General features: G+C 35.0%; 4 protein-coding genes across 7 annotated transcripts; 1 reads left to right on the forward strand and 3 right to left on the reverse strand.

Moving 5' to 3' along the window:
* Positions 1 to 27,596: 27,596 nt before the first annotated feature.
* On the reverse strand, positions 27,597 to 39,643 carry LOC127840883 (uncharacterized). Of its 4 annotated transcripts, none has more exons than XM_052369315.1 (6): positions 38,383 to 39,643; positions 33,373 to 33,568; positions 32,996 to 33,122; positions 32,554 to 32,570; positions 31,456 to 31,567; positions 27,597 to 30,785 (listed from the first exon to the last, which is right to left on the reverse strand). In XM_052369315.1, the coding sequence occupies exon 6, from the start codon at positions 29,656 to 29,658 to the stop codon at positions 28,060 to 28,062; it is 1,599 nt and encodes a 532-aa protein (XP_052225275.1). In that variant the 5' UTR covers positions 29,659 to 30,785; positions 31,456 to 31,567; positions 32,554 to 32,570; positions 32,996 to 33,122; positions 33,373 to 33,568; positions 38,383 to 39,643; the 3' UTR covers positions 27,597 to 28,059. The 4 variants fall into 2 exon arrangements, with proteins under 4 accessions (XP_052225275.1, XP_052225278.1, XP_052225276.1 ...); XM_052369316.1 differs by lacking the exon at positions 32,554 to 32,570.
* Positions 39,644 to 41,602: 1,959 nt separating this feature from the next.
* On the forward strand, positions 41,603 to 116,589 carry LOC127840592 (mitofusin-1-like). The gene is made up of 18 exons (XM_052369001.1): positions 41,603 to 41,813; positions 77,070 to 77,143; positions 77,779 to 77,898; positions 78,776 to 78,896; positions 83,607 to 83,772; positions 87,917 to 88,029; positions 90,473 to 90,581; positions 101,489 to 101,744; positions 102,191 to 102,255; positions 102,800 to 102,921; positions 103,253 to 103,387; positions 103,630 to 103,690; positions 103,854 to 103,958; positions 104,718 to 104,820; positions 107,307 to 107,560; positions 109,935 to 110,116; positions 110,789 to 110,935; positions 114,665 to 116,589. Exons 2-18 carry the CDS (start codon positions 77,119 to 77,121, stop codon positions 114,750 to 114,752), a joined length of 2,172 nt encoding a protein of 723 aa, XP_052224961.1. The 5' UTR covers positions 41,603 to 41,813; positions 77,070 to 77,118; the 3' UTR covers positions 114,753 to 116,589.
* On the reverse strand, positions 67,237 to 68,442 carry LOC127840589 (uncharacterized). Its single transcript, XM_052368999.1, has 2 exons — positions 68,190 to 68,442; positions 67,237 to 68,114 (listed from the first exon to the last, which is right to left on the reverse strand). Exons 1-2 carry the CDS (start codon positions 68,440 to 68,442, stop codon positions 67,237 to 67,239), a joined length of 1,131 nt encoding a protein of 376 aa, XP_052224959.1.
* On the reverse strand, positions 68,490 to 70,013 carry LOC127840591 (uncharacterized). Its single transcript, XM_052369000.1, has one exon. It carries the CDS (start codon positions 70,011 to 70,013, stop codon positions 68,490 to 68,492), a length of 1,524 nt encoding a protein of 507 aa, XP_052224960.1.
* Positions 116,590 to 143,975: the final 27,386 nt, after the last annotated feature.

Raw genomic sequence — 143,975 nt, forward strand, 5'->3', positions numbered from 1 at the left:
TTGTGATCCTTTGAGGTCATCATGACGCAGTTTATTACCAGCAATGAATGCGAGGGTAAGCAGCTTTGTCTCTCTGGTGTCCTTACTTCAAAGCCGTCGGTGAGCTGTCTGACATTAATCATTTTGAGGGTCATCTCTACATGAGACTTCCTGATGATATTGGTGACCTTTTCTGGCTTTCCGTAGTGTCTCGGTTGTTCCCAGATGGATTGTCGGGCAACGTTGTCAATTTCCACCTCATAGTCGATGAAGTTGATGAATTCTACTCTTGGGGCTGGTCCAGAATGATGCGCAGGGCTGCGATCTGTTCATTGCACGTTTGTTTTTCCTTTTGGAAGTCGGCTTGTTGAGAACAGAGATGCGAGTCTATAGCGTTCATTAAGTAAAGCAGGATGCGAATAAAATCCTTTGTTGGGATTGACACCAGAGTTATCCCTTAGTAGATGGAGCAGGAACAGGGATATATTGGGGAGGTAACTCTCTTTCCTTTATGGTGGTATTCATTCTTCTTATTATTACTTGCCGGTAGAGTAGTTCCACACTGATCGACGTCAGCCTTCAGGATTTTAAATCAAACAACCACACAAGCTTAGCACTATTTATCTTAGGAAAGTAAATTGTTTATGACCAAGGTTTGCAAATCACATACCACCATTTTGAATCAGAACCATTTTTTAAATATAAAAGTTGCTATTCCAATCTATTTTGCCAAAATAGACGATCACACATATTTTTTACCGCCTGCTTATACCAACACTCGCTGGCTGAGTATTGTTGTAGACATCTTCTCAGCAATACATCTCTATTGATTTTATGACGCTATTATGCTATGTCGTTTTGACTTCGGCCACTAAAAATCCGAGTTTAACAACCGCACACACTTTTATTTGTTTTCTAATAGTAGACCATATTACTCAAATCAAAGAAAGTTACCGCTATTAGATTCTCAAGACGATATAAAGGATAAGTTTTTTTAATTATAACTTACACTGTTAGAAACTGATGGTGTATACACCCTCAGTGCATGTTATCCCATACACCATCACTTACTTACTGAGGCTCAATTGGTCATTCTCGGCTCGGGTACTACTTACATGTACCCCGGCAACTCTTAAGTTTACTTACATGTACCCCGGGTACGGTAAATAAACTTGAACATACCTGCAAATATTAGATTGTATCCGAGTTGTATATCCGCCCAAAACCCGATGTCGTAAAACATGCTACCGATTAACGTTAAACAATATTGTTTACCTTAAGCAAACTTCTCTTTTAAAAAATCTGCATCAACATGCTTTTTGGCCTGGGGCGAAGCCCCTAGGCCATAGTACTCATACCGATTTCTGAGATGAGCTGACTTGGCTGGCTGCCAAAACAACCACGAATGAATGAATTCGTAAAAGTCCGATTTACCACTTGGCGGTCATTCATGCGCAATCAAAGAAGAGGGACCTATACAAACAAATAGGTCCCTGCAAAGAAGTTCTCAATAACCCGCATTGTGAATACAGAACATCACTATATAACATGACAGTGTCATAAAACGTGTAAAAAATATTATTGAAACAAAATTCCTGTGCATTGGGTACGGCATAGTTTTTATTGGTAATGTAACGACTCGCCCACTTAACGACTCGCCCCACTTTTAATAACGACTCGCCCCACATGTATAACGACTCGCCCCACATATATAACGACTCGCCCTATCAAAATAAAATGTCATATTATATATGGTAATATAAATGAAATCAATTCATAATATGACATTAAGGTTCGGCATTGTTTGATAACCATCGTTCAGCGGTTTTTTGCCTTATACCTGACCTTATATACGTCTATTGCAGACATATTCTGAAAAGTAATAATTTTTATTTTATGTGTTTTTTTTACATCTTTGTTCAGTGACAATATTATCATAAAGCAAGACTATTGGATATCTGCACATTTGTCTCATGTCATACTTTCCTTTATATTTATAAAAAGAAGCAAAGGCTAAGATCATATCGACAATTAAAGATTCCCAGGTTAAATTACTCAAGAATTTAGGGATTATCGTTATAAAGGAGACCGATGAATTAACAACATAATTGACAGGTGCATTACTGCGGGTGGGTGATGACAATCAACAATACACGTGTCATAATCGCGAAAGCGTGAATACCTTGCTTCGCGGTAAAGATATTTTCATAAACACGGGTATTGAAAGGTAAGAAAAATGAAAAAATGTCTTTGCCGAAATTTATTTTTTGCAGAAATTTTACGGACACAATTCATCTGTAAGATAAAATTTTTATTTATAATTTTAAAATTACCATTATTATCTTAAATCTACCTATTTATTACCTGTTGATCTGAATACACAACACACGTTTTAAAAATCTTTTTTCATATAATAAAAATGCGTATCAGTCCTTTTGTGTTTTTCACACAAACTTTACTTTATAATGCTAATCAAATGTCATTTCTTTTAAATTTTGGTGTACACAATTAGCGCGGAAAGTTTTCAATGGTTTCAAATAAACATTAAATGCTAATTAAATGGCGTGTTGCGCATGCGTGAAACATGGCGGGCTAAAATTTTGAAGGAGTAAAATTACATCGAAAAAATTGAAAGTTTATGGAATAAAACAAGTGAGGATGAATGATAAGTGTTTTTAAGTGAACATTTGGATGATACCTATGATTATCTATGACCAGAAAACGCAAACCCTCCAAAGATTCGCCGGATAAAGGTCAAGCAAGCTCAACACAAAGCACGAACAAGCGAAACAAAGGAAAAAAAATGGCGCAAAATGCTCAAGCTATCACCCGTGACCAATATAAGCGGACAAACACAGTTGAGCCAGGCAGGTCATTACTATGGCAGTCCACAACTAACGCAGATACCATTTCCATACATGATGAACACGCCCAATTTTTATGGACAGAGGTTTATACCCCCGGCAACGCCATCGCCGCCACCGAGCTCGGACATTTTATCATCAATTTTGGAAAGGTTAAATTCTGTTGACAAAAAACTTTCACAACTTGACCAAATTCATCAAACAGTGTCGGGCATAGTTTCGAGAATAGACAAAATAGAGCAACGAATATATAGCTTTGAAACCCGAATGAAAGAGTTAGAAAAATCGTGTGATTTCAGTGGGAACATGAAAGAAAACATAACAAAAAAACAGAGTGAATTCGACTCAACTCTAAAATCCACGAGTAACTTGCAAAGTCGCGAGGATTCAGTGATCCAGCACGAACATAAATTACAGGCTGAAATAACGGACCTCAAGTGCAGGAGTATGCGGGACAATTTGTTGTTTTTCAAGATACCTGAGGAGCAAGAAGAACAGTGCGACAAAAAAAATCTTGGAATTCATCGAAACAAAGCTGCACGTGCAAAACGCCCAAACCGAAATCAAGTTGCACAGGGCACATCGGATAGGCCGATACCAGCCAAATAAAGTGCGGCCAATTGTTGCGAAATTCGCATACTACCCGGACAAGGAGAGGGTTCGCAGGGAGTCAAAGCAACTAAAAGGTACCCCTTTCGGAATATCCGAGCAATATCCACAGGAAGTTATGGAGGCCCGACGAAGGCTAGTACCCATCATGAAAAAGGCGAGATCCGAGGGAAAGGAGGCGTATCTCAGGATTGACAAACTGTATACAAACAAGCAAGTGTATAAAGAATAGGACGTTAGTGAGGGTGTCATTAAAATTGTCACACGGAATGTGGAAGGACTAACAGCGTTTAAATGCTCTGATAGTAAGTTTTCATCTTTTCTTAACTGTCACGATATTATATGTCTTACTGAAACTTGGACAAATAAAGACTCTACCTTAGACCTAAAAGGCTATAGTAAGAATATTCACTCATACAGACGATTACAACACCGTAGAGCGAAGCGCTCGAGTGGTGGTATTGTGATTTACATTAAAGACTATATTCGTAAAGGTGTTACATTAGTAAAAAAAATGACATTGATTGCATTGTTTGGCTTAAATTAGATAAAATGTTTTTTAATATTGAATCAGATGTATATTTATGTGTTATATATATTGCACCTGAAAATTCCCTTGTCCACTCTTTGTATACTTATGATATTTTTCAAATTATTGAATTAGATATTAATTTTTATCAAACCAAAGGAAAGGTATTTTTAACTGGAGACACAAACTCGCGAACGGGAAATAAAGCCGATTACATCGAAAATGATAGGTATATAAGCGATACCGATTTTGATACTGTCCCAGATATTGAAACCTTAATCCCACGCTCAACGTGTGACCTTACTACGAATCGATTTGGAGACAACCTGTTAGATATTTGTAAAGCGACTAATATTCGTATCGTGAACGGACGTTTACATAACGATCAAAATATAGGTAAAATAACGTGCTATACACATAATGGTGAAAGCTTAGTTGATTGTTTATTAACTGCGCACACCAATTTTACGGACATTTTAGATTTTACCGTTAACGATTTCACGGAATTCTCGAACCATGCGCCGCTGACATTTGCTCTCCGCACGAATAACGCTGTTTCAACTAGTAATATTAATCCGATTGTTTATTTTAAATGGAAACCCGAGAACAAATGCGACTTTCTTCGTGATGTTTCGTGCGATGTACATAATCTGGAACACCTGTTATTATCACAAATTGATTCAAACTCTGATCCGGATATCCTAGTGGGAGAATTTTCGAACTACTCAAATTCTAAAGGAGAAAAGTATTTTAAGCGCATTATAAATCTTGAAAGTAAAGGGTTTATAGATAATGATAAAAATAAACAAAGGTGGTTTAACGAAGAATGTAAAACCAAACAATCTCAATGTACCAGAGCTATATACGAGTATAATCTTAACAAAAACGAGCGTACACGAGAACAAATGATTGCATCGAAAAAGGATTATAAGTACACTTGTAGAAAAACTAAATTAAAGTACAACACTGATCAAAGCAAGCATATGAACACTATGAGAAGGAAATCACCCCGTGAGTTTTGGAAATTATTTAAACGTAAAACTACATCACAAAACTCAAATACGATACCGTTAATCGAATTCCACGATTATTTCAGTAAATTAGCGGACGAAGGTGACCTAAATATAAACTCGTTTGATTCCGATACTTTTTTACATGAATTTGACAATAGGTTAAACACAGAACCCTCCTACCCCGAACTAGATATCGACAGAAGAAATTATAAGGGCAACCAAACGGTTGAAAAACAATAAAGCTCATGCGCATGACAATATTATATATGAATATTTTACTGAAACAATCGATGTAATCGTCAGGCCGTTAGAAATATTGTTTAACTACATACTTGATAAAAAGCGTTTTCCGCGCAGCTGGTCATCTGGCATTATAATACCAATTCATAAACGTGGAGACATATCAGATCCAAATAACTATCGGGGAATTACTTTAATAAGTTGTTTTGCGAAATTGTTCACAAGCATATTAAATGAACGGCTTAAACAATGGGCAGAAACGAATGACATTCTAACGGATGCACAATTCGGCTTTAAACCAAACTGTAGCACGGTCGATGCAATATTTATTCTTAATGCACTTATAGAAAAACAGTTTCAGAATAAAGGTAAGCTATACTGTTGTTATTTTGACTACCGGAAAGCATATAACGTCATCAATCGCGGCCAATTATGGAGTAAGATGATTAATGTGGGCATCGACGGTAAACTATTAACACTTATTCGATCCATGTACGATGAAGTGAAATTACAGGTTAAACACATGGGTAAATTATCAGACGTATTTAATAGTAACGTCGGCTTATTTCAGGGGGAGATAACCTCGCCCATATTGTTTTCTCTCTTTATTAACGACATCGAATTCGGTTTGCAAAATGGAATAAACGCCGGAATTACACTAGATCAAATATCGATATATCTATTATTATTCGCTGACGACGCGGCTTTATTTTCTGAAACACCGGAGGGTCTTCAAGAATCATTAAACAATTTAGAAACCTACTGCGATAAGTGGAATTTAACGGTAAACATTGAAAAAACAAAGGTCATGGTATTCCAAAAAGGTGGCACAATTAGTAAAACATTAAAATGGACATATAAAGGTCAAGAAATAGAAATTGTTAACAATTTTAATTACCTTGGAATTGTCATGTCAAGCGGTGGATCTTTTGCGTCCGCAACAAATACATTGTATGGCAAAGCTTTAAAAGCGATGCATTCTTTGTTCACTCTCACAAAAGACATGAACGTACCTATACATATCATGTTAAATTTATTTAACGCATATGTATCATCAATTTTAAACTATAACTGTGAGATATGGGGATTTATGAAAGCGGAAAACATTGAGCGCGTCCATCGTAAATTTTGTAAAAGAATATTGAATGTTAAGATGTCAACAAACTCATTATCGCTATATGCCGAAGTTGGTCGATTCCCCTTGTATTTAGACAGATATGTCAGGATCGTGAAATACTTTTTGAAATTATATACTGTAAAAGAGGGTAATTGTATTCTTAAACACATTTTATTATCACAGAGATTAGAAATTGAACGCAAAAATAACACAAACAATTGGTCATCGAAAGTACGGGACATTCTAAACCAAACCGGTTTTAACGATGTATGGCTATTTCCCGAATCTGTGAACTCTAATCAATTAATACCGCTACTTAAAACCAGATTACGAGACCAGTATATCACTAACTGGAATACAAGTGTCACATCATCTAGTTCAATGATTTTATACAAAGAATTGAAACCAATATTCGAAAGATCTGCGTATCTTGATATTGTTGAAAATAAAAAACATAGGAATATTATTGCTAAATTACGTTTGTCGTCTCACAAATTATTAATTGAAACGGGTAGACACCAGAACATTGTCAGAGATCAACGCAAATGTGTTTTATGCAACCTCAATGATATCGAGGATGAATATCACTTTGTTATTAAATGTCCTTATTATGCCGATATTAGGAATACATTAATTCCAAAGTATTACAGATCACGACCTAGTATGTTCAAGTTTATCGAACTACTTAATTGTTCAAACAAAATAGTGTTAAGAAAACTTGCCATTTTTTGTTTAAAATGCTTTAAGTTACGAGAAGATGTGCTATATGTGTAGTATAAATGATATATCTTCCACTACGACAATAAGCTTAGAATAATGTTATATTTGTAACAATTATTAAATTTCGTGTTAACATTACATGATCACTTTGTATTAACCCCATTCATGTGACATTTTCACTAAATCATGTTGTATGTCGTTACTTTTTAAATTGATCTTTCCTCAAAAGGATGTATGTTTTGTATATAATTGTCACGCATGCTGTTATTGCATATGTATGTTTATGGCGATGAGCTGTATGCTTAAGCTAAAATAAAATATTCTGTTCTGTTCTGTTCTGCTAATTAAATGGCGGTTCTTTTAATTTGTAGGTGTGAACAATTATCGCGGAAAATTTGCAATGGTTTCAAATAAACAAGAAACCATTTGTGATAAATCAATTAATTCCACGATTTGTTTAATTACTTTAATGGTTATAACTTTAATTGAGTAATACGTGCCACTGCGGAGTTAAGTATTTAAAGATGTATACATGATTATAGTATAGTAATGTAACAATAAAAATGATGGGGCGAGTCGTTATATATTATATACGCAAAAACATAGTTATGTTACTGTATTTATTATTGTTTGCATATTCATGCGAGAATAAGTTCCTCACTTGACGGTCTAGGCCGAAAATATACGAGTGTCTACGGAGACAGTAAGAAGATTTTTTTCTGATACATTTTTTTAAAGATATTAGCACTCTAATGAACTTCGTGCAATATCTCCTTCTTTCGTACATATCCGTCAATCCGAACGTTATCCGGGAATGTGCAGAAAACTACGAATATTCTATAAATACGCTATGAAATACTAAATGTAGGATCCGCTAAATACAAAGACAACAAATATGGCCGACATTGTACCTGACAGATTGGTCGTTTAAAGAAAAAGCAATTTGCTATATTGAAAGAGAAAGATTAATAAAAGTGTTATTATTGTTCATATAAATGTGACTGGAGTTAATGATAAACGTCAACTAATGCATGGCAGTGTTGATATTTATGAAAAAAACGATTCCTGAAAATACGATGTCAAACGCTTGAAAATTTTGACCACTGTGAAGAATAACGTTTAGAACCTGTGTCACTTACAACATTTTATATTGTTGGTGAGAAGTAAAAGGGGATAAAGTGGATTTATGCTTATGTGATGACTGTAGCCATGTGAACGGGTTATCGTACGGCAAAACACATCACGTAAAGAAGAGTCTTCAACTTTTCAAGAAAGGAATGCCTTGTTTCGCTATCAACACAAAGCTCGGAACAGGAAGGTACATAGATTTTGCTTTTTTTTTTCAAGTATAACAGTTTCATTATTCATAATTGGAGTAAAGTAGATTTTGTAGGAAAAGTGCACCCTGTCAGTGATTTTTACCACATAATCAGGCTCATATTTGCTTTCACTTTGAAAAAGAAAATGTGCCATGTAAGGAAAAAGTTGTGTTGTAAATGCATGGAAATCAAGGACAGCATATTTGAATTTTATGACAGAGTATTGATGTTTTCCTAAAACAAACAACAAAAAAGTATATTATGTCCCAAATACAAAAAGTACTATTCTGAAAATGATATACTTTTTGTGTGATCACCTAAATTATGTATTATGGTTATTCAAATTAAAATGCTGCATATTTATTATCTTTTCAGCAATGATCAACAACATTGGTGGTCCAGGAACGGTTAATTACTTTTTGTCAACACTGTACGTTCCAATGATCAATTAAACTTAAAGAAAATGGAAATACATGCGGGAAGGACGTTCATTCATCAAGTTTCAACTATCTCCTTTATAGCAGACAGGCTTATAAGATGGAAACGAAGTAGATATTTCACTGATTTATGTGATTGTTAATGTAGAACCAATGTTTCAAGTAATAAATAAAATGTAATGTAAATAGTCAGTTTCATATCCAGTAGGGATAATACATGTATTTGGTATTAACATTTGGATACATTCTTCATCCAAATATTAATACCAAATACATGTATTATCCCTACTGGATATGTGGTGTTTACACTTACTTATTAATCCAGTTTAAAAGGGTTTATCATATAAAATACTAGTAATGACATGCTATGTCGTGAATGTCTGAATAAATAAAAACGATGACGCATATCATAATGGATCATTTCACACTTCTCATGAAACACTAATATTAGTTCTTACTCCTTTACAAGTGCTTTTGTATTTGACATCTGTATATAATTATTTTGTTTAATAAATTGAAGAAAATGTTGTCAATTTATAGAAACAACTTTGAGAAGGCTTATTGAAGCCAAATTAATAAGAAAAGACCAAATATTTTTATTTTAATAAATACAAATGGTTAAAATTATTCATACACAATTTGCAATTGTGCATAATTTTGTTCGACTGAAACTTATTGATGATCTTATGAACCTGTCTGAATATAACTACATGTTCTAGTCAAATATCAAGTTCAACATTTCAGTGATACATTGTATGCTGATTACCTGTGCAGGAGGAAAATGAAACCAGACAGATTATGGACTCAAATTCAACCCGTAAAAAAGCTAGGAACTTGCAGTCGCTGAGTGTTCTTGTTTACAGTCATGTGTTCAATGCTGCAACAACATAAATATTATAGCTGGCTCTGGACTCAACCTTATGCATCTTAAAATGATCTTTGAACGCGATGGTCTCGAGAACATTTTTATAATGAATAACTTTGACGGTCAGCCCAGGGTCACCAATGCCAAGCGTCTTTTGGAGACACTTATTCTAACCTGTCGAAGTTCTTCAAAGAACTACCATGACAATCGTGTATTGGTTTTGTTTATCATAATTAGTTTAATGTTCAATATCACTAGTATCACTAGTCATTGATACATTGATAAATCTATTTTCCTTTAAACGTGTTTGATTGAATGATTATATGTGCCTTGTTACTTAATTATTAATGTTCTTATTTTCCTGTAACATTTTCAAGTCTTATTTATAGAAGAACGCATTTCACGTGCAATTTCAAGCAAGGTTAGCAAATATTACTGCACTGAGTAGGTTCCATCTCACACATGATATATGAGATGTATGTATGTTTTTATGTTTATGGGTTTATTATAGGCTTTTCCTCTTCTTTTTTTATCTATTTATAATAACTTTTTAACATTTAGCTCATCTTAATGCTCACATATAAAAATCTCAAATTCAGTATGGCGTTTCTAGAAAAGGGGGGTAACCTTGATTGTAAAGCGGGAACTTTTCGTTTTCACTGGTGACCCCCATTTTTAGCTTATTATTATAAAGCCTATTATATATGAAATATATATAGTGAAGCTATCCTACTCACCCCGGCGTCGACGTGAGCGTGAGCGTACAAATGTTAACGTTTGTGTACCAACCCAAATATTTCCTATGTGCCTTGACATATTGCTTAGGGGGTAAATATTTTGCATACGTCTTTACCAACATGACCCCAACCTTTAAACAAGAGCAGACAACTGTATTAAGCATTTTGTAGAATTATGGCCCTTTGTACACTTAGAATATGCATACTATTAATGTTAAAGTTTGCGTACCACCCGAAATATTTCCTATGTCCATTGACATATTGCTTTAATATTTTGCATACTTCTTTACCAATATGGCTCAAACCTTTAAACAAGAGCAGACAACTGAATCAAGCATTTTGTATGAATTATGGCCCTTTTTTCACTTCAAATATGCATATTATTATTGTTCAAGTTTGCGTACAACCCCAAATATTTCCTATGTCCCTTGACATATTGCTTTAATATTTTGCATACTTCTTTACCAATATGACCCCAACCTTTAAACAAGAGCAGAGAACTGTATCAACCATTTTGTAAAAATTATGGCCCTTTTTCCACTTAGAATATGCACATTATTGTTAAATCTGTGTTAAAGTTTGCGTACCACCTCAAATATTTTCAATGTCCCTTGACCTTTTGCTTTCATATTGTGCAAAATTCTTTAACAACATGACCCCAATCTTTAAACAATAACAGACAACTGTATCAAGTATTTTGTAAAATTATGGCCCTTTTCCATTTAGAATATGCATATTATTGATAAATCTATGTTAAAGTTTGCGTACCGCCTCAAATATTTTCAATATCCCTTGACATATTGCTTTCATATTTTGCAAACTGTTTTACCAACATGACCCCAATCTATAAACAAGAGCAGACAACTGTATTTAGCATTGTGTAAGAATTATGGCTCTTTTTTGTCTTATTAACTGAATATGTTCTTAAATTTTGTGTTTAGATCTACTTGACTTCTAAAGTATCAAAGCTATTGCTTTCAAACTTCAAATATTTTCTTAATACCATGAGGGTACTGTACCTGGCAAGTTAAATTGTACCTTAACCTTTGAATGCCTTGACTCTCAAGGTCACAAGAATAAACTTTAGTTAAATTTCCATAACTTCTTAATGTATGATAAGATTTTATTCATAATTTGACAATACGACACTTACCTGAATACCAAAGTGGACTCCACCCAAACAAAACAATACCCCAAGCCCCAACTCAGAATCCCTGCACCCACCCCCCAAAATTTTTTTTAATAAAAATAAATTAATAATAAGTGTTGTTTTCCTTTTATATTTTTGAAAGACTTTCTAATAAATGACCACGCCCAACATTATACCCCCGCTCAACCCTCCCCCCCCCTACCCAACCCACATTTTTTTTTTCTTTGAAACATGGTTTAAAAAAAGAAACAAATATTTATTTACTTTATTTTTGAAGGACCATCCAAACATCCCACCCAAGCTATTGCTATCAAACTTGAAAAAAAACTTATTAGTTTGTTTTATGTCTTTACAAATGCTCAATAGATTGTTGAAAATATACCTGAACAATTACATTGACCTTATTGATTAATTTGATGAATTTCCCCATGATGGCTTATGTTATACTGTCAAGCACTCGAATAGTCGAGCGCGCTGTCCTCTGACGCTCTTGTTTTCTTTATTTTTCATTCAAGCAAACATTGTAGGTGATTTCTATGTTCGAAGATTGTAATTTCCTTTTGCCATGTTTTTTATGACCCCTTTTGAAGAAAAGGGGGCATATAGTCGTCGGACTGTCTTTCCGTCACACTTTGCGTTGAGGTTTCGAAAAATGCTCATAACTTCTATGTCCCTTGAGATAAAGCCTTCATATTTGGTATGCATGTGTATATGGGCAAGACATTTCCATACACACAGAAATTTTGACCTCTGTGACCTTGACTTTGAACTTATGGTCTGCGTTTAGGTTTCACAATCTGAGTTTAGGTTTCGAAACATGCTTATAACTTCTATGTCCCTTGAGATATAACCTTCATATTTGGTATGCATGTTTATATGGACAATGCCTTTCCATACGCCCAAACATTTTGACCCCTGTGACCTTGACCTTGAACTTAGGGTCCGCGTTAAGGTTTCGAAATCTGCGTTTAGGTTTCACAAAATGCTATAACTTCTATCAAACAGTTTATAAGGGGGCATATGTCATCCTATGGTGACAGCTCTTGTTTGACAATTTATTTAAAAAAAGACTCGTGACTAGATCTGGCAATTTTTCTCGTTTTCGAAGGATGATGACATCACTTGTTTGTTAATTTGTATGCCCCCCTTCGAAGAAGAGGGGGTATATTGTTTTACACATGTCGGTCGGTCCGTTCACCAAATAGTTTCCGGATGATAACTCAAGAACGCTTAGATCTAGGATCATGAAACTTCACAGGTACATTGATCATGACTGGCAGATGACCCCTATTGATTTTCAGGTCACTAGGTCAAAGGTCAAGGTCACAGTGACTCGAAATAGTAAAATGGTTTCCGGATGATAAGTCAAGAATGCTTCGGCCTAGGATCATGAAAATTCATTGGAACATTAAGCATGACTAGCAGATGAATCCTATTGATTTTCAGGTCACTAGGTCAAAGGTCAATGTCACAGTGACTCGAAACAGTAAAATGGTTTCAGGATGATAACCCTATAATGCTTACGCTTAGGATCATGAAACTTCATAGGAACATTGATCATGACTGGCAGATGACCCCTATTGATTTTCAGGTCACTAGGTCAAAGGTCAAGGGCACAGTGACTCGGAAGAGTTAAATGGTTTTCGGATGATAGCTCAATAATGCTTACGCCTAGGATCATGAAACTTCATAGGAACATTGACCATGACTGGCAGATGATCCCTAATGATTTTCTGGTCACTAGGTCAAAGGTCAAGGTCACAGTGACTGGAAACAGTAAAATTGTTTCCGGATGATAACTCAAGAATGCTTAGGCCTAGAATCATGAAACTTCATAGGTACATCGATTATGACTGGCAGATGACCCCATTTGATTTTCAGGTCACTGGGTCAAAGGTCAATGTCATAGTGACTCGAAACAGTAAAATGGTTTCAGGATGATAACCCAATAATGCTTACGCCTAGGATCATGAAACTTCATAGGTACACTGATCAGGACTGGCAGATGACCCCTATACATTTTCAGGTCACTAGGTTAAAGGTTAAGGTCACAGTGACAAAAAACGTATTCACACAATGGCTGCCACTACAACTGACAGCCCATATGGGTGGCATGCATGTTTTACAAACAACCCTTATTTCTTTATTTTTTTTGTCACATGTTATAAACTATCACAGTTGTATATATTATGCATTAATATATTTATACATACAAAAAAAGTGTTGTTTGTTCAACATTTGAATGAATGAGAGTGAATTGTGTAAATCAATGGTTCACAAAAAATGGAAGAAAAAAATTGGGGTGTTCAAAACTGAAAATGTCAAAAAAATAATATTGTACGGTGAATTGTATTTAAACTTAAATGATCAATGCAGAATACCACAATACTTTGAAATTCGCGAAGAAAGAAGAGAAAATCAACATGTCAACACCCTCAATCTGCGCAGAAAGCGTTAACTTTTTCATGCAATTGTCTTTTCTTTTATTTTAATGAATGCCGTTAGAGTCCCGGTATAGCTACGGTACATAAAAAACCGGCGCTCTGCCGGAATGCTACCGGCATTCACCAGGGCTCCGCCTGGGCATTACCGGCGACGACCGGGGTGAAACCGGGGCATTGCCGTAGCTCTGCCGGGGTCTGATGCTTCACGGTGAGTGCCGGCGGTGTTACGGTATACCGGGGCTCTGCCGGGACGCTGCCGGGACGCTGCGGATTTCACCGGGGCACTACCGGCGACTACCGAGGCTATGCCGGGACGCTGCCGGCTTTCACCAGGGCACTACCGGTGACACCGGGGCTTTACCGGGATAAACCGTAGCCAGTCCGGGTTGACCGGGACTCTGCCGGGCTGTTGACCGGCTTCTACCGGGGCGGCACCGGTAAATAGTGTGACTGCGTTAAAAATGTCTACGCTACGAATCATCTCGGTCCTCGCCGATCGACCGGCGTTAGCAAACCGGGATGGAACGGGGCTCTACCGGCAAAAGTTAGACTTGGGCTTAAGTGAAAGTTCTTTTGTATACACATTACAAAGGAAGTATTAGTGTTTTCCTGATCTGTTAATTATGTAATAGAAAACTATTTAGGCTATTTAAAGGTATTTATTTGACGCCAACAATAACAGTTTTTTGCGGCCATGTTGTTGTATGTCTTCACCGCCTATGTAGACGAACCTCTACCAGATCTGTAGAGTTGAACAAAAGGTTATCGTTCCCACAACCAGTATCGTGTTGTCCTCCACCGTCTATGTACACTGTAGTATATACACAACTATTGTCTTTTCTTGCAGTCTCTGAGCTTCTGCACTCAACCGCTAGGGTCAAACCGTGTAAATTCGGACAAAGGGAAAAAAATTCGGACAAAACATCCTAAATGCATTTTACGGCACACTAAACCTAGCCCCAGGCCTTCAGCGCCTACAGCGCTTTGATTAGTATGAGTGTTGAGAGGACGCCGTAGGAATAATCAAGTAATCAAGAATACGTCTCTGTTTCTGCTTTTATTTCCTTCGTGTATAATGACGATAAGGATTGACGACTAACATTGACGACAATGATTACAAGCATTGACGACTAGCACTGACGACAAGCATTGGCGACTAGATGTAAAATTGACGATTCTCTACAATAAATGAAATTAACAATAAAAAATGAATAATAAGATTATAGTACAACAGATATGCTACAGTTGATTGGTGTATAGCGGATTTTAGTGAGTAACGGATAGGTTAAAAGTTTCTTGCAAAATACTTTTATTCATGTAAAGATTTATAGTGTTCTATGAATTGAATACAAAATGCCTATCATTGTTCAGTCGATTCATGTTTTAGTTGACGTGTGTCAATGTTTACTATTGTTTCTTTTTTCGAAAGCAAAACAAGGTCACGTTATGTACGCACCGTTTTTGTGACGAAAGGAAAAGTGAAGACGTATGGTTTCCTGAATTTTGCAGATTTTGTTTGGTAAACATTATGTTCATCGATGTATTATTGTAGTATAATGTGTCCTTTACAAAAGTAAAAATGCTCAGAAACCAAATTGGTGCGTACCACATAAAATAAGCATGATAGCTGCAACTCGTGATTTAGTGAATAACGGACATGTGGCGACACATATTCGGGAATGTGGGGATTGTCTCAAACTAAATGAAAACTCATTTGAAGTTGTCCAATACACATGTGGGTAGCGTGTGGCTATGATATTATTAGTAAAAATATGATTTTGAATGAAAAATAATAAAAGCATAACGAAAAATCGATTTCTCTGAAAGCATAGTTTTCACTATCAAATCTATATATATAACAAGGTATTCAACTCAAAACGACCCGAATATAGGGTGCATGGCTTTGAACAGCCATTACTTCATCAATTGTGCAGCGATTTCCATGAACTCGGTCTTATTAAACACAGAAATGAAGTTCCTTTTCTGGAAATGTACATATCTTGCAATATGTTTTACAAATGCTGGGTAATATTTCAAGAAATAACTCGATACACATGTAATCCGATAAAGACCTGAGCGATCCGGTAATGGCTGAATCAGTTTACCCTGAAATTTGCGCTGTAAACAAAAATATTTGTCGGAATTTTAAAGCCGCTGGCATGTTTCAATAGGAAAGACATTTGTCTTTCGAGGTTTAAAGGTTTAATTACTGAATGCATGGTGTTTACGTTTAAATGAGTCTTTAGCTATCCGTTATACACCAATCGACTGTATTCAAAGTATAATATAATAGCATACACTCATTAAAATAAAAGGTTTCATAAATAACAATTTGAAACATTTTCAATAAATATCGAAAATCTGATACAATATTTATTACACAGCATTAATTAATTGTTAAAACATAATATAAATACCGAATATGGTGATCCCCATTTAACGGACCTCGTAAATCAAATAATGTTTCTTTAAAAAATATATGACGGTAAAAAGTGCACATGCGACGTCGCGGAAAATATTATACTTGACGACGTCATACAATGACGCGACTTTAAACAATTTAAGATTTAAAATTAAATTACATTAATGTTTTAACAATGAGTTTTGATAATATAAATGCGATTTAACAGAAAATTGACATAAATGTTAACTTAATTAATTTTTACAAAATAGCCGACAACAACCGATTTAGTGTTAAAATTCCCGGGTACGTTTTAGTATATTTACCGTACACAGAGCCTTACTAACTGTATTATTATATCTCACCGACTGCCTACTTTGTTGTGTTTATCAACCTGAAATTTATGTAAAATCCGGCTTTCTTTACTTTTATTTTTCATTCATTTCATTACGCAATTTTTGACGTATCTCGTGGAAAATTATTTGAATCTTTGGATTTTAATGACGACAAGCTGGAAGTGTCAATTTATTTTAAAAAACGAATCTACGATGTATTTAAGTATTGTGTGTTTGTCATGCATAATTCAGTGTTAACCAGAAAAATTTAAGTAGCCAGTTATATGGCCGGCAACTATGCAGTAAAACGAAAGCATTTGTGACATTTACTTGATATATTTGGGAAAAGTAGCCGGCATTAAGAGTAAATGTAACCGGCAGAATTGCTGGCTGCCGGTATTTAAAGAGAACACTGATAATAGTAAACTAAATCTCTACGACAGGATTACGGCTTTATAAAATTGTTTTTTGGGTGATAATGGTTAGTAATTCATACAAATGTTATTAAAAAATATTGTGCTTTAAAATTAATTTTGAGAATGGGATGGAAGAACAGAAAATGAAGAGCATACAGGGATGGAAATATGTGGTTTCCCGTGAGCCCGGGGCAAGTAGATTTTGGCCTGGGCAACTCAATTTCAAAAGTTGGTAAACTTTTTAAAGCTTAAAACAATTCAGTGCAATAAAAATTGAAAAACAATTGATCACCATGGATCAATACTAGTTAAATAACATTTATTATTTAGGAATAGGACATGATTCTATTCAGGCTCATAATAATACATCTTGCATTGAACATGTGTATTGTCAGCAAATGTATTTAATTATCTATTATTTTATTAAAAGAATTTATAATAATCACATGTTCATATTTCTGGGCTCGTTATTCTTTATCTGGGCAACCAAAATACTAAAGATGGTTGCCCACAATAGTAAAAAGTTAGTTTCAATCCCTGGCATATCATTGTAACTTTATTGTTTTTAGCATTGCATTAAAGTTGTGATTGAGGTTAGCTTGTTCTTTATAGTATATTTACTTTTTAGCTCGACTATTATATATGAAATATATATAGTGGAGCTATCCTACTCAACCCGGCGTCGGCGTGCGCATTGGAATGTTTGCATACCACCTCAAATATATTTCCTATGTCCATTGACATATTGCTTTTATATTTTGCATACTTCTTTACCAACATAACCCCAACCTATAAACAAGAGCAGACAACTGTGTCAAGCACTTTAACAGAATTAGGCCCTTTTTCACTTAGAATATGCATATTATTGATAAATCTATGTTAAAGTTTGCATACCACCTCAAATATTTTCTATGTCCCTTGACATATTGCTTTCATACATGTATTTTGCTTCTTAACAAAATGACCCCAATGTATAAACAAGAGCAGATAACTGTATCAAGCATTTTGTAACAATTATGGCATTTTTTTCACTTAGAATAAGCATATAGTTGATAAATCTATTTTTAAGTTTGCATACCACCTTTAAATTGCCATAACTTCTTTGTTATGCCCATCCCCCCCCCCCCAATTTTTTTAGGGGAAGCATATAGTCGCCGCTTCGTCTGTCCGTCCGTGCACAATTTTTGTCCGGGCTATTTCTCAGCAACTTATGACAGGAATTCAATTAAACTTAATGGGAAGCTTCATTACCAAGAGGAGATGTGCATATTATCAGCCGGTTCTGGTCGGATGATTTTTCACAGAGTTACAATAGTATGGCCCTTTGAAATTTTCCATTAACTGTACATACAGTGCAATTCTTGTCCGGGCTATTTCTCAGCAACCAATGACCGAAATTCAATGAAACTTTATGGGAAACTTCACTACCAAGAGGACATGTGCATATTATCAGCCGGTTCTCGTCGGATGATTTTTCACAGGGTTATGTCCCTTTGAAATTTTCCATTGAACATATAGTGCAATTATTGTCCGAGCTATTTCTCGGCAACTTATTACGGGAATTCAATGAAACTTTATGGGAAGCTTCACTACCAACAGGAGATGTGCATATTATCAGCCGGTTATGGTAGGTTGATTTTTCACAGAGTTATGGCCCTTTGAAATTTTCTATAAACTGTACATATACATGTCGTGCAATTCTTGTCCGAGCTATTTCTCCCCAACTACTGACTGGAATACAATGAAGCTTTATGGGAAGCTTAACTACCTCTAGGAGATGCGCATGTTATAAGTGGGTTCGGGTTAGATGATTTATTTAGAGAGGTATGGCCCTTTTAAATTTTTAAGTTGCTAAACCATCCATTGTATTATTTTGTCCAAAGTTTTGCCCCACAAGACGTTTCCTTTTATCTGAATATATAGTGAAATATTGTGACCAAAAAAACTTTGGGGAGCATCACCCGTCTCCGATTGTTTCTTGTTTATCATCAAATTTGATTCATGCTTTGACAAAACAACACTTACCTGACATACCACAATGGACACCCAAACTTGAAATAAAATCTTATTAGTTTGTTTTATGTCTTTACAAATGTTCAATTGATTGTGGAAAATATACCTGAACTCAGAATCGTCTATAAAGTACAACTTCTTTAAAACATAAACGATCAATATGTTTCAATTACATGTATGGTCCTCTTCCACTTAGAATATGACTATATTACATTGACCTTATTGAATATGGACAATTTCCCTATCATAATGATAGCTTTCGTTACACTGTCAAGCACTCGAATAGTCGAGTGCGCTGTTTTCTGACAGCTCTTGTTATGCCCCCCAGTCTATACTGGGGGACATATTGTTTTTGCCCTGTCTGTTTGTTGGTTTGTTTGTTTGTTGGTTTGCGTCAAACTTAAACATTGGTCATAACTTTTGCAATATTGAAGATAGCAACTTGATATTTGGCATGCATGTGCAATATTTGAATAATTCCAATTGTGTGCTACATTTAATTACAGTGTATAATTCTTTTTGAAACAAAAATGATTTGTTGCCCACATTTTTTTATGATTTTATTAATTAAACGCTTATATTGTGATTCTCTCATGAATGTTTTATTATCGATTGTAGAAATAATAGAATACAATGTTTATGTCTGTCAGTGATATACTAAATCCTAATCGGATTTCATTGATATTTTGATAACTTTTAATCTTATACCTGGGTCGAGTTCAAAAACGGTTCTGTCCGCTTAAAACCATGGCCGTTAGGGACAGGGCAGTTTTCTTTACATTGGTATTATACAATGTTTTTACCACTCAAGAAATCACCTTTACTGTCTATCCTTCAAGAAACTTGGTCAGGTCATTTGTTCTAACGATATCTTGGCTGATTTGTTTATGAATATTTATCTTCAAAACTAACATTAGGCATATAAATTAAGCATTTATGTTTCATAAAGTACTGAGCTCGGCTGTTTCCGGAGAAAACTCTAGGTATTGTCATAGCCAGCTCGCCGTGTCGTGTCTTTCTGCCGTCCGGGGTCCGCCCCTAAAACCTTAACATTGGCAGTAAAATAAAATAACTTCTACCTACAACTTTGAAACTTCATATGTAGATGCACCTTGATGAGTTCTACAAGCCACACCCATTTTTGGGTCACTAGGTCAAAGGTTAAGGTCACTGTGACCCTTACAAAATATTCTGACAAGCTTTCATTATTCAAAACTGCACCCGCAGCCCAGCGTCGGCATCCGTTATGCGATGCTCTTGTTGTGATAATTGTTTAGTTCCTTAGAGTCTCAGGTAAGTGCCTTTGGGCCCATGGTCCACTTGTTGGGATACTAACGCTGAATGGGTCAAGGTCCCCCCAGATACCCTTCCCCGTACCCCGGGTACTTTGAAGTATACTTAACCAATTTTCAAATGATACTTTTTGGTACCCCGGTATACTTAAAGGTACCCGATATTTCCTAATTAAAAAAAATTGTACCCAATATAGTTTGTAACCAATATTTGTTCGTAACCAATTGTTTTAGTACACACATTTTTTGGAACCAAAATTTTCGCACCCAATTTTGTTTTCCTACCCACATTTTTTATTACCCACACTTTTGTTCATACCCAAATTATTTTTGGCATAAATTGTTTGTAACCAAAATTTTCGTACCCACATTTTTTTCCGTACACCTATTTTTGTTACCAAATTTTTTTTCCTACCCAATTTGTTTTGGCATAATTTTTTCGAACCCAAAATTTTCGTACCCACATTTTTTTCGTATGGAATGAGCGATATATTGGAAGTCATCTATTGATGACGTTCAATTGAATGAATGCTAATGGCGACTATAATTTGTTTAGCTCCTGGTTATAGCTGCGATTTGACTCTTTTGGAAAATACGCTAACTTTTGGGAAAAATGTAGTTTTTGATAAAATGACGAAAAAGTGGTGTTTTTTTATTGCGCAATCGCTATAAACCCGTGGCTTGGCCGGAAGTACATGAAGCGTTAATAGCAACCCCAAGACAATTCACCCCCAGGAGACAATTCACGCGCTAGATAATTCAAATTTGATTTAATTTTTTTTTTCATACCCAAAATATTTTAACCATATTTTTTTCGTACCCACATTTTTTTGTACCCACATTTTTTCGTACCCCAATTTTCTTTTCGTAACCATTTTTTCGTACCCAAATGTTTTTCGTACCCAAATGTGTTCGTACCCAAAAAAAAAATCGTACCCATTTCTTTAGTACTAAAATGTTTTTCGTACCCAATTTTTTTTGGTACCCCAATTTTTTTTTCGTACCCAATTTGTTCGTTCTCAAATGTTTTTCGTTCCCAATTTTTTTCGTACCCCATTTTTTTTTTGTACACATTTTATCGTACCCAAATTTGTTTCGTACCCAAATTTGTTTGTACCCAAATTTTAATTTGTACCCTTTTTTGTACCCAAATAGTTTTTCGTGCCCTATTTTTTTTGTTCGCTATATTTTTTCGTACACTTATTTGTTTTCAGAACCAATTTTTTTTCGTCCCCACATTTTTTTCGTACCCAATTTTTTTCGTACACAAATTTGTTCGTACCCAAATTTCTTCGTACCCATTTGTTCGTACTCAAATTTCTTTCGTACCCAATTTTTTTCGTACCTTATTTTTTATTTGTACCCATTTTTGTCGTACCAAAATAGTTTTTCGTACCCTTATTTTGTTTGTACCCTTTTTTCGTACTCAAATTTGTTTTCGTACCCAAATTTGTTTTTTCCGTACCCACATATTTTTTCGAACCAATTTTTTTTATAAATAATCGATTTTCAATTTGATTTCATCTCTCCACTCATTCCATCCCGCGAAACCCTTAAGGTGTCGCAACTCTAGTATATTGGTGAATGAATATAAATTACTGCCTCGAGGAATATTTTAAGGTTCAAATGTTTCGAATGCATCTTACAAAAGATGAAAATAACTCTCATCACTAACATCAGTCTGAAATTCACAATTTTGACGCCTTTGTCGCTTTGTCACGTGACGAGTTTTCATTTGGATACTTTCGGATCGACCTTGACATTTTATGCTGAAATGGCAAACATTGCTTTCGTTTTCTGAAATCTATTATTGTAGAGGCCAAGAACTAAACCCAAACTGCCACCTAGCATTACATGGGCAAGCCTATATGAAAACTCCGATGAATAACCCTTTTCACACAGTAAATATAAACTCAACTAAATTTTTACTTTTTATTAAAGGACCTTATAACATAAAAACATAAAAAATGGTTCTGGCATATAATGTCTCGACTCCAAGCAGCAAGGGCCACCTGCGAACATGGCAAGCCCAAACTAACTGCAAATAACTAACTGCACAAATAAATTGTATATGAGTGCTGACTCCGGGTGACGGCCATCAGCACTCCCAACAAAATCATATATATTTTTCCCAAAAAATGTGCCAGGTAAAAAGCGTCCATCCGGCACTGATTGCCAAGGAACTGTTAACTTCAAGCGACTGTCGACGAACCCGAGGTGTCCGAACTGCCCCATCGAAAGTGGAGTCGTGACCGACCTGTATTCGACGTTTGGTACTCTGCGTCTACACGGCAAACTGAAAAACGCAACTCAAACCAGCAGAATATGTAATATACTAAAACTAAATCTAGTACGGAAAACAATCAGTTTCCCCTTATGTTATTAAAATTAATGTGGACAGGCAAATAAAACTTAAAATAAATCTATATTTACCCTAAGCCTGACCAAATTTTTAAATATATAACGGACGCAGTAAAGTGTGACAGAACAACACTGTGTAAAAACAAACTACATGGGTTGGGTGGGAGGGGAGAACATTTACAACCTTTTGTTTGTGTAGATAACAATGAGAAAGAAATTTTAAATCTGTAAAATTCGCTACTTCGGTTAAAAAACACCAACAATAAGAAAACTGAAAAACCAGCCCAGCAGTGGCCCAACAATAAACAGGTCTATTATTTAGTAATAGACCATATTATTGTAGAGGCCAAGAACTAAACCCAAACTGCCTCCTAGCATTACATGGGCAAGCCTATATGAAAACTCCGATGAATAACCCTTTTCACACAGTAAATATAAACTCAACTAAATTTTTACTTTTTATTAAAGGACCTTATAACATAAAAACATAAAAAATGGTTCTGGCATATAATGTCTCGACTCCAAGCAGCAAGGGCTTAGAGGCCTAAAAAAAATAATCGTTTATTTCCACTGACATGGCCAAAAAAATTAGGGTAGGTAGGTAGGCAAATAATTTTATTTTTAAAAATAATTTTTTTTTTAGAAATTGTCGAACATGGTGCATTTTCTTCTCATGTTTTGTGTATAACTGTATGTACAATAAATTTGATGATGTATGTAATGCTATATGACTATATTTAAATGCTTTTATGAAATAAAAACTTGCTGTTCATAAATATTGAATGTGTTGCTTTCCTTAATTCCGAGTTTAATGTTGACTTCTGGCAACGGCTTAAATATACAATTTTATGACCAATAAAAGGCATAACTATAACAAGTCACAGAGAGCTTGACCCTCAGTGTCTATAGGGATTCAGTGTTGTTATACTTTGTGGTCCTTTGGGTTCATGCAGTGTATTCTATATTATTTATTATTTATAATATATTAAATACCTCAAAAGCAGTGCTACGGGAACGCCAGTGGTGTTGCATTTAACATTATCACCATGGAAAGACCCAATCAAACCGGATGTGCTTTTATATTTCTTGGATGCAGTTAATGTTCCCAAAGGACCACATTTTCAGATTATATTATATACTGGTGGCGTGGGGTCTATCTACCCATGAATTTCAGGAACAGAACAGAAAATTTATTACGACTTGTATTATATACATACAATTACACACACAAAAATCAATAAACAAGCACAAAATCAAATCACACCAAGCACAGAAAAGCAGAAATTTAATGCTTCTTGTATCAAACTATACCTATAAATTTAAACAAGAAATGTGTTTGTTAGAAACACCATGTCCCCTACTGCGCCGCTTTGAAGCTAAATCTTTGACCTTGAAGGATGACCTTGACCTTTCACCACTCAAAATGTGCAGGTCCATGAGATACACATGCATGCCAAGTATGAAGTTGCTATCTTCAATCTTGCAAAAGTAATTGCAAATGTTAAAGTTGGGGCAAACAAACAAACAAACAAATGAACCAACATACAGGGCAAAAACAATATGTCCCCCACTATAGCACTATGACTGTGCTTGCCCTGAAAATGATAACATTTTTACTTATTAAATATAACTAGAATTTTGACATTGACAATTATGCTTGGACAGAGACAAATACACTATATATACAGTAGACAAAATGAAAAATGGCTGAACTGTTTGCAGTCAGAAGTCCTACCATAATGATCATCTTTACATTCAGCTGTAAAAGTTGAAGCAAAATTTGTCAAGCAGAGGAGTTGAACACACACACAATTTTGTAATAATAAATTCAAAAGTGAAAAAAAAAAGACAAAGGACCATAATCCTGCCAGAAATAATTCTAGGCAATATTCATTTCTTGGAGATCCAATGTAAAAGTTTAGTAAAGATGCACCCAGTCGTTAAAGATGATTTTAAAACATGAAATCTTTAAACTTTGTATTCCATTGTGGGAAAAAAATTGCTATCTTGAATTGCCAATTACAAAACCATCCAGCAAGCTATTAAAACAGTCAGTTGCAGACCATTTGAATGACTTAAAATTGTCAAAACTTTGGCAAAGACACAAACTGGTATTACTTTTTCCTTCAACAGTACAGTCAAGTTACCATTACCGGATCAGTAGCGTAATTAAGTTGTGCTGGTGAAAAACAATGAACAGTTTGAGACTTCTTTAACACCAGTTTGATTAAAAATTACCGTTGCTAACTGATTCAGCACATAGTCTTATTTTTACACGCAAACAAAATCTTAAACATGAATCAAAACTGAAATGGACTTTTGCATGCCGAAAGACTACTAAATGGCCTTTAAAATAATGGGTAAACTTCTTACTTTCCAACAGAGTTATAGCAAGTGGCCACAAAAAATGTTCAACCTCGATTTGGAAACGAGACAGAAGTCAACAAAGTCGTATATACATGTCAGCAAAACATACCGAAATGTTTGACAAAGAGACGCTCCAATTACGACTCAATCAATGCGTTTAAATAATAGGCCTTGAAGATGCTATGTGCAAAATATCATCTAACAATTTCCACTGGGGGCTGACGAGGTCAAAGCGTAGTCCGTTTCGCTACGACGTCGAGTATATGTTTTACTACGAAAACATTGTTTAAATACACATGACATCGAGAACGGATAAGTCGAAAATTGTGTTTAAAACATGTAAGATTATGATTTTGTAATAACAAAACTCTGAATTTAAGCACAATGTCATTTCATAGGTCTGTTACATCAAATTATAATCCAAGATGTGTCTGGTTTATGCGGTTAAACATGAAATAGACCGCTGATTTATCAAACCGAAGTCAAGTTTCACTTTTAAAAAATGCAATTAAGGTTTACAACTGTGTTTAATTGACACAATTTTACAATTTCCATATTGATCTATGTATTGTTAAGCCACTGGGGTGTTTAGAAATGTGTAGGGTGACCCAGTTATCAGAAATAAAGGCTACATATTATTATAAGGCATGATCATGTCTCTGACAGCATACGTATATGCCTCGCTACGACAACGCTTTCGCGTGCATACGTTTCTCACAGAAGACGTATTGGTTATCTCTCAAAGGCAAAATAAAGAGGAAAAAAATTAATACAGAGTCATGGAGTGGCTGGATGTTTCCTTTGAGACAGAGGTAGTAACAACGGCACAACATGATCCGAAGCGCACAGTCGACATGGTAATGCACATTTTTATGATATAATTACATTCACGACTAGGCCAAAGGAAACGATTAAAATCGAAAATCCATATATAAGATGACAGTTGAGAGTCGAGAACCTTATGTCGTCGGTCTCAATAAAAATGACGCATCTTCACCTTTTGACAATCCCTTATACGTTCATTTTGATAGAGACCGACGATAGGTTTTCAGCATACGGTACTCTTTATCAAATGACATTCGATTCTCGTTATTCCCAACTCGCTTATCTCGAAACTCTGCTTATGTCAAAGTAAATCCCATGTTCCAACTTCGATCATTATTTATCTCATACGGATTTTGATTTTTACATTGTATATATCAAAGCGATTTTCTTGAAAATCGGTAATCGTCAACTAATTTTGAGGTGAATTTCATGTTCGTATACATGATTGTACCTGTAAAATCCACACCTGTAACAGCCGTAAGGTGTGGAAAGTAGGACCCCAATGGCACAAATCCGCAATTGCATAATCAATATATTGTTGTAAAGTTGTGGCAGTGGGTTTCTGTCACAGGTTATTGTTAACTGCGTACATGACGGCCGGTAAATTTACTTCGTGTTACAATGCGGTTAAGGCCCAGTCTCACTATGATGCCGGCGGAGCCCCAGTGCGTGATCAGGCATCTACCGGGATGAACCGGTGCCCTACCGGGATGAACCGGTGCTCCACCGGGATAAACCGTGGACGACCGGGGACAACCGGTGCTCCACCGGGAAAGTATTAAAATGTTTAATACCTCCGGGATGAACCGGGAGTCACCGGGTAGGACCGGCAACGACCTGCGTGGCACCTGGAACAACCGGGACTGTACCGGGAACAACCGGGACGGCACCTTAGCTCCATCGGGGCCCAAAACCACCCCGGCAGAGCTACGGCAACGCCCCGGTGAATGCCGGCAGAGTCCCTTTATAGCTACGTTACATAAGTAAACCGGTGCTCTGACGGTACCGTCCCGGTTGTTCCCGATGCAGTCCCGGTTGTTTCCAGTGCCAAGCCGGTTATTGCCGGTCCTTCCCGGTAACTCCTGATTCATCCCGGAGGTATTAAACATTTGAATACTTTCCCGGTGGAGCCCCGGTTGTCCCCGGTTAAACCGGGGCGTTGCCGCAGCTCTGCCGGGGTCTGATGCCGGTATAACCCCGGTGAGTGCCGGCGTAGTGACGGTATACCGGGGCTCTGCCGGGACTCTGCAGGCTTTCACCGGGTTCAACCTTTTCGTTTGGATGTGCATGCGCACAGTGAAGCACGGCATCTTTTGCACTGGGAAATGGCAGTCTGCAGTAACTGAAAACTGCATGTGATATGTCCAGAAATGGATACAGAAACTTCGTTGAGCAACCTATACATTATATTTGTACTTCGTTGCGCAACCAATACATACTCTGTGCGAAACCTTTACATAAAACGACTTGTAATTTCCTTCGAAACAAAGAATTTGCATAATTAAAATATATGTTCGTAACCTGTTTTGTACTTTAAAATGTGTAATGTACACTGAATCGAAGTAAAATGTAGTTTTATTTAATTTAAGTTACCGTAATAGGCTATTTTAACAGAATAACCACCTTATGCATTGCTTCAAATCAAAATATTTCGATTTTAGCTCAAAATAAACTCAAAGGTTGCAACTACGCGCATTTGTTATTAGTTTGTTATTGAAAATAAGTACCAACCATTACTGGATGTTCCGTTCTCTAATCCATAAACACCAGAAAATATGGAACTCGCCTGATTAAGTAGTGTATTTACACCATGTTTTCGTAGTAAAACATATACCCGACGTCGTAGCGAAACGGACTACGCTTTGACCTCGTCAGCCCCCAGTGATTTCAACTATTTATCGCAAAACGCAGTCTTGAACATCAAAGTGATCCGCTATGCGTAATGATCCGGTAATGGTAACTTGACTGTACTATGAAAATGAATTTCAAGACTGTCCTACCATTATGCAGCTTTTTCAAGATACAATCACTTATTCTTTCCATATGGTCGGAATACAATTGGCTTCAGGCCATTCAGTTTACATGGTCTGCATAATGGTAGGACAGTCTTGAAATTCAACTTTAGGTCTTGATCAACCTCTCCACCAGAACTTCCACAAAAGGCACATACATCAGTTTGCCCTAAGGCACTTCCATAATATGGGATTTCTACTGGGGTGGCACATTCGCATGGTCTGCAACTGACTGTTAGCTTGCTGGATGGTTTTGTAATTGGCGATCCACAAACAAAGTCGAGTTCGCTCAATGTTATGGCTAAAGATAGCCTGCTTCTTTCAGTTAGTCTTTGTTTGCAGTATATCACTCTGGGCTTTCTACACTCAACACATGTGACAAGAGCCCGCGCATTCTGGGTTGTGTAGAGAGACGTGTCTTGAACGTTCCCATCATTCGGGGTTTCATGTTGTGTGGGTTCTTCTACTTGCAGCTCATCACCATATGGGTTGTCGTGCGTGGTTTGACTTTTACCTGCACTGGATTTCGTCTTTTTTGTTTGTTTGATTAATGTTTTTGTTTGTTTGAGTGATGGTCGACAGGCTTCTGAGGTTTCCATGGTTTTCGCAACATCATAGGGGTAGTAATGTTCACCAGTTTCATCTAACATTAGATCAGGCAGCCAAGGTGTATCGATATTTTCTCCAGGAATACAGCAATCTGCGTCTTGACATTTCTTCAACTGGAAGATGTAATGACTTTGACGGCTATGTCTGGACATCAAGTCCGCATACTCTGGAACTTTACTGGTATGAACCTTTTGAAGTTTATCAGTATCCAATGTAGGGAAAAGTTCCCGAAGATGCCTCTTGACAACATCGATATCGGTTTCTGTCATGGGGTCAAGGGCTTGAAATGGGTGGTCTTTTAGCTTGAGGCGCAAAAATCTGTTCCTGATGGTACTCTGGACTGGCTCAATTGATTCCCTCCATTTTACTTTTACCTCTGGCTTCTTTGCAGCGACTTCTCTTAATTGCGCCATTGAGTTACACTTTTGGAACTCTTTCTCGTGTTCGTAAGCCAGCTTCTCTCTCTCAAGTGAACAGTTCTGCAGAGCTATATTCAAAACAGACATGACTCTCTCTGCCGGATTGGTCCAGCTGTGCCCTGGTGCACATCTGGCATGAACTAACATGTCTAGATTCAGTTCTTTAAATACACAGATATTGGCGCATTTGACTGATTCCAAGTTATTTCGTTGATCAGTTCCTCCATCTGTATATTTCATCACTATCTTGGGCTGTTCATTCTTAAGCATTTTACATATTGTCGCTGCATGTCTGAATGGACCCGAGGTTTCAAATACAGAGTCATTAGTGACAGTTGTTACAACACCTCGTACAAACGATTTGTCCACTGTGTCTGGAACATGACATGACAGATAGACAGAGGGAGTGATTGATGCTTTTGTCATGTCATGATCAAGAGCTATTAACGTTGTTTCTGTTGGTGCAAGAGTCTTTTTCCCTCTAACACCTGTTGATACTGGCGCCTCAGGCTCGCCAACTGGTATCTTTGCTTTGTCATCACAGAACAACACTACTGGTTTGGCATCTTTTTGTTCAACAGCCATATGTTTGAAATATTTCAGAATTGCGGCACAATAATGCTGATCTTGATGGCTTACACGAAGCTGCTTTCGCTGAACTTTATACTGCACATCGAATCTTCCAGTAAAACAGAGTGCCCTGTGAGTGAAGGGGTTTTTTGGGGCAAACTGTAGCCTTACTAAGCTTCCAGGTGGTACGGGTGTGTCTTCTGGTAACCGTGCTTTAGTACATTCGATGAGTTCTTCAACAGAAAACCACTGACTAAGATGTGCTGTGTTATGCCTCCTGTCATCAGCAGCTGTGACTTCTTCAATAACTTCTTCAAGCTTGTCAAAGAATGGTTCAAAAGCCTTTGGTCTACCTGTATTAAGATGCCTCAAATCATCTACTATTTCTGTGTTTCCAAGGGAAATCAACCTTATTCTTTCCTACATTTCAGGATTACAGGACGCCGATCCATCAGTTGTTAAATGACTGTAAATGAAGCTTCTCACTGCGGGAGTCATTGTCGTAATCAAATCAATCTTCTCTTTAAATGCTTTCTTTTGCGCCCTAGTGTGTACTTCATTAAGTCTGCTCTGTATTTTGTTTAACAAACGGGCTCCATCTATAAGTATCTTCGCCTCTGGTGGTTTGTTATCAGCATATTTGATCAAGCAAGAAGTTGTAACCCTTGACCCACCTGGACAATATCTTATAATAAACACCGGCACAGTCAAAAACAAGTTTTCAAAAAATCTTGATCTTTGTTTGGAATCTTCAAACTGATCTTTAAGATGTAAAGTTTCATAAAAAAATACTGTTGACATTTCATCTGCATCTCTCATAACTTGATCAATTCTCGAATATCTTTGTGCAATAAAATCTACTTTCTTCCTATGCTCAACAGTAGCATTCTCTGATACAGGTTTACATGGATGAAGTTGCTTCTGGTTTTCTGTTTGAGTCTCCAGTTGTTCATGTAAGTAAGTCTTGTACGAGTCCATACAATTGGCTAACATCTGGATGTTTATGAAAGCTTCGTTCCATGCAGGTGTGCTTTTAACAACTGGTTTCATCAAAAGGCTGTACAAGGCCTGACTATGACTGGCGAGATCTGACTGTGACATCTGTTGACCCTTCATTTTCTTCCTTTTCACATCATTGTAACCTGCAAAATGGCATCAAAGGATTACCTTACAATCAAATTTGTTTCATACTTTAATATATTTATTTAATATAGCTATCAAACACAACTGTTATACCTTGGATTAATACAGAGAAGAAGTAACAAGGCTATTGTCAAGCAATATGGTCCCCTACCGGCTCCACCATTGTCAGAAATACCACCATTGTCAATTTTTTTTATTTTTTTGGTTTTGTTGCCATAGCATCCAAAATTTTTGACGTAGGAACAAAATGAAATGACGTGCATAATGTCCATGTTGTCATCTATCCATGTTTCAAGTTTCATGAACAAATATTAAAATCTTAAAGTTATTGCAAGAATCAGAAAAGTGTGACAGACTGACGGACCGACGGACAGACGGACCGACGGACACACAGAGCGAAAATCATAAGCCCCTCCGGTGAAACCGGTAAGGAACAATTAATGTCAGGCCTGTCGGGGTAAACCCTAGACCAAAGACCATTCAAGGGTTAAAACCATTCAGAACTTACCTGGACATTAAATATTTAATATATTATATTAAAAGAATTATTTTGCGTATAATTGTCATGTAGCTATAAAGTCACAATATTTATTTATTTCAAACTGGACATGAGCCAGCATTTTTTATATATATATAAAAGACTGGAACAAAATTCAGTATAAAAAATACCTGAATAACTGCTAAAAACCTCAGTAATGGGTTTGACATCTTGTTGGCGATTGGCTGTATCATTTATCACTTCATGATGACTTGTAAGGTACCACAGAGCATTGCATAGGATCTGTTTTTGAAAGAAACTATTTTAACAACTTGACAACTTGTCTGTTTTTTGTCCTATATATTAAAAAAGACTTACATTTATTTTAATAGAACGGTCAGATTTTACTATTTAATATTTATATAAAAGATTTAACAAATAAGTTCTATTTAATATTTGTACCGCATGCATTAAAAGATTATAAAAAACTTCCAAACTGATTAAACAGAATATATTAATATCTTAATATCTTAAAACTGCTAGTATTATTAAAACTACATGTACAACACAACTGTTGACTGCTCATCCTTACAAAATGATATCATTAAAAAAAAAACTAAATATTTAGCAGGTTAAAGTTAATTTCTCTATATCTAAAAGCATTAAAGTTAACGAGTAGCTGTACACCCAAACCACAAAATGTTATGCATACTTCAATAGTAATACTACTCTACAGTCTGTACAGATGTACAAAAATAGAGATACACACAAAGCAAATGTCAGATATTATAAAGTGAGGAGCATAATTACATGTTAGTGATGTGTTTGTGATATTTTTATGTCCCCATTGATCAAAAAGTCAAAGTCAAACTTAGGTTGGTCTTGACACTTAACTCCTTGACCAAGGGTACATCTATTTTTTACTATGCCAAATAAACATTCATATCTTGTGAGAGAACACGGTGAGGTATGATATAAAACCAGGAAACCAGGAAAGCAAGGATAATCCACACACCAATAGTATGCATTTTATATGTAGTCCAATAAAATGCTGTATGGTCTTGTACAGAACATTACATTTACATTTTTATATTATATTATTATAAAAGCACACACATTTAAATATATATTTTTTTAATTTGAAAAAAAAATATTTTTCAAGTATCAAGTTAGATCTATGATAGTTTAATTTTGAAATCTGCAAACTACATATAAAATGCGACACCTCAGGACATTCAAGATACAGAAAAGTGTTAGAGACATTTTTAGTTCGACAGTTAAATACTTACAAATTAAAGTCATGGCACTAAAATTGCAACAAGATAAAAATATATTATTCTCAAATATTATATCTTATATTATTCTTAAATATTAAATCTTCAATTTGACCACAGTGCCTTTTTAATAGCCTTTAATTTTTGAAATTAAAAGACAATGTCAGACTGCAACTTTTCCATTCAATATATGATTTGTGAGATTTAAAAAGTATTTCCCCGCTTGAAATATTTTATATAGAAGCTCCTAAAACAGTACACGGCTAGATTGTGTGCATTGGTCTCGCAATGCTCCCTGGCATTTTTAAGAGTTCTTTAATATTATTGAATGGACATGACAATGTCTGAAAATGTACGGACATAGAAGATTAAAATTATTAGAAAATTCAGTCAAAGTGCCTGACAAAATATTCAGCAAAATAAGTTTTTAAACATTATATCGGATATTATAAAATACCTGAATAAAGTAAGCTCCTTCCATGGATACTTGACTACTTGGCCAGTCTAGCCCCTGTTTTTCAAAGTCACCAACCAAATCATTGAACAGCTCGTCCTTCCTTGACAATCCATCGTTAACACCAGAACTGTAAAAAATCAGAAGGTATTTTCTAATACCCACCACTCAGATAGGCGCACCCTCCTGAAAGTATTTGTACGAAACCACCAAACACAACTCTACATATCTATATTTTACACTATGTACAAGTATTTGACAGTTGCAGACAAGTTGAAGAGACTGATGAAGATACAAGGGAATCCGGGAACCAATTCCTAAGCCTGTTATAATATATTGAAAAGACCCTCACTGACACTGTTAAGATGAAATTTAAATACCTTGAAGTTTTTCTTTTCGTAAACAATCGTCTTCCCCCTGCCATAAGCAACTTAAACGCATCCACAGCCTTTTTGTTTGTTTCCTTTAAAACTTCCTGTACATCTTTCTCATCGTCCGCATTCATCCTACTCATACAGGTGAACTCCAGACATTTAATTTGGAAACGGTCACTTAGTGTTCCAACGGACATTCCACCTGAAACAAGGCATTGCCTTTTTGATATAAAGAGAGGCTAAACAATTATTTAGACGGGCTATTCACAAACAAATCAAAATTATATACCTGAAGAAAAAAAATCCTCTAAAAAAACAACAAAGTCCAGCCCTCTGAAAAAATCGAGCAGGGGTTCCCCATGGGACCATGCCAGCATAGTTCAACCCCCCATCCCTTCACCCAACTTTTTCCCACGTCATACAAAGTTTTAATATTTTATAAATAAGTGGGTGGGTTAATACGAAACTACTGCACCATATAAATAAACACATACCGATTCTAACATGATATATACCTGTTTAAAATATATTTAATAATAGTACCTGCGAACATGGCAAGCCCAAACTAACTGCAAATAACTAACTGCACAAATAAATTGTATATGAGTGCTGACTCCGGGTGACGGCCATCAGCACTCCCAAAAATCATATATATTTTCCCCAAAAAATGTGCCAGGTAAAAAGCGTCCATCCGGCACTGATTGCCATATGGCCACCCAACAACGCTGACCCAGCGGCCCAAATGCCCCAACCTCGAAACCAGCTGGGCCAGAGATGACGGGTGGCCACTGCCAAAGAACTTTGGCTGCAGGGCGGATGGACGCATGCTTGGAGTCGGAAGCAGTAAACTGTAAACACAAGGCAAAGATATGAATAAAAACTGGCAGCAAAAATGCATAAAACCCAGCAGAAAAAAAAAATGCATAAAAACTAGCAGCAAAAAATTGCATAAAAATTAGCAGCAAAAAACTTTCTTTTTTCTTTTTTCATACATATGAGTAAGAAAAATATGCATACAAACTAACTGCAAATATCTATTTTTGGACTCAATAGCAACACCAACATACATAATGTTTGGGATTTAAAATTGTAAGAACCCCCAAATTTGTGCATCTAGAACTTCAGTAATGGATTGGTGTATTATGCTTTATAAATTTTTCAAGCCCTGCAGACATATTAGAAAGAAAAATATCTGTACCCAAAGTTGACAAGTGGACTCCGTCCTTCTCAAACAAATGTTCCTCAAATTTTCCAAAGTCAGAGTTGGCCAAGTAATGCCCTCCACATGCCAAAGCCCTAGATGAACCATGACTATTAAGGCGCTTTCTTGCTTTGTCCATAGCAACTTTATTATCAGAATATCTCCAATTTGACCTTGGAAGCACTGCAGACCATACAATCTTAACACTTGGAAATATAGACAGTATAGTCCTGAATAGCTCGACAATCAATTTTCGAAGGTCCACCAGTGACCGACGACCAAGATCATTACCACCTAAATGTAACACAATATAGTCTGGAGAATTACCTACATTGGCAAGCGAAAGAAATTGTACCCTTGCCACCAGATGATGTTGGGTTCAAGGCAGAGGTTGGCCCCTTCAGGTCGTAATCTTGCTGCTATGAAGGCTTGCTTGATTATTGATGAACCCAGTATCCAGATGGTTTTCCCTAAATACAACTTGGTTTTTGTTAGTCACATGAATCTAACTATATGAACCATACCTTTTTAATGGGGGTTATTTATTAGGCTGGGCATGACAACAGGAACAGGACGAACATATGTTTGGTAGGCATTGGAAGCCCATCTGCCTGCCTGTTTAATGATCTCCACTGAATAGCCTAGTTGGGAAGCTGCAGTTGCTGCTCCAATTCTGAAGGAGTGGGATTTGTAAGACCCATAATTTAGACCCAAAAGAAAAACCGTTTTCTTAAGAATAGCAGAAAGTGGGTAACGAGTAATTGGTTGTTTGTTAAAGTGCAAAAACAAGGGACCAGGCCCTTGAGGACGAACATGAAGATACTGGTTAAGACACACAACTGGGCAAAATTCACTGTTTGACCTAGTAATTTTGAGCGCTACCCCTTTGCCCAACTGATCAGTTTTTGAATGCCGGATTGAAATGATTACCCCATTGTGATCAAATTGTAAATCTTCTATTGCCAACACCGCTGCCTGTAAAATACTATCACCTTTTTTAGGAACAGCTATTTCGCCAACTCTTAGAAAACCGAAAAACGCTAGCATAAAAGCTGCAGTGAACAGTTTTGCTTCGTAGACACTGGAACACACAATATTAAGTTTGCTTACTATCCCTTGCAGTAACGAGAGGGTAATTGGAAGCCTATTATCGTGTGTTTTCTTATCTTTTTGCATTCCTTCCACCATTTTTGAAACAATGAACTTTTTGGTAGGGTCAACAACATCAAGCAGCTTGCAATGAAAAGCTATAGAGCTTAAGTATGATTTTGCTGTTTTGTGGGATAGTTTCTGTAGGGATAGCCATGCTACAAATCGAACCACCTGTTCAACTGTAGGCGGCCAGGCATCTGACAAGCCGTATTGCCTTTTAAACTCGGAGAATCTCTCTAACCCAACGATGTATGCCTTTTTTGTATTAGCAGCAAGGGAATTGTCTAGCAATCTATTAGCCTCTTGTTGCAGATCGTCAGTAAAAACTCCGGCGGGACTGATTCTGGACTCGCTTGTGCCTCTGGTGCTAACTGTTGTAACCTGTGAAACTGTTTACGAGAAATTGCATCAGCAATGTAATTGGACTTTGATGAAATATGTACTGCTTTAAACACCACCGAGTATTTCATAACTAACAACACAAATGTTCTAACCAGAAACATCAAACGTTTCGACTTGAAAGACTGTTTGTTGATCACTTCTACCAAACCTAAATTATCAATATGAAACTTAATCTTCCTGTCCCTCAAAAAGACCCCCCAGAGCCATATTGCCAACAAAACAGGGACCATCTCTAAAAATGTTATATCTGATAAAATAGGTTGGCCTTGCCATTGAACAGGCCATGGGCAATAGGCCCAATTACCTCCAAAATAACAACCACAGCCAAGAGTAGCACCACCTGCACTATCAGTGTAAAGATGAATGACAGAGTTATCCAACCATACTTTATTTGGAATATGTACAACGCCATTAAAATCTTCAATAAATTGAATCCACATCAGGATGTCTTCTCTCATTTCACCATTAACTCTTATCTTATAATAGGACTTTTTTAAGCCACACATAGCATCATAAAATCGGCGCAAGAATGCCCTACTTGCTCTTACTGCTTGACTACAAAAACTCAACTTCCCAGTCAAAGACTGCAATTCTTTTAACGTAAGTCTCTTTTTTACTAGACAATTTTGCAAAAGCTTCAAAAGTTCTTCCACTTTTTTAGCAGGTACTCTAACAGTCATTTGCACAGTATCTAATTCCAGGCCTAAAAATGTCAGTACTGTTGTTGGGCCGACCGACTTTTCCACCGCAACTGGGACTCCCATTTCGGTGCATACTTCCTCGAAAGTAGAAACTAGCATGTTACAATTATTTGACCCAGCTGCACTTCCAAAAATAAAGTCGTCCAAATAATGATCTAAAGTTTGAATCCCAGTTTTGAAACTTAATAGCCAATGTATAAAAGTGGAGAATGATTCGAATAAAGCCGGAGCAATAGATAAACCCATTGGTAAGCATTTGTCAACATAGTACTGGTTGTTGAACTGAAGCCCCATCAAGTGAAAGTCCCCTGGGTAAATAGGCATTAAACGAAAAGCCGATTTAATATCTCTTTTTGCCATCATTGCTGACGTACCTAAACTAAATAACATGTCAGCCACTTTGTCAAATGATGTATATTTAACAGAAATGTCTTCCACACTAAAACCATCATTGACACTTGACCCATTGGGATACGACAGGTGTGTAATTAACCGCCAACCCCCGTCTGGCTTCTCTCAAATGCCTAATGGACTTACTTTTAAATTGGAAATTGGTGGGACTTTGAAAGGACCTGAAATTCTACCTAAGGAAATCTCTTTGTCAAGTTTCTTTTGGACTTCTGAAAAATGCACTTTTGTTGAAACCAAATTATTCGCTGAAGAACCTAGATGTGAACCCTTATAACCCAGCTTAAAACCTTGCTTGAAGCCATTACTGAGCACAGAAGCTACTTCTTTATTTGGATATAACAGAAGATATTTAGAAATCGTAACAACATTGATTGGCGACTTGCCAAGAGACCAAACTGAGGTATTAGTATCTGCTAAACGGGCCCCGGAGCCCCTGAATTGGGCCTCTAGGTCGGAACGTGTAAGCTCTAGGCCTGTACGAGGTCTGGGTGACAGCCCCCCTGACAGACCCTCCTCCCAAGGAACTGGTGTTGCGAGGCTTGAGATGACATACCCTGGAAGGATGGTCGGAACCACAAATCATACAAGCATGTTTGTAATTGCAAACTGACCGTAAGCATCTGGTATAATTGAAATCATAACATTTTCTTACAAAATTCCCTGTATCATGAACTGCCTGCCTTGGAGGCCCCATACACAACAGCCAAAGCTCCATATCAATCATTGCCCACGAATTCGCTGGGTTATTACCCATTCTCAACCTAAACTGTTGATCATAAGATCTCCAACCCTCAGTGTGTCTTGCTGCCCCCAGCCTAATAGTGTGCATATACTTTAAGAGATCTTGCATTTTAACCGGATGAGCACTTAAATAAATGCTTGAGAAAATGAGGAATGCGTCAGTTCATTAAGCTATATCCACAATGCTTTGTTTCATGTTGGGCTTTACCACTAATTCACCCGAATTATTCAAAACCAAATGTTTTCATAAATCTTCAGGAACTACCGGGGCCTCCAACAAACATGCCAGATCTACATATTGGCCTGATATTATTTTGTCTTTAATTGACTGAGGAACATGATCACCTAAAACAGACTGAAAACTAGGAATCATGCATGGTAAAAAAATATCCTCACTAAAACCATTACCCGATTGAACAGCCGGATCTGGCTGGCTTGCTGCAGGCTGCATCTGGTCGCCCAGTTGTTGACTGAGAGGCAGCTGGTCGGGTTGATGGCCGGACTGTTGGTTTGAAGACCATTGGCCGAGTCGATGGCTGGGGGTGAGAGGCAGCTGGACAGGCTGTTGGTTGGGAGGCAGCTGGACAGGCTGTTGGTTGGGGGGCAGCTGATCGGGCATTTGGGTGGAAGGCAGCTGACGGGGTTGTTGGCTGGTGCCAGGTAGGTTTTGGCTGGGATGCTGGTGTAGTTTGACCGACGGACGGCGCCTTTTCCGGTTTCGCGTGTCCATGTGTGCAATAAAATAAACAATAAAGATAATAAGTAAATACCGAAAAAAGCCATATTTGGCTTATAGCTAACCCACTATAATAATTAACAAACCTTTTAGAGATTTATTGCATATGAACTAAAACGTGACTCAACAAACTGTCTTGGTAATTATAAATAAATGCGCCATAAGACCACCTCTTAACTGCAGTAAGTACCGACTATTGCCGCATTGCCACAATTAAGTTCCTTTTACTATTGCTACATAAAAACCAACATTCATTTAAAGTGTTTATGATAAACCTGAACATAGTGCCCGCCCTAATTGAATCTGAAGCAACCCACTCTCCAGAAATTGAATAATAACGCTAAATATATTTTGACATTTTTTTGCTGACCAAAAGTAATATGTTTGTTTAACACGCCACGGGAATTCCTTTATTTCGATTGAAATGTACCCTCTTACTGCCAGTGAGATATTAGCCTATTTTCAGAAAATAAGTATAACATGGTTATTTCACTGAATACACGAATGCATATCAACTACGTTTTCTCATAAAGCTTGAAATTGTTTTTGCTCTTACTATCGATACAATTGCTTAGATCAGACGCCATGTGACCGATCCACTTTTTCCCCACCACTGTACAGAAATCCGTAAACTACAGCCCGTAAACTCAGCATCCATCATAAATATCACAAGAATTGCTAAGAAACACCTTTTAACTACCGGCTTCTAACTTTATTTTACATATTTAATAAACGTTTACTAGAATAGATTAGAAATAATTAAAGGAGAAAATTTACAACCTTTTGTTTGTGTAGATAACAATGAGAAAGAAATTTTAAATCTGTAAAATTCGCTACTTCGGTTAAAAAACACCAACAATAAGAAAACTGAAAAACCAGCCCAGCAGTGGCCCAACAATAAACAGGTCTATTATTTAGTAATAGACCATATTGTTTGTGAGTAACAACTTACGTCTGGTGGATTATTAGACTGATTTCAGTGTAAATCATGTAGTTTTAAATAATATTTACGTTGAGTTTGTATTTACACTACACTTTGTTTACAAAACAAGCAAGAATAATCTAAATACCGGGAAATGTCATTCTGAATTTGAAAACACTTGAGCACATGGTATGCTACTAAAAATAGAAATAACGTCATATGAACGTGAAATCTCGGGAGATTCGCATTTCAAGAAAGTCTGTCACATCGCTGTTTTTCTCGATATGTAAGAGCAAAATAGATAATTTTCAATGTTTTTTGGAAAGAGTATATCAGTTAAATGTGAAAATGTCAATCTGTCCGATCAAGTGGTTGATTTGGGCCAATAGACCAGTTCATTGTTATTGTTTTGATTCCCGATTTTCGCGAATGCGCAATGTACTGGTAGGCAAAAACATTGCTTACAGCTTACGCAAAGCATATGGATAACGAGACTTGTTTAGTCAATAAATCGAAAAACAACTTAAAAAAAAACAACACATAAATAATTAAAAAAATAAAATAATATTTAGTGCCAAAATTAAGAATGCATTTACACATTTATTTGCATTTTAAAAGAACGCGTCAATAGCATCAAAGTAATTAAGATTGTCTGAAGACTGGACGACAGACAATTCGACACAACAAAGAGCTCTATGCATTAGCCGTATTATTTGCAGAAAAGCTTCAATAAAAATAATGATACATCTAATTATAAAATTATAATTATCAATTGCATGCGTAAACTAGAGTAATACAAAAGTAGTGATGTAGAATGTGTCAGTGTTTCATTGAAAATAAACGTACTACAAAGCGAAGTTCATGACGGTATTTACATGTAATTTTAATTTGGATGGGTGTTGTTCAGAGCATGAGTTGATGAATATTAACATATAACTAAAAAAACACAACCTCACATGATGCAAATTGAACTGTGTATTCATGTATATTGTAAACTCGTTACTAGTGATCGAGTATGAGTGACAACTATCTAACATTTAACACACACACACACACAAACACACAACATAATATATATACATATATAATATATACATATTGTTTCATTATTATTTACCCCCATTGATGTCAAACGTAATTTCTTGTTTTTATGATGTATTTCGTGCATTGCCGTAACATTACATCTTCATACGGAATGACGTATTTATAATTAACCGATGCCCGCTAAATACGTTAAATATTTTTTACGTACATTTTATAATTTAAAAATACTTTATTTTTTTTATAAATAAAACGGTCTTGTATCTTTACCGTGTTCAATTTCCGATAATCTATAGACTTCAAATTTGTACAATATGTAACATATCTAATGTAAGCAACTGTTAAGTATGTCGGTGGTAAATTTATTCAACCAAATGCCTAGTTATTTAATACTACCAAAATGATGACATGGTGGCATCATCAATTGCGTTTAATGACCAGACTGCCATCTGCCACCTAATGTGGTTTATGACACCATGTTGTTAGTAAGGTCTGGACAATATCTGATCAAAACGAGATAATCGTATTATGCAGAACAAAGGGCAATTACACACCGGAATACAAAGGCTTAAACGATTTTAAGATTGATGCAAACAATCAAACGAAAACTATTACATTTAATTTAATTAAATGTTTATTTAATGTGTAAACATGTTAGTTTTCCCGGACCAGTGTATAGGTCCCTGCCCAGACAAATACCATTATGGTTAATTTGTAAATGTTTTTTATTTGGAATTGATCTATTTATTCATTGTGTTCAATCTTATTTGTTTCAGTAACGTAGAACAACTTGTTGGCATGTTGAAAACTAAAATCAATATAATCGTTTAAATATAACCGATCACGCTCTATTTCTCCCCATTGATTGTATCTTTCTTTTGCCTACCAATATAGTCCGGATGTAAACACGCAGGTACGCGTGACGTCACGCGTGAACTGGTCTATACCTGCATTTAAAAGTTGTATTGGACCGGTCTTTGTTACTTGTCAACTTTTCGGGAATTTCTGGTTGACTTTCCTAATGGGGTTGGTCCATAAAAATCATAAAAAGTGACATTAAAAGTTATGGTAGCCAGAACTAGTGTAAGTCGATAAAACTAGTGTAAGTCGATAAATAAAAGGACTGAATGATTGAAAAAGGTAAGCATAACAATTTTATAACCTTGACTTTTTTCTTAGTTCGATTAGGTCATCCGAATAATTATGTTTAAATAAGAGTACATCGAATGTATGTTAAATCATGACTTTTGTTAAAATAACTGACTTATTGTTATACGCACTCATTTATACATCCCTGATTTAAAGTGATGAAGATTTGAACGCAAACCGTATTGTTACTTTTTATTCCAAACCGAAAGTAACCATCAATATTGTTTCAAATATCTCCCATAAAAAATACAAATTTGTTTAACTGTCGAGTTTGTCTTATTTATATATGACATTAAAGTCACAGAATCGCCTCGGGCGTTGCGAGCTTTAAATCTGCATATCGAAATTTTATGAAGATCAAAAATACATTTGGACTTTAACAACACCTCAACAAGACAAAAATCTCACATAGGACGGACATTTTATTCTCATTATTTAAACTTCAGTAAAATTATTACATTGATGTTAAGTCTGCCATTGTTTGTTAGCCTGCGACGATAAACAATCACAAGATGAAGTGTGTTTATAAATAGACGAGTTAACGCGTGACGTCATACGCACCTGCAAAGTTTAGACTCCGCCCACTGGTTGGCAAAATTCATATAAGCGCATATAGAGAAGGTTTACAAAATCATCGTTTTAAATGATAATCATGCACAATATCAAATATAATTTTTATAATTATGTCTGAATAAAACTTTAGCATGCAAGGAAATGGATTTTTTGGATCCAATTATATTGTTGTTATTTTTATTTGTTTTTACTAACAACGAACTCGGTAGTGGAACACAATCTAAGAGCTCGGTATGTGGTTACACAAAAATCTCTCTAATTGGCACTTCTTCGCGACCATTTTAGTTAAATAAATTCTCAGAAATTGAAATTCTTTCAGAATAAATTAAATGTAATAAACGGAAACAAATAAGAATGAAAATACACAACCAATAGGTCGATTTTATTTACGCGACATAGGGTAACTGAAGTGAAACTTTATGTGTCTAAACAACTAACCTTCTTACACATTAAATAAATTCTCTTGTGTATGTAATTGTTTTATTTAATTGTTCACACTAATTGTGACATTCTTTGTTTATATAAGCATATATATCCCGGTGTTTAATTGCGACTTTGTTATCACAAACCGATTATCTCGTTATGATCGGATACTGTCCAGACAATTACATAGAAAACATGGTGTCATATATGGCGCACCAAATGGGTCGAAACTTTAACTTCTGCTCGAGCAGAAAAAAATGCTGCTCAAGTTTCGACCCCTTTGGTGCGCCATACTAATCATCGTCGTAACAACCATTCATTTTTAAATTGTAACTTTTTCTTTCCCAATAGACTTTAACATTTACGTTAAAAGGTAGGTGCATGCGGAGAGAATGAATCACGAGCAGCATATTGCTGCTTGAGCAGCAATTTACTGGTCGAGCAGCATTTAAATGCTGCTCGAGCAGCAAAATTTCTGCTCGAGCAGCATTTATTTTAAGAATAAGACATTGAACCCGCCAGCCAATCAAATTTGAGCTTACAAACGGACGACATAAGGTATCTCTACGGAAACGAAATAGACCAAAGACCTATAGGTTACAATATACTAAATATTTTTGGAGTGACATGCTATACTCTCTAAAAACATGAACATCATTTATTTGAAGACACGGTTCTCTGTAGGGTCACTTGCCATGACTTTATTTTAGTATATTTCTGTGTGCATGTGGCAGGGAAAACATTGTTGTTTACTAGAAATTCACTCTTTTATCTGAAAATTGGAGACTACATAAGACTTTGACAGATGGCGGGAAACCCTCATGAACTGGATGAACTGCTGCAGTTTAAAGGCACCCATGGCATTATATGCTAGAATATATCATTTAAATAAATGGGATCCGAGCGACAAGGCGCTTTCAAGATTTCACACTTTTATTGGTGCGAAACAATAAGTTATTGGAAACTTATTGATTTCTACACTTTAAAGTATCTTTGATCTCTCATTTTTACTAATTTGTTTATTGTCTTGGATGAAATTGGATATTTTTGGCTTTGAAATTGACATTTTTTGGCTGATTTAAAAAAAAAACACAAAAAGACCTTATCAAAATTGCTTAGAGTGAAACTATCTAGCAAATTCATTCTTTCTCCACCCCGCATAAGCCCCATGTGCCTGTCCATTTGGTTTGTTTTGGTATTTTGTTGCAGATATTGAACACAAGAGCTTTAAATCTTAAAGGGACATTTAGGCTTTAACAGGCCTAAAATCGCCTTCTTCGGACCGAAAACACCCGCGTGTGAAAATATGATATAAAATGGCCAAATGGACAGATAATCCAGCCAAACTTAATATATTGGTGCAATATGAATAGGAAGATAATAATATGCAAGAAAATCAGAAGATATTTCTGCTTTAGGTTACAATATACTAAATCTTTTTGGAGTGCAATGCTATACTCTCTAATAACATGAACATCATTTATTTGAAGACACGGTTCTCTGTAGGGTCACTTGCCATGACTTTATGTTAGTATATTTCTGTGTGTATGTGGCAGGGAAAACATTGTTGTTTACTAGAAATTCACTCTTTTATCTGAAGATTGGAGACTACATAAGACTTTGACAGATGGCGGGAAACCCTCATGAACTGGATAGAAGCCGGTAAATAGATGGCCGTAAAACAGTGACTTTTGACTCGTGGCGAGTTCTTTCTTTCATGTCGCGTGACCTATCTTTTTTATTCTTTAAATCAATTGGGCTTGGAATGCTCTTTAAGAAAAGGTATGGTTATGGGGGTCTCTATGCGCAAAAGTTTGACTTTATTTTTTGTTGAAGTTATTGCTTTCACATTGAATTTGTGTAGGAAATCTTTTACTATATTGTGACCTAAAAAATACACAGATTGGAAACTTCGCGCCTTATCGGGCTATCTCGCGGCGGGGTCACGTGGTCGAGAAACTGATAAGAACACTTTGTACAAAGACCTATATACATGTTATCTATAGGTCTTTGAATAGACCCCTCGGTCAGCAGATGGAGCGTGCGCGTCGCGACCGAGGCGAGAGTCACCCGCAGAAGATCTTCTCACCTGTACATATTTCCTTATAGAGGGAACTTCTGCGGACGGCTCTGCTAATTCAGCTGAGTCCGCCACCCTCGAGCCGGACGTGTTCTACACTGCTATGTTCGCTGTCTCCCCGAAGATACAGCGGTCTCGTCAACCGCTGATACAGGACCTTGAAGACCGGGGGCCCGAGCCACTCTGTATGCAAGGGTCAAGGAGGTAGTGTGGCTTTCACACTATACTTTCCAAGAGAGGGACTGGTACATCGACGGGGGTTCGTTATCTCCAGGATCTTGAAGACCGGGGGCCCGAGCCACTCTGTATGCAAGGGTCTAGGAGGTAGTGTGGCTTTCACACTATACTTTCCAAGAGAGGGACTGGAGAGAGCGGGATAGGGAGCTTACCGGTGTGGAGGACGCACGGGGTGGACCTGGTGTTGGCACCAGAACATCGAGGGTGTGGCCCTAGAGAGTGGACCCGGGGCGGCGGTACTCAGTGCGCTCAACGCACTGGGGAAACCGTCTCGGGGTTGAAGACGACGGCCGGTGACGAGAGTGGCCATAAAGGCTGAGCTGCTTGCTGCACTCCCTCGGCGGAGCTGCGTCCAGACAAGAATTTATCTGGAGATTGTCTCCCCTGCAACATCACAGGGGCAGGTCGATACCAAATGTAGTCATAGGAAGACGCGGGAACGACCTGTAACTAAACTACAACAACACACTTTGAATAGACCGTGAATGAGCGTGAATATTGTCAGATCATTAGATCTGTCAGATAAATCGGAAATCTGTCGATTTTCACAGAACCCCCCGTGAGATTGCTCCGATCAGTCGCCGTGAAAAATGTCAGATTGATGAAAAATAACATTTAACACATTGTTGTTTCATTTCAACTTAATTTCGCGTTTTAACAGCTTGCTGTTATTTTGGGACATCTTTTTTTCGGACGTTCAACGTAAACACGTTGTCCACAATAAATATATTAAAACAGTAGTTCTAACACCATGTAAACATTTGAATTTTAAAACAATTTTCGTTTTAAATGTTATATATATATAACTGTTCTATTTGTTATATCCACGAACTTACGATAGACCAGGATATCGATGATGTACATGCATTACGCAGTAAAGAAATATGGTAATGCCCAATTTACAGTCACGAGTGTTGCAGTGTTTTAATACAACGATAAAACATTGATTTAGGACAATATTTCAGCTTAAAAACTGATTATGAACCAAATTCAGTTCCAGAAATGTATAATCCCAATCGTTGTTTTTATCATTGTTTTAGCTACTTCACATGTACACTCAATTCAGGAAATCTATTGTATTATATTTCACGCAATCATAGTTACCACTATCATCATTTATTTAATCTGTCAATAATTAAGCTCGATTGGTAATTGTCGGTTCGGCCCGGGTACTGCTTTAAAGTACCCCGTGTACTCTTAAGTATACTTTCATGTACCCCGGGTACGCTAAATATACGCTTAAACGTACCGTCGGTCTGTCTGTCAGTGCAGTCACTCACAAACTTTTCAGGGCTTTATCTCAGAAACTCAATATAAGTTTTCAACATGAAACTTTATGGGTGTATAAATATAGCTGAGGACAGGTGCCATGCACAATAACCATAACCCGTCGATTTCTGAAACAAGAGTTATTGCGCTTTGTTGTTTTTGTATGATGTAACTAGGGCTATATCTCAGATACTATACAAGACTTTAACATGAAACTTCATGGGTGTATAATTATCAATGCACGAGAACCATAACCGTATACTTTCTTACATAACAGTTATTGCCCTTTCTTGTTATTTTTATTTTATGATGTAACTTTTTAGGGCTATATCTCATTTATAGAACCATGCATAAGAACCATAACCCTTCACTTTCTTAAATAAGAGTTATTGCCTTTTTTGTCACTGTGACCTTGACCTTTGACCTAGTGACCTGAAAATCAATAGGGGTCATCTGCAAATCATGATCAATGTACCTATGAAGTTTCATGATCCTAGCCATAAGCTTTCCTGAGTTATCATAAGGAAACCATTTTACTATTTTGGGTCACTGTGACCTTGACCTTTGACCTAGTGACCTGAAAATCAAAAGGGGTCATCTGCCAGTCATGATCAAAGTACCTATCAAGTTTCATGATCCTAGGCATAAGGGTTCTTGAATTATCATCCGGAAACCATTTTACTATTTTGGGTCACCGTGACCTTGACCTTTGACCTAGTGACCTGAAAATCAATAGGGGTCATCTGCTAGTCATGATCAATCTACCTATGAAGTTTCATGATCCTAGGCGTAAGGGTTCTTGAATTATCATCCGGAAACCATTTTACTATTTCGGGTCACCGTGACCTTGACCTTTGACCTAGTGACCTGAAAATCAACAGGGGTCATCTGCTCGTCATGATCAATCTACCTATGAAGTTTCATGATCCTAGGCCTAAGCGTTCTTGAATTATCATCCGGAAACCATTTTGCTATTTCGGGTCACAGTGACCTTGACCTTTGACCTAGTGACCTCAAAATCAATAGGGGTCATCTGTGAGTCATGATCAATGTACCTATGAAGTTTCATGATCCTAGGCCTAAGCGTTCTTGAGTTATCGTCTGACAACCACCTGGTGGACGGACCGACCGACAGACCGACCGACCGACATGAGCAAAATAAAGAAGTGAAACTCCAGCTGCTGGAGCAGTATTGAATTTTCATTAAAAATAATTAGTTGGTCCTTTATTTAAGGCAAGTGACCGATTGCCCAAACAGTACAAAACAGCACAATACAGCACAATACAAACCAACATAAACACAAAATATGAATAAAGCTGGGGTCACCGCCTTGGAACGGTCAATGCAAAGCATTGGGGGTTTAAACCTGGTTAAATAGCGCTCAACCTCACACTTGACCCAGCAATCAAAGCAATATACCCCCTCTTCTTCGAAGGGGGGCACAAAAAGTGCCATGCACAAGAAACATAACCCTAGTACATATGTACATGTCTGATTTTACTTTTTAGGACTATATCACAGATACTATACACGATTTAAATATGAAATGTAATGGATGTTAAGATATCAATGAGGAGAGCTGTCATGCACAAAATCTATAACCCTACACTTTCTTAAATAAGAGTTATTGCCAATTGTTGTTTTTAATGTTGTAACTTTTAAATAAGTGAGATAAGGGTACAATCCTTCAAATAAACTTTTCTGTTAGTTCTGCACCCATCAATAATCAAAATTTATTTGGCGGGGGATATCAATTTAACGAATTTGCTTATTATTAGTCTTAATGTTGAAATGGACTTAATATTTTAAGTAGCATTGAGAATATAAGACACAACAGACTCATCAGTCATCAGTATTATGTTAGCATATCTTTAGTCGGTTACTGAACTAGGGCAAATATAGTTGAAGTTTATCAGGTGGTCTAAAAGTCCTCACCGCCTAGCAGATAAGTCTACAAAGTATTTTAAAACCGGTTCATGAACATGAAATAATAAGTCATTTCGCTATCGGGATTATTTATTTTAAGTCAATATGTTTTTGGAATCTTAAGGCACTCATTGAAAAATACATCACTACATAAATAAATATCTAGGTCAATTGTGATTCTGTCAAGCAATGATTATCATATCAATTATTATCTCCAGAGTTATTCTTTTTTTCTTGCAATTATCATAATCTAACCATCTGCATTATTTTTGCCAAACAGGTGGTTTTGCAATCTGTGCACCACAATCATCAATATTTTTGTGTGGATATAAAGATGTTATAAAAATTTAGGATTATAGAACCTTAAGTTTCATTGTGCTGTACTTGTTAAGGAGATGTGTTATACCAACTGGCTACTTCTGTTTTCAGAACTAAAAGGCACGAAAGGATTTTATTAATATTTTATGGAGTTCTCAGATTAATCGAGCCCATAGCACTTCCTGATACAAAAACATATTTTCGAGCAACAACACATATTGATAATATACATGTTGTATTCTTGGTTTATTAAGACATCAACAATAATCAACATGTATGAATGAGCACATATAGTAAATATGATTCATATATAAATTAAGAAATGTTATAGTTGAGAAATGCATTTCTCATTGAATCACATGTTATTAAAACCATCATTTTGAATAGAAATTACATATGCAGTAACAACCAGCTGTAAAAAAATTGTTTCTTACATGATTACTTATTCATGTCAAGGATAGGAAATTACACACATAAGGAATGAAATATTATCGATGTGCAGGTATCAACAGTTGTCTTTGATTTAATCTATCTTGTATAATGCATACTTTTTAACATGAAAATCTCATTTCCCAAAAAACACTAAATTAAAAGTAACAGGAAGGTTCAGGGTTCATTATTTATTATTTCAGTTACAAAGCAATGAATTGAAAACATTCAAGTTAACTGTATAAAACATGGCATCACCTTAAAATCAGTATCAATATCACCTAAAATCCGCAGATGTTGAGTAAGATTGCCTTTTAAAACAAAAAATATAATTGCCCTAAAATGAGTGATTTAACAATATACATAGAACTATCATGAACCATTTTCAACATTTACTTTGTTGTTCTAAAATTTAAATAAATACGGTATGCACTTTTAAACTATTTATGCAAGTAAACCATGTACACACAAAATTTTAGTGCTCATCTTTACCTTTTTTTATCCCCACGCTTTTTTAAAAGTGTGGGGATATTGTGGTTATCTCCGCCGTCTGTCTATCTGTCCGTCCTGGACACTATTATCTCCTACGCTATTAGCACTAGAACCTTGAAACTTACACACATGGTAGCTATGAGCATATATGCGACGGTGACAGCGACGGAATTTTGATCTCACCCCTGGGCCAAAAGTTATGGGGGTCAGGGTGGGGCCAGGTCAGAGATTTTTCTGCGACCGCGATTCAAAAAAGGCTCATAACTACTGTGTCCCTTCAGATATTGCTTTCATATTTGGTATGCATGTGTATTTAGACAACACCTATCCATGCGCATACAATTTTTTACCCCTGTGACCTTGACCTTGAACTTTGGGTCAGTTTTAAGGTTTCGAAATCTGCAACCGCGATTCGAAAAACGCTCATAACTACTGTGTCCCTTCTGATATTGCTTTCATATTTGGTATGCATGTGTATCTAGACAACACCTATCCATGCTCACACCATTTTTTACCCCTATGACCTTGAACTTGGGGTCAGTTTTCAGGTTTCGAATCTGCGACCGCGATTCGAAAAAGGCTCATAACTACTGTGTCCCTTCAGATATTGCTTTTATTTTTGGTATGCATGTGTATCTGGACAACACCTTTCCATGCGCATAATTTTTTTTATTCCTGTGACGTTGACCTAGAACTTTGGGCCAGTTTTCAGGTTTTGAAATCTGCTACAGCGATTTGAAAAAGGTTCATAACTACTGTGTCCCATCAGATATTGCTGTCATATTTGGTATGCATGTGTATCTAGACAACACCTTTCCATGTGCATACAATTTTGTACATGCTACCTTGACCTTGAACTTGAGGTCAGCATTCAGGTTTATAAATCTGCAACCGCGATTCGAAAAAAGCTCATAACTACTGTGTCCCTTCAGATATTGGTTTAATATTTGGTATGCATGTGTATCTGGACAACACCTTACCATGTGCATACAATTTTTGACCCCTGTGACCTTGACCTTGAACTTAAGGCCAGCGTGTAGGTTTCGAAATCTGCGTACGCGATTCGACAAAGGCTCATAGTTACTGTGTCCCTTCAGATATTGCTTTCATATTTAGTATGCATGTGAATCTGGACAAGACCTTTCCATGCGCATAAAAAAAGTTTTGACCCCTGTGACCTTGACCTTGAACTTAAGGTCCGCGTTTAGATTTCGAAATCTATTAAGTGGTTATCTACCCAATTAGAAGAAGTGCAAGCATTTTCATCAGACAAAGGAATTATTCAACAATGAAGCTTGTGTATTGAAAACATATAGAGTTACACATAAGTTGCGCAGAGATGTATTTAGTAGTCAATTATATGTGTTTACTCATCTGTGAAATGGTTCAGCTCATCCATCTAATGTTTATACAAGGGATTATAAAATATTGGTGCAAAGGGACACCTGTATTTGAGAGAAGAGATAGAATGCAGTCAAGCATAAAAATAATGAGAAACTCATGGAATAGAGCTTCACGAATATATAAAAGGGCATAAACTTTCAATTTGTTCAATCACTCTTTTAGACTGATTACTAAAAATCTTTCAAAATGTTCAAGTGTGAAAAATGTGACAAACAATTTAAAGCAAAAAGGACTCTTGAACAGGCACATCAAAGACAGATATGAAATTTAACATTTAACATTGTTGTGTACAAAATTGCGATAGAAAATTTCAGAGACGCTACTATTTAGTCAACCATTTAACCTCAAAACATAACTTTTCAAAATCAGAAGCAAGAACATTGGCTATAACAGAGCATGTTCAGCCATCTCATCCCGATGAGGATGATATGTACATAATGGTCGTCAGTGAAGTTGATTCAGTATTAGATTTGTTAGGAGAGCAGGATGAGGAGGAGAAATTAGGGCACCTTAATCCAAGTGAATTTTACTCTTGTATTAAGGACTTCGATTTTAACATTTTCACCGCCACCAGAATCAACAAAGCCTTGACTATGCATGGCCCCATTACCAACCCTAGGGTGCCCCTGGGTCAAACATGCGGCGTGGGGATACGCGTCGGCCTCTGCCGCGCCATTTTTAGTTTTAATTTTAAATTGTAGTTGACCTTGTTTTATTTTTAAAGCTTGGTTTCAATACATCGACCATATTGTGCAATACAAACATCACACACAAAGCTATCTTGGGATGTAGGTTGTGAGACGAAGACCTCATGCAGCCATCGTTTGCAAACGTCAGATGATATCCATTTTAATGCCGTGCGGGTCTTTACAGTGGAGTGATCGAGTCGCGTACATATGTTTGCCGCACTCCATGAATCAGAAGTCTGCGTCTCATGACTAGTCTCGATAAACTGAAACATGGGCCTGTCGCAACATTGTGGGATGCTTTTTCCTGACCAAACATACGGCAGTCTGGAAATAAAGTAAAAGTCATTCATACTTAACTTTAAAAACAGCATCATTTGTTTGCAATAAGAAAAGCATATATTCACTAGATTAAGTGTTCACAAAAAATACTATTTCTGAAAATAAAATTGCAAGAACGATAGTTTGATAGTGAAAAGTATTCATGTTTTATGTATCATAATTATACAATCACATTAAGACACTGAAAAACAACTAATTCATACAAAATAATATAATGGAGCAAAGAGAATGCTTTTTTCATTATATGACACATTAATAAATTAAAATATGAGTAATCTTCTTGTTTACCTAATTTTCAGGGTTATTAGACAAAAGTGGGACTCTATAACACAGTTTGATCCTCAGGTTATGATATTACATATATCATGTCCTTTATAAATTAAAAGAAAATGCAAGGCTCTAAAAACCAATGCACCAACAGAAAGGTACGATGATTATATTCTACATTCTCCCATTATTTTGTTGAATAAAAGTTAATGCAGATCTTTACTAAGTAAAAAATATATTTACTAATCATATAAAGCTAATTTATTACCATCCATGCAAACACTCCACAGCTGTTTCCATCGCGCTATTTGTTGCAAGGTGGAGCTTTGAACTCCCTTTTTTTCAAGCCATCTTTCACAATTTGCGCTCGTTGACACATGATCTGGCTGCAACAAACACTTTGTTGGTAAAATCAATGAAAATCATGTGCCTATATACTTAAGCGGTACTTTATCTATACCAAATTGTTTTTGTAATCAGTTTTCAAACATATATATATATATACATATATATATATATATATATATATATATATATATATATATATATATATATATATATATATATATATGTGTGTGAATCTATTAACACATTATTTGAAACACGTAAGTGTGAGAGATAGGACACAATAATAAATAAGAATGAACTAAGAAAGCAAGCTTATATTTATATGTAGCCTATCATTTATAAAGTGTTGGTGGTCATTACAAGTTAATATTTTAGATAAAGATACAAATATAGAAAACAAATAAGATTTACAATTTTTTTTGAATATCTTGTTTTTTATATTGCCTGATGAATGATAACTGGAACTGGCTAAAAAAGCTCAATCATCCCTAAATGTGACCTTTGATCTCTTGTTAACGCATGCGCTGCAGCTTCTCTACATGGAGCACATATGTGGTGAGCTATATTTAAAATGGCATATTTAATTATCGAATCACAGTTTGGATAAGCTCAGAGATACACATAAAAATGCACATACACCAACTGCTATTGTGACTGCTATATCAAGCAGGTAAGACAAAAAATGAATTACAGCTTTGAACCTTGTCCTGGACTTAACACTTGCAACCAGCAAAACCCAGTGATTGTTGCCTTTACATTGTGGCAGCATAAGTAGATCATACATATTGAAGTCCACCTATAAAATGTGAAATTATAATGTACCTTAAACAATGTATACATTACTAAACATTTAGAAATTTGCTCAAATTACTTCAAAGAAGTATAGTGGCATGCTAGAATCAAGTACAGTTTAAGTTAACGATAAAACAAAAGATTGTCAGGCAATATGGTACTCCTGGCACAACTTTGTAGAGGTCATCATTTGCAAAGAACATGTAGAATTTATGAAGAACCACCACTTTTACATAAAAATTCATGTTATGTAAAACAAAGACTTTGGCATTCATATCTCACAGACAGAGTTGTTCTGACAAATCTCACAGGCACTTATAATCATGTAATCAAGAGAAAGACAAGTCACCACCTACACCACCTTTATCATCATCATTATTCAGTGTTTTTTTTTTACCTATAGGGGAATGGTGGCGGGGCCCGTCCAAAGGGGAGAAACGCGTCGTTTTTTAGGAAAAGGGGAAAATTAAGAAGTCATTCTTTTATATGTAATGATATTTATTATATGAATACACAAAAATGTCATGTATGTATGAATGTAATATTCACAGCTGAATGTCACTGTTCTTTTTCTTAAATTTATCAATGATTTGTTCAACATTAGTTTCAGTCAGTTCAGCCGTCATGCACAGTATCAGTTTTCCAATCCAATTAGAGTCTAATTGGGATTTTTTAAATCAATAAAATGGCAAATGTGAGCATTTTTTATCCATAAAATGGGCCAAATTGGAATGTTTTTATCAACAAATATTGACACAATATAGATACATCAGGCCTTTTCTTGGCCATTTTGGAAATTTTTTTAATTCATAAAGTCCACTGATTTGGGAAAACCTAATTTAATAAATCTCTTTATAATAATAAAAAATCATATTAATTATAGATATATACTTTGTTAGTTGTTTATAAAATGAATTTGAGATAAATCTATCACGAGTTTTTATGAATTTTTTTTTTTTTTTTTTTTTTAAATTTTAGAGGGGATTTTTTCAAAAAAAATGGGGGAAAATATATACTATTTTTGGAGGGAAATGGGGCCTTATATCGGCCCCGAAATTGCCATAAAACCCCCCACTGTTATTGCATACATAGAGTTGTTCTGACAAATCTCACGGTATGTAATTAGCAATGTATCCATGAAAAAGGCAAGTAACCGCCACTACCACCTTCATCATAATAATTATTGGACACATAGAGTTGGTCTGACAAATTTCACAGGCACTTATTATCATGTAATCAAGAGAAAGATAAGAGTCGGGGGGGGGGGGGGGTCGAGAGGGGGGTTTAATGTGGGGTTACTGGTGGCCATGTTTTAAAAGCAACCAAAACCATTTTCGAACTCAATAAAGATATCATTGAGACAAATCCTCTGACCAAGTTTCATGATGATCGAAAAATAAATGTGAGCTAGAGTGTTAACAAGGTTCAACTATAGCCATATAGAGAAAAATGCCCCGCCCCCGTGGTGGCCATGTTTTTCAACAACAGGCATCATTTTTGTACTAGTCCAAGATATTATTAGGATGAATCTTCTGCCGAGTTTCATAAAGATTGGACTATAAATGTGGCCTCTAGAGTGTTAACAAGATTTTACTATAGCCATATATAGCTATATAAGGGAAAATGCCCCACCTTTTGGCAGCCATGTTTTTCGAGCAAATGTAACCATTTTCGAACTCATCCAAGATATCAAAAAGACAAATCTTCTGACCATATTTCATGAAGATTGGACAATAAATGTGGCCTCTAGAGTGTAAACAAGGTTTTACTATAGCCGTATAAGGAAAAAATGCCCCGCCCCCTGTCAGCCATGTTTTTCAACCAACCGGCATCATTTTCAAAGGGACATAACTCCATTATTAAGAGATGGTTTAAAATGCGATTAGGCGTGCATCATTCTCTTATCCATATATATATTCATACCAAGTTTCAATGAAATCAGCCAAAGCACTTCCAAGATATGGCTCTGGACGGACGGACGGAAAAGACGGAAGGAAGGACGGACAACGCCAAAACAATATCCCTCCGCCTATGGCGGGGGATAATTATATAAGTTAATACGTTGCTATAAGGTGTTTTAATTTTATTCTTCTTCAATCTTGCATTCTATTTAAATTAGGTAATTGCACAACACTTTAAAACTGCCAATTATAAAAACCTGTTAAATTGATATTGATACACTGTAAACAAATATTCTTAAAACTTAAATAATTTGCCATCAGTGGTTTTGGCATGAATTTTCAAGCTTTAAATATTCATGAAGTACACTATAATCAAATTCAATAGCATTGGTTATGTTTCAAGCCATCAGTTACTTGCATGTATGTTGAGTATTGGCTCCTTAGCAAGTATTAAACAATGTGTTATCTCTGTTTCATCTTATATACCGGTCACTACAAAGTTTATTAACAACAGTTATCAAACAGGTATATAAAAATGATCAATTATGAACAATGACAATTTGGGTGAATAAATCACTTGAATAGGCTTTTGAATTGTCCAAATTATAGTGATTTGTAAATATACATAATTAAAGGGGTAGAATGATGGTTAATACCTTATTATATTTTGAAAAATATTATTAAATTTAAACAAGACTGGATTAAATGGTTGCTGGACACATTTGTTTGTATAATGTCTCCATTTTATAAACGCTCATTAAAACATTTGGATACCTTTATAAGAAATTGTCGCTACGGATACTTTTAGTATGCATGGGACAATTGGTAGTAGTAATAATATATAATGAAATGTACATAAATATCCACGATACACATGCACACTATTACTAAGAGGACTTTAGTGAAGTTAAAATTTCATGGGAGTAGGTTTTGTGTAGGCATAAGTTTGACTCCCACTAAAGGCATCTATTTAAAACAAAAAATAAAACATCTTTTTTTAGATAAATACCAATCTGAAAACAAAGAATATGCATTGTCATGGGGAAATACTTTTCATTTGCCCCTTTAAACAGTTTGGATTTTCTGATAAGATCATTCACTCAATTAACAAACTTTGATTCAAAGAGGTGAGGTTTTTTGGAGCCTAAAATCTTCTTGTGCCCACTGATATCTAAAGTTCTGTTCAAACCTTTTGAATCTTTTTATTTTATCATAGAACAATATAACATTTATAAAGGCGTATTTGTCACTGCTTAAATTGTTTTCAACAGAAAGGGTCAACGAGGCTAAAGATAAATCACAGACCAGAATGATAATAGACCAGTATTGGACGTGCTTTTGTCATTTAATTATGGCTAGTTTATTCAGAAAGTTTAACGAGATATGATCCATTGTTTAAATATGCTTTGTAACTGAATGATCTCAGAGCCCAAATTACAGCAATCATGGCAGAGGCCCATTTGTTATTATGTTGCAAAAAAGTATCACCGCTCCAGGTGATTTTTTTTTAAAGTTTTAACATAAGGCATTTTTTTAAATACAAAGATTTTGAGATATACTTTATAAATGGTAAGGGCTGGAAGGAGGACATACTTTTTAAAATATTTATCCAATACTTAAGCTGCAGTGTCGTTTTCGTTAAAAATCGGGTCCAGTATTCGGCCCCAAATCGGGTCTGGTATTCGGCCCCATTCCAAATGGAAACAAGGGACAAAATTGTCACAAAACCAGGTTTTCATTGTGAAAAAAAAATCTGATAAAGGGAGAAAACTCAAACTGAACTTTTGAAATGACCAAAAAAAATTAACCCCCTTTGTAAGTTTTTTTTTTTTTTAATCTATTTTTAGTCGTGGCGACCTTGACATTGGAGATATTGACGTGATTCTTGCGTGGGACACACCGTCCCATGATGGTGAACAAATGTGCCAAATGATTTTAAAATCTCACAATGAATGACATAGTTATGGCCAGGACAAGCTCATTTATGGCCATTTTTGACCTTTGAACTCAAAGTGTGACCTTGACCTTGGAGATATCGACGTAATTATTTCGCGCGACACACCGTCCAATGATGGTGAACAAATGTGCCAAATGATTTTAAAATCTGACGATGAACGACATAGTTATGGCTCGGACAAGCTCATTTATGGCCATTTTTGACCTTTGAACTCAAAGTGTGACCTTGACCTTGGAGATATCGACGTAATTATTTCGCGCGACACACCGTCCAATGATGGTGAACAAATGTGCCAAATGATTTTAAAATCTGACAATGAACGACATAGTTATGGCCCGGACAAGCTTATTCCGCCAGCCCGCCAGCCAGCCAGCCAGCCCGCCCGCATTCGCCAATCTAATAACCAGTTTTTTCCTTCGGAAAACCTGGTTAAAAAGTGACGTATCAAGCTCCAAGTGCCATTCTAAGAACCAGTAAAATATATTGCACAGTGCTTCATGACACATTTTTTGTGGTTTAATTGCATTTAACTGGCTTCAATCCTTCTGATCGTCGTAAATCCAAAGCGGGGAACCACACGACTGTTGCTTGTTCCTTGTAAAGATTGTATGCAACAAGAGATGTGTTCATCAGAAACACAATGCCACCTACTGCGTCGCTTTGAAAAAAAATTTATATTTATCATTTGGCATGTATAGAAATCATCTCCCTTTAAAGCTTATTACTTCCCTTGGATTTAGTTTTTTTACCTTTAACATTGAAGGATGACCTTGACATTTTACCACTCAAAATGTGCAGCTTCATGAGATACACATGCATGCCAAACATCAAGTTGCTATCTTCAATATTGCAAAAGTAATGGCCTATGGTAAAGTTAACTGCTATATGCCATCCTACCGCATGGGGAGGGTGGTCTGTAGGCAGTCAAAAATGACCAAGTCAGACATCGCTGACTACCCTTGTCAAATAAAAACGCACTTTTTACCAAAACACACATTTAGCGCACTTAAAAGTTTTGTTAATATGTGCGTTTTCAGTGTTCAAAAGTGCATTTAAGTGCGCTTTTTGTGGGTTTTTTCTTTTCAAGTGCGTTATTTTAGTGAAAAAGTGCGTTTTTTGTGTGTTTTCTTCATCTGTAAATGCGCTTTTGAGTGTAGATGTGAGCAAAAGGTGTGTTTTTTATCTAAGATGTGCGTCTTTTATTTAGGAAGTGCGTTTTTTGTGTGTTTTCTTCATCTGTAAGTGTGCTTTTGAGTGTAGATGTGAGCAAAATGTGTGTTTTTTATCTAAGAAGTGCGTCTTTTATTTAGGAAGTGCGTCTTTTATCTAAGAAGTGTGTTTTAAGGTTTACAGATGTGGGTTTTTTCTCACAAAAGTGCGTTTTTCTATTTTGATGTGCGTCTTTTTTAAGCATAAGTTAGTCTTTTATTTCATAAGTGCGTTTTTATCATATGATCTGTTTTAAACGGATGTATCTAAAAAGACACATGTTTAACACACTTCTTAAAAAGTGCGTCTTTAACAACCGTTTAGCAAATGTTGTACAGAAATTCAACAAGAAACAAAATTGTTGCAGGCTCTAACAATTTATTTACATCAAATGAATAAACATAGACATATATCTCAGTAACCTGTAATAATATAAGGGGCAGTTTGAATAATTACTGGTTGTCCATATTAACCTGTTTAATGTTTACATACTTTATCATACAATTTCAATGCATACCCTATTGCTTACGTTTTAATCTCAAACATTTCTAAAAATGTCCACCTAAATCAGACTGTGTGTAACTAATTAAAAATATTAAAAGTGTCAAAAGTATTATGTGGGCTTGATAGTATCAATTATATTTCCTCAACATAAATAAGTATTTGAACTTTCTTATACTGATATTTATTCCCTAATACAATTAATGTCTACCACATTGACCATAAACATACATTTTAAAAGGCAATTAAAATAATATTTAAACTATTAATATTATTTGCTAAAACCATTCAGCATGTTATATTTAAATATTTACAATTAAATATAATGTGTTAAGGGTGCTGTGTATTATTCAATAAATATTTTGGTGTTTAAATGACTGCCTTATCAGTATTTCTCAAATTATGCAATTTTTGGCTTAGACAGTCAGCATGGAATCAGATAAGAGAATAGCCAGTCCCTATCAGTCCTCCATCTATGCCTAACTAAGGGGTGTTGATATACTTTTGATTTGTTCAGGCACCATCTATTTAAGAACCATAGATAGGAAGTTATTTTTTGAAAAACAAGCAGCATCAGCAACTGACTTTAAGCTAGAATTAAGACTTATTATTCTAGTGTAAAATGTCTTGAAATACTTTCAGCATGAAGTATTGTGTGATGAAAAAAATGTGTATTTACTACAATGTGTAAATCAACAATAAGTTTGTTGCAAAGGAGATTAAAAGTGGGTGGTTAAAGACATATAAATGGTCTAGTTCAACAACTGCCTGTATTTTTGGAATACTGAAGAACAGTCTGTTGTAACAGGTTCGTATTTTCAATTCTGCATCCCTTTTTTATTTAGTTTATTGAATTAATTATGATCATTATCATATTTATGTATTGTCACTGGGAAATGTAAATGGATGAGTAAATGTAATGCAATTTTAAAGAAAAACAACACCATTTGAATTATTATGGCTGTATTTTATGGTTATTGTCATCTTAAAGTTATTTATACCTATTTTTGGTCATTAATGAACAGATTTTTCCCCCATATTAAATGAGAACTTTTAAATTTAAAGGTTAAACCCCATGGTGACCGTGAAATTTACATTGATCAGAAGATCCTTTGGAAAGAATGTGCATCATCGCATCGCCTGCCAAAAAAGGGAGCAAAAGAGAGACTACCTGATGTATGGACTTGAATACCAGGTTTTACCCTGCACAAGCTGGCCGACATGAGGAGAACAGGAGTGGGAAAACCGCGCCCTCTCCTTGACCAAGAAAAGCTGGATTTGTTTAGAGGTAAAACTATACAGGGTACTGGTAATGGCATTTTAAAGGTGTCACTCTTCCGACCAGTCCACACAGCAAAATGAGACCACGTATCTTGGTACATTTTCGAACAGTATTTTCTATCAAACGTATTTATTTATGAAAAGCGTAAAGTCACATGTGAGCAGGGGATTAAAATTGCAAAATAAACAACCAAAAACAACAAGCAAACAAACTAGTTTTGATTTAAATTTATAATTTTTATAGCAACAAGATTACCATAACAGCAATATTCAACGCTTACATTAAAAAAATATCTTTCAGGACCTGATCAAATGAGATCATGCACGAGACGCATCGCGCAAAGGCCATGACAGTATAATAGTTGCAAAGAAGTTTGACCGGCTGGTGGCAGACTTAGAGAGAAAGATGAGAGCTGCTCTCCGCCGCCTCAAAGAAATGCTGACAGGCCTTGATTGATATGCATTTTTCTTATGTATATAGCTGTTCGTGTGTATATACTGTACATGTTATTATAGTATGCTATTATTTTTGTTTATTTATAATCAAATTATGTTTATAATTTATTTCATCAAATTGCCATTGATATTTAATTACTCATGTATGTTAAAAAATGTTGGTGTACATTAAAGTATAAAATTGAATTATCTTGTATTTATTAAAATACACAAATATATATGTTTATATAATTATTGGTTTTTATTGCATATCTGAATTAAAAAAAACTTTTTACAGCATATAATTAAATCAACTGTTAAGGCAAAAGATGCACCTTTAACGCACATGTGTGCTTTTTGTGAGTGCGTTTTTTGCTGCCATTCATGTGCGTAAATTGTGCGTTTTGTCAGGGTTATAACTGCCCTTAACGTGCGTTAAATGTGCGCTTTTTGTGAGTTAAATGTGCGCTTTTTTATTTAAAAAGCGCACATTTAACGCACATAAAAGCGCACATTTAACACACATGTGCGCTTTTATGTGGGTTATAACTGCGCTTTTCGTGAGTTAAATGTGCGCTTTTTAAATAAAAAAGCGCACATTTAACTCACAAAAAGCGCACATTTAACGCACTTAAAAGCGCACATTTTACACACATAAATGGCAGTAAAAAAAATGGCACTTATAAAAAGCGCACGTTTAACGCACATTTAACGCACATAAAAGCGCACATTTAACACACATGTGTGCTTTTATGTGGGTTATAACTGCGCTTTTTGTGAGTTAAATGTGCGCTTTTTAAATAAAAAAAGCGCACATTTAACTCACAAAAAGCACACATTTAACGCACTTAAAAGCACACATTTTACACACATAAATGGTAGTCAAAAGTCAAAAACGCACTTATATAAAAAGCGCACGTTTAACACACATTTAACGCACATAAAAGCGCACATTGAACACACTTATAAAAAGCGCACATTTAACACACATAAAGCGCACATTTATCCACAAAAAGCGCACATTTTCTTGTTTGTTTGTTTTTGTTAAAAACTCACTCGGTAAGAAAAAGCGCACAAAAAACGCAGTGCCAATACCGCCACATTTAACACACGCAAAACGTACTTAAAACGTACATTTCACACACTTTTTTGAGAAGGGTACCAAGGCCTGTGGTTTATCAAAGAGATCATAGGCACAGTTCATCATGTTTCTATGTATAAGTCCACAGGTAAGTAATGAAACCAACCATTCACAAATTAGTACAGGAAAGAAATGATATTATATCATTTAAAAAAAAACTTTGACAAATCAATCATTTAAGTTATAAATAAACAAAATACAAAATCTTAAATTCTTAGTAAGGAAATATATAATCTGAGATTTATAATTATATAAATTACTTCCCTTGAAAATAATTGTCTCTAACAAATCTCTATTTTTAGTAGCAATTAATTATAAGCCACTACCCTGACTGTAGATTCACAGGTAACCTTAAAGTACCTAAGATACTTGTATGCCCAAGTGTTATTGTGTGCTTGGCTTGACCATAAAATGTCATTTTGATTATGCTTCAGTTGTATGGTTTCATTTTATTATATATATATATAATAATTACATGTATCTCCCTTTAAAGCTTATTACTTCCCTTGGATTTGTATTTTCGACCTCAGACCTTGAAGGATGACCTTGACCTTTTACCACGCTGTGTTTGTCAGAAAAACAAAGCCCCCTACTACGCCACTTTGATCTATTTTTTAAAATTATATAATTTGGCAGGTCAGATAATTATCTCCATTAAAGCTTATTACTTCTCTTGGATTTGTATTTTCGACCCTAGACCTTGAAGGATTATCTTGAACTTGAAATTTTACCACTCAAAATGTGCAGCTCCATGAGATACACATGCATGCCAAATATCAAGTTGCTATCTTCAATATTGCAAAAGTTATGGCCAATGTTGTTTTTTTTTCGGACGGACGGACAGACTGACATACTGACTGACGGACAGTTCAACTGCTATATGCCAACCTACCGGGGGCAGAAAAATAAGCAGTAGAAGCGGCTGTTTCAACGATTAAATAACTTGTAATGTTAAAAAAAAAAATCAAAAAGCTTTCAGCAATTTTAATTGAAAGTTTTACCCCATTTTTTATAGAACAGTTTTGTTAAGTTGTTATTTTATTGTATTTAATATTTTTCAAAATTGTGAACGTCATTATAATAAAAATAAACTATATACAGTGTAGAAGGTATTTTCTATTGTTTGGTTAAAGAAGAATAAGGTCCGGGAAAATCTTGTAAGGTCCGGTGAATTTTACAAAGTTTTCGGACCTAATGTCACGTAAGATTATTTTGTCTTTCACATGGGTTGTTTAGACCTTGCTCTCTATATATTAAACATTATATTCTCTATATATTGGACCTTGTTCTTTATAAATTAGACCTTGTTCTTTTTTATACTTTATACATAACACGATGTCCTCTTACTTGACCTTCCTCTGTAATACAATATATCCTCTATATATTTTGGTAAGGTGTCATAACAATAATGAAATAATAATAAGTATTGTACCGTTGTTTATCGAAGGTTTAAACATAGTTTTGAGTTTAGATGTGTAGGAATTGAACCACAAGGGTGACAGCCTGCGTGGTTTAATTATAAGTGTCTGAAAGACTTTGTCGTCTATCATATTTGACATTTGACCATGTTCAACTTTTATTTTGGCTTTTTTTTTCAGTTGCTTTTGAGTGCTTTATTAAATCGCATTTTAATCATTCATTCTGCTATAATGTAAGTTTGTTTGCACTTTCTGGAGGTTTATAAGAAAAACGTTCATTTTGTGTCCCAAGTGTACATGTAAAACATTTAATAACAAACTTCAGGCTAACATTGAAGATTATTTGAGAAACATTTTGTTTAAAATTGACATTAATTTGAGAAGAGGAAATGTATTTTTGTTATAATGTTATGGTAAAGTCGAATATACTTCCTACAAATAATCATTTATATGCCTATATTTTTCTTCTGAAGACAAAATATGGAGACATACCCATATAATAAGAGTATTTCACCCCAGAGTGAAGAAACCACCTTTTTCTCTTGGAAATTACACCCTTCTGTGTACTTCTTTCCAGAACATTAGTGCCTTTGTTAATTTTTAAAGGGATCTTTTCACGGTTTGGTAAATTGACAAAATTGAAAAAAGTTGTTTCAGATTCGCAAATTTTCGTTTAACTTATGATATTTGTGAGGAAACAGTATAACTGAACATTTACCATAGCCAATATATGCATCTTTTGACAATTTAAAAACCTAAAAATTATAAAGCGTTGCAACGCAAAACGATTGAATAACTTGGAGAGTTCTGTTGTTGTCGTAAAATTTTGTGAAACGACGAAGATTGCTCATATAATGCATGAAATACTTCAACCAAGTATGATTGGCAGAATAGCCGAGCGGGCTAATGCGTTTTTACTCCAGGTTACTCCAGGAATCCGGGGGGTCACTGGTTTGAGTCCAGCTGCTGCTACTTATTTTTCCTTTTTTTAAAATTTTATTCTTGATTTTTTACTGGAGCTTTTAAGATCCAATGTTTACATTTATCAATATAAAGCATTTAATGACTCATTTCAAAACATGCCAAAAACTGAAAAGGCCCCTTGAAAAGCTATCACCTGTCCATCAAACATGATAAAAATTTCGTACACTTGGGACAATACGATATTTGTCTTGCAAATAAAGTTCACAAGGTTTTGGCATCAAATTTTCAGTACATCTTGTGATAAGCATGAATGGTTTGAAGAAAATGATGTAAAACCTTGAAAATTCTATCTTATGAAAAATTTAAAATAACTTTCTTGCAAAATGTACAGTTGGGACAGGGACAAATTCTGACCACATAAAGTATTCAGCTGTTCAAAATTTACATGAACAAATAATTGTATAAATACCTGTACAAATGTGTAGAAAAAACATATGACAGGTTAAAAGGACACTATTTGCCTATAAATACTGAAGCACTTTATGATGCCACCTCTTAATATGTGAAGAGAGGTGAAAATTGTGGCACAAAATTGACAAGAACATCATTGCTTTGAACACTTGCTACAAGATATCAACCTTAGTAAGAAGCATTGTTCTATTTTTCTTAAAGTATACGCATTTTAATATTCATTAAATGATGGCAATACCTAATATTTCTGAAAGTTTTATTGAAGTATAGAATTCAAAATTGCCTTTTACATAAAATGTCATGCAAAACCAGTACACTTGGGGCAATTTTAAGGATATTTTTCAATATATTTTGTTAATGAAGCAAGTTATTGAGAAGAATTTTCACATTTAAGTTAATCACATGGAAACACTTCTGTAAGATAGAAAAAGAACTCAAACATGCTTAATGGTAAGAAAATAAATGCATGTTTTATTTAGGCTTCATTATTTTTTAAATCACCCATATGATATGATGCGGCATTTGTCTTTACGGGATATAAAAAAAATATCATTTTTACCTGGAAGTTGGCGCTGTAATAAATTTGCTATTCTGTGTGTTCTTTAACCGAGCTTGATTAGGAATTTTTTAAAACGCGCCATGGAGATTTTCTTTCACCATTAAAAATAATAGTTCACAGATTCAAACCATAATACCAGATTAATATGTTGCTACAGTGGATTCCTGTTCTTAGCATACCATGTCAGAATTTTTTTTGCTAATAACAGGAATATGCTATTAACAGGAACACACATGTTAGTATAAATATAGCAACTGGGGGCATGCAATAAGTCAAATCTGTTAATAGTTAATAGTCAAAGTGAAATTTAAATGCATCATTGTATGATTAGGATTGATGTTTAAGATAACTATTTATCAAATGGAATTGTATTCTAAGGTATTTGCATTTGAGCATATTTTAGCAGATTTAAAGCATATTATCTTGGCATTCTGAGAATTTTCTATGCTATAAAGACTTAAAGTGAATTCTGAATATTGGGGTTAAAAATTATGCTATTAATAGAAGAAAAATACAATAAATTTTAAAGGAATTAATCTGTGCTTTGACATTCTATATGCTAATAACAGAAATGTGCTATTATCAGGTATGCTAATAAGTGGAATCCAGCAATGGAAAAATTATTTCCTGCAAATATTTTTTATCGAAATTATTTCTGACAAGACATGTTGTACAATAGCATGCCATGGTTAAAATGAGTGTGTCAGGGCTTGAATTTAACTTTTTTTACTACTTGCAAAACATTGCGAGCAGCTTTAATAACAACTCGCAAAATCAAAAACATTCTTGCAATTTTTAGTTTTATATAAAGTTATTTTCCCCATTTTTTTACTGTTTTCATAGAGGGTTTAAATTTTGTTTTTTTCCCTAACTCAACAGTTAACTTTGCTTTATCTTTCGTATTGTTATTTCCGTCTGTGGGAAAAAAGAAACTAGTTATTTTTTCGCAACTTACTAGTCTGTTTAAGTTAAATGAACACTTGTGAATAGTAGACTGTTTTACGTTCTTTGTACCAATACCATCCGCATGTCTGTAATATAAGTATACCAGTCTACATACAAGGTGTGTGCTTCCGCATACCGGTATTTGGACATTTTATAAATTGACCTACGGTTTATTGTTCATGTCGTGGAGCGCATTTAGCAATATTACTTGTGTCGATGTAAATCGACCTCATATTTATAGGAGTAGCCTCGGTGAAAAATAATTTACATTGAAATTGAGAAAAGTCCTCCAGAACTCAGTGCCCCAGATAATTATTTGGGAAATAGGGTTTTCACCCATTGATTTTGAAAAATAGGGCGATTCCATTCTTCAAATAGAGTGAAATGAGTAATAAAAATGCATACCTTAAAATAATTGCTGATTTACTTCTGTTGACGCTGCACACTTGTATTGATTCAATAGAACTTTAAACTTTCATCATAAATTTTAATAAACTTATGTTTCGTAATATCTTTAATCCTTGGAACTGTCCATGATATAAACTTAAAAAAATGTCGACAAATTCTTACCAAGAAAATGCCTTTTTATACTTTTTGACAGGTTTGTTCAGTCACAGACTTTTCATCATGTTTTTTGGATGTCAACTCAACTGCTGTATACACAGTTTCTAACAAAATCGATAACACAAATGATTCGGCACTTGCTTTCTTGATTCGAAAAAGTTTTTGATCGGCTGATATTTTGGCGCAACAATCTCGGATGTCTTTCGACCTCTCTCAGCAATTTTTATTTCGCATCGTAATAGAAACTAACAATCTCTTGCACGACGGTTACATTACATTCACCTCTTTGTTGGGCTCAGAACGGACTATTGTTATGAAAGCGTCTCATTCATGTCATGATCATACCAAGCGTTCATCATTGAGGTTACAGTATACTAAACAATCTCTTCTTCTTCTTCTAGTAATGTACAGGTCCCCTCTGGGGCAGTTTCGTACATGGGGGTTTATGTACAGGGACGTGTGCACGGCGCGCAACTATATACAGTGCTGATTAAAAGGTTAAAAACATCTGCCTATCGGGCCTACCGCTGCGGCGACAGGCCCCTCTTGAAGGCCTCTACGCTGTTAGCTATGGTGCCCGGCGATGGGTGCTGGTTCCACAGTCTGATGGCGGAGGGGAAGAAGGAGTACTTGTAGACGTCTGTCCGACAGAAGGGTAGCAAGAAGCGTGTGCAGTTGCCCCTTGTGCTTGTGGTAGCCGGGTGGAAGAAGGTGACTGGTTGGATGTCAATGAGGAAGTGTGTTATTCTGTACACCATTACAAGTTTGGCGTTGAAGCGTCGTTCGGCAAGGGGCTGCCACCCAAGGTTTGCCACCATTTGGCTGGTGCTGCTTGTAGTGTGGTAGTCTCCCTTGACGAATCTGGCTGCTCGGCGTTGGACAGCTTCCAGTTGGTTGATGTTTGTCTTAGTGTGGGGGTCCCAGGCAGTTCCTGCGTACTCTAGGATTGGCCTGACAAGGGTTTGGTAACACTGTTCCTTTATATCCTGTGGGCAGCTTGTCAGGTTTCTCCTGAGGAAAGCGAGGCTGTTGTTTGCTTTCTTTGCGGTCGTGGCTACATGCGTGTTCATGGTCAGCTTCTCGTCGATATGGACTCTGAGGTATGTTCCTCCCTTCACTACCTTGAGATCCCTACCATGGATGGAGTAGGTAGAGCGGATGGGGTTTCTCTTCCTTGTGATCTGGATGACCTCGCATTTAGATGGGTTGAAGGACATCAACCAGTCCCGTTCCCATTTCTGTAGCCTGTCCAGGTCCTCTTGCAGGGCCTTGGCGTCCTGTGCGCAGCGGATCTTCCTGTACAAGAGGCTATCGTCTGCGAAGAGGCGAGTTGGTGATGTTGTCTGTAGTCGAAGGTCATTGATGTAGAGGAGGAAGAGAAGTGGGCCGATGACAGATCCTTGGGGCACTCAAGAGGTGACGGGTGCTGTGTCGGAAGACTTCCCTTCCACCAGGACTTGCTGGGACCTGTTACTCAGGAAGCTGCGAATCCGCTGGAGCTGGCTTCCCCTGATGCCATAATAACTTAGTTTGCTGGCGAGTCTTTCGTGTGGGACCTTATCGAAGGCCTTGCTAAAGTCGAGCAAGATTGCGTCGATCTGTTCTCCCTCGTCCAGAGCTTTGGCTAGGTCATTTATGGTGAGGATGAGTTGGCTCTCTGTGGATCTCCTCTTCCTGAACCCATGTTGTTGGTCGGTGAGGATCCGATGTTTGTCGAGGTGGGTCATTATTTGGCTGTGAAGGATGTGCTCAATCAGCTTGCTGCAAACGCAGGTTAGTGAGATAGGCCTGTAGTTGGCGGGGTCACTGCGGTCACCTTTTTAAATATTGGGATGACATTTGCATGTTTCCAATCTAATGGCACTTCCCCTTGGTCGAGTGAGGCAGAGAAGAGTAGTGTGAGGACTGGTGCCAGTTCTTGGGCGTAGTCTTTCAGGAACTTGGTGGGGATGGTGTCCGGACCTGTTGCCTTGTGTGGGTCAAGGTTCGCCAGAAGCTTCCTTGTTCCTTCCTCTCCAATGGTGAAGCTGGGCATGTCTGGGAAATGGGTATCTCCAGGTGATGGAATTTGTGTTGAGTCCTCACTTGTGAATACGCTGCAAAACTGGTCGTTTAGTATGGTCGCTTTGGTGGTTGGGTCGCTGTGAGCCAATCCATCTTGCTTCAGGGGCGATATGCCACAACTGTCGCATCTCTTGGATTTGACCAGTGTGTACAGTTTCTTTGGGTTTCGGTCTGTGGTCACCATGTCCCTTATGTATGTGTTGTAGGGCCACCTGCACTCATGTTGTGTCTCTTTGCAAGCCTGTTTGTAGAGAAGCTTGTCTGCCTCTGAGCGGGTAGATCTTGCCCTAAGATAGGCCCTCTTCTTTCTTCTAGAGAGACGCTTGGTTTTCTGGGAAATCCAGGGTTGATTGAAGCGTGAAGAGGTCATCTTTGAGGGCACATGTGTTTGGAGAGAGGTCTCGACAAAGTCTCTGAATGTCTTCCATAGGATGTTGATGTTGGTTTCTTTGGTGTATCTAGATGTGTAATCTCTGCTGAAGTCTAGTATGGCTGAGCTAATCTCTGTTGTATTGGCATTTTTCCAAAGCAGGATCTTCCTAGGGGAGGGCTTCAGTCTGGCTGCTGTGGATCTGGCCTGTATGAAGACAGCTTCGTGGTCGCTGATGCCTGGTAATGGTTTACAGCGCTCTATGAGGGACGGACGGTTTGTTAGGAAGAGGTCTAGGGTGTTGTTACCTCTCGTGGGGAAGTCAACCATCTGTTCGGAGCCTGTGTCCATCACCGCATCCAGGAATGCTTGGCTTATCTGCTTGGAGTAGCTGTTGCTGGAGATGGTGTTCCTGTCCCAGTCAATGTCTGGTAGGTTTATATCACCTGCTAGCCATATAGTCGAGTTGGGGTAGGAAAGGTGGAGCTGACGGAACTGGGTGCATGCCTCTTCCGTGTAAGAAAGATCGGAGTTTGGTGGTCGATACATCGATGCAATGATGAGTGGGTCTTTGCCCCTGCAAATGAATGATGCATTTGTAAACTCTGCAGACGTGCTGACATTCAGGTCGGTACCTATTATCGTCTCTTTGGAGGCTATGATGACGCCACCATGCCTGTCTTGGGTGCGATCTCTCCTTGAGATAACATGGTATCCTGCTGGGAGTATTTCTCTTTCGTAGACTGCAGGGTATAGCCAGGTCTCGCTGCCGATTATAATGTCAGGGTCTATTTCCTCGAGTAGGAGCCAGAATGATGTGCGTTTGGCACGCATACTCTGAAAGTTTACAACTAGCACTCGCATGCTGGTAGGGCTATTGGGGGTTGGTCTTTGCTTTACTGGCGAAGATGTATGTTGGACGACGGTTACATTGCATTCACTGCATTAATGAAAAACATCTCATACCATGATATCTTATATCAGTCTTAATTCATTATTATAAAATTGATATGGTTTCTTGATGTTAAGAAACCAACATACATACACACGTCGAAGCAATTCCTAACGTCACTCAATAAACATTATGTTCAATTGTTGACATTTGTAAAGTGCGTGAAATGATTCCATCTGCGTAAATGGGCAATAAAATAGTTCCAAAGAGTTGCATTAAAACTCGCAAGTTTTTGCACGATTTATCGTACATTTAAAAGTCATATTTCTTAATTTAATGCATGCGATCTTAATATCCAATCAAATATACATTGAATGCGTTTGTTCGGTTTTAGCTATTCTATAGACAAAATGGCGTGCTGAGCCTTTCGCAGAGTTGTATGTGAGAGCAAGGAACGACACCTCTGCGTGGAGATTGAGAAACTAATAGAAACTAAAAGTACAGACGCTTTACAAATACATGCACAATGAGCGACGAATTAAGTCAGATTGAAAACGCATGGTTTGTCGTCGTAAATAATTTGGTCAGACGCTTAATTAAACTACATGTCCGTTATTCACTAAATCCCGAGTTGCAGCTTTCATGCTTATTTTATATGGTACGCATCAATTTGGTTTCTGAGCATTCTTACTTTTGTAAAGGACACATAATACTAAAATATTACATCAATGAACATTATGTTTACCAAACAAAATCTACAAAATTCAAGAAACCATTCGTCTGCACTTTTCCTGTCGTCACAAAAACGGTGCGTACATAACGTGACCTTGTTTTGCTTTCGAAAATAGAAACAGTTGTAAACATTGAAACACATCAACAAAAACATGAATCGACTTAACAATGATAGGCTTTTTGTATTCAATTAATAGAAAACTATAAATCTTAACATAAATGAATGAATTTTGCAAAAAAAGTTTAACCTATCCGCTACTCACTAAAATCCGCTATACACCAATCGACTGTATGAAATCCAGTCCACATAGCGTTTGAATAACTATGACCGTTTGCTGAGCTTGTTGAATGTAAGCGTCACCGCGTTACGATAATAATTCCAAAGAGAAAATACCTAAAATGAGCAAATTCATTTTGATCGAAGATTTTGTATCGTACGCATCAAATTTGAAGAATATGCGTAAAAGTCAAATTGGTTGCGTTTTCAATACGCATGATATTGTATCTTTGCATTTAAAAAAAATTTTAATAGGGTGAAAGACGCAGATACGCAGCTTATCTGGGGCACTGAGAACTGGTTAACAGACATGATATTTTGGATATTTGTAAAAGTTCGGACAGCAGATATATCTCGATACATGTATGGAGAGAACGAGAAACGTAAACAATGTTCACCAGAAAGGCACAATCACAAGCAATCGGCACCTGTATCGGAAGCAATTATTAAGAATCATTAAGTAAGTAAATCGATTAAAACAGAGAACCTACACTTGCGCACCCATTGAGCCATTCTTATCAGTCATCGTCGTGATTTTCGCACAAGTTTTAACAGCCGTTAGACATTTATGATCGATTTTCTTATTTAGCGAATGGCAACCATTTCTTGATTGACTAGTTTGCAGTCAAAATATAAAGCACTTACCGCGTGTCAATGTTAAACTTTCAACAGGTCGTCACATAAACTTGCAGAAGATGTGAAAAAGGCACCATCATGGCGGCAGCCATTTTTTCCAAACAAACCATTTTCGCAGCAAATGGCAAATATAACAAGAGTTCTGATTGGCTAATGCCATAATCTAAAAATAAATGTTGGTCGAGCAGGATTTTTCTGCTCGAGCAGAAAAAATGCTGGTCGAGCAGAAGTTAAATGTTTCGACCCCTTTGGTATCCCATAGTCATAAACCCTGGGACCTATACTTGGGTCTCTGCATAAACCACATGTTGCAGACGAGTGCCGGGTCAGTAAACATAAGTTACGATACCTCCATGTCATCTCTTGGCATATTCAGCAATCATTTAAGTCAAATTTTAAAGCTAAAAAATACTGATCAGTTGTTTCAATGAAAATATTTTAACATTAACAAAATGGAGATATTTTTCGGAAATGGATTTACAGGAACTAGTGTTTATATCGATTAGCCAGTTTTATAATAATAATACATTCTTAAATACTTATACATTTTAAATATTGTTAAATTCTACTGCCACGCAATTAAGGTATTTAATGGATTGACAAAAGTAAGCTCCGCTATTACGTGTAAAGTTTCTACATTACTGGAGTCTACGAAACACCATCATCAACACAAGCAATCACACTAGGGTAAAAACTACTTTCGTTAAATAAATTTAATATATGCATTTATCATAAAATGTTATATTTTTTATCACTCCTTAATTTATTTCTATTAAAGGGATTTCAATATATACATGCAAAGACAGTTCAATTTGCATAATTATTATGCAGGGATTTCCATTTGTACGCTGAATTGTATTTATATTGTCATTCAACGTAAACGAAACGAAAATTCATTCAATGTTAAAGAAAATTACCACAATATTTAAAAAAAGCAATGTAATCCGCTTTTTAGGACTTTGCGCCTCTTACACAATCGATCGCTGATGAAAATGAAAACACTATCCACACCACATATAATTATAATAAAATTAATATATGTTTTATTAGTATTAAAATATAATTTATTCAAGTCTTATTATCAGGAAGAATACGGCTAATTTATTGTTTTGTCAGGAATTGTCAGTATTTAGTCTTTCGAACACGGTTAGTTTATCTGCTTAATTATAACTACCCGGTACTTCGTATTTTTATGAAGATGACATTTTATTTGTGAATATACATTTATTTGGAACCAAATATGATATAGTTGCGCTATTATTTAAGAGTTTTAATGTTTATTTCGGTTTTATTATCAAATTTATTCACTAAACAAAATCCCTTTATACATATTTTACATTCCTGTTACCAGTGTTTTTTGCCAACCAGTCAGTGCGCATGCGCGGAAAATCCCGAATGTAAACAATAACAATTAACTCGTATATAGAACAGAATATATATCTCATTATATATATATATATATATATATATATATATATATATATATATATATATATATATATATATATATATATATATATATATGAACACTGACAGCTAACAATTATTATAAATTGTTAACAGCTTGATTATCTATTGATAACATGAAAGCGGTGTCCAATAGTTAGGATGTATATGTACTTTCAGTGACTGTTTTAGTCTATCAGCCAGATGGGTTGGGGTGTACCACTCAGGGGGGCAAAACAACACCTATCTTACTTGATTGTATACTCAATATTAAGAAACAAAATGTGTGATAACAATCTCAGTTGGGCAGCTATAAGTTATTATTGAGCTGTTTCTATGGCAACCGTCAGGCTTTGACTAAATAGCTAGTTTAGCTAGTAAAATTCTTAAATATTTCTTCAAAATTGGTTTTAGAAAAATAGTTTGGTGTTAAAATGAAGATTATGATTATTGCCTAGTATGATCTGCAGTTTAATATGCAAATTAGTACATTTGCATATGCATGAATATTAATGAGATTGCAAGAAAAGTTCCTAAAAACCAGCGAGCCTCCAAAATAGTAGGGTCAATATATGAAAAAAGAACTTCAACCACCAACAAATTGCTACAAAAAGTATTTTAACTGAACCTGGTAGGGTAGAAGTTTCTTTAAAGCATATCAAAAGTTTACCAAAATCGGACCTCCGGAAAGTGTTTTTATTCAAGATGGCGGCTAAGATGGCCGCCAATACATATTAATGATCATAACCATGTAACTATACAATCAAATTTGATGAATTTGGTGTCTATTCCTAAGTTTCAAGTGGCAAAGAACACATAAAGGTCATTAGACATTGTTTAAGTGTACAATAGTACTCACAAATCCAACATGGCGTCGAAAATGGCCTCCAAACTGGCCGCCAAAACCTATAAATGATCATAACTATGTAAATAACCACTCAAATTTGATTATTTTGGTGGATATACGTAGGTTTCAAGGGGCAAAGAACAAATTAAGATTATCAGACATTGTTTAAATTTGCTATATTACAAAAAAATACAACACGGCGTCCGAAATGGCCGCCAAGATGGCCACCAAAACCTATTAATGATTATAACTATGTAACTATCCACTCAGATTAGATGATTTTGTTGTCTATACCGACATTTCGATTGTCAGACATAGTTTAAGTTTATTATGTTACACAGAAATCTCACATGGCGTCCAATGACACAATACGAAGGACCGCAAGTCCATTACTTTTGACGTGTGTTGTTATGTGAAACGCCATTGTTTGGACCTGCCGCAATTTCTGGATTTTGACAAGAGGATCGATATTTTTCAGCTTCAGGCAACACTGAATTGGCAGGGAATGATGCATATCTTGCATCAGCAAAGCCAGTACCCTGGGCTGTTGTCAGTCAAATTCTTTCCTATGATTAATATGTACAATGGGGACAAAGCGTGCATTCTGTCAACATTAGTCTTAGTTTGAAACCTTGCCACAACCTTAACACCATTGTTACGTTTGACCAACCCTTGTATTGGAAAGCTGCCGAAATCATCATTGATGCGCCACAAAGTAGTTGAAAATGTTGTTCAGAATTTGGGATGTTTCATAAACGTATGAACTTGCGGGGGAGGGGCAAAGGATCCCTTACGTAAGAAACCGCTCTCAAAAACATACTTGAGGCTGTCTATTGAGAAATGCTAGTGTGCACATTGTGACACGAAAAGGTGTCCAGAGGGCTTCACGGGACCATCTTCTGGTTGAAAATTGCATACACAGCCAGCTTTCAGCCGAAATGGCCAAGGAAGATCCAGACATTCAGATGCTCCTGGATCATGCCAAGGTTTTGTACTGTTCCCTTTTGAGGGACAAAACGACGCAAGCAGATTATATATTATGCGATTTTGATCAAACTAGAGAGGGCTACAGAGAAGTAGAAACATGAAATTGCCCAGACCTCAAAGACAAACATAGTATGGCTGAATTATTAGCTTAAAATAAACAATTCAAGGGTGTTGATTAAAGCCGTGAAAATCGTTGCGCAATTGATGAAGATATGGCTGTTCAAAGCTGTTTTGGGGTGCGTTTGAGTTGCATACCTTATTATATATATATTTGATAGTGATTTTTTTCATTAAAGTTAATTGTTTGTTATAATATGATTATTTATCATTCAAAATGATGTTTTCACTTATTAATATCATAGCCACACGCTAACCACCTGTGATCCTATCATGAAGTCATGTGCTGGTTCACTCTCTCTTCCAAATGTCGTAAATTGGATTTTATGATTATTCATCTCCTTAGTGATAAGCTCAATTCGATTGAAGTGTTTCTTGTCTCCTAAACAATTGCATTTTACATAACAACCATCAGGTTTGAGATACAAGTTATGGACTTGTGGTCCTTCGTATTGTGTTGATGGCCATTTGGACGCCGTGTTCGATTTCTGTGTAACATAATTAGCTTTCATTTTGTCTGATGATATAAATGTGATATTAATGTGTTGTTTGCTCTCTGAAACCTGGGTATATACACCAAATTCATCAAATGTGAGTGGATAGTTACATAGTTATATTTTATGATCATAAATATGTTTTGGCGGCCATCTTGGCGACCATTTTGGACGCTGTGTTGGATTTGTGTGTAATATAATAAACTTAACCAATGTCTGATGATCTTAATGTATTCTTAACCCTCCGAAACCTATGTATAGACACCAAGAGCGTCAAATTTGAGGGGATAGTAACATAGTTATGATCATTTTATAGGTTTTGGCGACCATCTTAATTCTTTGCGGCCATCTTGGCGGCCATTTAGGACGCCATGTTAAATTTCTTTCTAACATAATTAACCTACACTTTGTCTGATAATATTAATGTGTTCTTTGCCCCCTGAAACCTGGGTATAGACACCAAATGCATCAAATTTAAGTTGATAATTACATAGTTATGATCATAAATAGGTTTTGGCGGCCATCTTGGCGGCCATTTTCGACGCCATGTTGAATGTGTGTGTACTAAATTTAACTTAAACAATTTCTGATGATCATTGTGTGTTCATTGCCCCTTGAAACCTAGGTATAGACACCAAACTCACTAAATTTGATTGGATAGTTACATAGTTATGATCATTAATAGGTCTTGGCGGCCATCTTGAAAAAATATTTTTACGGAGGTCCGATTGTGGTAAAATTTTAATATGTTTTTAAGGACCTTCTACCCTACCAGTATCAGTTAAAATACGTTTTGTAGCAATTTTTGGGGGGTCAAAGTGTATATTGACCCTACTTCGGTTCAATTTCTCCCAGACAATTTATGAAAATTAAGCTGATCGAGGCCCCATCTTCAAAGGAGAAAAAAATACCAAAAGCTGACAGTACCAGACTGTTATCAACCATTTTCATATGTACTGGCATGAATCTTCCAAGATATATAGGTGTAGTTTTGCCCCCCTTACTGGTACACCCCACCTCAATTTTGGGTTCTTGGCAGTAGGACTATTTAATGTAAATTCAATAACTTAAAAGGATAGAATAGCTGTGTATATTTATAGTATGCCGATTGCTAAGTTAACATGTTCAATGAAATATGATCCCGTCTAAAAATAATTGATAGTAAAATATCAATTGAATTATATATATAATTACTGATTAAACCGTCATTCGTTAAAATAAATACAGAAATGCAAATATATAGTGAAATGGGTAAACATCTAAATAATAACATAACCATATCTTCATTAGTAATTGGTTAAAAGTAATGCATGCATCAAATAACATTATTTTTTTCAAGACAAAAATGAGAAGACATTTCATTGAACGAATCAATATTTAACGTTACCTGAAAGTATCTTATTATCAAAAAATATCAGTCAAATACGGATGTTATTTATCGTGATGCCAAACGAAAATTTAAAATTAGATTTTGTCTCATTATATTATTCAGATTACTCAGATGCTTGAAGAAAGGACTATCGTGCAGCTTCTATCAATGAATGAACATGGACAGTAATCGTAGAGGTAAGCATTAAATGGAAGCATTGTAAGACTTAAGTTATCATTTCTTTTTGTTACGCCTATTGCTAGGGAGATCCTTCATTAAGCTTACGCTAGACAAATATTCCTGGGTTAGCTTATTTAAGAAAAAACAACGCAAGAACAAAAGAAGAATATTTAGCTGTGCAGATAGACAGGACTTACTGGTTTTATATGTCGAGCCAAAATTGTAGCGTGAAACATATTGGACAGCCTTTTACATAAGTAGTTACGAACTAAAAAGGTTTAGTCAATTTGCATATGTCAGAATGTTAATAACATAACATCTTGTGTTAAAAATAATGCTTTCTATAAAGGTTTTAATCTGAGTGAAGCAACCACGATAACATTTGGGGAAGAAATTTAAGTATAACATTCGAACATACAATGAATTAATTCGTGGTCATTCAAGACGGGTTTAATGAACCGGCTCACGTTAGAAATAGTTCTTGCAATCCAGTACATTTAAAACCAATTTTGTTTAACATCGTGAGTTCAGAAGTTGGCCTGCGCCAAACGAAGCTTTTTCGCCAATTTTGAGGTTTAATTTTCGGAGAAAACTTAAATAAATGCCTAAATACAGTTAGATACTGAATTACTAAACACAGTATGTTTGACAGTACTTATGGATGCTGGATCAAGCGACCCTCTTCAATGGTTTGCACAAGCGCAGCAATCAATCAAGGTGAATTTCACAGAGCTGCTGGAAATCATCGATTATTCCGACACATTAATTAAAGGTAGACATCTCTGGTGTAAGATTGTTGTATTAGTTTGTGATTTTATATGAGTGTTATAAATTATCTTTTTTATAAAATAATTGCAGCTGAAACCTTATCATTATAATTATACTTCATGCATTTAATTGTAAATATATATTAATTTTGAAATATATTTGTTTGTTATTAAGTTTGCTTTATCTCGTTTATCAAAGATATATATATCAGACGAGTAATTGTTAATGGAGGTGGATGTGTTATGGTCAGCGTTACCAAAAATAAAAAAAACGGGTTTTGTTCAAATTATCGAGATAAAAAATGAGCACTTGCGCTCATAAGTATACACTGTCCCTTAAACAGTCATCTTGGAAGTCATGGTGTAGGTGATCGTTATGCAAATTCAAATATTTTGGTAGGAGTCACGGAAAACGATGTAACGTTAGTATACTTGCTATGCTCCACTTTCTTTGCAAATATTATTCTCAAATAATTTGTTTTGAAATAATGTACATATGGGACTTGATCCTCTGATTGTCTTATTAGATTTGCGACTCACTAAATTATGTTTGTAATATTTTATTTTGGCGTCATATTTAGAGCCTTTCTTTTTCATTTTCTTCCGATACGTTTATTAATTAAAATCGTTTCAGGAGATCGTTTGGTTTGTAATTAATTCTGGGGGATGTATGAGGCCCGGTGGCCGGTGGTCCAAGTTGGAACTATCGTATGTTGAAAGTTGGTGTCCTTTTCAAAATGAGTAAATAAGAACAAAACGTTATTTCCCGATATAGTTTCTGGATAGTTTGCTTTTCTTAATAAGTCGGATATTGCAACTGACTTTTTTCATTCCATTGAATTTTTATTTTTTGTAATCAAACTTTGAGAATATCAACAATAGGTAGCGGGGAACACATTGATATGGGTGAATGTCAACATAAAGTGACGGACCACCGGCAGAAAGTGTGCAGAGTCATGGAGGTGCTGGCCAGAGATCACATGAAGGTTGCCTTTTTTGGCGTGTACGTGTTTCTTTTTTTCCTTTTAGCTTTATACGTGTACTTGTTTTCTTAATATGGTGTACAATATATATCTCTTTAATAACCTTGGTTGAACTGAAACGTGAAAGACGACAGACCTGTTGAAATTCATCTTTGTATGTCTTAATGCCGCGTAATTGAGATTGTCACATAGTGCCTAAGATATATTACTAAGAATAGTAAAAAATCTTTATTTGTTTTGCATCAAGTTCAATATTGTATCTGCTTAAATAGATATGCAAACAGACGCCAAAAGATTAGATCGCCAGAAAATATTGTAAATTCTAATAATAGACACAACTCAGCTACGTAATGAACGAACGGATACATGACTTGCGATGCAAGATGGCAAGTGCATATAGTATCTTCTAATTAACGCTAACCTAGAAGAGGAGAATGTATCTAGTTAATTGCCCATTGCTCGTTTTGCTGATAAGTCAAAATTTGGTGTAACAAAACGTATATGTGGGGCATAATTTAACAAATATAATGCTCGAAATTCTTATCAACATACAATCTTCATAAGGCTGTCACACCTAGATTATCATTTCATTGCCTCGAGTATAATACGTCAATAAGTGTCGGACACTCATCGGTCCATTCCGTACACATTCGCTATGTGTCCGGACATTTATCGGTCAATTCCGTTTGTATTCGTTATGCGTCCGTTGCATAAGTCATATTTACATGGCAGTTGTTGGACACGTCACTTTGCACACGGCCAGTCAGAATTTGCAAACGTTACAATCAACTGTTTCAGTGTTTATATCTGTATTTTAACTAATGCCTCGGTCACACTATCACGATTCAGAGCTACGAATGAGCTACGATTCAATCGGCTACGAATGACTACGAAATTGTCAAAATTCGTAGGACGTTACGATTTCAGTACGGAGCACAACGAAATTACCATCAAAATGTTGGAAAACGAACAAGAAAAGGTACGGACTGCTACTAATCGACGCGATTTAGTACGGAGCGCCACGAATCGGGACGATCAAACTACGAATCCGCCACGGTCTGGTAAGATTAAGTACGATGCTACGCGAATCAGTACGATCTAACTACGGATCCGCTACGGTCTAATACGGGTAAGTATGAACTAGGACGGTCCGCTACGAAGCAGTGGAAATTGCGACGGACAGGTAGGAACGAACTACGCTTGAATATTGCGCCCACAGCCTCTTGTATTGTCATACACAGAATGCCTCCCAAAAAGAGAACATGCAAGCGACAGCAACAGCGCGTAATAGAAATAATGGAATCAGCCGCTCTGGGGAAGAGTTTACCTCCTCCATCCAAAACTATAGATTATGCTAAGGAAAGTATGATTAATTTTGTATTTTATTATGTCGGCTATTAATTTAACAATTATTAAATCACGACAAAAGAGAGCAAGATTCAAAAGGCATATGAGGCAGACACTTACCTGCAAATAAAAAAAATAAATAAAAAAAATGTATTACTAGTAAGTTCAAATTTTAATATTTTTAAAATACGTAACCTTTAGCACAAAGCTATACTAGTTATACGATATTGAATCATTATTACGACCTCTGTGCATATCGTCAAGCCGCTCGACTACGGTCTCTGCATTTTGTGCCATATCAATATCCAAGTGTAACACATTTATCGCAAACGTAATTTGCTGGCGGTTCATGATTGTCAACTCAACAAATGCAAGTACGATTGCTTTATAATTTCAATGATATATTTCAAGCAATTTATTGTAGTGGACCGTACATGTCCGTACTGTTTCGTGCTGAAATGTAGTACATCGTACAAGATCGTCCAAATTCCTGTCTGTCCGTGGTACAACGTACTGGAACCGTGTTTTTCCGTAGTATACCCGTGGAATAATCGTAGCTAATACGTAGCGTAACCGTTCCGCTCCGTAGTTTTTCGTATCAATGCGTAGAAGTCATTGAAAATCTTTGGGCCTACGAAAAGGTACGGACGACTACGGTGTCGTTACGAACTAGTACGGATCAGTACGGTTTAGGACGGACTGCTCCGGATATGCTACGGTCGATACATTCGTAGCAATTGTTTGAACATGTTCAAAATTTGTCAAGAGTCGCTACGGACATCAAAAAACTACTACGACTGATCACGGATCAAGTACGGAGAGCCACGGTCCAGTAAGGATAGCTACAAACTGTGCCGAAAAGTATTCGTAGCTCGTTCGTAGCTCTGATTCGTGACAGTGTGACCGAGGCTTAAGGTAGCGCACCCCTAATGGTCACATATCCAAATATGATTTAATTAATTATTTTTCTAATCAGCATCATTTCACTAAACTACATGCAAATTTGTACGTAGGCTTTCCATGCTTAAAAAAAAATATATTCCGATTTTTACAAAACCACCCTCACGCTCGGCTGTTGTCCGGTTTATTTTCACCCCTGGGGTATATACAAGTTCCATAATTCATTCAAATTTCCAAATATGGGCATGCAGTTGATGTGTACAGATGCAGTAAAGGTGTTTAAATTTAAACAAGATGAAATAAGTATTTTTTTACAGACATTTATTTTTTACAAATTTTTATCTATGGAAAAGCGCCATGAAATGTAAGTGATTTCAGCAAAATAAAAATTGGGTCGGTTAAAAAAACAAAGTGTCATAAAATTCAAATAGTATTATTTAAGTTATATTTTAAACTATTTTTTTTTTTTATAGAAACACTATATACAGCAAAATACCAAGAAATAGACAGATTTACCGTTTACTTTTTGAAATAAAAATAAAAATGCAACATGCATCATTCGTATTTTCAGCAGTAAATTACCGAATTTAGCCATAAAGTTGTTTTAATTTTAAAAATTGAAGGATGTGCATACACTTTTCAAAATATTTAAGAAATAATATTTTTCTATCATGGTTTGTTGTCGAATAACCCACAGTAAGGAGTATAGATGCGTAGGAATTAAATCACGAGTGCGAAGCACGAGTGATTTGATAACACGCATCTATACAACTTACGGTGGGTTATTCGACAACAAACCATCATAGAAAAATATTATTTCGATTCTAACACGATTCTGATTGATTTGGTCCATGCTTTAGGACTCGAACTATATTTTTCAATACTCCGCCCATCTTAGTGAAAGTTCACTTTTTAGTGACGTCATTGAATTGTACAAACATATGACGTCGTTTTCATTCATAAATATTTTGCAAATGACGTCACTTTCATTGAAAACAACAATCGTAGAAACTTAATGACGTCACGTGTCTTGATGCTACTGAAAAGCTGACATGCTATACATGTTTTCTGAATTACGTTTCCTGACAAATTATATTTTTTGTAGGCGTGGTTATGCCACTTATCACCAAATATACAATTTGTTGTTTCATTACATTTATATACATGCTACGTTTATTACATTTCTTTAAGAGCGGGTTTTAGCACGTGCATTTTACTGCATTATTTTCTTTATTTATTCGGAACTATTTTCGAAACATTAAGCTCCGCCCATAAGTTATTGCAGAATAACCCATACTTGATTTCCTTCTTTGTCTATAGAAAACGAGTCGCGTGCCGTGTTAGAATTAACAATAAACATAGCTTATATGCTATATTAAATCAAATTACGTTAGAAAAGAAATAAAACGCGTCGCAAAAAGTATGCGATGTCGGCAGATTTCGAACCTGCGCGGGAAGATCCCAAAAGATTTCTTGTCCATCGCCTTAACCACTCGGCCGCGACAACTTCACATCAGTGCAGCTTTAAATTAGATATCCATAAGTAAACAGGTAAAAAGGCTCGTCGATCTTTGAAGAAATCGCGAAATCGTATTTTTCAGATGATAATTGGATCAAAGTCAATATCTATAGTGAAAGTAATGTATTCTTAATGAATTAGGTAAACACATATCAAAATTCGAAGTTTGAAAAATGCATCTCTCGGAAATAACCGATCATTGAAGATCGGCAATGATCGTAAAATAAATCGCGGGAAATCATAAGAGGTGCGCTACCTTACGGTTACTAGGCAGTAACAACTGGGCGTAACGGTCGCACAACTTCTTGTGTCGCAGGGCGGCCCCAGCCGTTACGCCGCATATAGCTTGTAGTTAAGAATATTTCACAAACGTTGGAAAACATTGTGTTTAGATGTATAAGCAAACATAAAACGCAAAGAAAATTGAATTGGAGTTGTGTACATGTATTGAGTTTCAAAGACTAGGTGACACAGTGTATGCATGACGCCCATTGATTGTTGTGTAATTTCATGTAAATGGCGGTTTAGTATCCATATACGTCCTTTGCATACATCATATTATGTCGCTACCTTTGAACACGTGATTTTGCACACATTCCCGCCAGAATTTACACATGTTACAGTCGACTGGTTCATTTTGTTTATTTTTTGTTCACTGAGCAGTACCGCGAACACGGTCGGATATTGCGGTCATACAATTTGTTATGGGGCCGATAGGACGCTGCATATAGCTTGTAGTTCAGAATAGCTAACGAACATTGGAACGTTGTGTTAGAATTAAATCAATAGAAATAAATCGCTGCTTAAATCATAGATACTGGCTTTAAATAACCGTGGAAATAATGTTATGAGAAATTCTCGCACATTTTATATAGCCGTTTCTTGGATTAGAACTCCAAAGATGAAAATACGACAGATCAGAAGCATCTATAGATACATTAATAAAGTACCACCCCTACCATAGGACGTCAAGCGGGAAGAGTACAGTGATCAACGCCATGTTGAGCGAGAACGTCCTGCCGTGTGGAATGGCACACAGGACTCACCGCATCCTGCAAATCGAGGGCTCCGACTCCGAAAAGGTCATTGTCCTGACAGAAAGGGAACCAGACACGCCTAAGAGTATAGAGGTAGGGCTACTGGAAATTGTGATTTTTTTTACAAAGCATCTTCAGATGTAACCTTCATATTTGGTATGCATGTGCATAAGATCAAGGCTTTTCCATACGCACAAAAATGTTGACCCCTTTAACCTAGACCTTAGGGTCCGTGTTTAAGTTTCGAAAAAAACATTGTTCGGGGGCATATGTCTTCCGATGGAGACAGCTCTTGTTTGCATTTTGAGTTGCGTATAATTCTTTTTTTTCCGGACGTGTCACGTATTTTTACGGCTGACACACATGCTAACCGATATTGTTTTAATAAAGGACATTTGACAATGATTGTTTATTATATTAACCTAAATGCAAGGGACCGATTTTGCTGGCAATTCAGAAGGGTCAGTGTCCGGGGTTATAAATTTTCCGGAGGACATTTGACGCTAATACTGAGCATATATCTGGGGGATATGTCAAACATTCAATTATCGCATCGCTTCATTGGTCAGACGATGAAGATCGAACGCCAATATGAAACCCTGTATGAGGGTGTCAAATACTTTCAGTTGTTTATTTCATGAAAAGGATTGATGTAATAAATACTTCTCAAACACACAATTATTAACTACAGTATCTTGAAATTAATTAGATTATGTGAACAGTATAATTGCAAATAATCATGTCACCGCTTTAATTATTTCAAGCACGCTCCGTAAAATCTGTAAACAAATACGGTCTTGTAAGTACAGGTAAAGTGCGCTATATATCCTCATTTGGGTAGAACGATCTCTTGATAATGACGTAGTTTATATGCGTTAATCTAACATTAGTATCACAACGAGAAGACATCATTGCCTACCTTGTTTACCTTGTTTTCAAACAGACGTAGAAATAACTATTACACGATCTTGAGTTTTTAATACCATCAATAACATAGATGAGGATATTACACACGTTTAAGTTGTGTTCATGGCATCTGAGATTTTACCAGATAAAAATTCATCCTAACATTACCCACACAGTTTATGCCAAAGCATATTTAAGAAACAAAATAAAATAGATGTTTAATTCAATTCGCAATGAACTCTTTGTATTAATTATCGGAATAAATAATATTTTTAAAAGTTGTTTACAATTTAGTGAAGAAACAAACACTACTCCTCAGTATGAATAACTGCTAAAGTTGTGTAGCAATTGTGAACTTGACGATGTACATTGCGCAAGTCAAAATAAAGTCACATTATCTGTCTTTTTGCTGCTCTACAAATGCCTCTGATTGAGAAAAACTTCAAAGATGTTTTGAGAACTTTCTCCTTCATAATGAAATCCTATTATTGGCGAACAACACTGTTTGATAGGTGTCGTTATATATCGTATAAATGCCCTGATATTATTTGTTAAAAAATTAGCTAGATTGATAAATCTTGATAGAATTTCATGTAGGGCATATTTAAAGCTTTCTGCGTTTTGGTTATATTTTCAAAACTCATAAGTTGACAAGAAAACATTAAGCAATGATCATAAAATGTACATCCATTGTATTTTAGACGTGTTTATTTTTCGTTTTAGTATCCCACTTTTATTTTCAAATGAATATTTTACTCAGTAAACCCATTGCAAAACTATCCAATATTTGCTTTCATGTTTGGAAAAAGCGAAACGTATAAACGGTGAATTAACATCACTAATAAAACAAAATGAACATTATCATTTTATTTATGGTTTCAAACATGTATTTGTCAATCAAAATCAAAATGCTTCTATACGTGGAAAATATGTGTATTACTAACAGAGCGTTTAAATAATGGTAATCACTTTATGGTCTGAATGGCAAGTGGTAACGTGCGAGATTTTTAATTCAAATGTTCCTGTTTCGAACATTTTATATTGATTAAAGAAAACATGCTGTAATTGTGTTAAGTTCAGTACACACTGTATAAAATATATATAGTGTAGCTATCATACTCACCCCGGCGTCGGCGTTAGCGTTAGCGTTAGTGTTAGCGTTAGCGTCTGCGTATGTTAAAGTTTTCGTACTACCCCAAATATTTTCTTTGTCCCTTGACATATTGCTTTCAAATTTTGCATACTTGTTTAACAACATGACCCCAATATATAAACAAGAGCAGACAACTCTATCAAGCATTTTGTCATAATTATGGCCCCTTTTCCACTTAGAATTTGCAGGACATGTTAAATTTTTTGTACTACCCCATTTATTTTCATTGTCCCTTGACATATTGCTTTCATATTTTGCATACTTGTTTACCAACATCACCCCAACCTATAAACAAGAGCTGACAACTCTATCAAGCATTTTTCATAATTATTGCCCCTTTTATACTTAGATTATGCATATTATTGATAAATATATGTTAATGTTTGCGTACTACCCAAATATTTCATATATCCTTTGACATATTGCTTTAATATGTTGCATACTTGTTTACCAACATGACCCCAACCTATAAACAAGAGAAGACCACTGTATCAAGCATTTTGACATAATTATGGCCCCTTTTGCATTTAGATAATTGAACATTTTGCTTCCCTTCCCCACCCCCCAACCTCCCCCCCACATTTTTTTTGTTGTTTTCAAAACATCATCTTATAAATTACCACACCCCACATTATACCCCCCTCTCACCCCCTACCCCCCATTCCCCTTAATTTGTTTTTTAAACATCACCTAATAAATTACCACACCCCACATTATACCCCGCTCTCACCCCCTACCCCCCTACCCCCCCCCCAAAAAAAAAAAATAAATAATTTGTTTTCCTTTTTTATTTTGGAAAGATCGTTTAAAAAATTATTAAATGTGAACAATTTCCCCATGATGGCTTACGTTATACTGTCAAGCACTCGAATAGTCGAGCGCGCTGTCTTCTGACAGCTCTTGTTAGTCTACCCTGTATGTTTCCTTCAACAATCGATGACACACGTTTCAGACCGCAATCTATAGGTAGTGTGTCAGGCTTCCGATTACTGAATAATAGTTATTGATTAACTTTTTTTGTAACGTAATCTTTCGGAATAATCCTGTATTAGCATAGTGCGCGTATTCATTTCGATTATCAAGCAGCTAGTAGAGTCTCGATCTCACCGTGGTTCCGTCCGACAATCAGCAATTATAATTATTCAACATAATGTGCCCCCTTTTTATAGAACGTCAAACATCTAAAATACTTTATTAGTTGTACGTTCATAGTTATTTCAGTAAAATACGCAGCTCACTGTTTAATATTGTATTTCTTGTATTTCGGTCTTACAAAGAAATTTGATCGTTTCTTCAATCTGCAATGTTCATATAATCTCACGCCATATAAGTTGTTTTACACTGTACTTATTTTTATTTCAGAAACAAAAAACATTTATCAACATGGTACTAGTTCTTGTCAGTTATCAGGCAGAAAAGTTCACTTATTTATCGTGATCACCTGCAAGCACTCTAAAAATTTTTGTCCCTTTTGAATCATGAACAACCTTCAATTGATAGTGGATGTTCTCCTCAGTTATAAGTAGACCATCGACTAATTGATGTGGTCGATAAGAATTGTACGTTTTTGATGTTCACAATTTTTTTCGACTTAAATAACAATTTAAAATGTTAAATCAAAGCAAAATCATTTTACGGTGTCTCCAAGTGTTCTGTGGTGTTTGATTATGTATTCATACGACGCATGGACAAACAATGTGCTTTTTGTATAAATTGGTATATGTCACATAAAAATATTATAGGCAAATCTTTCAGTTGTCTTTAAATAATTGTTTCAAACATTTGAACTATGATGTCATTATTGATAACAATGGTTTAAATCAACCTTTATTTATTTTTTTCCTTTTGCAAGTTTTATCTCAATTGCGTTGTTCTAATAAAGAGCATTTTGAATAATGAACGTGCTATCGTATATGCTTGGTCGTGTTCCATACATTTAGCAACAAAGAGAACCATCATGACAAATACATGGCGTTTGTTCTAAATTCTGTGTTAAACATTTTACATTGTAAATAATTATTTTCAAACAATTAAAAAAAATAAACTCGTGTTAGTTCATCCCATCAAGCAGTTGACAACTAGCAATCTGAAATCATTTTCTTTGAAGCTTTCAGCCCCTCAAGCATCAGATCATTTTCCACCAGCAAAGTGTTCATCAATCGTCTGATATAATTTCAGTCCATCAAGAAGCTGGCTGATGCCCTGAAAAATAATGAGAGCGATTTCGTACGGATTCTCTTTCCAAAAACCAAGTGTCGACTTCTCAGAGAGAGGGTAGTTCTCGTGGACAGGTAAGATATTCGAGGTAGTTTAATATCTTATAGGGAAAGTATTAGTCTTAAAAGCTATTTGTCGACTTTTTGCGGCGGAAATAATATTCCGCGTTGTCGTTTTGAAGAGATAAGCGAACCTGGGCTTCCTATTTTATTGTTTAAATGTAATTGAGAAAGTCGAGTCCGTTAGACACTTAATCAGTGTTTAATCTCACCAGGCTCGTATGCAAGTAAGAGTTCTTAGGTCGAATAGAGATTATAGTACTTGTGAATTCAATGACATTCTAGATGGTTAACACATAACAGTGAATGGGTGCACTTCTTTAAATAACGTGTGGAGGATATATTACCACACAATCTCTAGCACTGCTCTGTAGACTTATTCAAACTCATTCAACATCCGTATCTTACGTCCAAACCAATTTGGTATGAGGTAGTCGCAAACAGTAGACCAATAATTTTCTCTCACCTGCTTGACAATTTTTTCCACATACATAACACCGGTCACAGCATTATTGACAAAGAATACCTTCACCGACATGGAAATAAGGTAATTGCGAATAAAAACGAATTATTATGCTATTTTATAGAGCGTAGATAAAACATTAAACGCAACCAGCTTTTACCTTACAGATTTGGAACCAAACCTGGTAAATATACACATACGAGTTTTCTCATTTCTGAAGTAATTTGCGTTCAATCTATAAAGGGCAGTCTAATTTAATAACAACAAGTCAACACCAAATATAATACTTTAGAAAATCATACATATGCATAAACAGTGTGGATAAAAGCAAATGGTTAATACTTTCACACCAGTTTATATTTAATGGACATAGCGAAACAAACAGGAAAATTGAGACAAAAGCCATAAAGCTTGATGAAGTGAAAGATGTGATACAATTAGTCAGACTACACAACACGACCGATATTCGCCTATAATCACGACCGTGATCGTATACGCAAAAACATATTTTAATATCGTCATTACAACTGAACTATCTAGTGGCGAAATAAGCCTATGCATCAAATGACCACAGTGACACAAATAGACAAGACAGGCTCCGAATTCCGCATACGAAAGAAGTGCTCTTTACACGGAATAGGAAGAAAGTAATAAATATAAACATGAACGTAAAAACTAGAAAATATAATGTTCATGTATACAGCATACAACATAACAGTTACAAATTAACTTGATTTTTGAAGACATTAGTGTAATGAAGAAAATCATATGGCTAGATTGGAATTTAAGAAAGGAAGATGTACATTTCTTTATGATAAAACCGATTATCACAACACTCAACGTTTTATTTGTCGGGAAAAAACGCATAATCACGAAACAATGCGCTAAGAGTAAGAATACCTTTATGTAAAAAAGTAGACAGTATGCAAGATTGCCATATAACTCTCACCTGGGTAATTTGGTGGTAATGGTTAAGAAGCTAGCGGACAATTTGAACATTCTTTGATCAGATATGTGATATCACTTATCAAAGATCAAAACTATGGGCCGTGTGGCTTCAAATAAGAAGATTTGTTAAATCATCGTGCGACACAATTTATCATGTGACTTTTCGGAAGTTATCCAATTCGACCCCATTGATATCATTTAAACATTTACAGGACCATAGCGTGATGTAACATAGCACATATCCAAGCTCTAGGACGCCAGCTGTAGACAATGCGATTACAAACAGTTATTTGTTATAAGTCTATTTTAAGTGTTTGTTTTTAACAAATTTTCTACATTATCAATATCTGAGCTTACATGCCAGATATAAAAGCTAGAACTTGTGATTACAGTGAAAAACATTTTTTAAAGTTTTCTTAGCAGGTATTTATAAATCACGTGACCCCTGGGTCTTGGGCAATTCGACTAAATGGGCACGGTTTAACCAACTAAGAAAAATACCAATATTTGATTTAAAACTACAAATATTTAACCACATGTCCCTTATCATCATCATTAATCCGTTGACCGGTTTGGCCGTTGAAAATGAAGAACGAAAATACAGAAATCCTCCTACAGTTAGGTATGTTGTGTGCTGCCGAAAGTAAATCATCCATGGGAAGGTATGTCCACTCTTTTACATTGTCCATCCAGCTTTTCCTCTGACCTCGACTTGCCTCTAGCGTGCCCTGGACAACAGTCTTGCACAGAGAGTCGTGCGTGGTCACGTGTCCAAACCAAGTAAGCTTTCGTCGTTTGACGGGCGCCAATAGGGGCTCTTGCGGCCAAAAAGTGTTGCCACTATCATGTGTTTCGGTTTTAAGTAAATGGCACTAACAAGAGTAACCCTCGCCATTACATTTGCGTTTTCTCTCCCGTCTGTTGGCTGTATGTGTTTTAAATGCTAAAGCTAGCATACCTGTATATGACATTATTATTACAGTTCCAAAGAATTAATGTTATCTCCTTTTTCAATTTGTATTTTATTATGTTACATGTGCTTTCCAGTCCTGGGATAGGCGTGACTACTGAACTAAATCTATGGTTGGACAAGTTCTGCCTGGATGCCGATGTGTTTGTTCTCGTGTCCGACGCAGTGGCTACTCTTACACAGACGGTAATTCGTTCATTTTGTCATTTTTAAACGCTTAACACTGCGCGATAAAAAAACTCGTTATTTCAAACTTAAATCAATCGCTGTCATGATGTCTCATTCATGGAAGAAGGTGTATACTGATTTATTTATTTTTTTATTGTCGGAAGTCCTTCGGTCGGTCATGCAAAACTTTGCGATTAATAAAGTGTAAGCAGATTGTCAATGCAACATATTTAAATGATTCCTGTCTGCAACTAAGTGAAAAGTGTAGTAGTATAATTGATGTAAAAATCCTATTTTTTGCAGCTTCTACATCCAAACTTAAAACTATTTATATACGATGCTTTTTTAAATAAATATTGTGTATCTGTAAATATATGGCACATGTATGTGTGTTTTTTTCATTATGTTCACTAATGACCTTTTCGAAGATACTTACCAAACATTTATTTTGATCAATGCAAATGGGAAAATTTGTACCATGTACGTCGGTCGTTTGACTTGCTGTATAGCTGTTTTTCATATAATGAAATCAAAAGTTAGAGAAGCCATTATTACAACTAAAAATATAATTTTAAATGCGAAATAACAAACATGTTTACAATAAAATTAACACATATATAATTGTATGTCCCGGTATATCAGAACCATTCGTTTAAAGCCCACTTGCTTCCTATTTAAACTTTCTATTTCATTAATTTCATTCATATATTAAAAACATATTTCTACATACTTTTTATTATCACCTTTTAATTGGGATTACTTTGACAATTGTAAAACAATGAACTGTTTGTACGTGGAAATGGATGTGAGTGCATGTGCGTGTCTTTTTTGTGTGAATGTCCGTATTTGCGCACACGGAACTATGAAGGTGCTTTTGTTCATTGATGTGCATTTTAATTTGCCTAATACCAAGCGGTATTGCGTTGTAAGGAAGAATATTGACAGTAAATATGGCACTCAAAATATCGAAGAAATATAGATGAAATGCTCAAATGTGTTATATATATCATATATATTTAGAAATATTATTTTATTGTTAAACTTCCAAATATAAACATGGATGACGCGATAGTAAAACGAAAACGGAAAACCTTCATAAACATACCTGCGACAAAAGTGCAATTTATTAAAGATACATTTACAGTATTGTTCAACTTCTAATGGATGCAGGTTTTTAATGATTAACCCATATTAAACAGGGACATCACTACAACAAATTGAGGAACAACATATATTATTTGTTACATGTTACATTATTTATTTCCCCTTTAGATTAAAATGTTAATTTGCTGTTGGATTATATTTAGTTTCTGTCAGTACTTATGTAGAACGTATGCATTCTGTTTTTAACGTATACGGAGAAAGGACATGCCTTTTCGGAATCGTGCCCTTTTAAATTAGCAAATTTCACAAAACAAAATAACGTTCAGATATTTAAGCACGTACGTTAAATCATAACATGCTACAAGATAACTTTTATTGTTACAGGAATTTCGAAAAGATGTTATCGTTTCAATGGTACAACTTAACTGTACTTATAATAATTTAACAGACATATTTTAAAAGCATTTATTATACCCTTTTGTTTGGGTCTAAAAAGTTTGACTATCTACATGTATTCCCAAATCTGGAATTCTAATCAAAACCTTTTTGCGTTGTGCGCCACGCCGCCGTTCTGGTGCGCCACGTTGCACTTTTCAAAGGCAAAACCCGCCACGCACCCTTATTGATAACATCTTTATTGCCCCTTGAACAACGTCTTAGCCGAATAGTATCCGAGTATGGCCCCATGGCAGCGAAGATGCGCGCGGTTGTGAATTAGCCATGCGTGAGTGACCCCATGTAAATATCAGTCCATAAGTACCAAGCACACTAATCGGTCCGTGATGTGTTCTCCTCCACAATTAAATCATGAACAGTTACTAACGGTATTTGTGTTGAAAACCGAGTGTAATCCTCGTGGAAATTGTACATTTCATGCATAATACAGTAATATCAAAACATATATTTTTGCACGTTGTTTAATTTTTAAAAAGATGTATCGTTATCGTTATGGTCTTTAAGTTCAGTAACTATTTAAACAATTATTTTACCCTCTACTAATTAACCAAAGTATTAATTGCGAGTTACGTGGGCATATACAATTTTATGTTGCTGTGTCGCATACATTATTTTAACAATATGGCGGACAATATGGAAAATAAATCGTTCCTCTTTGCAAAAATGAAAAATAATCGAATAAATGATAGTCATCATACAGTTAGGGGGATTAATGAAATGCCTGTGATAATTAACGATGCATAAAACGTTTTCGATACAAACAACACATTCATCAGTAATCAACTCAGTGGATGTATGTGACGGAAACGAGTTTTTGCCTATTGGCGTTCAGTTTAGTTGCAACATTAACACATCTGACAAGATTATCGTTGGAAAATTGGATAAGACACACATAGTTTCATTTATATGTTAGTTGATATGTGCATAATCAGATTCATGTGTATATTTTACTTTATAATGTTTGTCAAGCTATACAGTTTACGGAAACAGCATTGAACTTAAATGAAAGGTAAATCTCTCTCTCTCTCTCTCTCTCTCTCTCTCTCTCTCTCTCTCTCTCTCTCTCTCTCTCTCTCTCTCTCTCTCTCTCTCTCTCTCTCTCTCTCTCTTTCTCTCTCTCTCTATATATATATAAATATTGATACAAGTAAGTTAAATACATCAATTACTATTAAGTGTGATTGTTTATATTATCATGTTTTTCCACAACTGCATCTTATGTGATTGAATGTTCCTCCAAAAATCATGTTTTCGCGAAACATTTTGCTTTTTTTGCTTAAACTGCGCGTTTAAAAAGCCCGTTTTGAATGTACTGCGCCATGCCCATTTGCTCTCCTGGGGAAAACGCTACATTATAACAACTTCCAATGTTCACCTTTTAAACAATAAAATAAACACATTGCAAATAGTCAAGTCGATCAAAAAATGAAACTATGCCATATTATGTTAAAAGAAAATAATCATAACCAAAACGCATGTTATGGAATGGCCTGGGAAATATATTTACAATAAAAATGAAACAAACAGTATAGAGATTGGCATCTTTATACATCCTTATAGCAATTTAACAATAATAATATACCCGAAATAATAGAAATAATATGAAATAATAGAAGGCCGAATGTTTGTTATTGAAAATCTAAAATATAAGTTTATTACTTATCAATATTTATTTACTAAATATTGAAAGGACATAAATATTCGATTGATTACACAACTATCTACCGCGGAATGATGATAAATCATAAACATTTTGAGGTGGAATCAATACCATTCCTAACCAAACTATTGAAACACATGTGACAACTACTATGCGCATTCTTAATATAAGAGATTCGTGTCAGAAACGTTAACACCATTTAGCTTAAATTAATTAATAACAACAAATAACCTTCATCTGATGGTTTACCAACTGAAGTTTAAACATCTTTTGGAACGCGCAATCATCCACCCAGGGAACTATTTGTTCTACAAAAACAAAGTATACCAAAATTATTACCGAACCAAGCATAATATTTAAGAAATAATTCGTGTACTTTACAGTTTGTTGTCGAATAATGCTCGGCCGGAAGTTTAGATGCGTATGGAATAAATCACGAGTGCGAAGCACGAGTAATTTGAAACCACGCATCTAAACTTCCGGCCGTGATTTTTTTGACAACAAACAATAAGGTACACGAATTATTTCGATTCTAACACGGTTTTTACTAAAGATTTTTACAATGTATCATATTTTTCGTGTGTACTATTTTATGTGAAGTTCCGCCCATAAAAATAACTTTCGGCTGTTCAATCGATTAGATCTCCGCCCTCAGTGACTTTCATTCATAAAATACAGGATTATTACGCTGGTGGAAAATGTATCGGCATAATTTGTTTAGTTACTTGACGATTTTCTTCTTAGTTGATATTAGATTTGGCACGTGCCGTGTTAGAATTAAAAATCACATTAAAACTGGACGGATTTGTTTAAACACAGACTACAGAGCGCGACCAAAGCATATTGGTATTTATAAGAACAATTATATTCGATGAAACCTGCTGCATGCAATATATATTGACAGAAGGAAATGTTCATATTTGAAGTAATGGATTATCTTAATTTAAATAACAGGGCATGATAATTGTTATTTTCTGACTTGAACAAGAATGAGAGTGTAATAAAAATTTCGTTGTGATGGATAAGGTACTTTACAAAATATTAATATTTAAATAATAAACAAGTGGCATATTCCGTACAATGGTTTTTGCTGCTGGGACTCATAACCATTGGACCTTTTATCAGACGAGTATGTGCATAGAGGTACAGCTTTTTGGTTTAACAATAATCTAACATATCTGTTAGGCTGTTGTTCAAAAAAAAAATTAAGCGTTTGTTCAACTCGGTGGTTGAACCGTGGCTCAACTTGACAGTTGAGTTTTGGTAAAATGCGACAGTTTAGCAATATTTCATCTCGGTCCTTGCACATGGGTTCAACACAGAAGCTCTATTCTAATTCAGTCGTCTTCAATTGTGTATGTTGAACATCCTTGTTTAGATAAATACTGCTGCTGTAACAATAATAACAACATAGGCAAAATGAGTGATACATAAAAAATTAGAGACATCATGCAAGAACTTGGATAAACTTGTGGCGAGTTTTAAACATAATTTATCAATTAAAAACATTGCCAAGATATGACAGTGTCGTATCATTACAAAATAAATATCCTACCGTTAAAGTGTTGTTGTTGCTTAGATGTATTAAGGTGACATACAACTTAACTAAAATATAATGTCGGGCGATATACAGAAGTGCTTTTTCGTCAAAAAATACCAATACATATATACTATTGACCACAGAGGCGTTTTGACATATAACAAATTGATTACATAAACGTCATTTAACATAAAGCAAAAAGGATACAACTGTGTCAAACGCCATGGAACAGTAAATGCAATACATAATGGGTTTTAAATGACCGAAATGCTTATCAAACCTAACCAAAACATGAAAATACGATTAAAACAGGGGTCACCGTCCTGGAACGGTCAGACAAAAGAAATAGCGGGCTTTAACTGATTTAACTGATTTGATAGATAACCTTTCCTAATACTGAGCACACGAGTGTTAGTTAGCATTGACCACATACAGCCGCGATTTTATATATAGAGAATACATGGTTGGTGACTTTTGATATCATGTGATATAAGACGAGTCTGATATGGCGTAGGAAAAGGCGAGGCTTGCCGAGCCTTTTCACACACCATATTGGACGAGTCTTATATCACATGATATCAAAAGTCACCAACCATATATTCTATTTATTATGCCACATTTTAAAGTAAATAAGAAAATATTCACAAAACAAACAAAAACAAACAACCGCTAAATTCATTGATAAATATGCAAATAAGTAGCAACCTGATTACATCCGCTAGCGTCTATGCATATATATTTACACATAAAAAATAGTTCGAAAGTAAGCAACAATCAATCAAAATTAAACGCACATAATACAAAAACTGAAGCGAGAAATCGAAACTTAAAAGAACAATTTCTGCACTAAAAACACAATACCAATATTTTTTACAATAACACATCCGACATGTACTTCCAAGAGTACACACCAACCGCTATTTTCAAAGCGAATGTGTAGAGTGAAAATTTCAAACAATAAATACAATAATCAAATGGAACGGGATTTCAACGTAGTGCGCAATTTGGAAGTGATGAGAGTGATTTATTTTTCAACTTGTCCATCTCCGTAATATACGTTTAGTTGTGAGATGTTCACAGTTTTCCCCCAAAAACAGGCCTTCACGTGCGAAGTCAAAATGGGTGGGGAACGTGTATTTCGAGTCGCTGGAACTTCATAATAAAGCTGCTTTTGTGCAATATTCAGCGACGTTACCAGCTGTGTGTTAGACGAAACGAAAATGCTTTGGTTTTGCATCGTGTTTTGAGACTGTCAGGGTGACATGATGGATTAATTGCTGTTTGAGTGACAATAAATGAACATGTTTGTGTTTGGAGATTGCTGAGCCTGAGGTTAATATCTTCACAATTGGGAAATCCAAACATAAGTTGACTGCCAGTTTGACCACTGATCTGCATAATATCAGTGGGAGAGCATGCTGAATCCCGCAGCTTCTGCACCATATGTTTCCAGGCCGAGTGGTTGGTAAGTTTCGTTGTTATGTATGCATGCTTAAACACACATGTTTCATTATTTGTGCCATTTTTTAACACCCATTCTCATGCTGATGAACCAATGATCAGTGCCAGTTGTTCTACTGTCGCGAACTGTTTATTCAAAATTGTGGAAAAATGAGTTGCGCACTGTTCGAAATTGTGAAAAAATGAGACACGCACTGTACCAAAATTTGAAAAAATGAGTATCGCACTGTTCAAAATTGTGGGAAACATTAGTTACCCACTGTTCATTATGATTTCAAAATTGTGGAAAAATGAGTCGCACACTTTTCATAAATAAAATTTTGAAAAAATGAGCCACGCGCTGTACAAAATTTGTAAAATGAGTTGCTCACTGTTCAAATTTTTGCAAAAAAATAAGTCATGCACTGTTCATTCAAAATTGTGGAAAAATGAGTTGCGCACTGTTCAAAATTGTGAAAAAATCATATCACGCGCTGTACAAAATTTGGAACAATCATTTGCACACTGTTCAAAAATGGGGGACAATTTTGTGGGGCACTGTTCATTCAAAATTACAAAAAAATAAGTCACAAACTCTTCAAATTGTGAAAACACATGAGTTGCACATTGTTCAATATTTGTAAAAATAAGTTGGCACTGTTCAAAATTTGGAAAAAAAAGGAGTCGCGCACTGTTTATTCAACATGGTAGAAAAATGAGTCGCGCACTGTTCACAATTTAAAAAAATGAGTTGCACACTGTTCAAAATTTTGAACAAATTGAGTCACGCACGGTTCATAAAAAATTTCACTGTTGAAAACTGTGAACAAATGAGTTGCGCGCTGTGCAACTTTTTTGAAAACATGTGTCGAAAACTGTTCAAAATTGTGTCGCCCACAGATCAACATTGTGAAAAAATGAGTTGCAAACTTTTTTTAAATTGTGAAAATTTGAGTCCCGAACTTCTTTAAATTATGAAAATTTGAGTCGCAAATTTCTCAAATTAGGAAAACAAACACCTATTCCCTTAATAAGCAAAAAAAGACCCGAGTCCATAATAAAAAAATTTTAAGTTAAAAGAAATTCTTAATTATTTTTATATCATTTTGTATTAATAATATTGTGTCTATTAAAGTTGTAATTTTTTTAAGTTGTGCCATAAAAATGTTATTAAAACACTCTATTTTGAAATGTTATCTCCTGTTGGATTTGTTTTATTTTATTATAATATGAAATGTTTTTCTTTTAATGGCAGAAAGTTGCGACCACACATTCCATGGGTGATGATATCTACCAAAATTCTTGGCGGCACAGTTCTACCCTCGTCAGTTGCACTTGTCAGAGTCTTTCTCTGCCTCTCAACCAACTCGAGATATTCCCCCCCCCAACTGCATCCCGGCACAGCTTCACATCAACCCATCTAATTAATTTGTCGGAAAGGTAATACTTTTTTGTCGACAAATTTATGTTTGAGAGTATTTATGTAATTGTTTTATCTGAACATGTTATAAATCTATATGTCACTATATTTATAAAGTTTCAATTTAAATACAAATTATATATCTGGATTTTTATTTTTAACCCTTTGCATGCTGGGAAATTTGTCGTCTGCTAAAATGTCGTCTGCTGAATTTGTAAAATAAGCATTTTCTTCATTTTTTTCAAAGATTAATATCAGAATAGCAAACAGTTTGGATCCAGATGAGACGCCACGTTTTGTGGCGTCTCATCTGGATCCAAACTGTTTGCAAAGGCCTTCAAAATTCGGTTCCAGCACTGAAAGGGTTAAAGCAGTTATGCAATGAATGTTTGATGATGTATTTTTTTCTAAAGGAATCTTTATTTTATTTTCAGGTTGACCACACAAATTTCCTGTTTGGTTGTGGAGATAGAATCATTTTTTTTGTGAAAGTTTGATTTGAGACACTTAAGAATTGAAATTGTAATGTATTATTAGGCATGGCAGGCATTAGCAAAGCATCTCAATCAAGTATTAATTATTTTACTTTGTCAATGTTAATTCATTGTGTATGCTATTCACCTGTTTGCCTTGCTTTTTATATGAATGACACAAAAAAGGAAAGCATTTGTAAAGAATTAGTTATTTTTTTTATATAATCTTAGACGAGATGTTTAGTGAATATTTGTCATAAATTCTTCTTTAACTGATCAAATCTGTCATATTTTATTTAAAACGTGTTAAGTATATTTGTGTTACGTTTTAAATGTTTATCATTACTGTTTTAAATTGTGTTCATCTGCAGCCAATGAATGGTAGCGGTGCACCTTTGTATTTGTTTAATTTTTTTCCATTGATTAATGCTCATTTAATTTATATTTCCCTATAGATATATACTTAATAAAGTGTTAGTTTTGTTTAAAAAAAAAACAACTTATTGTTTATTAATGTTCTAACTTCTGAATAAAATATTAATCGCTGTTTGTCTCCATTTAAATCAAAGAAGCGACATACCACGCCTACAAAAAGTAGTTCTCAGAATGGGCGGGGCTAAAACATGGAACGCTAAAAAAATCATTGAGTAAACCAAATATGGGCGGAGTTTTAAAACGGATATTGATGGGCGGAGCTTAAAACTGTTATCGGATGGGTATCCGATAACACTTTAAAATATCATGTCAGCGTCTCCAACGTAAATGCGCAGTCGTGGCATAATAAATGCATTACACGTGCAACATTACATGAACCAAGTGTCATAAATAGAAAAATAAGTACACTCGAGTCATTATCTCCCATAATAAATCAAACAATTACAAATCTCAAGTACTTAGTCGTTTTAAAAATAAATAAATAATACGCCAGATGGAAAATACAATGACTGATTTGTATGATATGGCCTTACAGTAAACATTTTTATCGCAAACAAATGTTAAGTTCCAGCTTCACTTACAAGGGAACCAATGTTTCACTTATGTTTATGCATATGCCATGACCATCGTTTAGTTGAGATGTTGCATAAAAATATGATACATATCGTATGTATATATTCAACTATCACAAGCTGCTAACATTTATGAATAAAAATTGGTAACATCATTCGTAAACGAAAGCAATCGTGCCTGAACTAGTTCACATCGCTTACTTTATAGTGCTCACCTATAAGAGTTGATATTCAGAATTAGATTGTTGAATATAACGATTGTGAAAACGCGTGTTCTTCTTTGCTCAACTAAATCAGTTTTCTTTATAAAATCATATGGTAAAACACACAATATGCTTACATAGTACATTCACATCAGGAAGGAATTACTCACCTAAATCTCGGAATTTTAAGTACGTTTCTATAATGTATAAGACAGGGGGGATTTAAAGTTGGAAAGTAATGGCCGTATTCATTCTTTAACTTCATTTACACTTTACTCTTTTATTATTCTAAAATAAATAATTTATTTAACCAAAACATTGATAAAATGTTAACCTGCCGCGGTAATCGAACCAAGGATCTCTCCATGCAAAATATTATGCATAGTCTGTATTTTACAGAAGCACTTAAGAGTTGAAATGCGGATAAAAACGGTTATAGTGTTTCCATTTTGACCACAATATTGCATTTTCCTATAATACTTGAACACCGTTCGGGAATGTAGCACAAAGGTGATATTACCCGAATGTTTTAAGAAATTTAAATTCCTTAAGCTACATTATGACCTAAAATGACAATTTGAATAAATTTAAAGAACAAAAATAACACAATGCCCAATGTTTGTAAACGAAGCGTTTTAACTGACAAATTTCTTAGTAGCCTTCTTACACGCACCAATAATCTGCATGAAACCTACAAGTTTCAGTAAACAATTCGTAATATGCGATATTTCTACAACAATTGTAATTAACTTGAAAGCACATTTACTTAACTTATGGAACATACTTGCTATTTCGAACGGTTGACTTCGTGACTGAATCGAATTATTGATTTGACGAATGCTTGTTATGAACCCGCCTAAAATGTGAACTGTTCTAGAAAAACGAACATTAAACAAAACATATGACGAATGAGTAAAAATATTGGCTTCACAGGGGCCATTTACTTTCTCAATCCTTTGCAACGCCAAAAAAAGTTGTGTTTAGTCGTCGATAAGATTTTCTTGTCAAGTAAGCGCGAATAGATGAATATTTATTATTCACTCCCTCGTTGATTTGCTGAAGTTTCCGTGTAGTAGGCAACCTAATAAAAATTATATTTAACTGTTATATATGAAACAAAAAAACTATTACTATTATGTTTTTTATCTTGAACAAGGTAAGATAATTTTATCATAATGCATGAAGTAAAATACTTTAAATGTCTTACATTTTACCCGGTTGTTGATATACCCAGTTGAACAGTCTTTGTAAAACTTTAAGAATGACGTTACATTCACAAACCACAAAACGAGGTATAGCTGTAAACAATAAAAACATATTTTCTCTTGATTATACAGTTGTATGTTCATTATGCGTATATTGAAAAGAAGTTTGGTTTTGTTCAGTATATTTCATTCGTACTCGAATAGCGCCTGGTTTTAAGAATTGCTAATCCGATAATTTTATGGCATTTTGTTATCCCTCTATTTTACTGACTACTGGTGTTTTTGATAAGACTTAATTTAACAAGTTTCTAGGAAGAGGGCATTCTTCCAGAAGCTAACTGAGATAGCTATCCAAAACATAAAACACCCATGGATACTCTGATTATTCATCGGTACTTCCGCTTTCCCTGTTTCTAGGAGAAGAATTTCTTCCACAAGGTCATCGAGCGTCTTTCTAGCCCCAATATCTTCGTCCTTCTCAACCGCTGGGACCAATCCGTATTCGAAGATGACGTAGCGGAGGTGCGAGAACAACACATCGACCGACACCTCGAATTTCTGTGTCAAGAGCTGAACGGAATGGATCGGGCCAAAGGGCTCGAACGGATTTTCTTTGTCTCTGCGAAAGAGGCGCTAACTACGCGTCTCGTCGAGAAAGGCGAAGAACGTGCAAGTAAGGAAACAGTCAAGCAATTTGCAACTTTGTTTCATTTTGTGTTTAATATGCTTGATGACAGGATTAGCTAGCTTTGCATAATGATTTGTTGAATTCAGAATCACTGCTTAACTTTCAAACACCACATGCCAATCCAACAAAATACGACTTTTGTCAAGTTCCTTATGATTTGTTGTATAGTTGTTTGATAGGCTGATCATCATCCCTTCACTTAATTCGTGAAATAATTATTGATTGTTCTCCTTCGCGTCCAAAATTATAGATGCAAGCACACTCCTTATTAGAACACACTCTGGCACCTTAGCAAGTTATCGTTTTGATTGCTCCACAATTGATCCGCAATTCGTGAGTAAAGAGCTGCTGTTTTATGGTAATAACATTAAATTTAAATGCTTTGGCAATTTCTTATAGCTGTTAATTGTTAATTTATGTATTTTGCTTAGAAGCTCAACTCCCGGGGCTACAAGAAAGGCACATCAGTTTTTGCAATTTTGAAAGAGCATTGGAGGTAATATAAGCACGAAAAACAACTTATTTGTTTCAAATACAGGCTCATTAATTACTTTTCGATTTGATACTGGACCGGATTCGACAGTTCCAATACTTTTGAAATGAAATAAATGCTGTTCGATTCCTTAATCAAGATATATATTGTAATTCAATCAATGGATGTTTTAGTTGCAATTAGACTGCTCGACATCTATTATATGATAAATGATAGTTAACACATATTAATCAAATTTTAAAGGTTCATAATGAGTTGAGCAAGTTATAAATGCATTCTGTCTTTATTGTCCAGTCTTTCAATAGCGCATACACATGAGCGACCAAGATTCTTTTTTTTTATATTTCATGACTTTCTTCTTTTTATTAAGTGTAATTATAAGTTGACATCGTCTAATTATCATCATACTATGCATAAATATATATCGAAGTCGGAAATTACATAATGTTAGATGCCAAATGGTTGAATTATACATATTAATGTACATACATTTTGATTAACAGTGATTTTGTCTGTCTGTAGTTTGATGTGTAATGTGTTACTGCAGGAGTGTATGTCAAAGACTGCTGTAAAAACGAAGTTTGAGCGGAACAATAATCTCGGCAAGAGCATCACGACGGAGAATTGTGCCTTGGTAAAAGACATTCTCAAAAGCAGTCGGCAACATATGTAAGCAAACCCTTTTTTTTATATTTTTCAGAGTGATTATGTGATTATTGAATTCAGCCGTGCACAGTTTGCACAGTTTGTAGAGCGCTTCAGAGCAAATCTGAACATAGGGACCGACGCGAAATGTTAGAAAAGATTAAAAAAGAAATAATTTTGGCGTCATTTGTTGCAATTATTCATTAAGCCATTCTAATCTATCATATGAATCAAAAATTTATATTAACGAAATTGTGTTAGTGTGCATAAAACCCACTGTGATTTGAATGAATGAAATTATGTTTTACTTGTGAAAACAACAAATAAGGAAACAAATACATTTGTTGTGTTGAAGTGATCGTATGAGATTCGATCGGGATGAGATGGCAAAACACCTGGACTTCATGGCAAAACAACTCCACAACTCCACCTGTTCACCTGTGAATTCATATACACGATTACTAAAACCGTTGCGGGCGTCTATACCGAGGTATTTGAATGGGATGTTATACTTGTACATAAGAGCGCAAATTATTTTCACTTAATTATTTTATATTGACCATTAAACAGGTATTCCTAGTCAGACGCATGGCTGTACACACTTAAATGATGTTTTATTGTCACTAAAAGCGTTGTAAACATTCCAGTTTATGAGAATAATGTTTGGATCCTGCAGTGTTAATCTTTTTTTGACCACTATATGCATAGGGAAGTTTTTCACCGGTTCGTCAGTTTTAGAATTGCGAAGAAGACTCCTTATTCGAGGTTCTTAAACCTTATGTCAGGTTTAAATGTAGAATCACGGTCAAATAAGACTACTGTGAAGCTCCTTGCCAAGTGCTTAAGATTTTTCACACTTTTAAAAAGTATTTAACAAGTGTGATGATTTGACACATTTTGCAAAATATGTTGTCTAGTTGTCTAGTTACCCGACACACGCATCTTACTTTGTTTAGATCGCCAAAATATTAACGGATGAAATCAATCGCCTACCCAAACTTGTGGAAGCGTTTAATAGACCGTTCCCGGACGACCAAAATTCACTGAACACGTATACACAGGTATGTCGAGAATTAAATATGCTGGTTGTATGACTTCAGAATGTATTTGAGGTTTATTAAATGCATATATATTCAGAAGCAAGGCATTACATCAAAATAGGTCTGAAATGATATAATGGATTCTGTGAAGGGAGTCATTATATTGCAGTTTAATGTTTGTGTTTCCAATGCACATAAATGCAGTATTTTAGAAGGCAATTATATTGACTTCATTTTAACCTTATAGAATCTTTAATATATATTATATATCTGCTCAAGATTTTGTCCCTTTGTCTTTTGAATGTACAAATATCCAATAATTGCCCTATCGTTGTACGAGCTTATTAGAATTGACGTATAATTCACGAGTTAAAACCTCAACGCTATGCATTAAATGTTTCAAGGGGATGACCTCTTTTTAAATCACTTTTTTGAAGTTTTTTGTGTACTGTTAGTTTTGTGAAGACATTTTTGTTTTTATTTGTCTTAAATAAAAGACTAGCGGATGGTTGCAATAAATTTGCATTCTATTAATATCTCTAAATATTCTTTCTTGACAATACAAGATTATTCAGATATAAATCCATGACATCCGTTCATTTGTTTTTTTTTTCGTGGGTATAGTACGATTTATGATAACAACACGTAACCGATATTGTGTTTTGCATATAGACAAGATCAAATATTAATTTCACATGTTTTATTACTATAAATTTTAAATAATGGCCGAACTATTTTCCATGTGCCAGCATCATGTTTATTGGGTACTTTTTCTGCCAGGACTTGAGTACACACGTCCAAATAAGCCTTAGTCGCAATGTGGAATTGCGCTGCACTGAAGCCCAAAAGTCCGCGCAAAAAACCACCATGCAGGAAATGACAGGTAATCGATTTAAGTATAGGGTATTAAACTTTATTGTACTGATATAATGCGAGTATTGGTGTGTCTACTTTACATAGTATAAAACTATTTTTTGTCGATAAAAGCGTGAAAGCACCTTTGTTTTGAGGTTTTATTATAATACCTCAAGATAACAAGACAAATGTGACTGTTTATAACATGTTTATAATTAATGAAATCTGTGATTTATCTTTCAATTTCTATATTTCAGTCAGCCAAATATCATTTCCTTGTTCAAATAATACAGTGTGCATCGACAGCCCTATCTTAAATGTTTTAGTGGTCACACGTCTATCGTCGACAGTTTTATTCAGACGACATTTCCTGAAAAGAAAAAAGGAATCCCATTATCACTTGTTCAATAATAGTATACGTGATAATTAGTATTTGAAAGCTTTTTTATACTGCAATTTATAAAAACATGTCTCCGTAAACATGGCGGAGCGGTTTTATATTTTGTATATAAAACAATAAACTGTTGAACGGGTACCATTCAGTCCACGTTAGAAACCACCATGCAGGAAATAAAAAGTATTTTTACGCAATGGCTGTTGGCCTTTCTTACAATGGTCTACTGCTATGTTATTGCCATTGTTTTTAAAGTCGTAACATGATATCGACAATGTGTTAAACATAACTTATGCCGGATTTGCTGATTACCTAAACACGTAAAGGTAATTTTTTACCACCAATATTAGAGATCTTGAACATTCAACACAATAATAAATAATAAATTCATCTGAATCAAATAAAAGAAATTAACACTTATTTTGGAAAAGAGTCAAAAAGACTTGCGATGTATAAACGTGCTAAGAACACCACATTCTTATAAATGTAAATGTTTTACATAAACAGTAACATATTTGGCAATATTGTTATACAACTATAGTTATAGTATTTATGAGAGAAAATACTTATATTTCCAGTCCATACAAGGCAAATAAAAATTTGAATAATTAGTCATGAGTCCATAGTGTAGCGTTTAATACCCACATATTTGGAAAATGTTTACATGTCTTAAAAGTTTTATAATTGTATCCTGCCAGGACACAGTCCCGACCTTCTAAGGAAAGTCACGTTTCATATAAAATCCCTGTTGTTTTTCATCGCAGGAGTCCATATTAACGCGCTTGGGAATTTTAATTTTGTCCATGTCTTTATACCGGCAATGACCTGGTGTCCGTGATATCCGTGTTCAAAAGGAGTAATTTGACAATCTCGATATTTGACCAGCATTCAATTGTGTGCGCATTATGGCGACCACTGCGTCCTACTGCTTTATCTTACTGATAACGTTTACGTCTTTCAAGCAGCTTATTCACTGCTCTGGCATTTTGGAATTAATCAATATCAAGTTCCAGCCGATTAACTGTACGCACTAGTTGTAATGTTTTATTGTGACGGTTAAGCATGCATTGAATTCGAGACGCACGCTTTATAAGTTAATTGGTATTTGAACTGTGATAGTTTTATGTCAGTTAAATGTGTGTCATTCTTGATGCAGTATGAGGGCATTTCATATATATATATTTATTTATATATATATATATATATATATATATATATATATATATATATATATATATATATATATATATATATATATATATTTATTTATACATATGACAATTTTGTAATATTCATTCGTGTACCGTAATGTTTAGTATTGTTTCGTGATGTAATGAGGTAAAGGTTTAGCCTGACTCAGCCCCAATCGGTTCGCCATAGTTTCAAACTAAATTCAGACTGACTGACTGACTGACAAGTTCCGACTGTCAGTCGCTACAGTAACAGTACAGTAAATGTTTACTATGAATAATCAAGGGCGATTACACAGCATACAAAAAGACACTACTTTAATGTCTTTTGTGTGAAAACTAATTGAAATTGCTAACCAAGTCAGAATCGATTATTAACCATGCTGTCTGTATATATGGGCTTAGGCAAAAACTGTTGAAACGTATTACTTTCACAAGTGTCACTCATGCAAGCATAGAGTTTGTTTAAAGACGTTGTGAAAATGCAGCTATCATTAACTATGTTAACAATTGCTAACGTTGGATTCTCTACAACGTCGAATATCTAAACATGATTATATATATGTAAATCGTCTATGAGCATTGTTCAGTACTCTATACTAGAATAAAGTAACCCAGAGCGGTTTCACACGGTTTTATAAATGTTTTCTTAAACACGTCTATATTTTCCTCTCACATAATGTACACACAGAAATATTTGTGATCAATACCTATGCCACTAAATATGAAAAGTAAATCCGTTAAAATAAGGACCGCATAACTCTATATAGAACGTTTTTTTTATAATTTGTATGTGCATATAGAATTTAGACTAATTAGATTTAACATAATTCAAAGCCAGTGTTCAATTATATGATTACATGTTTTACTAACAAAATAGGAATTAACTTCTGAACTTTTTATGCTAACTTCATACCTGTGTTGCTTCAGACAAAATGGTTGCCAAAAATTTCCCAGAAGAATATCAAACGAAATTCCACAAAGTGATGCAATGGCATGACAATAACTTCGCTGTCCCAAACGGGTTTGGCTCTCGAGACATGTTTTCCGAGTTTAACGGTTTTGGCTCTGGAAACCTGTTTTCCGAGTTATTGAAGAAGTTTGCCTTCCATTTCGACATCCCTCTGGACGAATGGATTTACGTAGCTATAGGGGCGTCAGTCACAGTGGCGTTGGCTCTTCTTGTAAGGTTTTGCTTTAATCCATATTCTCGTTTTAAACATGTATGTACCTTTTTTACATCGATGTATTTTTAGTATTCCAGCCAAAGGACTGTATTAAGTATATATACTACTTATAATATAAAACAATTAGCAATCATACGGAAAAAATACCAATGAAACAAATAATTGACCAATTCTCTTTTACAAGTGTCTTGTTAAGATGTCAATCTTTTATTGAGCTTTGTATCTGAAATCTCCTTTCCCGTTAAGTATATATAACTTAAGGACACGGCGTCTTTTAAATGTTTGCATCAACAATTAAATTATCTAATTCTAATTCAATGAATGTATACACGCACAAAAGTATTGTTCAAAAACCACATTTCGTCCCATTGTACCTTATATATTGTATCTTAAGAATCATTCGTTTCTACAATGGTTCCAGTACCATAGGTTGAATAAATTAAATTTCCTAGTTCCTAATGTTCTGACAGCTTTAGAACAAATGTTGAAACAGTCAAACTTCTTTGAACCGAATTTCATTCACTTTTTCTTGTTAACATGCTAGTTAGGGAATTTATAATGAAACGTCCTTATATTCCAACAAACCTTTTAAGATCGTTATTAAACTTTAAATATATAGTCATCTTTTAACGACATCATCATTTTACCAATAAAGTACAATATAAAGATTTTTTCTATAAAAAAACATAACTACACCGTTAATAAAACATTGAATCAAGTTATATGATCAACTATAAAATCAAACGCATGTTTAATGCATGTGCGCGTGAAATGTAATGCATAAAATGCATAGTTCTAATTGAAATGCAATTAATTGCGTTTGTCGAATAATTTCGTACGGGTAGAGATTTGAATGGTTCCGAGCATACATACATACATACATACATACATACATACATACATACATACATACATACATACATACATACATACAGACATACAGACATACATACATACATACATACAGACATACAGACATACATACATACATACATACATACATACATACATACATACATACATACAGACATACATACATACATACATACATACATACATACAGACATACATACATACATACATACATACATACAGACAGACATACATACAGACATACATACATACATACATACATACATACATACATACATACATACATACATACATACATACATACATACATACATACATACATACATACATACATACATACATACACATACATACATACATACATACATACATACATACATACATACATACATACATACATACATACATACATACATACATACATACATACATACATACATACATACATACATACATACATACATACATACATACATACATACATACATACATACATACATACATACATACATACATACATACATACATACATACATACATACATACATACATACATACATACATGCATACATACATACATGCATACATGCATACATGCATACATGCATACATGCATACATGCATACATACATACATACATACATACGTACATACATACATACATACTTACTTACTTACTTACTTACATACTTACTTACATACATACATAAATACATACATACATACATACATACATACATACATACATACATACATACATACATACATACATACATACATACATACATACATACATACATACATACATACATACATACATACATACATACATACATACATACATACATACATACATACATACATACATACATACATACATACATACATACATACATACATACATACATACATACAATAATACATACAATAATACATACAATAATACATACAATAATACATACAATAATACAATAATACAATAATACGGGAAGTCGTGTTATTGGAAACAAACACTGTTTTAATGGTAATTGCCTTTCCGTTGCGATTCTCGGACAATTGAAAAAAATAAAGATATGATGATGTGATATGTACGTTTAAATAAGAGACCAAAATATGTATAAGTGGACGAAACTAAGGTACATCTTGCTTGAAAGTGACTGAATTAAGAGATTGTGTCACTGTCAACATTTAATTGATTATTATATGATGGTATTAAAGACGAAGAAAATAAATAGTTTAAATTGTATCAATGATAAATTATCAATACGCGAAGAATTTGAATGTATTTAGTCATTCAAATGAGAAAAATATTTACGGAAAAAAATAAAGAAATGTATTTATATCACCAACCATTTTTATTTTGTTTTGAGTCGAACGTTGATATCAACAAGTTAGAAGCTTCGTACTATCTCTTTGAGATTTATACTCAGTTAAGCCAAACTATAGGTGTCAGACACGAATATAAGTATTTCAAGTCTGGTGTAATTAACCTTTGCAGTTGCCGCGGAAGTTTGTCGTGGTAGGTTTGTTAACTTTTATCAGCGGTCTGCCCGTTTACAAATACTACCAACTAGTAAAGAAAGAACAAGATTTTAAGGCCCGATACGTTGAATACGTGAGCACAAAGCTGAGATCCATTGTCGCCAGTTACAGCACAATCTGCAGCGAACAAGTAGAACGGTATGTTTAACTATAAAGTTTGAAAATGTTTTGTATAAGTAACATATTTTTGGTCTATTTATGAACTTTCGGTATCATTAATGTTGATAGATGTCTTATAATTTGTTATAATGCATACATTTACAATATAAATACTTCATGTTATGTAAGACATACATCAATAAAACATTCATGTTTGTCTGTTTTACATCATTAGTGTTGGGCATTGTTCAATTCTTTACCGTATTGATTGACAATCACATGAGTTGGATGCTGTTTATATACTGTTACATTATGTTATTAAAAAGGGAACATAGATTGAACTGACTTTGTGTAGTTCAATTACGTGCATCGTTTTAAATCTTCCTTAAGAGTTAACGTAATATTAACATTTTAGACTCCATAATTCGGGTTCATTCTTCGAATAGCAGCTTCCAGTCATATGTGTCATCAACAGAAACATTACTAATAAATCAGTTTTAGTACCCAATAGTATATATCGAGTTAATATCTCATACATGTGTTGTGATTCTTAAAACAAATGCATGCATCTATACGAAACAACATACACAATCAGAAACTATTGTAATATGAATTCGAAAATAATGAGCTTAACTTTATCTATGTACACTAAACAGTTTTAAAATAAGTAGCAACGGCTCTCATACACTATGGTAATTACAAATTTTACAGAGTGTTAATTTCGACATTTGACGAGCTATGCAAGGAGGCGCACAGCATAGAAGAAACTCTTAAGAAGGAGGTGGAACAGCAGGACATTACCATTAAACAGCTCGAGCTCGATTGGACTGCCACCAACTTGAAGGCTGAAGCATACTGGTATATCTGTATGAAACAAGATTATTTTTCGTAAAAATAAAACTACAAAACATCTAATTACCCTCATTTTATGTTAAATTCAACTTCTTACATGACCTAAGTATTAAGTTTAATACTTTTTCTCCAAATATATAAAACATCGTTAATGTTTATGTCTTACGTACATGTATAGAGCGAAACTATGTTTGTGCATATAATCATGTGTAACTTTGCTAACACCAGCTGTAGAGAAATCGAATTTAAAATACAGATCCTTTTATGACAATTGACCAATGCAAAACAAACCACAAAACCATAGCTAACTAGTCATAGCTAAGCTAATAGCCGAACCTCACGCATGGTCTTTGGAGTAATTGACAATACATTTAAGTAATTAAATATGTACAAACAAGAAAGCGGTTTCTTTCTGAATTCGTATCTAGATATTGAGATATATTTGTAATGCTGAGATGTCTCTTAATAGGTGTTTTTGTAAGGTGGCCTTAAATAAATGACATCGTGGTGATCTACTGTTGATGCAACTGGAGTTTCGTTTCGCTCACAGGTGTCAATGGATTGTTTGTAAACTCCGTCTTATAATTAGTTGTTTTAATGCGTTTTTGTAGTGTTTTTCGAGAATGATTTCGCATTATTTTCTAGTTGTGCCATGTTAATCAAGCCATTCGCATACCTTTATCTGATGTGTTTCCAGTGAATATCAGTGATTGATGATTTAATCGTAATAACTGAAACTTTCGGTATAAATAACAATACATCTCAAAATTGAACACTTTACAGGAGTTTGATTTCCATACATCGATTTTAAATTAGCAACATATATATTTTGTACTATCTGATAAGAAACCAAACTTAGTTCATGATCTAATGAGTGGGCTCAATTTAATTTGTGAAATTATTTATAAAATCTTTTTTTAAAAGCTTCATATGATCTTGCTTTACTCACAAGAGCACACATTGCTTGTGATAAGCATTTTCTGATCGACATTTATCTGAAGTCTTCGTCCGTAGTACGAGCGCGTCTATTTTTGTTGACAAAATTTCATCTTAAACGATAGCGCAAATTCAAAAGAAATGTGTGAGATAATATTATTTAATGTTTTTCTACTAAAGCTATGTAAAGCATTTCAGTCGTGCATACACTGGTTCAAGACAAGAATTATTCAATGCATCTTAGCCTTAGGAACCACTTCTTGTTATACTAAATGGACATGGTTTATGACAAGTATGTCCCTTTTGTCAGTGTAATCTTAAAAAAAGATTTTTTTTCAGTAATGTTATTGCTTTTTGGGGGTCACATTATGTACAAAAATATACTGAAATTTCTCTTCAAACAATACTATTCGGGAGCACAAGCATTAACATAACTGATATCCTTATCCTAGAAAATGAAAAGAACATACTTGTATACAAGAAAAAGGCTTTCTTATCTTCAATACGATGGCTAAAAATAATCTTAGTTAGCATTTGGACATAAAAGATAATACCAAATATCAAGAAAATAACTACTTTTTATATGCAATTAAACAATTAGAGACCCAAAGAATAGTCTTATTGCAAATTGTGTTCTTTGTTTAAATTGTTGTGTTAAATTCACCTTTTGATTAAAATGTTTTTGTATAGTTTTAAATCTCTTTTCGAGACGGAGAGAACGACGAAAAGACACAAGAACGAAAGGATTGAAGGATCAGCGTTTTTGTATAACCAAAACCGCTATATAGTTGATCATTAAAACAACGGTAGAAGAACAACATCCTATTATGCAGCTCTACTCCTATTAATTACCATAGTAATTTTAATAATCATAATAATTGTGATAATAATAAAAATAATAAAAATAATAATGATAATAATAATAATAATAATAATAATAATAATAATAATAATAATAATAATAATAATAATAAAATAATAATAATAATAATTATTATTATTATTATAAATATTATTAATAGTAGTAGTAGTAGTAGTAGTAGTAGAAGTAGAAGTAGTAGTAGTAGTAGTAGTAGTAGTAGTAGTAGTAGGAGTAGTAGTAGTAGTAGTAGTAGTAGTAGTAGTAGTAGTAGTAGTAGTAGTAGTAGTAGTAGTAGTAGTAGTAGAAGTAGTAGAAATAGTAGTAGTAGTAGTAGTAGTAGTAGTAGAAGAAGTAGTAGTAGTAGTAGTAGTAGTAGTAGTAGTAGTAGTAGTAGTAGTAGTAGTAGTAGTAGTAGTAGGAGTAGTAGTAGTAGTAGTACTAGTAGTAGTAGTAGTAGTAGTAGTAGTAGTAGTAGTAGTAGTAGGAGTAGTAGTAGTTTAGTAGTAGTAGTAGTAGTAGTAGTCGTAGTAGTAGTAGTTGTAGTAGTAGTAGTAGTAGTAGTAGTAGTAGTAGTAGTAGTAGTAGTAGTAGTAGTAGTAGTAGTAGTAGTAGTAATAGTAGTAAAGTAGTATAAGTAGTAGTAGTAGTAGTAGTTAGTAAATAAAATGTATATTTAATTAATAATTTAATAAAATTGCCCAGCATTATTAAAATTTGAACATGAGTTACAGTTCTACATTAATTAATTAAATATTAAATTGTAAAGCATGACAAATTAAAATATTTATTTAAGTATTCTATACTACAGCCTTATTTCTACGCAACCCTATCAGTAATAGCCTTATCTACCCCTCGATTATCAGTACCCTCATCAGCTCTGAATGACTGACAGATTATCTGTTTATTGTAATTTTAGGGGTGGGAAATAGGATATGGTGTTTTCAGGTATAGTTACTTGCTTGACTGATTAGGTGACATATGGTTAGTAGTTAGTAGTAGTAGTAGTAGTACTAGTAATAGTAGTAGTAGTTGTAGTAGTAGTAGTAGTAGTAGTAGTAGTAGTAGTAGTAGTAGTAGTAGTAGTAGTAGTAGTAGTAGTAGTAGTAGTAGTAGTAGTAGTAGTAGTATTTGGCCACATTATTCGCTATTATCCCGGCCGACCCTTGATTTTATGGCGACCTTGAAGTTTACGGGTATGCCAGATTGACTGTTCGGTCAGTTTCGCTTCATTGGATTATATTATCCAAATTTACTAATTAGTATCGTGAGTATACCTTTCATGGTATATTACACAGTACGATATAACACCTTTATCACAAAAAAATAACGATACAATTTTTGCCGACCTACCCTAATTTCGTTTGCGATGTCATAGGAAACAATCGACTGTTTTGTTTGGCCTAAGCAAAGTCTACGTTAGACATTGAGGCTCAAGGGAGCATGCATGCCTTACAAGTTCATCTAGGACGATCTGTGCACAGTTCATGTGTCAAGGCCTGATAAGTCCTAAATAATAAATTGTAATGTAGCGTTTACATTCCTTCCAACGATATTTACTCGCAGATTACTAAACACGTTATCAGTATGTTTAGTAAATGTACGGTGACTAATACATATAATGATGATTCCCCCCAAAAAGTATATTATCTATCCATATTATTATTATCCGAATACTTTTTCAGCACATTTATCCAGCTTCATTGAAAGCAGCCACATCTAAACGAGTACATGTTACCACGGGGTTGTTCAACCGTGTTTCATTCGTCGTGCATAGTGCAAAGTACATGATATGCAATGCGCAAATGTTTGCTGCAGCTGTCATTTTTGTAGAATGAAATAGTCCACAAAGATACCTGTATTATTTTTTTCAACAGACAGACAAATATTGAACTTTGCTAGTAAATAAAATGTTTTCTATATATTGTCAAATTTTGCAGGGATAAAGCAGAAAGATTGCGCAAAGCCTTTGACAAGTTTGAGGAGCAATTTTTAACAGTTCCCGGCAACGACCCCCTCTCTCCATGATTGGAATTGAAATGTGAATTACAATGGCGATGTTGGACAAGAAAGACGTGAACAAAAATCAAGCTGATATCAGAAATGATGTCTATAAAAATTAATTGATATAGAGAGAATAACAGGTTACTTCCTGATCTTTTTGTAAAATATCAGGCAAGGCTTAATAATATAACGGCGAGGCTTGCCGAGCAGTTATTTTATTCGTGCCGAGCCTGATATATTACAAAACGATCAGGCAATAACCTGTTTTTCTGTTTATCATACCTCTACGGCAACGATTTTGAATAAATAATGGAAAAAAAATCGCTAAAAAGCTTCTTTTAGCGGATATAATATGGCTTTTTTCGTTTGACGTGTTAATAATGACGTCATGAGCACGCGCACTTAATATTTGTAAAAAGAGTGGTTTTTGCAGTTTCTGTTGCATTTTGTGTTTAAAATATATAACATCTTGGTATCAATTTGTTTGTTTTGTTTAAATTGATTCGAATTTACTTAAAATGATTACTTTATAGTTGATTCCGAGTAATATGACCTCCTTTCATTGACTGATAAAAGAACTTCCTGTTGACCATGATATAAAAAAATATCAGGCAACGTTATATCAGGCAGGTATCAATACGGTGGAACGATACATTCCTGTAAATGTTATGAATTACTTTAGAATGCTAGGAGCGTGCAGAAATAAGTCACATACACATTGCATATTATTTATATTGTAGATTTGTATTTGAATTTGTTTTCAATATAAATTTAATGAGTAGCTCTGTATCACCATTTCTTAGTTTTGTAATGCACGCTTTTACACAAATGTATTTTAATTTGTTTATTAAATGCTTTTGATTGAAAAATGTAAGTAATTATTTGAAAGATGCGATTATATATATTTACAAAATGTTAAGTTATATGTCTGCATATTTTAATGTGTTTAAGTGTATATTAGTGTATATGAGTTGTATGGCATGGTATCTAGTTTTGAGCTCAAATATATAACAACATTTATAACATGAATCCAATTATAAATTCGCCGAAAAAATATTTAGTTAATAAGAGATATTGAGACGATCCGCAACCAATATCAAAATAATGAATAGCGCATGCTCATTTAGTTTATTTGCACTAAGTTGTTTGATGGATATTGTTTGTAATTGAAATTGTATGCATGCGTGTTTTAATGGAAAACAAATGATATAGTTTTTATCACCTGTTATCATGGACTAAAGTTTTATTAATATTTTGTGGTATGTGGTGCACTGTTAAGACCGTCTGGAAGAATAGGAAAGGGTATATTAACAAAAAGAATGTAAGTGTGTAAGCCCAATTGAGCGGTGAAGTCTTGCACTATTGACCGGACGCACAGTCTTCATTTTGAAATCAATATTTTTACAAGCTTTTACATGCTCACAACTTGCAATAAAACTGCAATCATAGACAGGTCGGTTTAGAATTTTTAACCCAGTGCGGTCACTGAAAGTACTCTTTATCTTTAAACGTACATGCAACGTTGGAGGGGTGAGATTTACCCTTTCCGTAACATATCACTTTTGCTTGAAATGATGATAATCATTTCGTTCCAAGGTTTAATAAAGAAATTCCTGTGAATTTCTTTACCGGTTCGGTATATATTGCAGTATTGTTTTGTCTTAAATTGTAAAGAAAACTAGTTTTTCATTGGTTACAACAGACCACGTAAAGGACTTAGTTATGTGTTATGTCTGTAGCGATATATATTAAGCGTATCTTACTATAATGCATTCCTAGATGTCGGTGGACTTTAAACCTAATACTGCAGACACATATTATCCCTTCTTTAAACGTTAAATAAATAAAATGACGTCATACAGTTTGCCTTGGTTTAGCCTATCTGTATCTTTATTCTGGGAGGGGATTGGTACTCACTTATATCAATCTCTAAAACTCCTTGTTTCTGACTCCGCATGGTATAGTTAATTAAATATAAATGTACTTCATATGTTACTTATAAGGTCATTTGTGTTTAGTACGGTTTCGTTACTGAATTTACCTTTTGATTCTTGTTTTATTTCATTTAATATGCGAATGTTGTTTATAGATCAGTTGTTATAATTTACCATTACATTTTCAATCGTCGAATATGTTAGTAATGCATTTCTGCTTCATGGTTTAATCGTCTACTAAGTAATTGCCATATTAAAAATGCCGTATAACAAACTCGTCATTCAGAGCTGCATTTTTATCATGTATCTATTATGTTTATTACGGATACCAAACTACGTAGTCTTAATAATCATTTGAAATTGATAACAATATCAATGATAACAAATACGAACCGATTACATACTGTTATTTTTTTATATTGTGTTCGAAACGATATGCGACAAAACATGCATCGATAATATTGATAATATTTGATAAAAACTGCTTGCGCAATTTAACAGTTGTTTAGGAGGCCAAATCCAAAATACACTTAGTAGAAACCTGTTTTTGCTAACCGTTTCCCTTTCAAATTTTTGTTACAATGGACCATTTTAGTTTCGATGTTTATATCTTTTCAATTGTTGCGTTATAAAGGATACATCGATTTCGCATATCTTAGTTATAACCTTGACATATATACCATGACTTTGCCTCTTTACTTGAAAGCTAAAGATGCTTAATATGCAACAATAGTTCAATATGTTAAAAAAAATCAGATATTGTTTATTAACCTTTTATTCAATCTCCGACAAAGATTTGTTTAACAATCATTATTGATAATCGTGTCATGCTTGTAATTGCATACATTTTACAGAATTTTTACATACAAACATGAAATGGTTTTAATTTATACATATAACATCATATGCAGAGAATATAAGTTGAACTCTTACAACAATTTTCTGAATATACCAAATATCTAATTGGCACTGGTACTTTTGTATGTAACATATAATTTGATTTAAATTGTGAATTGTCAACGTTCACTATATGACAAATTTCGCTTAATGTATATCAAGGCAGATGTTTATGTCATACCCAGCTCAATCTTAACGCATTTATAAACCGAATATTTCAAAATACTATTTAAACCGATTAAACAAAAGCTGACGCTCTTAATAATGGCTTTGGAAATTATTAATTGTTTAGTTAAATGAAATATTTGCTAAAAATGTTGTGTTAAAAATAAAGCGAATTAAAAAAAACCACTAAATATATATGACAAGGCTTGATTCACGCCGATATATTTTTATTAAATTAAACGTATATCGCTGATTACGATTTTCTAAGTTATTGAGTTATTCGAGTATAATGTTTAACTTTATATTTCTCGCTGGTCATTGTATTAACGTAAAAAAAGTATGCACTCTACCTTTTCTGTGGTTATATACATGTTTATCATACATAGTATACATGTACATGTATTTATGAATGGAACTAAAAACTTTACACTTGAGAGTTTTCTTTTCAATGAATAAAACAGTCCTTAAAATAGTTTGTACACGAATATAACAGTCCATGCAACTATGAAGTATTTTATTTGAAAAAAAAAATTCAAATGCGGATGGAGCATACACGGTTTTAAAAACTTTGCGATTATTACTTCCATATAACTTAGGCCATGTTTTTTGTTAAATTTAATGTATGTTTATGAATACGTGTATGCGAAAGTCCATTGAATATAAATGTTATATTTCCAAACGTGTGTCATACATTGCTATTGTATGGATCTTGTGTGATAATTAAATGATGCACATACATTTTTGAAATATGAGATGATATGAATGAGTACTAACCTAGAAAATGTATAGCGCAGTGAATATAAAACAAAACGACGGCTAAGTGTAGCTCGTTCGTAACATATATTCAAACTGGCGAATACGTGGCAAAACATGCACGAGGAAACCGTTATTTAGTACAGTCATGGGAAATTGTCGATCTAGTGAAAATAGAATGGGCTACACAACACATACAAATTGGTTCTGTGACATACTCCCCACCCCCTCATTATGAGAAATGTCGTTCCGAAATTTACTGATTTTAACTATCAAGGTGGAGAATAGGCGACTACAATCGAAAGTACTTAACTCTTCCGCTTTGTTTGTATACATTCTGAGCTTATTGTGAGGTTTTTCCTTCTGTATGAATTGTATTGTGTAGAATCGTGTAACAATGAACATTCAGTTGCTTGAGTTCATGTCAAACATTGGATTAAGAGTGTAATACAAAGGAATTAATTTTGTGTTGTATTGTTGTTCTATTTGATTCGGATTGCTATTGTAGCATTGTGTGTGTTTTTAAACGAACTTTTTACTTAATTGTGAGGTTCGGCTGCTTTTGACACGGGCTAAAGACACCAATGCTGTGATTAATCGTGACATTGCAGAGAATCAAGATTAAATTGCATTCGTATATGACAAACGAATGCAATCTGGAAAGAATTGTTTGCCTTTGTTTCGTAGTAGTTTACACGAATTTCGATATTTTATTTGGCGAAATAACGACAATGCACAGGCTTTGAGTTTTGTAGAAGCCAAAGACTTCAACTTCACACATTTAAGTCACTCGTAATTTGGATCTGTTTTCTGGACCCTCACCCAGCGACCTACAGTATTCCTGGGGCAGTCGATTGTCACCTTATTTCCATCGGAGCTATGGCCAACGTACGCGCCACACGTTTGGAAAAGTGGTGAATCCATAGGAAAGGGGTAATGATGCCCACATAAAGCAATGCCCAGGGCGTGTTTCTTTAGGATATGTAGGAAAGGAAAAGAGAGGGCAAGGTGACTTACTTAAAAAGGAGGTCATACAGGAGAGCATTTCACTATGGGCGGGTCTAATTGTACCTGTGAAAAGGAATTGGGCACTATACATCCCAACATTTATTTTTATAATGTTGACGGTCTTTTCAAAGATGGTGGTTTTTCTTCTCTTTTGGTCAGAGATGGCAAACACAGCATCTGGCTCAGCAGACAGTACCAGTCAAGACGCACAGCAGTTGCAGACACAAATGTTGAAGTCACATGGGGGGGGGGGCAGTGAATTTTGTATATCACAGACAGTGTATACCACAGACAGTGAATATAACAGAGTATCACAGACAATGAATATCACAGACAGTGAGTTAATAGTTTCACAGACTGTAAATATCACATAATATATTTTCGCACGAAATTTACTGACAGAACGGTTGAGTTATAACATACCTCGGGAAAGCAGGAAGTGACAGGCAATTCAAAGTGTAGTGACACAGTTTACATGACGCTTGTTGATGGTTAGATGAAAATTATATTTTCCAAGTGCAGATGATGGAAACGCAGACAGACAAAAGGAAGTCCTGTCGATGCAAACATTGTGGAAAAGAAGATCGGAAGGAGCGACTAATGGGCCACATCCTTAAGCACCATGTGGTATTTGACCGGGTGCCATTTAGATGCAACGACAAGAAAACTCTGGTTGACCATCTGAAAAACTACAAGCGACACCTTGCAGTGATAGCCGACCGGCAAGGCAGAATTAGTTTAGACCGGGTATTGCAACGTTCTGAGAACCCATACTGGGTGAGCCAGAAGGACATGGAGCCAGTACTAGGTTTATATGGGTGTTCCATCATGTCCGAGTCACCAACAACAGGGAATGCAGGATGTGACGAAGACGGCCTCTTCGAGTCTCAAGAGGATGTGCAGTCAGCGTGGCTACTTGACAATTACACCACTCCCTCTGTTCCAGAACCTGCAGCACTCACAACCCTACAATCATTTCGATACGCGACTTCAACTAGTCAAGGTTTCTCTGCCACACCTGTCCGAGTAGGTCAAACACAGGCTCAAAGGAAAGTCTCCACCAATGGTAATATGGGTAAGGCTGCAGATGTTAGTGGGGTGGTGCCTTTTATGGACTTTTTGGCAAGTCCTGCCAAAATCGGCATGCGACGCGTGACTCCAACCAGTCAAGGTTTCTCCGCCACACCTGTCAGATTAAGTCAAACCCAGGCCAAAAGAAATGTCTTTACCAATGATATTCTAGGCACATGGATATAGGGATCGTTTGACAAGAGACGAAGACCTCGTTAGAAGATTTCTTGACGGGATGCTTGATCAAGAGGTTAAGTTCACAGTGGAGTTTCACAAAGAACCTAGGGACATAGACGAAACTGTGTTTCATGTGGTCAACGTGATCCAGACGAAGAATGCATAACGACCAGATAGAAGCAACAAGCATTCTCTGAAAACAGTAGCCATGACTGAAGACGGACTTGAAGACAGTGACAGCGAATATCAAGAGCCGGTGAATAGAATACCCTTTAAACAAACGGAGCCAAACAGTGGTCAACAAAAGCAGAATCTCAGACATCAAACCGTTAAAATGGTTGATACAAGAAACCAGAATGATCTAATAGCCAAACTTCTTGAAAGGATAGAGAAGCTAGAGGAAGCACAGCAAGCCAAAGACAGGAAAGGGTCAACATTTAAGAAAGATGTAGAGTGTTTTTCATGTCATGACATAGGCCACTACGCCAGAGATTGTCGTAAAAGAACATCGAGCCAACCAAGAAAGGAGCAACCAGCTTTAAACATGCAGGGGGCTTCTCTCGAGTCCAGAGGGAGGTCCTATTAAAAGAAGTTAAAAACAGTGTTTAAGGCAACGAAAAGCAAACCGAGGTCAGCGAGGCAAAGGCGGATGCAGCCTGTTCAGGAGTGAAAGATGGAAAGGTGTTGAGTACTGGCATTTACATCAAAGACCTGATTGGTAAAACGCCAGTGACTTTTACGGCCGACACAAGTGCATCTATAACGGTAGTTTACAGTCGAGTATATGACCAACTAAGTCCTGAGGACAAACCAGTCTTGAGTGGGTCAGTAAAGCTTCAAGGTGCTGGAGGTTCACCTATCAGGGATAGAGGAAAAGGTATATTTAGTATGACCTTAGGCCCTGTTGACCAAATGACCAAAGATGCAGTAGTAGCTGACATTGAGGACCAAGAAATGTTAGGGTTGGATGTACTGGCTGTTAGGGTTGTATGTACTGGCTGGAGGTCATGGGGAGCAAAAAGATATCGTTTGTGTAAAGCAAGGTTTACAAAAGCTGAAAAGGATGTGTGTAAGTGATAATATGTATAATACACAAAGAGAAATCTGAAAGAGATCGTTGCTGTTTGTATTCACATTTTCATAACAAGATCATAGAAAATAATAAGAATGAAACCGAATCAACGTTGATGACATGTTTAACGGAACCGCTATCGCAAAAGCCTCCTGATAAAAGTTGTTTTTACACTTAAGTATTTGTTTTTCATTTTAGTAGACATGAGCGCTATTGGTAGAACCAATGTTACATGTTGATAACGATGTGCTTGTTTAAGAGGTTTCAGCGTGGCCTTCAACTGATTTTAAACATTAATTCTTTGTATTGCACTCTCGAAAAAAATATATACATTGGACACTTGTACTATATGAAAGACTAGCGATATATCTCATGATAATGTTTCTGGAGTTTATTTATTGATATATATGTATACGACACATGTCCGCGATTTTTTGTATTTCTGATTGGTTAAATAGAAAATGTCGGTATCAGCATATCGCTGAGTAGAGTTCCAGTTATGAATACAACCAGTATGATTATGTTAAATTAAACGTGTTGTTTCCTTAAACCTCCCCGATGATATTTGTTTTCTCAAGTATTTTGTTACATTAAAGAAGAATCATTAAGGAAGCATTGAATATGGAAATTAAAGTAGTACATTTCTACTTTCACATAGGTAATGTCATCATGAATAAAGTTATATCAAGTTGCTCAAGAGTCAATAGATATATTAACATGCACAATTTCCAATAGAATTTCAGACATACTACCATAAACAATTTTAGATAGAATTTCAGATATACTAACCTTAATTTCCAACAGAATTACAGATATACTGACATGAACAATGTCCAATAAAATTTCAAATATACCGACATGGAGAATTTCAAATAGAATTTCAGATATACTAACATAAACAATGTCCAATAGAATTTCAGATATACCATGATTAGCATTTTCAAATAGAATTTCAGACTTACTTACACGAACAATTTTCGATAGAATTTCAGATTTACTACCATAAGTAATTTCAAATTGAATTTCATATATACTATGATGAACAATTTCCGTTACAGAGGTCAACGCTGCAACAATAGGCGCATCTATTCGTTCTTTTCTTGCCAACCACAAGTACGGTGCTTGTAGCTTCGGCCATTCCTTCGCATAACTAAATATTTAATAAGATTCATTCACAAATTCAAATAAAACAACTGTTGCATCAGCTACATTTAAAAGTTATTACAAATGTGCCAGAGAGATACCAACGGTACTAAATAGAACTTGCACCATTAAGGGGTTGGACATGTAATAACTGTACTATGGCATATTGATTTTCTGTTATTTCTTCGGAAAAATTATTTTGTTAATAAGTTAAAAAAAAGTTAGGACCTTAGTAATGTATTATGGGATATAGGATATAGTTAAACGTCTGTGCTCTATTTATTTTACTTTGTGGCTAACAAAATATAATCAGTGGATACATAATGAGTTCATATAAATCACTTAGAATGTGTACAGGGCCCGTATTCACCACATTATTCTTCGACTTAAGTGAATGAATCAAGAATACTCTTTTAACTGGATTATTCAAGAATTGAAGTACTTTAATTGAGACAACCATGACATTCACTGCCTTTATCTTCATCTTTCTTCTTGTAGAAGATTCGTTTAACGACATTTGGTTCTAAGTCTATTCTATACTAAAGTCTTAAGTCTAAGAATGGTTTGGTGAATACGGACTCAGATCTTCGTCAGTTTCATCAGATTGCACATTCAAACTGGACAATTGTGAATGGAAATTCATCTGGTTTTGTTAATGTATAGCGAAACTCCTTTGTTTCGAAATTTCGCAAAATAGTGTTTGTTTTGTTTTTTCATCGTTAATTTTGCTAATTGTGCTCATATATTATTAATAAGTATTTCAATTAAGCAGGAGATAACTAAACAACTTAAATCAGTTGATTTCTTTTCAGAATTAATGTTGCATTTTTGTGAACTGCATAAAGTCTCACTTTCAAAATAAACAATTTAAAACAGGAAGTTAGTGCAACGTACTGCTAATGAAAATGCATTATAAACACATTGATTAACAAAAAAGTAACTGCTCAAAAGAAGTTTAAAAAAATGACAACCAGGGACATGCCATTTAAGCCTTGGAGAAACCATGCTTATTTCATTTACAGCTATCATAATTAAATACATAAACTATTTAATATGTACGAAAACATGTAGTGCATTATGTGTGTTTACACAGTTGGGTATGAACTAGTTCATAATTCTCAGATCATATTGCGCACCTAAGCAATACTCTAGTATTAAGAATTACCTGCATTTCCTACAGCATAGTTCAATCGTGCAAACACATGTTTATATATGTGGAAAGTATCGAAAGTTCATTGTTAGATGATAGGGTAACAAACAATATTGTACCTACACATAACAGAAAGGACTTACGAATCAAAAACATGGAATTCAAAACACGTTTATTCTATCATGTAAAATACGGAACATTGATTTTGTGAAATAAAAGGACTTGTTTTCGCTTTTTGTATTGTTTAAAGTCATTTATGGATAGTATAATTATTAACAACACTACTAATACTGTTTTGAATAGTTTAAAATATATAATAACAACAAAAACAATAATTTGCATAAACAATTTTACCTGACGCGATATTAAAACTCGTGACCTCAAGATGTAAAAGCCAACGAACAACCTCGACACAAAGAAGGCAGTCTGTCACATATAAGATTGCTATCTAGTAATTTTGATCGAATGTTGATTGCTTTACTCGGACAATTTTCGGATTGATGGAAATTAAGCGACATTACAAGAACTCAATTACAGTGCTCACACATGAAAAATTGTAATAAGCTGATTTAATTTTTATATAAATATGGTCTGTTCTCATTAAAATTAGTTTGATATCTATAAATTTTTACATGCGTCATAACTCTCGCATCCAGACCAGAAATAAACAACGCCATGTGGAGCAATGATCTCCTGGACACTACATGCCTACAACGAGTAACAAAACATAATGTGAGTAGTATTCTCCTCTTTTCTATATAACGCTATTTCACATTTATCCTGCGAATACACACACTACATGCATTATTTCATCATTTAAACTCGTACACATTTTGCACGGTGTGAACGATAAATAAGGATTGTGTTTGCAATATTTTTTTTTGAAATATTTTTTTGAAATATTTAATAATTTCTCTTCCGTTATTCCAAATTACAGCATCCCACATGACCACACTACATTTTTATCAACATTTAAATTCGAGTGGGGTTGGAAAAACGGCTCTAGACAACGGCCGTGGTTACTTATTAGATGGTCATGACATCGGCTGCGAAAATTAAAGTATGCTCAAGCCATCGGCTGAGGCTATGAAAATTGGCATGATGAGATGTGGACGTTACCCATTGACCATATTCGATAGAACTATCAGATATTTTGATCACAAAAACAGTTTTAAGATTTTCGTTCGTATTTTGAAATAAAATGGGATGGGGAGTTGATTGCGTTTTTAATAATTCATACTTTGACATTATTGAAACACGACATTTACACGCAATATGTCTCCACATCATATAGAGTGCACTTGACTCTCGCTATGCCGAAGTCGGATATATCGAAGTAATGGAAACTTCGAACATAAATGTTCATTCCCTTCTCAATTTTGAGATACAATGTTTTTCTTAATTGAAACGCATGAATGAATTTACAAACTTAAAGACAGGTACATGAAGATTGACAGTAATGTTGGAATTTCCTACTGGAGAGCTATCAGCATCTTTTGTCACCTGTATCTAGTTATAACTAGTCAGAAGTGTATGTCTTATAAATCGGGTTACTCGAATATCTTTTATCTCGAAATAATTTGTATGGTTTATGAACTTCGACATTTCGAGATTCCACTGTACTTCGAAGGAGATTGTCAAATGTGTTTGGCATGCGTTGTACTATATGATTTCCTTCTATCCTTTTGTTAAAATAGCGATAATTATGGCAAAACTCTTACTACGAGCTAACTTTCGATATATATCGGTTGCGGCTTTCTTTCAAGATTATACTATTCGGAATTTGAGGACCATGGATAATGCATATGTGATTTGTCGCGGTACGACTGAAAATAGTTGAAACTGTATAAAACTCACACATTCAAATAAATTAAGAAGTTGAACGTTTAAATACCTCGCAGATACGGAATCCGGATAGTGCCATCTATAATCTAGCCCTTCTTTCATCAAGGGCGACACACGTCACACGAAGCGATACACGATATTTTGCGCGACACACGAGGCGACTCACGATATTATGTGCGATACTCATGCGACACAATAAATTTTGCGCGACACACAAAGTGACAAACGATATTTTGCGCGATACACGAAGCGACGCGCGATAATGTACCACGAAATATCGCCCTTGTGTAGGTAGTCCAATAGACGAGATATCGCGCTAAATATCGCGTGTCGCTTTGAGTATCGCGCAAAATATCGCGTGTTGCTTCGTTTATGGCGCAAAGTATCGTGTATCGCTTTGAATATCGCGCAAAATATCGTGTCTCGCGTTCAAAGGGCGACACACGATATGTTGCGCGATACACGAAGCGACACATATTATTTTGCAAGATATTCAAAGCGACACGCGATATTTTGCTCGACACACGAAGCGACACATGATATTTTGCGCGATACACGAAGCGACAAGCGATATTTACCACGATATATCGCCTTTTGGGCTACCGACACAATGGCGATATTTCGTGGTACATTATCGCGCGTCGCTTCGTGTATTTCGCAAAATATCGTGTGTCGCTTTGAGTATCGGGCAAAATATCTTGTGTCGCTTCGTGTGTCACGCAAAATTCCATTTGTCGATTTGAGTATCGCGCAAAATATCGTGTGTTGCTTTGTTTGTCGCGTAAAATATGGTGCATCGCTTAGTGTGTCGTGTGTCGTCCTTGATGAAAGAAGGGCGAGATTGTACATGGTCCTATCCGGATTTCGTACGCAGTCGTGTGCTTTCAAACAATGTCAAAGTCTCTCGGATGATATCTCTCGTATGATATACTGATTTTCGATTAAAAAATACAACGCATTATGTTCAGGTACACCAATAACTGATAATAGACCCCTTTAAGTACTACTATTGCATCGGTGCAGCTGCATTGTTCCCGGATATAATAAACCATTTAGTTGAACGTCACAATTCACTGTGTTTAAAATACAGGGAATATGAACTTGTCAGTGAAACTGGGGTATTTAGTTTTCGAACAAAAGCATATCCGAACATAATATCGGATGACGGAGAAATTTTTGTCACCAGTGACAACGAAGTTGGTATAAATAGAGTTCACAATCTAATAAAAAAGACAACAATGAACACTCCAATAAAAAGTGATTTATTTATACAAAACACAACATGTACTGATAAGGAAAACACACAGGTCAGTCTAGAAACGTACCTTCAAGAAATGGAAATGAAGCACATAGATGATGAGGACGACGACAAGGAGGACTTTTATAAATTACTGAAATGTATGCCCGAAGTTTTACAAAACTTGAAAGAAAGTGAAAACGTTTGAAAAGTGTTGTGATTTGGTTGTTAATAAGACCAAGAAACAATAAATATCCTATATTAGTCAATGGAAATGTCTTATTAACAATCAAATCACAAAACTTTTCAAACGTTTCCAATTGGCCACTTTCTTTCGACATTGTTGATTGGTATTCAAACAACAGTACAACAGAAATGAGATATTTAAGAAGTGAGACAAGACATTTCTGGGAAATAGGCTATCGACTGTTTGAAGGGAAGTTTTCGAGATTTATAGTCATGGCTCTAAAAGATTTAACTTTGTTTTAAGTAACAGGTTAATTAATCTCTGGGATGTTGGCGTCCATTTAGACTTAGGATTAAAGAAGTTCATAAATATTGGCGATAAAACGGCGCAGCATTGGAGTATATCCAAATATGCACCTGTGATCAGTTGCTTAAAGGTGAACAAATACGACGTCGATCAGGCAATTGAATCCTTTTGAATTGTATAATTTTTGCAGCATACTCAATGGTTATGAACATTGTTATTCAATGGAGGACACTGTTGATATTGCCAAACATGAAAAGTACCATCAGCTTAAAAGTTATATTCCCGGTGAAAACCCCAAAACTACAAAACAAAAGTCTGAAACCTGGTTTAAGATAAGAAACAGATCATCAGTTACAGGAAGCACATGCTATACGGCATTGGGTCAAGGGAAGCTTAAAAACATGCAAGTACATTATGACAGAGTGAAAACTGGGATAGATAACTTTCAGTTCACTGAAGCACTGATAAGTAATATGAATTATGGAACTTCCCACGAAATAGACGCTATTGCAACAGTTGTAGCAAGAGTACTTCCATCTATGTTCTCCGATCTCGACTACTTTGAAGAGGTTTGTACACCTATACCGGAGGCACATAATTCCTTATTCATGGTTGTAAGTCCTGACTGTAGTTTACGTGTATCACAAACTAACTGTCCGAAAATGATGTTTGAAACTAAATGCAAAGTTGAAAATACATACAGTACTCCTGTATGCTATGAAATTCCAAGATATTATATCCCACAAGTGTTATGTGAAATGGCTTGTTGTGACTGTGATGAATTACGTTACGCTTGTTACGTGCTGGAGCAATACTTCAACAACGGTATTCTAAGTAACGTTTGATAAGACATTGTGGACAGTAATTTGGAACGAGCTCACTGCTACATACAATGCATAAGGCAGCAATAGGCCAAAGTGATTTCCAGAAAATAAACGCACAATTGAGGAAATGATCAATGAATTTCGAAGAAACTGTGTAACATTTATTGGAGAGTTTCCGTCCTGTCATGTTTCCTCCTCACTAACAGTAGTCAAATATGATGGCAGAAATGAATATGTATCAAATGAAAAGAATGCACACGGCTTTAGAGAGGTCCACTGTGTGTCAATTTTAAAATGTCTACGTGCTATGTCAAGAACATTGGAAGAAATTTATATGTCGCACCTTTGCATCCGAAATATTGGTGTATATTGCAAGTGACTTAAATAGGAAATACCATGCAGAAATGAACAACGCTCACCCTGTTGTATATGCATTGAAAGGAACAAGTATGAAAAATGACGTCTTCGGCAAAATGCTTCGCCATGTTGCAGAAAAATGCGAATAAAATGGACTGACCGTAATTGCGACAGCATCAGATGGTCAGTAGCACAAGTATGGTGTCTGTTACATGCTAAACAACACCCAACTTACGTTATACCAGCTTCAACGTGACATATTCAAGGAAAAATGTCAATACCAGCACCCGTTTCACGGAAGTATTTCAGAAATATTATGAAGGTACCGTTTGGAAATCTTGAATATGTACATATGGAAAGAAATAGGAATGGCAAACTAACTGTTACCCACAAATTTGATCAGCCATGTAAGATGTTCAACTGCCATTTGAAATGGCAAAGCCATGGTAGTACACATTCTCCAGGGATTGAAAATTCAGAATATGAAGGTGATAAACAAATTCAGATTACTGAAACCATACCAACTATTGAAACGTTTGCACCCGGACTTGAGATAGACGAAAACTTGATAATGGATTTGTCATCAAGAGCCGATACAAACAATTACTAAGTAGGTGAAATAGACAGTTCAATTGGGTTCTATATTCGAACTTTATTTGACAGTAAATGCGAACTCGTTTGTATGAATCATGCTCAAATGACCAAATTGAATGTAACAATTACGCAGAAGCTGACATTGGATGACCTTAGTGACACTGTAGATTCGTTAAAAATACAAAAGGACGAGGAAACTACAAGTAAGTTAATGGGAGCTGTGCACTCTTTGTTGTATGGCGAATTGGACCCAAGCCTTATGATGAAACAATTTGAAAACGCACTAATTCAAGATACAGAGATTCATAACCCTGGTACGCACTCAAGCTGCGATGCTACTGACACAAATGAGAACATAGCGACCGATACAATTGGCAGTGTGTTTGTGAGAAATTGTGAGACTGTTTTGAAAAGGCTTCAAAATGGTGACGCTGTTCGACATGAACACTGGTTGACAATTTATACTCAAGAATTTTGTGGTGGTTCAAAAAGAGACATGCTGTTCTAACCTACTTAAGTCCGAGATCATAATGTGCATACAGGAGAAATGCTGTAGGATGAATACAAAGTTCAGGTTCTTCAAGTCTTGGACGAAATCAAAGTTGTATGAGACCCTAGTTTCTTCATTAAAGTTTGATGGAAATCAAATTACACGAGCAGCAGTCTCGAAAAAGCCCAGAGAAACTTACAAAAACTCTGTCAATGTGGTTAAATAAAGTTCCAAAGGAGGCGTTAGCTGCCGTTTTATCACATGCAAGTTACGAAAAAGCCTACTCAGATTGGTGCTCAAAGTGTGTCTTACCCAATAAATAAAGATATAATACAATAGTCAAAAGAATAGTAACTCATGGTTTCCCGTAACATCTTCAAGGGATGGAGTCAGATTCCATTTCGACCACTGTTGTCATATATTGACATGCCTTCGAACAAAGATTTGTTCAACCGGAATATACGGATTGCAAACCATAGCCTGGGAAAAGACTGCTTTTAGTGAGAAAACACAACTGAATATAGCGATTGTGAAGGAATGTGTTGACAAACAAAGTGTTCCATTTGCAAAACGGATGTTTGAACATGATTTGGAGTTATTCATGCGACAAAACAACTACATAATAGAAGCTGAGTTTGTCAAACTCATTCGAGAATGGTTGAGGCTGAAGACGCACCGGGTATTCCGGCAGAAGAAAGATGTTCACGGAGTCTCAGGCTCCGTAATTATCTTCTTTAAGGCGCTAACTGTTGCTCCTTTCCTCCCGTGACTCAATATATGAAAGGTACACCAATTATCACATACTACGCACTTCTTGTACATTTGGAGCGTAAACTTCAAATATTCCAATACATTCCTGACCACAAGTATAATGTAGGGTCGCTGGGAACGCAAGACGTCGAACAGTTGTTCAGTACATTCGGGACATGGACCCTTCTGGTTTAGGTACACCCAAACCAGATGACATACCAAATATAATTGCTGATATATGGATAATTGAAGAATGGACCCTAACAGGTATAGAACATTTGTTTAGCACTGAACAATTATGTATGGCGTGAGTATTATAACACAGGTCAGTCTGACAGACACACAGACACAGGGACACACAGACACAGGGACACACCAACATACACACAAACAGAAAGACACACAGACATACACACAGACAGACACTCATATACACAGACAGACGCACATAAAGACAGACAAAAAACAGACATACAGATACACAGACAGACACACATACAGACATACACACATTCACAGGGACACACAGACACATGACACACCGACAGACACACATACAGACAGACACACAGACAGATACACAGACAGACACACAGTCAGACAGACATAGGGACACACATACAGACACAGTGACACACAGACACAGGGACACACAGACATACGCACACAGACATACAGACACACAGACAGACACACAGACAAACACTCAGATACACAGACAGAAACACATACAGACAGACACACAGACACAGGGACACACAGACACAGGGACACATAGACACAGGGACACACATACAAACAAACACACATACAGACACAGACAGACAGACACACAGAAAGACAGACATACAGACAGACACAGAGAGAGTTTCTAGTATCATCTGTTCCTTTGACATATATCGTCGTCTGACGATAATAAAACAGCTTAACATTATCGATAACATGATTCCAAAACATTACTTATTCGTCAGAGCATCATATCTTAAAAACTATCGGTATTCACCCCAAGTTTTGATGATTTCTAATATAATTAAACAGGGGATAAATGTAGTTTATTTGTTGAAATGATTACACGTCATTACAGTTTACCTTATAAATCTAATTTATTTTCTAGGTCATTTTATTTCGAGACAAGTCAAGCCCCTGTTTATCCTGAGGTTCAGTATGTAATCTCTGAAGATCCAACTGACACTGATCCTAATCAAGATACTCTTATGTGAGTATAATGCAGACTTTAAATAACATCATTTTGTATATTCAGGATTGTGAGATTTACCCGTTTGTGAACTTTAAAACAGCAAGGAATCCACCAATCCGAAACGAAAATCACACTTACGAAACTGTCATACTTAATAACAAAAAGCCGTGTTATAACTCAGCGCGTAATATGCATAATGAATTGATAAAATATCTTCTGAAGCTAAGAATACATTATGTAAAAGAGAACAATTTATAATAATTAAAATGGCGTCCTTTTCACATTATTTCTTAAAATTACAGTGATACTGCACTGAAAACATACCGGAATTATAAACAAGATAATATGTCTTTTTTCAGTACTTTAGAACAACGTGACGTTTTTCTTGATCTTAAAAGACGTAACTCCATCTTGTAACAAATTGGAGTTACATCCTTTTCTATCGAAACCCATGATATGTGTGTTTTCAGAGTCATTCTGAGGCATCACCATAAAGGCAATTACATATTATGCTGGTTAAAGTCAAGGCGATCGCGTTATATATTTTAGATTGATAACAAAAATGCACATGGGCAAGATTGCATTTGTGTTGGTTTTTCAAGGCAAGATATTATCTTTTATGAAACGACCTTCAAAAGAGTTGTGTGGTTGTGGGTTGTGGGTTTGTTTTTAAATCAAAATCGTTTACATTTCTTAGGGACCACTTTTTGATACAGAAGCTCGAGTGCGCAGGAAACAGAAGCGAAAGAGTAGACTTATAACCTCCCCGAGTCAACCAGCTCGCAGGCAGGTTGGGAGTCCGACAATGCCATGCCTGCCGGGAGGATAAGCTTAGTGCCATTTACCGGAAAAAACAAGATCTATAACGATTACCTGTTACTATTTAATACAGACAAATATAAATCAATTGTATTAAATTGCAGTTATTAACTTAGTACTGGTGTCATGTACATCTCTAGCAATTGAAATCATTGTGACATTGCTTTTTATGACAACTGTATCTTTTTTCAAAATGTTTTCAAATAGCGTATGATGCTTAATGCCTTTAATTTTGAACTCAACAATATTAACAATAACGGAGACAACCGTTTTAGATTCGTTTTTATTTGTTTTTACATTTTGTAATATCTTTATATATTATATTGAAATAACGAACTGGTCTACCGACAGACACACAGACCAAAAGACCGACCGACATCCAGCAAAACAATATACCACACTTTTTCAAAGGGGGCATACTTAATGAAAATGTGTAATCAACTTTAATCAAAAGGCAAATCATACAGATTACGTTTATTGTTTTTTTTTGTAGCAAACACAACACCTTTTATTTGATAAAATTAACAAAACTTAAAAAGAAAATCATACAACTTATTAAAGATTCTCTGTACACAACATGATTGTCAGTGTCGATAAATTAAACAAAATACAGGTACAGACACGGAGTATACTTTGAACAAACAAGATTTACAAATTGTCTCGCCTTTTTTTAAAAGTGCGGTAACTTTATGGGCATGTGTTTTATGTTCAAAAGCAATATCTGAAATAGCGATCAGCTGAACTTTTTCGAGTGCGAAAGCAGACAATCATATGATGATACAATAGCGTCACCGTTTCTTCGATGCATGCACATGTCAAATAAAGAAGAAAAAATAACTAACAAGAAATGAAATGTTTATATTATTGTGTAGTTCACACTTATGAGTATTCTTTGTAATCATTAACAAAAGGTTGTAGATTTGCATGTGAAAATTTAGAACATCTTGAATATGACAAAGAAACGAACAAACACAAATACGTAAATTTCAGTTTACTTAATGGACAGTAATATGGAATATAAGGCTTTATGATATTTACAGTTATTGTCCCAAACTAAGATGCGCAAACTTTACATGTTAATGCAAAATGACACACAGTTGCTTCATTTACTGTTCCACAAAAACCCAATCAAGGACAAGTCTCTGAATTAGGCAAGGAATAAGAAATTAGGAGTTGAACATTTTAAACATTTACAGGGATACATAAACTAATTCTCAGTCAATTTTACAGACATCTCTATGACAACATAAAAATATGACGTAAATTGTTGATTCATATTAGCCTTAATGACCTGTCAAGCCTTATCTAGATAGATACTTTAAGGACATGTCCAAAAGCACAACCTAACATGTGGTTGGTATTAACTATGAAAAAAACCGGCTGTTACTGGGATTTGTATACCAAAAAGTAAATTACCGACAACTGTCTGAATTCGTTTGCCCTCATTGCTTGTCTATGTGGAGTAGGTCGATTGTCCGAATTAAGAGATGTCGTACTTAAATTTGGCATTATCCGGATAAATGTTGACACACTTGTATTCCAGTTAATATATTTTAGAAGATAATTATTAAAGCATTTTTGATAAATGATTATTTAAAAAAAACAGTCCACATACTTTTAGAAACATCAGAATGCATCAATTCCCTAATACTACAAGTTCACTTCTTGGTACGGATAACAAGTCAAAAAATAAATGTACATACGGAACTGTAATAAAACAGAGATAGATTTCTCTAGTTTGATGAAAAGGAAATGCACAATTATAATCTTCAATTCTGTCATATGATTACTTTGTCGTGTCTGATCTTTATCTGTTTGATACATTTACATGAACGCAGAATATTTCAACTACAGCTCGTTCCGTTCTATAGAATGTTATATTTATGTCCTTTAAGTATTCTAAAGGCTCCTGTTTCGTTCATATTACAAAATAAGACATGTTATCAATCCTTGTGTTTAGATCGTCTATGTCTCAAAAGACTGTTCTGGTACTTATATTGCTTTCCGAAACTAGTGCAAGGATACACCAGCTTTTTGTGTTGAGCATCTGTGTGCTTGGCAAGGGCATCAGCCGTTTTGAACTCATGTTTACATTTATCACATTCAACGTGCTTTTGACCAATAGATACGCTCTGGTGCCGGTTGCGTTCATACCTATTATGAAATCTTTTTTCGCAGCCACCACATGCGAGTGGTCAAAGTTTAGAGTGTGAATTAAGATGATCTTGATATCTTTCATCTCTGGCAAATGTTTTAGAACAACCAGCAAATTGACAGGAAAACTTACTATCCCCATGCAGAGCAACAATATGTTCTTTTAGATGACAAGTCTTCTTAAATCCTTTACCGCAGAAGCTATACAGGGTCTTTTTCTGATGTGACTGCTGTTGGTGTTCGGTGAGTGCAACTACTGATGGAAATAATTTGTAACATTTTGTACATGGATGCTGTGAGGAATCGTGGACTTTCACATGTCGGTTCAGTGTGTCTTTGAATTCCTGGAATATTAGCGGTCACATATTCCACCTGTGAAAGGTTCGTCGCCCGGTATTTCAACTTCAACAAAAGAGCCATTCAGAGGTTTTCCGCTATTGCGGTATCAATAACACATTGCTCTTCAGCGATCAGAGCAGCTAGTGAATCTGAAAATATAATCGTTTAGCTTGTTGTGAACGCAAATATAACCATATCGCTTGTTGTAAACGGTAATATAATCATACAGCTTGTTGTGAACGGAAATATAGTCATACAGCTTTGTGTGAACGGAAATATAAGCATAATATCGCTTGCTTGGCATGTCAATACCGAAATACACAAGAACAACCGAGTTTCAAAGGATTTTACAGAAAAACATATTAAACAAGATTATTGCCAAGCAATATATGTCCCATACCGGCTCCACACTGGTCAGAAAATTCAGATTTTTTTTATATATGTGTTGCCATAGCTACCAGAATGACGTAGAAACAAAATAAAATGACGAGCATATTGTGCATATTGCCATATATCCATGTTTCAAGTTTCACGAAAAAATATTAAGAACTTTTAAAGTTATCGCAGGATCCAGAAATGTGTGACAGACTGACAGACTGACGGACTGACAGATAGAGCGCAAACCATAGGTCCCCTCCGTTAACACCGGTAGGGGACAATTAAGGAAACTGCTGAGACATATCGCATTTTATCCGTTATTAATGATATAATTTTATATATGTCCAACTGAAAGCATCATGCAGTTACAAATATACACTAATGAAAGAGACGATTTCGGAAGTGCGTAGGAATCATATTCACCACCATACCTGTTATATAACTATTTAATCGTGTTACAAAGTGAAAACATAAACAATTCAAATCCTGACTTACCGCTGCTCTGTATAATACGGGTAACTGTCTACTCGGAAAAGAAGGGAAGTAACCTACAGAGACTATCAGCGCGATATTGCTCAATTTTGTATATAATAGCAAATGTTTTTTTAAACAGTGAGTTTTTCTATTATACAAGTTCCATTGGGTAGGAAATATAAGTATGTTCTTCACCGGCAACAATGTGAGAATACCAGTCGTTATAACGATAAGGATTACACACAATTAATTTTACCCAATCTGTATATGTCTTCGGCATAGCGAGAGTCAAGTGTACTCTATATGATGTGGAGACATATTGCGTGTAATAGACTTGTTTCAATTATGTCAAAGTATGAATTATTTTAAACGAAATCCACTCACCCATCCCCTTTTATTTCAAAATACGAACGGAAACTGTTTTTGTGATCAAAATATCTGATAGTTCTATCGCCCATGGTCAATGAGTAACGTCCACATCTCATCATGCCAATTTTCATTGCCTCAGCCGATTGCTAGAGCAGTCTTTTATTTTCGCAGCCGATGTCATGACCATCTGATAAGCAACCACGGCCGTTGTCCTGAGCCGTTTTTCCAACCCCACTCGAATTCTAAATGTTGATAAAAATGTAGTGTTTTCATGTGGGATGCTGTAATCTGGAATAACCGAAGAGAAATGATTAAATATTTTAATAAAAGGTTGTACATATTAATAATTGGTCTTAATCCTGTGTAATTAGAGCTTGACAGAGAGAGAGTGGTGAATTTCGTTTGATTTTTGACCACATTCTAACGGATTTCTTTAAAAGTAAGCAGCTATGAAGGTAAGGATTACGTTCACAAAGTAATTATTACTTATGCTCTCAAAGAACACACGCAAATCTGCTCAATTCAATAAGTAAAATATAAAGAATACGGAAATACTTACACTCCACTTTTACCCGACATGTATACTGTACCACAGCCGATGGATGAACCGCAGACGATGCGTTAGTCGATTGCACGGTGTGTGTTTTTTTGTATACAAATTATTTCGTGGCTAATACAATCAAATGACGGGCACTTGTTTTAGTTCATCAATATATACGTATTATTATATACACACAATATATTTAAGTATAAGTCTTCAAACGTATTTTCCTGTCCTATTTAGGCATGTTGAATGTTTGTTTAAAACCATCGTACGGTTTTGAAGTTTACTATTATTATGTGACTATTTGAAACCATTTGCCTTAAATATCGCTTGTATTAAGTGCAAAATATTTCCTATTTATGCATGAAATACATGGATACTTAACAGCTCATTTCTAGTTACTTCAGGGTACTTGGAGGTCTATCAAAACGTTTACAAGTGATAACCTTTGGTAAACAAATGTTTTTATATGGATTGTCTTCAAGATACCCATTTTACACCGTACATGCATCCTACTGTGTATAACGAGTTGAGTTTTAAGTTTGTAATATTATGACGCTATTTTTCATCAAAATAATTAGATTTTAAACAATATAGCACTAAACATAACGCAGTAGTATTTCAAGTGATATATCTGTTGATCAAAGTTGTTTTACGTTGGTAAATATTACGACCCAAACTCTTATCGCCAACATGTTTTCATACTATAATTACATTAAAAGAGGGTTTCGAATATAAATCCTTTATTAAATCTGGGGATTTTATTTAAGTGAGAGACATTTAACAAGTTTTACAAATTGTCAAGGGTAAATTACTACAATCCTAGAATTACTATTATTAATGTTATGGCTTTCAATCAAGCTCAGTGATCTTTTCGTATCTTGTATCTAGAGCTGTATCGATAAACATTGAAAATAAAAAGTTAAACAAGACTTCTTGATACTTTCACCAATAATGTTTAAGCAACTTCGCATTTCACCAAGAATACGGTCTAACTCGGTCTTTAATCTTAAAGTTGTATTTATTACATTTTCGCGCCAAAGTGGCTTTTGAAAACATTATAATCCTCTAAGAGATAGTTATTATATTAGGGTACTCAAATACAAAAATGATGATGTGATCGAGCAGTATGCTACTTTGATTATCAATCTTGATACTATACATTAAATACTAACGTCATTTATTGTTTTAAACGTACATCATGGAAATCAGCGGTCGAATACAAGGCGATCCTCTTTCTTGCTACATATTATCCTGTGTGTGGAACGTCTAGCAATACAATGCAGAGAAACGAAAAAGAAAATAATATATATATATATATATATATATATATATATATATATATATATATATATATATATATATATATATATATAATATTAAAATCTTTGAACACAACCTATCATACTTGGCAGACGATAATACTGATAGCATAGACGTCTCATCATATTTATTTAATGACACTTTATACACGTTATCATCCTTATGAACTGTATCAGGATGATAAATTACAAATTGAATGAGAAAATTACTCAGTTAAACTCGACCTTTTATGAATGGGGACTTATTTTCTTTAACTCCGCCTGGAAAAATGACTGTTATCAAAACATAAGGTCTTTCTATATTAGACCATCTGTGCATCCTGATACATAATGATACTTTATGCACTACTTACAATGGACAATCATATAAATTTGAATTGACCATAATAATAAAGATTGTTTTGTATTGCGGTCCGTTAAACAAATAACGTTCTTACAAAAGGATATGATACCGGTGGATTTAAAATGTTCATACACATTCGATAACAATAGGAGGTGTTAAGCTGAATAGTACGTGTGCAAAATTAAAGCTTAAAAAAATTCATTATCCGCAGAAAATTTCCTGTTACAATTACAAACCTGTTTTGGTGAGATGTTATTACTGATGGTATATTGTAGAAAACATCCACTTGATATTTAAGTGTTAAAACTATATCCTGTATTTTATAATCAAAATGCTGTTATATGTAAACACAGTTTATTAACGTTTATTGTCTCTTGAATTATTTACATCTTGACTTTCTTATCCAGACGATACTTTGATCACCGAATTGGCCGAATGGTCCAGGTTTGCTAACGATTGACTTCGATGGTGTAAATAGTTCTGCGATAAACTCGTTACAATTCCGAAAAAAAACAAGGTATTAACTTAAGTTGTTCTTAAGTTTACAACTACAAAGTAATGTTGGTAATACTATCAGGAACAACGTATTCATACACTTTTATAGAAGGCATATACTGTCATCCAGGTGTACACAGAAGAACAGTTTTGGAAACTGAACAATTTCATGCCACAGAATGTAACAAACTGTTTACCTTGGCTCAAGCATTATTGAAATAAACGAACATACAATGATTACATTACGCAATAACTCGTTGATTATTTCACCAACTTTCGACTATTTAATATGAAATTTAAAGATAATCGTCTATATTCGGTTTGCAAAAAAAATAAACGGTTGAACATACTTCAAGTGAGTGTGATCTCACATCGAATGTGATGCCGATTGTGTTGTTTCTGACCACTGGCATGAATATATAACGAAACAAAACATGTATTCAGGTTGTTGCAATAAGAAACAACAATCAATAGTATATTACGTTTGAGCATAATATATTTGTATAATTTCAAAATTAATGGAACTAATCCGTCACGGATATTAGAGAACAAAACTTACTACTGCGATACCATGATTCAATACGAGATGCTGCACTAGAAAACAAATAAGAACACACATTTATTAACATTGGCGAGAACCAATGGCTAATCTATTGTTTTCCAAACGACATGTAAGTGTTGTTTTTGTGCTGTGTTTTTTTCTGCTTATTGTATCTTCCTTTTACGTAGGTCTGATCGTGAATATATTGTTATATTTAATAATTTCTGTTCTGCGCTTTTCATCTGCATGACGCTTTAGTTTATTTACAAATCATAAACCATTTGAAGACCAAATGAATGTTTTATTGGCAAAATGAGCTCAACTACTTGCTCGAAACGCTATCAGTATAAAGACCTATGTTATTAAATTTCAATATCCTGAATGTTTGTATTATGCTGTTTTATTTTGGATGATCGGTTTCCAATAGTGGCTCATAATCTCCATTTTTGTTCTTTTATTTATTATTATATAATTTTCATAACATGTTCTTGTTAAGTCATGTATTTATTCACATAACGTTGTCATGTTATACTTCTAACACACGCGTGATAGGGTTTGAACAAGATGAACTGGGCCTGAATCATTCTCGATGGGGACATTACAGACGAGAAGACAATCGTTTACAAAATATCCGTAGTTATCACAACATACACATCATAAACACTATTATCCATCGTACGGATATGGTCGATTTGTTTTGAAAGATTTTGTAGAATATTTGCCAACAACTATGTTCCTTTAATTTTCTATCGTGAATTCATTTGGTCAACATACATATACATTACGTGCGTAAGTGTATAAATAAGTAGAAGGCATGCATGTCGATTAACGAGTAAAATATGAATTTCATTTCTACATATGTTCATGTGAATAAAATATATACACGAATGTTTTTTTTACTTTATACTAGCATTTGGAATGATATTAAATACTTATAATAGCAATGCAACAACTTGAATAAAACATATTACCTTCGAATTCAGAACATTACGTGGTAATTTCTTACTCTCAACTACAGGGCCATAGTGGCTTTGAGAATATTGTAAACACCATATCGCGATAGAATATCACACAATTTTATTGTCTGAAATAAATTTCTATTATGACAGTTCAAATATGTTATGAAATTGGTCTACCTACTTATCCCATATCAGCTGATAGCACTCGCTTAAACGGTTTCCTCCATCAAAACTTTAATGTAAACATAACAAATAGGCAATTAAACGACACTGAAAGACAAATCAAAGCAATCAAACTCAAATTTCACTCTGAAATGCAATGATAACATAGAGACCGCGTGATCACCGAAACTCGGCGAATGACGGATAAGAAAATACGCTGTATCAGATATTTTATCAACATTGGTTAGGCCAAGAACTTCTATAATCACAGTATCTGTACCATACTAACAGGCTGATATCGACCTGATACAAAACTGTTTGATATTGATAAAAATAATCGGGTTGCTATGTTATATATCGTTCTCATAAATGGGTTATCGGATACATTTTCAGTCAACATGATGTGGTAAGGTTTATGAGTTCAACCGTGTTTTATACAAAACGAATAACCTTATGACACACACAAAACTAAATTCAGCTCTACTTACCAAATATTTTCAACGAAAAACGTTGCGATTGTAATCGGATGCTCAGTAGATATAGCAGATTCCTAAGTAGATTGTTAATCTACACATATCAATAACAAAAGGTTTACATACTTTTCCTTTCACATTCTTAGCAAATAGAGATAACTAAGCTTTTCTTTTATTGAACACACAGCTTGTTCAACAACTACTTAAGCCGTTAATTTAGACCTGTATATGAATGTCTTATCAATAATGAGTAAATGTATGAAGGATATAACCACACTATATTATTTCAATTCAATATGTGAAACATGTTATTTACTCGATGTAAAAACAGTTAATCGCGGCGCCCGAGTAAGCCTGTATTCCAGAAGATAACTATATCAAGGAATATTCTCGCTGCCTCAAATCGATGCATTTTATCCAAATTTTACTTCCGTAATCGATCTAAATGCACATAAACAACAATTATAGTCATACGTCTTGTTATTAATATTCACAACACACGCATTCTAGGTTGTAAACAAATCAATTTATTTTCGTGGGTGTTACGCAACTTGTAAAATTCGTGACAAACATTGAGTTTGCGGTTATATCAATGTGCTTATATACTCTTCATAGATTTGATAAACACGTATTAGAAATATATATAGCCGCCTAACGGATCGAAAATGTGCACTGATCTGAATGAACAACATTCTGGTATTGATATTTAGAATACAATTAATGTATTGTGTATGAACAAAATAAGCGAACACAAGCGGAGTTAAACTTGATTTTTATTTGAATAAAACCAAAACGAACTTATAATCTTCAAAAGAAAAATAGATAACACGTCTCATGACCAAAGCACAGCTCTAGGTTATCATTTCACAAATGGTTTCGATTAGGTAGTTCACCGTGACGCTTTTGTAACGATTACGTTATTTTCAAGTGCTCTTGATATTAATCAAAAGTATGCTAACTTTGCTATCTTTATGTATCTCTACTGTATCTGTCTATCGCTGTCTTCGTCTGTCAATTCATCCCCGTCCATGTCACTCTGGCTAAAATATTGTATGTTAATAGACAAACATAAACTTGCATACAATTTTTCACTACTTTAATAATATAAATATTACATTAATGTATTATTAAAAGTATATATGTTTTCGAATAAAACATAAGCAAAACTAGTAGTGATATGTTAAGCAATTATACATAGGTACATATTTGTCATGTGTTAGTAAGCTCCAATAATGTGCATTTAAAATGTGTTACAAGGCGGAATTTAATCAATACTATGTTTGATAATACATTGATGAGGGTGATAAAAGAGCCTTAAAAAGAGATATAGCGATTATGTCATATTTCAGTCCAAAAAGCAAAAATCTTGTTTTTTCATGTGAGGAAATTATAATATATTATCATGTTCATTGTATCAATTATACATGTAATTCAAGTACAACAATGTGTAGTGTTTGAAATAAATAGGTTAACCTAAATAATAGACCAAAAGAAGCCCAAACACCATAAACACATTAAAACGTCTGTCTGATACAAATATATATAAAGTGGCTGAAAGGGTTAACATATCCGTCCAAACAAATATGTTGAAAAAGACCAAATATTGTTATTCAGTAATGGTTAACCTCATTTGAACGTAGTCAGTTCATGCGACCCCCCAGAGCAAACGTTTATAGTGTGTTACAATTGAAACCATTAAACGGAAATTATTCCATATTGTATAAGTTAATTTTAAGTCAGTACTGTAGTAATAGAAATGAAGAAAAATTCCTAGATTCCTACCCATCCATCCTTAACGCGTTACAATTGAAACCATTAAACGGAAATTATTCCATATTGTATAAGTTTATTTTAAGTCAGTACTGCAGTAATAGAAATGAAGAAAAATTCCTAGATTCCTACCCATCCATCCTTATTTTGCATTAGTCGGGAAGAAGAAACACACATACGTTTATTTTTCGATCAGCTTTAAACCCTTTTCAATGTTGTTACTTGCATATGGTGTTGCCTTGTATTGGCTAGGCAATTTGCCATGAACTTACCTGAAATTAAAGATTAGCGGATTTTAACAATATTTTCTCCTCATATGCTTCTGTATTTGCATCGTTCTTATAAAACCAGCTCATGATTCCAGTATTTTTCCCTGATAGCTAACACCTCCAACATTAGATCAGGAAACTAAATGACAACGTGACATAAGGATTTGACAACTTTTATTAAACACGACGGAAAGCTGCTACTTTAGTGTAGTCCATGCATTAACCCCTTTAAAAAAAGATATACCTTTACTTTTGTGTGGGACTTCTGTCCTTTCTAGTACGCGTTAACCCACGAGGGCTGATTCAATAGTTATTAGGTCAAATCATAATCAAAAAAATATCTTAGGCAAGATTTTCACTGGTCATTCAATATCACTGTTTTATGTGGTTATGCATTTACTGACAACGTTTTCAAATTATCCATAATATTAAGTTGACGGTGAGTTTTAGTATTTTAATGTAAATAGAATATGTTTTGTATTCCGATATGTGTGTATAATTTTTCTGATGTATGTGTGAAATTAACGTAACATTAATTTCATAGCGTCTTTCATAAGGTTTTTTGTTTTTTGTAATGTGTGTTATCGTCTTTCCAATAAATGTAGAACGAGTAGAACGTATATAGTTACCACTGTACACTGACATTCAGTTGTTTACTTAGAGTCGCTACGTTGGTTT

This window comes from Dreissena polymorpha, chromosome 8 (genome assembly GCF_020536995.1).
Source record: "Dreissena polymorpha isolate Duluth1 chromosome 8, UMN_Dpol_1.0, whole genome shotgun sequence".
Lineage (NCBI taxonomy): Eukaryota > Metazoa > Mollusca > Bivalvia > Myida > Dreissenidae > Dreissena > Dreissena polymorpha.

Bases quoted from the DNA above. Each gene is read 5' to 3' on its own strand.
- LOC127840591 (XM_052369000.1), bottom strand. From the start codon at position 70,013: ATGCGAGTGCTAGTTGTAAACTTTCAGAGTATGCGTGCCAAACGCACA.
- LOC127840589 (XM_052368999.1), bottom strand. From the start codon at position 68,442: ATGACCCACCTCGACAAACATCGGATCCTCACCGACCAACAACATGGG. The intron at 68,115-68,189 runs GTAACAGGTCCC...GAGTGCCCCAAG, and splicing joins GCGGATTCGCAGCTTCCTGA to GATCTGTCATCGGCCCACTT.
- LOC127840883 (XM_052369316.1), bottom strand. From the start codon at position 29,658: ATGGCTGTTGAACAAAAAGATGCCAAACCAGTAGTGTTGTTCTGTGAT.
- LOC127840592 (XM_052369001.1), top strand. From the start codon at position 77,119: ATGAACATGGACAGTAATCGTAGAG. The intron at 101,745-102,190 runs GTAAGGAAACAG...TATTTTGCTTAG, and splicing joins GAAAGGCGAAGAACGTGCAA to AAGCTCAACTCCCGGGGCTA. The intron at 103,388-103,629 runs GTATTTGAATGG...CCGGTTCGTCAG, and splicing joins TTGCGGGCGTCTATACCGAG to TTTTAGAATTGCGAAGAAGA.